The sequence below is a fragment of the Mesoplodon densirostris genome, chromosome 5 (genome assembly GCF_025265405.1).
Source record: "Mesoplodon densirostris isolate mMesDen1 chromosome 5, mMesDen1 primary haplotype, whole genome shotgun sequence".
NCBI classification, from domain to species: Eukaryota; Metazoa; Chordata; class Mammalia; order Artiodactyla; family Ziphiidae; genus Mesoplodon; species Mesoplodon densirostris.
In genome coordinates, this window is record NC_082665.1 from 55,529,245 (window position 1) to 55,631,382 (window position 102,138).

At 40.5% G+C, this 102,138-nt stretch overlaps 2 protein-coding genes across 2 annotated transcripts; one reads left to right on the forward strand and one right to left on the reverse strand.

Moving 5' to 3' along the window:
• Positions 1-17,507: 17,507 nt before the first annotated feature.
• Positions 17,508-72,691, reverse strand: CD47 (CD47 molecule). Its single transcript, XM_060098743.1, has 9 exons — positions 72,552-72,691; positions 59,381-59,728; positions 48,109-48,198; positions 30,986-31,093; positions 29,705-29,797; positions 28,573-28,665; positions 27,131-27,223; positions 21,715-21,746; positions 17,508-17,755 (listed from the first exon to the last, which is right to left on the reverse strand). Exons 1-9 carry the CDS (start codon positions 72,595-72,597, stop codon positions 17,747-17,749), a joined length of 912 nt encoding a protein of 303 aa, XP_059954726.1. The 5' UTR covers positions 72,598-72,691; the 3' UTR covers positions 17,508-17,746.
• On the forward strand, positions 51,210-51,665 carry LOC132491019 (mitochondrial intermembrane space import and assembly protein 40-like). The gene has a single exon (XM_060099835.1). It carries the CDS (start codon positions 51,210-51,212, stop codon positions 51,663-51,665), a length of 456 nt encoding a protein of 151 aa, XP_059955818.1.
• Positions 72,692-102,138: the final 29,447 nt, after the last annotated feature.

Below are 102,138 nucleotides of genomic sequence, written 5' to 3' on the forward strand. Positions count from 1 at the left end.
TGATAGTGGCTACTCTGGTCCCTGCAGCTGCTTTGGACCCTGTCAAGGTCTCCAGAAGTTCTGCTTGTCCACCAGGCTGTTTCCCAGAGTGCCTGTGAGATCTCCGTTTCCCGTATTGCTCTGTGTGTACACAGAGTGAGTTTTTCACATGGCAAATGGGACATAATATGATTGATTAACTAGGGGACACGTGCAGACTCTTATGACCAATATAGAAGTAGCTTGCTTGGGCAGAGGGAAAGACTTGCTGCTTGAGATCACAACCATTTGTGCTGCTCAAAGTAATGGAAACGCGTAAGAAATTCTGCACCTGTGAGGGCCTAACACGTGATCTTTGAGCAAGAGCTAGAGGGAATCTCATGCTGCATTTTTATGTGTACATGTAAGTATTCCAGAAGTACACATAAATCTATAGTAATGATTATTATACAGCAGTTCCTACAGTCCCCATTTCATCTCTCTTTTTAAAATGAAAACACAAGTGAAAACACAAGGCTTCCCTGGTGGCGCAGTGGTTGAGAGTCCACCTGCCGATGCAGGGGACACGGGTTCATGCCCTGGTCCGGGAGGATCCTACATGCCGCGGAGCAGCTATGCTCGTGAGCCATGGCCGCTGAGGCTGTGCGTCCGGAGCCTGTGCTCCGCAACGGGAGAGGCCACAACAGTGAGAGGCCCGCGTACTGCAAAAAAACCAAAAAGAACCAAAAAAGTGTGTATGATGCTGTTTTTGTTAAGGTGAGGTTGCCCGGGTGTGCAACTCTCATATCCCCATAGATGGCTGTCCTGGGCCCTCCTGTTATTTGGGCCAAGCCAAGGGAATTGGAATCTATCTGCCTAGTAACCAACAGGACCCATGACTGATCAGTAGCATATCCAATGTCTCAGATTCTTGATGTTTTAATGTATATTTTGGGGGGTAGTTTTAGTAAATGGGACAGTCATTTCAAAAGTGCTGGTTATGGCCTAAGCAATCATCATTATAGCTCATGGCATCCAAAGACAGAGACACCCAGACATGATGAACTTCTTGATGGAAGTGCCACAAACCCCAAACTAAGTCTGCACAAACCTCCAACTCTGAGTACCACTTTATAGGAAATAGTGGAGAAAAGGAAGCATATTAAACATCACGGGGATGCCATCCACAGAGCCAAAGTGCGGGGAACTCAACCAGACAAAAGACCTGGGTGCTTCATCAACACAACCAACAGAAAACAAAGTATGTACCTTGTTTGGATCCTAAGGCAAATAAACTACCACAAAAGAAAAAGGGAGAGAGACACTATTTATAGGATAATCAGGGAAAAGTAGACACTAAATGGATATTAGATGACGTTCAGGAATTTTTAGTACTGATTTTAAGGAAGTGTGATGATACTGTCATTGTTGTTTTTCAAAAGGATAGTCTGGTCGCTTACAAATATATACAGACACGTTTACTGATGAAATGCCCTGGCATCTGAGATTTGCTTCAAAATGATCTGGGGCGGGGAGGGAGTGGAGGAGGAAACAAGATCGACCTGAGTTGAAAATACTGACACTGGGTCCTGAGAGTTCACTACAATATACTCTATACTTTGGTATATGTCTGAAATTTTTTCTAAAAAAAAAAATAAAAAAATAAAAAAAATCAGTGCCTATTTTATTGAGGTATTTGTCCTTTTAACAAACATATTGAAATCATACTGCTCACTATGTATTGGGGATATAGAAACAAATTAATGTTCTCCAGGCTAGACTTCTTATCATCACTTCACATTTCCTGTTTCTAAGATGACATTGGTTTTAAGACACACAGTTGTTTTCGTTGCACCTTTTGATGTCTCCTGATTTAAGGTCAAAGCCTACTTGGGGTGGGGGAGGAGAAATGACAGCCACATTAAGTTACACATTGATTTTGAGATGCCCTGATTTCAGACTATCCAAATGACATATCTTAGAATCAAGGAAGGATGGGGATGCTTATTTTCTTTTGGTTCTATAGTCAATATTTGGTGGTACAACCCGAAGGTTTCCTAGGAGAAAATATTATTGTGTTCGGTGTAAATGTGGTTCTGGTCCTTTATATACTTTTTTCCCCCTAGTGTGTCAGAATCCAGCCAGCAAGTTGAAATAGGTTAATCTGGTCTTATCAGACGTGTCTCAGTCATCTGGAAGAAGATATTGACACAAGAAGTAACTATGGGTATACTCTTTAGAAACGTGTGTTTGCAGCTGGTTTAAAACACTTCTAAGGATTCAAGGTGAATTCAGCAGTCTGAGATCAAAAATGTTTCTGCAGCACCGCCTTCCCGGGCACAGCTGCAGAGAACAGAACCGGGGCTTTGAGCCAGAAGGAACTGGGTTGAATCCTGGCTGTATCAGTTACCAACTGAGTGACCTTGGATGTGTTTCTTACCCTCTCTGAGCCTCACATGCCTCAGGAATAAAATATGTCTGAAGAAACTACTGTTGAGTGTCCTGAGATTTCCACAGAATAACAACATACAGAAAAGCACCTACTGCAGTATTAGAACATAGAAACTCAAGTTCTTACCATTGTCCTGGAGCCCAGGTCAGGCTCCTATGTACTCTGGATGGAAGATTTTAGCCCAACCTTCTGACTGGTATCCACAGTTAACTGGTCATTCTGCAAAGCGATCATTTGGTGGATTCACTGCCAAAGAATTGAATTTGGGGGATATTTTAGTCAGCTTGGGCTGCCATAACAAAATACCACACACTGGGTGGCTTAAATAACAAACATCTATTTCTCACAGTTCTGGATACCCTGGGAAGTCCAAGATCAGGGTGCCACCAGATTCCCCAGATTTGATGTCTAGTCAGAGCCCGCTTCCTTGCTTCCTGGTTTGCCGAGGCCCTCACCTTCCTCTTTATTTATTTATTTATTTATTTATTTATTTATGTTTTTTGCGGTACGTGGACCTCTCACTGTTGTGGCCTCTCCCGTTGCGGAGCACAGGCTCCAGACGCACAGGCTCCAGACGCACAGGCTCAGCGGCCATGGCTCACGGGCCCAGCCGCTCCACGGCATGTGGGATCTTCCCAGACCTGGGGCACGAACCCGCGTCCCCTGCATCGGCAGGCGGACTCTCAACCACTGCGCCACCAGGGAAGCCCCACACCTTCCTCTTTTTATGAGGGCATTAATCCCATCATGAGGGTCCCACCCTCATTACCTAATCTAACCCTAGTCACCTCCCAAAGGCCCACCTCCAAATGCCGTTACAGTGGGATCAAGGCTTCAACATACAAATTCTGGGGAGACACGTTCAGGCCAGAGGCGATGAATCGGCTGCTTCCACACTGACTTGGAACTTCAGACACAGAAGCTTCAGAACTTTCTCCAGATCTGATCCATGGTCAGCAAGCAAGCTCCTCTGTGGCTCGTGTGGCCTTATCCAGGGTTGCTGGAGAAACTGTGTACTGACCTAGCACAGAGTAGGCGCTCACCAGACGGGGATTGAGTGGGTGACTGTAACTGAAGTGAGGCCACCCGGGAATCCACAGCGAGGGCTGTAATTTTGCACTGTCAACACCAATGCTGCCGGGTTCCTCTTTTGCTAGGGTGTTTATATACCCTCCATGCGTCAGTACTGATCTTGCTTCTGGTCTCAGTTCCATTTCAGAGCTGGGAAGAGCGTTTACCCCCTTCCCAATGCTCTCCTGGCTGGGATTCAGGCAGCACTGAGCAGCCCTATGTAGAAAACTGAGAGAGCTTGTGGCCCGTCCTTGTCCATGCCTGCAGAAGGCTCCAGCACCTGGCTCTTCGCCGTCAGCCTCAGGTGGCGGTGGCTGGCAGGGACCATCCCACGGGCAGCAGGTCCACAGCGTGCAGACACCAGCTGGCTCCTCTCCCGGCACCGCCCCATCTGCTGGATGAGGGTGACACCAGGAGAGGCTGGGAGGAGCTGGCCGGCTCACAACCTTACAATATGTGTGCGCCCATGTTGAATTTGAGCTGGGAGAACAAGGAAGGGTTGTGTTGGAAGGGCACCTCGCTGTCCCCAGGGAAAGAGCAAGGAAAGGTTCCCTTCCCAACCCCCTTTCTAGACCAGCTGACACTGAGATTCTGTCCTTGGGGTATGTAACTTACCTACCTGAGCCTGAATTTCCTCATCTGGGTCAAAGACAGAGAAAATCATAATAGAAAGTCATGTTGTCAATACCAAGCAAACGAAATAAAAGTTAATTTCCCAAATTCCTACCTGCCCAAAGCCTGATGGATGAGATCTGTTGTTTGCTGCAGACGACGAAGCAAGGGCTAAAGATAACAGGACTCCTGCCAAGGTTAGGTGCCAAGCCCACCCCACCTTGACCTTGCATACCTCTGGAGGAGGAAGGGCTGGACGAAAGTTGCAGACTATCTGCAGATTTCTATCCTCCAAGTTTTCCAGGGAGAGGACAGGAAATCAAATGGCTTTGAGAGTCAGGCAGGTATCGTAAATGGATGGAACATGCTGGGGTTTGCATAGTAAACATTAACCACATCCCTCATTTCCACAATGATGCTTTCTCTGCTTGCTGGTAAAACAAGTGGGCCTCCGGGTATGTGTTTTGTTTTCTCATTTTTCGTGGATTCATGATCACAGAAAAATTATTTCACAACTCCAAGCAAAATACTAAACTACAGGCTCAAGTTGCACCTGCGGAAGGAGCTGTGGAAACTCGGGAAACTGCAACACCAGACCCTCACTGGGGGGTGGGCATGGGGACCAGTATGGCCAGTTCTTCTACTGTGTTTATTAACAGCTGCTGGAAATCCAGATTTTTTTAAAATGTAGAACCTCCTGTTTTTGCTCTTTTGCTTTTTCTCCTTTTCTTTTAATAGGCAAATGTTGTTTAAAACTTTGTGTACACCAAATAAAACCTACCTGCCTGTGGCCCATTTGTATCCCACCTTCTGCCTAGTACTTGAATCTTGAAGTGTTCTTGATAAATTATTCCAAATTTAACATTCCACACGTCCTTCCTCATGAAGCTGGGAGGTTGGGAGCCTTTGGAATCCTCAGTGACCAGGGGAGCTATGTCTTTGACCTTGACTTGGGCCTTGTGTCCTTAGGGGATGCCAGGAGGCTGGTGCAGGCTGGACAGAGGTGCAATCTCCTTTACTCAGCAGAATTTCTTTCCTGGGGTCTTTCTATCATCCCAAGGTGCTGGCCTCTTCTGTGGGCCACCTCCTGACCTCTCCTGGGGTGATATTAAAGAAGAAACACGGTCCAGCTGTCCTCACTGACTTTCTTGGAGAGATGACAGACCAGTAGCACTAGGGTGAGCCCTTCGGGCATCAAGATCAAGCCCCTCACTTTACACATGAAGAAGCAGAGATGCAGAAATCTCCCGCCACCTCCCTGGGGCCCACATCTCATGGATGACAGCCAAGGGATGAGATCCTAGGCCTCCTTTTGTCACTGCCCAGCACTGTTTACTGTCGCGCACTGCCCCTGCCCGCACTGGGTACACTCACCCCTCCAGACCTTCTCTGAAGGTTATTGGGCATTGGCACTGCATAAATGGTGAACTTCAGAGCTGAGGCTGGGAAAGGTAGGGAAGGCCAGAGGGAAACTGAAGAGGGGGAAAATTTGGAATACTCTCTGCTGAAAGTGAGCAGAATTCACCTGAGATCCATCCAAAAAAGGATTCTTGCTTATTTTGTCGCCAGGGTCTGTGGGCACCCATGCCCGTGGAGCCTGTTAGGTCCTTCCAGGCAAATTCATCATGTAGGCAGCCCTGGCAGAGGTGTTTCACCCACTGGTCTCACTAGTTCACAGAGCTGCTCCCCCAGGCCCACAAGAGAGGCGAGCTCGGGCTCTGTGGAGACTCAGGTTCCACATCCCGAGGCCTCTCGCTCCATCCCCCGGCTCAGAGGGCTCCACTTGCTTGAGATTCAAATCCACACACTTCTCACTTGGCCGAAGGATTTGCTTCCCCTGATGGAATGTATCCTGGGAGGGAATGAGTGACTTGAAGATTGCTGGTCCTGTGATTTCTAATCTGTGATCTGCTATTTCATCCTAAATGACGCATTCTTTTAAAAAAATCAAGAGCTTCAACTTTCTTTCCAACAACAACCTATTAAAAAAATTGTTAAGAAATGGGGAAATGTGTGAATTTAGTTTTTTTTCTTTCCCTGCTTATGATGGGGGTGGGGGAAGTAACATTATTAAACTCCTAGTTATATGACACTAGACACTTACGTACCTCATCTCATGTAGTTCTCAAAATATTTCTTGAAGGTGTGATATCTATTTTAAAAACTTTTTTTCCTATGTTACAAATGAGGGGATCAAGGGTCAGAGAAAGAGAGAAACTTACTGAATATATACCCCACCTTGGAGGGACTGTCTAATCCCGGCTGCTTTCTTAGGCTTTTGCCCAGTGCCTGGCACGGAACAAGTGCTCGATAAATAGTTGCCGATAATGTTATTTCCCAGGATGGAAGCCAGTGAGTGATGACATTCATGAAAGATGAAAAAAGACCTTGTGAGATGAAGAAGAAAAGGAAGAGATTTGCATAATAAATAGTGAAATGAGAAATGACTTTGATTTATACCACAGCATCTTTCTTACAAGGATTTGGAGGTATTTGACAGTCATCTCACTTGCCTTTTCACCAGTCCTGGCAATATTCCTGTCAAGTGAGGGGACATGAAGCACTGAATGATTTAGAAAGGGTCACACACGCAGCCCAAGGGCCAGACTCGGTTACGTGCTCCTCCGCGCGCACGCCGACCGGCCCCACTGGAATCGTCAGGGCGCTCCCTCTTCAGGCACCTCTGGGGAAAGGACCTTCTGCTCCTACCCCATCCCCATCACCTAGGAGCAGACAGTCACTAAACTCAGCAAAGAGGAATAACTCAAATTCACCTTGGGTTCTTAGCAGGTGGAGAGAAAACAACTTAGAAGAATATGGAGAAGTGTTTAGACAACGCAGATGGGGACAACCTCCCAAATCTGTCTTCTTCCCCAAATCTGATCTTTAATGCTTACTGCGATACCTAGAACATTCCAGGAAATTGAGTTGAATTGAAGCAAAACCTCAAGTAAATACTTTGCTGACCATTTCTGTGTTGCTTTTGTTACTAGAAAAAAGAACATACCAATAACTTTAGCTATAGTACAGGCTTTGCTTATATTAGTCTGATATGGTATCTTTTCATCAGAATCACAGAATGAAGGTTATAGAGGAAGTAGCTTTACAGTCACAATACTTAGGAGATTTCTGTACCCAAACTGGAAATCTAGAGAGACCTGTAAACTGGAAGCTGAGGGGAGTTCACATGAGACTCCTAAGTACACACTTGTTACTACCTGTCTCAAAAGCTTGTCTGAGACATAGAAGTCTTAATTAAATGCAGATGAAAAGGTATCCTGAGTTGATTTTCTCATTTAACATTAGGCTTTCTTGATTTAAGCAGCTCAGTAAGAAATGAGACATAATTGAGTCTTGCTTTTAATTGAACATATAGATATATTTATTTATTTACTAGTTCCACTAAGATATTGCTTAATTTTCATTAATGCTCTTGATTTTTTTTTCTTTCCATAGAGCAATACTCTTGTTAATCTTGCTTGGATGCAGTTAATTGTTCTGTGTTTATCTTCCTGGTTTCACCATTAATGCCAGTGTAGAACCAATTATTTTTATATTTTTCACTGCTCAGAACATCCTTCCTACTGAACACTCATCAATAATGCCATGACTCACAGTATACTGTAATTTTGGGTGGAAGGAATTGAGGAATTGGTTTGGAAGAAGACATGAGAGGGAGGTGTCTATAAAAGGCTCTTCACTGGGAAGCATGGAATGGAAATGTTCCTAATGAAGGACACAAGTGCCCCCTTTTTGATATAATTATGGTTCTGTGATTGGCTTTCTGCATTACTTTTTGTTCCCTTAGAGACAGATGACAGACTAAGAAAAGACTCCTGCATAGTTATTGCATCTCTAAACCCCCAACAAACATAAACGGCAAAATACCTTAATGGACTGTGACATATTGATTCACTACACACCTCTGGCCAAGTTAAGAGTCAGGAGTTGAAACATGACATATGAGGATAGTTCAGATTTCCTCTCTGTGGAAAGTATATAATAGTCTAAGCATCCAAGGCTTAATAGAAAACTAATCCTTCAAGTGAATCGGGGGCCTTTAATCAAGCACTCTCTGAAGCAAGTTCTGCACTCCACTCAAAGGACTTCAGCCAAGCAGCCCCACTTGGCTTTTGATTCCCCTTTGAACTGGGCATCATCCGTGGCCATATGAGTAGGTGGAGAAGGAATAAATAGAAGCCACTTCACAGCCAATTCACAGCATGTCTCCAGCTGCCTGTTTTGCTTTCTATAGACACCCAGGAGCACTGGTGGAGCAGAGACTCTAATCATTTTAGAGAAGAGGGTGAGCTGATTACATATAACCTAAGCCTTATCAAAACTCCTGACTGAAATACTTGCATTGGTGAAAGAATATTTACCAGGACTCGGTATTTTCAACATCCACTTTCACTCCTGTGTACTTGGATTTAGTCTCTGCTAGTTATTAGCCTAAAGGCAGCTCTACATTCTCCATCAAATTCTATCTACAGTGATTAGAGGGCCTGCTCTTAACACATTTTTTAGAGTCTTGAGTCTCAGCCCCTGACATGAAGGAATAAATGGGTGACTTGAGTATTGCTGGCAGGAGAAGCGGGTTCCAAAGACGCTCCATGTGCTATGAGGACAAGCTCCTGTCTTCCCTTCCAGGAAAGGGCAAATCCACTCATCCGATGCCTTTCTCTAATGTCACCTCCTGCCCTCTTGTTTCACTGAGGGAACCAGAAGGTGTCCTAACAGAACACTGTGCTTGGAGGAATCAGGTCTGCAGTGTAGCAGCAATTGTCGTATGAGTTTATACACCAATTCAGTTTATGTTTGATTTGCTTCTTTGGTAATAACCCAACATAGGTAAATCCAAATTCCAGTATATGTTATGTTCATCTCTAGACTATCATGCTAAGTTTTTTCCTTCTGGGCAAAAGTTTAATAAGAAGAGGAAAAAGAGAAATAGTTGACAGTTCCTGAGTGCTTACCTTGGGCCAGGTACTGTGCTAAATACTTCACATGCATTATCTTTCTTCATCTTCATTTGTAAAACAAAGACACAGAGGCCCAGAGAAGTTACGTTACTTGCACAGGGTCACACAGCTGGTGAAGCGCAGGGTGTGGGTGCTCTGACTCTGTGCATGTTGCCGCTCCTCTAAGTTCCTGCACGGGGAGCTGGCTCCAAGGTTTACCAGGTGCTCAGAAGAGATGAAATCTAGAAGCATAGGCAGCATCTCTACTCTATAGAAAAAGGAACTATTGTCAGAAAACACTGAAACCTCTGTGGCCTTCTTCCCAGGGTAAGAACAAATTTGCTGAACTATCCTTTAAGGCACTAATGACTAGGCTGCTGAACACCACCAGCTATTATTATTTTCCAGGCTGACACTTGGCCAGTTCTTTCTCTTCTTTACTTTCAGGCTAATAATTAGATCTAAATCCCTGACAGGACTCTAACCGTCACCCCAGGGGGTTCTAGATTTCTTTACTATTGCTCGCAAAGACTTCATTTAAAAAAAAGCCCTTTGAAACTATAAGTTACACTCAGCCACAGCTTTAAAAAAAATCTATTATCTGAGTCTTTTGAAGAATACATGATGTTGTCTCTCTCCTCATCTTGAGAGATCAAACCTTATTTTTATCTCCAATTTGAAGACTAAAGACCCCCAGGAGGACCAGAGAAGGTAGCCTCGTAAAATGTTTCCATCCACACCTGTGTCATTGCCAGGTTCACTTGGACAGCATCTAGGTTCTTAGAATGTTATTGACTTGGGTATTTTTTTTGTTTGTTTTTAATATACATTTGTTCTCTACATATAGTGAAAATTATGGTGGTGGCTTTGCTTCTCAGGGGACAAATATAAAACTGGGCTTTATGTGAATAAATTAATCTCTTGGCCTCTGTGTGAGGTCGCTTTGAGCAAGACGTTTAGAGGCAAAGTGTTGCTGTCTACCCACCGGTTGCCCTGCTCTCCTCCACTCCCACGCCTCTTTGTGACAGGCGTTCAAGTGGTTGTGATCGTGGAAAGCAGCTTTTCTCTGTGTAAGCATACCTGACCCAAATGGGGCACTTTAAATCCTTTGAGGAGCTACAGGAGTCACATAAGTAAGTAACTGGCTCAGGTGGGGATCGCTGGTCTCACTAACGTCTGTTAAATAAATTGAGTGGCCTCTTAGGGGACCCAGTTGCTCAGGAAAAATCTGTTCTGAGACCTTCCTATCACTTTATATTATGACTCTTTGGAGAATCCCAGTTCGTTTGAGGAGGGAGGCAAAGAGCTGACTGGTCTCTACTAAGCCTAGTCTATTCACATAGTAAAGAAGATGATTCTAGCCAGAAGGCCCCAAAATGATATTTGGTAACTATTCCAGCCAAATATTTTAGCCAAATATTTTCCGGGAGACTGTATCAAATACTTTTTCAGAGATATAAAATTAATACAAGAGCATTGAATTTTACTAAACTTGAGCTTTTGAAAACATTGAAAAATTGTTTTGTATAATTTCGAGCACAATTATTTTAAGGCAATTACTAAATGCCCCACCATCCGTCTTAAAGCTTGAAGCATAAAGAAAGATTCTATAATTTTCTAACAACCTTCTTTGAATGGGAGTGAGAACTGATACTTGTTGATGCTTTCAAATATATTCCTGCATAGGACCCAGGGAAATATTTCTCTTCCACTTAGTAATAGTTGTTACATGAATCACTCCCTGTTTATAGCTAGGCATATAGCTAAAGATATGAGGAGACATGGGTTCTATTGAATTCAGGCTAAAGTTTTATAAATCCAACATATACGCCTACCAATTCAACTCTGAGAATTGAACAACTGGTAATATTGCAATAAAGAAAGGTTTCTTGGGGTAACCAAATATATGCATCCTCTGACTTACAAGGAGGCTTACAAACATTACATTAAAAAAATGTCTGGTTGAGCTGGGGGTGGAAACTCCCCAGAAGGCGAGCAGCATCCCTAGAATAAGCTACCTGGGAGGTGCCGTTGGAGGTGTTCCAGCTCGGGGCTCGCCTGAGGCGGTGCGGCAGCTATTCCTACAACTGCTGGGAAGGAGGCGTAGCAGTGGGGAAACCAAAGGTTCCAATACTTTCCATTTGCCCTCAACATGAGAGCATGAGAGAAAAATTTCCCCACAGAATCTACACAATGATTGGTATGTACACAAAAGTTCACTTCACCCATAATGCAGCCTAACCACAGTACCCCCCCAGCAAACAATGCTTTTAATAAAAATGACTCAGAAAGTCTTTATAGACTGACCTGAAGAGTTAATTACCATGTATTTTAAAAATTAATAAGTAGAACGCTTCCATGGAAGAGAAAATCCATGTTTTAAACAAATATGCTTAAACTTTGCAAACAATCCATTTGTTTAGAATGGAAGTCCACCAGATTTTATGTTGTCAGTTTAACCTTGAGGAATTTTGCAGGCAATGCAAAGAAAATCGGGAGGCATATGATAGTTGTCTTTTTTGGAAGGCAGGTCTATGATTAAATAAGAGTATTCGTTAAAAATAAATTTATTTATTTTTGGCTGTGTTGGGTCTTTGTTGCTGCGTGCGGGCTTTCTCTAGTTGTGGTGAGGGGGGTTACGCTTTGTTGCAGTGCATGGGCTTCTCACTCCGGTGGCTTCTCTTGTTGCAGAGCATGGGCTCTAGGGGGTGTGGGCTTCAGTACTGGTGGCGCGCGGGCTCAGTAGTTGTGGCTCGCGGGCTCTAGAGCGCAGGCTCAGGAGTTGTGGCGCACGGGCTTAGTTGCTCCGCGGCATGTGGGATCTTCCCGGACCAGGGCTCGAACCCTTGTCCCCTGCACTGGCAGGAAGAATCTTAACCACTGCACCACCAGGGAAGTCCCAATAAGAGTATTTTAAGAGGAGGCTCCCAGCACCTGTTACTATGCCATGGCGCTGCAACATCTGTAAGAGAACAGCAGCTGCAGGTTTGTAAATCTGCCAAACTCACCTGCTATCTGACCTCCAGATTGTCATCAGATGGCAGTTTTCAGAACTATAAATCATTTTCTCTCCAAATTGGACTCTTTACCAAGCATTCCTCATCAACCAAATTGGGAAAAGATACCTGGTCTTCCACAAGTGACTATTAACAGAGCTGAAAAGCTGCTGTCTTACAGCCAAATGACTAAATCAATAAATGACTGCTGAATAAGTGGAGTTCTAGTGATTAAATCCATGATCACTTCTATGCAGTCTGCAGTGCTATCTTCGGCATTAAATAATCAATCCAATTATCCATAACTTAGGGTTAAATACACTTCATTTCCCTCTGATCTGATGGATGGGTACTTGAACATGAAGCTTAAATACTCAAACTAAACACTGGGGGTATACTTCTGGCACAGTCTCGCTTCTAACACCAAACACTGTAAATTGTGCTGAAATCTCTGAGCTACTGGTGAAATCGTGTCCTACGTGGATGGTGTTACCGTAATCCATTATTTTCTAAAGCTGTCAAACTTGAGCCCTTGAGCTGGAAAGGTTGCTGCACAAAAATGAAATCCAGTTGCATCTGGAAGCCTACACCTCCGTGGGAGTTCGAATCAGGTTGAGTGCAGTTCTGTGCTACACAGAACAGCTTTCCATGCAGGAGGTAGGATATTAAATGCTTTCTGAACTCCATTAGTTACTCCTGCTGAGAGTGAAAAAATGTCCGCATAAATGCATACAAATTGAATTGCCTATGAGGTAAGGAAGGAGGTGGTACTTTCCTGCCAAATATTATTTCCTGTTCAAATGGATTACAATCACACATACCATGCAGAATCCGAGTACATACCTGCAAGGAAGGTGCCTAAAATCTAATGTCATCTTGATCTGGTTACAATCCCCCGATTTTGCTTCAGTTAACTCCCACTCTGTCCCCCAACCCCACTCCAGATGGAGCCTACATCTCCATTCCAGGCCAGACAGACATGTGGCTCAGGCTGGCCCAGTCGGGATGTCAGAGATGCTTAGCCTCAGTGGCTGAGCGAGAGGTGCATGGCCCAGGCAGAGACCCGAGCTGCAATCTGGGGTGGGTGGGACTATTCAGAAAGGGGGGGGCACTCTTTTTTCCTCCCCTCGACCCTCCCTGAACTCAGGAGAAGGTGGGTCTGGGATCGCGGTCGGTCGTTCTGCCATCACACGCAATCTCTGAAGGAAGGCAACAGGAAGGAGAGAGGCTAAAGCTGAAAGCTGGAGAGGCGTTGATCCTGAGGACACTGCTTGGAGACCCACTAGCCAGCTGTACGTCTAAATTTTCAGTTATATTAGCCAATAAATCCCACTTTTCTTCGATTTAGGTTTACTTTCAGCGGCAATCAAAATAGTCCTAACTGGCAACCAATTAAAGTGGAGAACCATTTCAATTTACATTTCAGCCTTGAAGAGGCTTATCTCATTCTACAGATAAGGAGGCACACTGAGAGGCAGGTAAGTGCCTTACTGAGGTCCTCTGCTAGTCAGGAGTACAGCCGGGACTAGGAAAGTGATGCTTTCACTCTACCAGGGGGAAAATTAATGCATTGGACTTGTTTAGAACTTTTAATTAAAACTTTGCTCTGATCAAAACTTTACTTATTGGATATTGTTATACTTTAAAAAATAATTTATAAATTAATATTTTAAGTCACGCTTTGCATTGTTACCTAGGATATGGACTCGAAAATACATTGATAAACTAAATTTCTCAGTAATGCGCCTGTGGTCTGCTGAAGCAGCAATAGAAATAAGCCCAACGAAAATAGCTTAAAATGTTTTATTAAGTATATATAATATTACAGGGTAATATTTACAAAGTTATGTTTTTTTAAATAAAAAAGTATCTTGGCAAAGATTGCAGATATTCAAAGCTTCAAACAGTGATAAATTGATTTAATACATATAAAAAAAAAACCTTTAACGGTAACACAGCTGTAAAACAACTTTGGTCTTTAAATCACTGCAAAAAATGGCTGACAAATAGCACACCTTTAATTGCTATGGAAGAAAGCCCCCAAGAGAGGATCCTGCACATAGCAACACTGGAGTTTTCTTTAGAATGGTTAATGGATATTTATATGGTGTGGGATCTAATTCTCAGCAATGGCTTTTTGTAAATAATGCTCCGTTTAATAAAAATAAAAATGCTTCCCTCTCTCACCCACCCTGACAACAACACTTTTAAGATTCCACTGATGTTGCCTTACAGAGAAGTTTATTACAAATGCTCTTTTTTTCTCAAAAGGCTAAATTCATGGAAAAGCTGGTCTTAAATGTTAAGAGCTATCAAAAGCCAAAGGCAGGAAAACTTCCTGTTCACTGCTCATCTCTTAAAAGTTACCTGGATTATCCTTATTAGTCACAGAAAATGACTTAACAAAGGACCCCAGTGGGTGATGGCAGTTAGTGATTTTGAAAATATGACACATGTGAAACTAATGTTTTTAAACAAACTCTCCATCAAATGACACACAATAAAAAGATAAAGGGTTGCCCAACAATCATTCCTCTAGTTTCCACCAACGGGTAAATAAAGGGGTATGCCATTCCATGCATACACCACAGATGTCGTTTTTGAATACCCATGTTAGGACAAGAGAAATCTAGGTGATATAGAGCTTAATTCGTATTAATGAGAAGGAGGAATAAACTCACCACTTTTTAAGCTTTATTATAACTCAAACCACAATTTGGTTGGTCACTTACTAAACTGACTACAGCATCCTGAAAAGAGCAATACTCCCAACTATGGGATTGCCCCATTATTTTCATTCTGACATTCTCAGAAATTTTAACAGATTGGTCCTGGGGTTTCCAGGTGAAAAAAAATCATCACCTTTTAAGGTTTTCAGAGCATGTGAAATTTGTCTAAAAAGAAAACTCTCTAGCTCACCCTCTTACAAACACGGGGAAGTCTAAATACAGCCTGCTCTCAGTCATCAAACTTACGGAATGAACGTCTAATGTATGTAAAACACTGCAGGAAGACAAAGGAAGGAAAAAAAAAAAAAGCCTCTTGCTATGTATGGAGGAATTTTTAAATTGAACAAGAGGCAAGACAAAAACCCAACAAAGCTAGGCAGAGACACGTGAAGTACTAGGAAAGGTAAGTAAGAGATGAAAGAGGCAGCTGGACAGATAGGCACAGATCGCAAAGGAGAGCCAGTCAGGGAGGAAGGGCGGGAGGATGTTTTGAAGGAGAAAGAAATTTGATTTGGCCAAAAAGGTTGGAAAGGTCTGTTGCCAAAATGACAAATGGTGTCACTCTGAGAACATACAGTAAATAAAACTAGATGGAAGAGTCAATGGCAAAAATTGGGATCACTAAGTGAAAAAGCAGATTATGGGGGGAACAGATATATGATGTTCAAAACACTGTTAGCAACTTTAATTTGGTGTGACAGAAAACTTCCTGCCATTGTAAGTCTAATTTAAAGAGAATGAACTGGCCCAATGATGCCCAAGTAAGAGGGCTCCTGCTGCTGTGGTCCCTTTTCCAGAGAAGCTGATGAGGAACAGCAAGGGTGGACTTCATCTGGTATTTCTCCTGCTACCTCTGTGTGTTGTCTAGGGCAGTGAATGCCTCAAAAGACAGGCAGTGTTAAAGAGAACACAAAGGATGGATAAGTCCCAAGACTGAACCCCAAATAAATGAGAACTGACTACATATTAAAGGTACAACTCTGGTTCATAAAAAAGTTTACTATAAAGATTTCATACCTGACTTTTTCTTAATAGAGAATAGGAATTTGGATCTTTTTCAAGTCCAACTGCTTTTCCACTCCTTTCATCAAAACTGATTTCTAAAGGAACAAACAATATTAGTGAAATATAAATATTTTCTGAAGGAAAAAGAGCAGAGGGAGCCACCAAATTTGTATAAAGGAATACAGCTCCCTCTACATATGAGAATATTTTGGACAGGAACACAATTAGGGAAGAACTTTTTTTTTCTTTAAGAAGAGCTGTCTTCATAGTGTGTTCACTTTTCCGAGGCATCAGCAGGTTATAAGTTTGGGTTTGCCACGGGCAAACCACTTGGTCCCAACGTAAAATATGACAAGTAATTTGGCATAAAAGAGGCACGTGGGAACATTCAGTGGACTAAGAAATAAGTATTAATAATGCAACTACAAACATGAATGTCTTATTACACAAACAGGAAGAATAACTAGTATTTTTAGAGGGCACTGGTGAGCAGTCAAAAAGCTTGGCAAATTACCTAGAATTTTTTAAAGTTTTAAGTGATCAAATATTCACATCAAATATAAGTCCACCCAATAAAGATCTTTGTTTTTAAATGTTTTCACTAAAAGCATGAAATTAACATTTGCTCTCCTGTAGGTACTCCACTGTTGTCCATACAGAAGATACATGTGCCTATCTTATACATGAGCGCATACACACACACACACCCACAAGGGAAGAAAATCTAATAATCTAAAAGTACTCCAGGCGATCACAACTGTCAGAATGTTAATTTTCTTCTAATGGGGGTAGGAAACGTGGGTTTTGTTTTACTTTTCAATCTTAGAGTAAAGTGAATATGAGGCAGGACTACAGGAGGAAGATGAGGGGTGTTTATCATGCAACACAGATACAACAGTAATAAAATCACCCGTTCAGGGTTGGCCTATCGGCCTGACGGTGACACACGTTATGTTGCCATGCAGAAGACTCATAGTTCAAATCTCAATCTTGGTTTTTCATGCCCCAGATCAGAAAAGAAGCGAAGAAACACTGTAGATTGTGCCTTCAAATCCGAGGAAGGGAATACGTATGTTACAACCATCGCTCTTTCTGCTGAAAAGTGTGAACATAGTTCTCTGAGAATAAGTCTGGCTCCTTTCTGCAGTGATGCTACCGTGTCACTGGACCATGTTCAAAGAGGAGAAAAAGTGCTACATCTCATACAGCAGCAGAAGCAAATAACAGAAGGACAAGACAGGATGTAAAGGGTTGTGTGAAGAAAAGAAGAAAACATCCATCAGTAAAATTACCCTCAATCTGGAAAGGGTCTGGTACACTGTATGTTGAAGGAACAATGTGTGAGTGGCAACCCCCAAGAATGAAGACCATGATCCCCATCAGTATCACATCCCACGTAGGCAGCCTACAAGATGTTCCCAACTGAATTCCTGTCTGTGCTTAATGTTATTCCCGTGACCTGGAAGTGGCAGACACATTATTCAGCTAACACCATAGTTGCCACAGTGGCTGTGAACCTGAGTTTTCGAAGGCTTGACGGAAGCCACTGTTTTCATAGATAGCTCTGGGTAACCAGGTTAGTGCCAGGAAATTTTCACCTTGAACCAATTTAAACTGGTGACCTAGAGTCAAGAGGCCCCAGGATCTGAAAGGCATCATTCTTGGAAGTTGCCCACTCTACTCTGCCCCTAATCGAATAAAAATAACAACAGAAAACTGGATATCAACTGGGCACACAACACAGATCATACTTCTTTTATTAACTAAATTAAAAACGCTTTGAATAAAAACTTAACTGTAACAATCATTGAAAGGTCAATTATTTACTTTCTCCCATAGATGGAAACCAGTTACTTTTCTTGTTTTCTTCTCCAAAACAGTGAATCAAGGCCACGGTGCTTAAACACAAGTGTACTTCTTTCATGTCGTACTACTCTCCAAATCAGAGTCCATCACTTTACTTCAGTTACTCTGGAAAATTGAAAAATGAACATATAATTGCTATGATGTCTATTTTCTATGCCTTAACAAGTTGATGTATTTTAAAATTTGAAAATCGTTTCAGATATATGGTACCTAAAAATAAAGAAAAATTATTTAATCTTAGATTTGCAAAGGTCACAGACATAAACCAGTCAAATCATTAGCCTTTTTAGTTGCAGTAAGTAAAAGGCCAATGCCAAATGGAAATAAAAATCAACAAAATCTGATAATCTCCGTTTGCTGGGTTGGCGGAGAAGCCAAGAGACATTGATTCTTCCAAAGCAAAAGATATTTATCCTAGAACAATATTCTATCACTTTCACTTTAGATCGACGCCATTCATTTAAGGTAAGAGAACTAAACATGTGATTAGGTATAAGTGAAAGACGAAATGGGACTGTGGTCCCAAGAGGGTACCTGGAACCTCACTCACCAACAAGGCAGTTACACTATGGGCATTGTGCATTGTCGGTAGGAAGAACCCACCACAGACATTTGGAAAAAACCCACAAATTGTGAACAGCTAAAAATTAGCAAAATTAAGGGAATTTCAAAGGTCAGTATAGATTTCACGCACTATGAACACACAAAAACTACTGTCTAACTCCTGATACAATGGTGCAAAAAAAGTCACATCTTAAAGGAAACTAACAAAGGAAGAGGCACTCAAGGTTCTCCTACTGGTTTTCTGAAAATGAAGAAGTGTTTAGTTTTTTCATACAACTACAGAGGAATGACACCACAGTAGGAAAAGGAAAAAAAACAACGAAATTAATAAATAAAACACCAGAATGCAAACACGGACAATCCATGCCACACTTTCAGGTACCAGTTCTTTTTTAAATGCCATTTAATGCATTCCTGCTAATCATGGCTTTTTTAGGAGGGCAGTGGTTAGGAGAGCATGCATTTTTTGTCATAAAGGCTGTGACGCAAAATTACAAAAGTGGGATCTTTCTGTGACTGCTTACTGAACACAGTCTAAGCATTGTTTTAAACTTAGTCCACTAGACACAGTCAGCGTGTTTTTAATCTTATGCAAAAATTAATTACACTCAGGGGAATATAGCTTCTTGAGATAAATGCTGCACTTCAGTGTAGAGGTGAGCAGGCAGGTCACAGACTTTAAACAGTAAAATACGAAGCAGACTATTCACATGATCAAGGAATGACTGTAAATAGCAAAGGTATGAAGAAAGTTTTGATAAAATGAAAACATAGTTTTTAAAATGTTAACAGAACTAAAGTATCAGAGCATGTTAAGGTAAAATCAAAATGAATGCTTACAGCACTCAATATCTCAGACTTACTTATCTTTAAGAACTAATAAATATAGGTCTTTGAAAGTCAATAAAAATTAGAAGTTATTAGCCCAGAGTTCCCCCTCCCAAGAGCTGAAGTGCCTAAACATTTCTCTCTCTCTTTTTAAATCCTTTCCCCAAAGGTTAGAACCCAGTTCCTGCTTGGAAAAGCAGAGATATTAAGTCTCCATGGGTTAAATGCAAAAAAATCACCAACACAGGCACAAAAGAAACCCTGTCAAGATGATAAAGATTTGTGCCAAATTATCTAAGTGTCGTATAAAAAGCATTTTAAAGTTACAGTCGCCAGACATTGCATCTGAAAAATACCTTTTTAAAAAAAGAAGTAATTCCTCTTTGTTGTGAGCAGTGAGACTGGAGAGTCTGATTAGTGACACCCTACAGCTTATTTATATTACTAGTTTTGCAACTTTTAACAGAGTAGATTGAAGTTTTAGAAACCAAGAAATGTAGGCCTTTATGATTTGACAGTGTCCCTTTTATTTAAAAAAAGCCATACTTTCAAGAAGCAATTTTATTTCTTTTCAATGTCCATATTTTAACCCACCTATAATTGTAGGTGCATTTTATACTTACCATCATTCATCATTCCTTTTGATTCTTTAAATGCTAAGAATTAGTAACAAGTCAAGCAGTTAGTAAGATTCCACAATTAGAAATCATTTCTAGACAAATATGCAGTTAATATCATGCCAACTATTCCACAGCTATAAAGCCAAATTAATTTTAAGGTTATTATTTGATTACAAAAGCCTTACTGTGGATCATACCCACAGGCTCCACAAAGGGACACAAAGTTGGGAATACAGATCTAGATTTAGGGAGAAAGAAAGTGAGATGTTTTGGTCTCACTCCAAGATGACAACCTGTGTCTTCCTGAAATTTATAATTAGAAATTGAAATTAACTGAAATTCTTCTCTGCCAGGGGTGTTACATTTCATCTTGGCCAATTAAAAAGGCAATAGTCCCCACACCCAGCTATCACCTGGCTAGCACAAGCAACTACTGGAGAGACACAGAACAGTGCATTTTTCTGAGGTGAAAATGTTACAAAAGCGATACTCTTAATTCTTGATGAATAATCAAGAAAAGAGAGGTTAAGGCAATTAAAAAACCTAGATTCTTCCCAAGGCATAGACCGCATTCTAACTACTTTGGGGGCCAATTCAAATTATTATGAACTGGTAATGGATCAAGAAGAATTTATAAATTTGTAATAACCACATACCATTAAGGGGTTCCTCTACAGCTTTCTGGAAAATATTTAAAATATATTTACATAAAATAGAATTTATTTCATGTCCTTTTCTACTAAAATTTATATATGCTAACATTTGAACTATAGATAAACAGTGAATATATATAGTCAAAACCCAAAGTAAAGCAATTAAAGTTAGTTAGAAAAGCAAAGCTTGCCAAGTCTAGCTATTAGTTTTATAATAACTGAATTATTCTCTTAATATTCTTTTTTTATGCAGAATTTCCCACCCCACCCTGCCTCTCTCCGTTCAAGAAATCGTAACTGAGAAGCACAAACACGGATAGCAACATAATAAATAATACAGTTAAGCCAGAGATGAGAACACAACAATCATTTTCAAGTCACGCAAATTGAACTCAGTAAAAGGGAAAGAAAAAGTGTTATGATTTAATGGTCTAATGGCTGGATTATGTCTAACAGAGGCACTTTTAAAACTTCTGGCTGTTTGTGACCAATGTAGCTATGGCACCAATGTTTTTAGAGTGAACACCTGGGGTAAGATGCAACCCCACTTCCCTCGCCTCTCAAGCACGTCTGTTGAGGCTTATCAGCTTTAGGGGTATATGTAATCTCCACTTCCTGCCACAGACAGGAGTCTTGCTTTTGGCATTCCAGACAGAGCTATTATTAATCCTTTATAGGAAGAGGAATACAATACAGTCCTTTCAAGATCTTATTTCCATAAAGTAGCTCTTGTGCTTGTCACCAGGATGAGTCTCTATCTACAAACGTTTATTTCACACCCCCTCATTAATCCCTCTCAGTTTATCTCCTAAATTTGCTCCTTTTCTTGGAATTTTCTCAGGTAGCTTATTAAGGTAGCCAAGATATCGTAAAAACTACAGTACAGTTTGCAGGAAGAAAATGCTTATAAAATGGGGGAAGGAGGGAAATGAATCAATTCAGAACAGCTATTTTTCGGCCATATTTCCATTTACTTTATAGATTATCATTTTTAATGAAATCAATTTAATATAAACTTCTCTCCCACATTTTAAAGCCTGAAATATCATTCTGTATATGCACATCAAATGGATCCAGCAGATGAGGCAATATATTGGAATCGGCTTCCTTCAGCAGATAACGACCATTATTCTTACACATAAACTTTTCAGTTCTGGGTGTGAGAAGACGGCACAATCTTAAGGAATCACTTATTCTATCCCACTGCTAGTAAATGACCAAACAGAAGTTTTAAAATAGATTGGATCTATCCATGCAAAGGTCATGAAATGACTTCAGTGTTCTCTTAATTTTATGTCACACCAAACAGAGAGCAATGGGGTTCAATATCTCAATCACCATTCCTCAGACTAAACCATCAAGTGATCATACCCAATTCATTTAAAAAACTTGAACTTACCCTAGGAGGTTGTATAGTCTTGTGATTGGAAGCTGATGGAATTAAAAAATAAGAAAATGAATTTAATAAATGAAAGAACTTAAGGCAATATTAAGTTTAATTTTAAGATAAAATGTTCACGGCTAAAACTAAAGGTGCCAGAAACTCCACTGAAAGATTTCTGGCTTTGATAGACTATTAAAAAATACAGAACACCCTTAATTATATACATTGACAGAATAAAATGATGCAAATAATCCACCCCAATCAAATAATAAACACACACACTCTCTCATTTGTGCATGCCATATATCCCCCCAAATCAGCCACTTGTTACACTTTGTGGTGGAAAAACTTTGGCATCGACTCAGCCCCTCTGTAGGCTCTACACGCCTGCCTACTTGACCCAGCTGGAATGTGGAAAGAATACGGCAATGACCACTCCATCGCCCACCCTTAGCTCACTGCTATTGTTCCCTGTAGCCCAGTCTTCTTTTTTTCTTCTTCCATCTTTCCAGTTTTCAAAGCTCCACCTAGCTAACAAACTAAAGAAAATATCAGATCCCTCTGAGTGTAGAGAATTATTCTAGGCAGCTAGTTTTAGCTACAATCAAGCCCTTCTCTGTATCCCTTCTTAGCTTTTCAAGTTACCCTTCACTGCTGCTCAATGGATTGGTTAATGAAGATGAAGGTATACAGGGCATGAAGAAAGTGACAAAAGGGAAAAGAACCGCTCTAGTTGCATAGGGAAGAAAAGAGAACTTCCTTACAAAAACCAAGTGAGAAGGTCCCAGAGAAGCTAAAACCAGTCCTAAATACAGAATCAGAGTCCTACAGGTATAAGCATCAAGGGGCAACATCCTGCGAGTGACTCTGTAGGAATCTGATGCTACTGGATAGTCAGTTCCACTGGTCTATGGATTGGATGATGGCACTGAATTTACTTATGAGCAGATGGAGGCAGGCCCCCAGAACTGCTCTGGTCTTCTGTGCTAATAATGTCCTACCACTCCTCCATGTCCACTCTACCAAGCTTTTAAAACTGATGGGAAATGGGGGTGACACCTGACCCAAGCCAATCAGAGGTGACACCTGACCCAACCCAAGAGGAGTCAGAAGCAGGTAAGGCTCACTCCAACGGGGGAAATGGCAACTGACTGGCCTGAAAAGTTTCTCTCTCCCATTGGAACCTGGAGAGGAGACACAGAAAGAAGACTAGAAAGCTGGTGAAGGGAAAGAAAGGTGAAAAGGAGACAGAAAGTAAGCAAAGAGAAAGTAAGCAAAGGAGACAGAAAGTAAGCAAAGAGAGCTTGAAGCTTAGAGCCAAAGGTAAGAAAATATACCAGTGAGAAGACATGAATAGGATAAAAAATAAAAACATTAAGGAGAGGATGAGCTAGTTGGCTAGCAGGTAAAGAACCAAAGAGAAAGGAACTAAGTAACTACACTGGCAGGAGGGCGTCTGCTAACTCTTGTTACTGAGAGGGCAAATGATGACTCAGTCTTTAGAGATGTACTGGATTCTTCCAATTCCTAAACTACTTACTGTACTTACTCTGTGAGGCCCAGTTATAGATCTGCTCTCATGAGATTCCCATCTCTGTTAGTGTCATGTGTGGCTTCAAAGTAAATCTCCTTTACTGGAGGCACCTGGGGAGTGGTTTGGTCCTTGCAACCAAACAAGAAGGAAACCTCTTTTCAAAGTACTACGGAGTGAAATGTGTTGGGAATTTGGGTAAATCACATTTAGCAACCTCCCAAATAAACCAAGCAGAATTACAGAACTTTATTAGGGACAATCATGATAGTTACATGTATATACAACTTACTTTAACTAAACCATGTCCTGTGTCTATGTTCTATCAAGGAAAAGAGATCTGAACAGCTATGTAAGTTTCTGATTGGCAATGTGAAGGGTCAGAGGTAAGATTTTAGAGCTATATTTTCGAGCTCATAAATTATTTATCAGAATTAGTATTAAGAACTGCCAAGCAACTCCTTTAATAACCCTAATAACGTGTAAAGAAGAGTTTCTGAGTTCTGATTCTCAGGTTCAAGGAACATCACATTTGGCTAGCCCATTCTGAAACAAAGATATCTATAAAGAACAGGGATTCAAAGGGCACCAGTCAGCTGTGATCCCTCAAATATTATAAAACCAAACAGTGTAGAAGTGAATTTTGCTTGAGTTAATCCTCTCCAATAGGCGTATGACCTATGTGACTAAAGAATGATTGTGATTTATCTGCTGTTACCATGGGCCTAAGGCACTGACAGCCATGTATATATATATATTTTTAAATCACAAGCCTTAAGCATTCCATACGAGCTCACTTGCAATGCTTCGTCTGCATTTGTTCTTCTCTCCCAGAAACACTTGACCCATGCTATAAATATATTTCCAGGTTTTGAATTTTCAGGGACAACTTTTTCTATTGATTCCAGATTCACCTCTCCTCAACAGTGGGGAAGAAAATATCACTGAGGTCTACATATCTATTTCATGGCATTCTAAAATATCTGAGATGTGGTAAATATGGTTTCTGACTGCTAGTACGTTGATTCATATCAAAACATGACTATATTCCCTTATACTGAACTAAATAGCAATGGCTTAGGAAAATTAAAAAGTATTGACCCTTATGAAGAATGGACATAAGCATCCTACATAGGTAACACACCCAACTTCAATGAGTTTGGTTAGTTCGTTGTAATCTTCTATATGTTCTCACATTCTTATTGTTCTCAGCCCTTGATTTCATTTTATGAAATTTAAATGTTTCAGTAAACAAACAAACAAAAAACCCTAACACAGTTTAAAAAGAACAACAGAGGAAAACTTAAAATCCTACTGTTTAAAGTAATAATTAAGGCTACAAATTTAAACTGTGAAATAATGAAAACGATAAAAGTTAAGTCTCTCATAGGGACATAAACTTACTCCAAGATAGCTTGGTTTTTTTTAAAAAAAAACTATCTGAGGATTTTATTGCATTTAAATCAAGACACATTCTTTAGACTTTTCCAAAACAGAGCCTCTGCAACAAGTAAAAGTTACATTGGAAGCATTTACAATTTTTACTTCCTGATACAAATGCTCAAATTTGCAACCTTAATGTTATATATACTCAGATTTACACATTAAGATTATATATGAAAAACACACCAACTTTTCTAGTCTACCACGTTATCTAAAGAGCTACTTTCCTGTACCTTTTCTCTTCTTGCCCTTCGACTGACCGAAGGTATTTCTCTGAACTCTGGTATCAGACAAGTTGATTTGAAAAGTTAATTTAGAATAGTCTCAAAATGTAAATAAAACTGGACTAAATTCTTAACTTACATATGGTATATTTATATGTCAAACTATCATAAAGAAAAAATAATCTGGGGAACTTTCCAGGATTTCAGTTTCACTTTGAATTTGATGTGAGAATAATACGGTTGTAATTATACTGGTTTCAGAGGCTTCTTAGGGATGTAGCAGTGGAGAAGGGGGGAGAGCAAGGTCAAGGGGGTAACAGCTAGACAATGTCTGTTTCCACTGAGTCAGCATCTCCAGACCTGCTGGTCTTCGTGAGACATGGAAGGCATGTGGGAACACGGGAATAAAAGGGAGCGTGATCCAGATAATGAGGGGGAAAAAAAGAACAAAGAGCTGATCATCAGTCAAAGACACCTAATACTACATCACGCTATATGGATACTGCAGGTCACATACTGTTCTCAAGTATTCATAGGGAGCAACATCAGCAGCAGTGTCATCTTCAAGAACCAGACAAATGGTGATCAGAAGACTCAACAAAAATAGAATCTGTATCAGCAGTCATAATGTGATACTCACAATGCCTACAAATGAATGCCATTCTGCTTTAGAAGTCTTAATAGTACTTTATGGCTTGAACTAAGAAACTTTCATTGAGGAGACCACTCTGACTTATGAACACATAAACTAAAGATAAGTAAATTTTAGTTAAGTATTTTACTTGTTTATCTAATAAGCATTAATTAAAGGGGGGCAAAAATATATAAAATAATTGAACTCAATGATTAGTCAGCAAAAGCTGAAGTTCATAAATAAAGGTAAAACTTCTTTGAAAGTACTATACAAGTCATGTGGGGAATTATTTGACTGTAACAATTCAAAGTTTATGTTAATTTTTAGAAACATATAAAGTTTACCTAAAGCAAAGCAGAAAGACTGACCTTTTTACTCCATTAATTTGTAACTTTTGATTATTTTGACAAATGTTTAAGAGTTTGCTTTACTTCATAAATAAAAAATAGAAATCTTTTATTTAAGGGAGATTAATATAACCAGATTGTAGGAAATATCTTTAGCTTAAGTAAGACATCACACTAGTTTCAGGTACTTAATATTAAAGGCATCTATCTCCATAAACATATTAAAAATAAGAATTTACACAGAGATCTGTTATTTGAAAATTGGAAGACTAAATACAAAGTTTAGAAACAATAAGCTAAGTCCACACTTACTCACAACTGATTTTAAGAGTAGTAAAAGCCTAAAATTTAAAACTCAATGTTCTGATTATACTGGTTTTAACTAAAAATATTTTAAAAAGTCAAGTGCCAGAGGACACTGCTCTTTAATTAACAAAAGTGACAGATTTTGAATTTTAATTCTGTCTACTAGGGGAGTCAAGGTCTGTAAATAGTCTGCAAGAAGAGCAACTGACAAACAGGTCTCTGTGAAAGGACTCTATCATAGAAACAACGGGCGAATTAAAAATCCTTTTTTATTAATTAAAATGAACCCTCGGGGCTTCTCTGGTGGCACAGTGGTTAAGAATCTGCCTGCCAATGCAGGGGACACGGGCTCAAGCCCTGGCCCGGGAAGATCCCACATGTAGCAACTAAGCCCATGCGCTACAGCTATAGAGCCTGCGCTCTAGAGCCCGCAAGCCACAACTACTGAGCCTGTGTGCCACAACTATTGAAGCCCGCGCACCTAAAGCCCGTGTTCAGCAACAAGAGAAGCCACGACAATGAGAAGCCCGAGCACCGCAATGAAGAGTAGGCCCTGCTCACTGCAGCTAGAGAAAGCCCGCACACAGCAACGAAGGCCCAACACAGCCAAAAAAACCCCAAAAACAAAACAAATAAATTAATTAATTAAAAAAAAAGAATCCTCAACAATCTCTCCTTTTATTTAGTATAGAAAAGTTTATACATTCTAAAACATATAGCTATTTTCTTTTTAACTAGTTAATAATCTAAACTTTTCATTAGTTCATATGATTTCTACCCTCTTTTATTGCCTCCCAAATAATTCCAAATTTATTTTAAAAATACAGCAGCATTCACTGTATTTTCTCATTTTTGGAGTTACCAATGCATTTCTTTGGTCCTAAACAGTAAGAATTAACCAAAAACATTTTCCTGGCATAGGCTAACAAAAGTAAGGTTGACTTACCAACACATTTCATATAAACTAATCCAAGTAATTCTGCTAGAGCTATAATACCCAAACCTGAAATCAGAAGAGGACCATGTACTGGGGTACACTCTGTAAAAACAAATGAAATTCTATATTAGAAATTCATATGAAATAATTGAACTTTTAAAAAAGAGCTAGCAATTATAGTAATAATATTGAGTTTTAAGGAGATTAATTCTTTTTCTAATTATCAAGAAACAAAAATTATCTACATATGTTCATCACTATTAAGTCAGTCAGTGAAATGACCCCCAATTACTAAAAGAAAAAAGCCTTTGTCTGTATAATATGTACCGTATCACATCAAGACTAATGGAAAATAGTGTGTAAAGCTAGGGCTCCAACCAATTGGATGGAGCCTGGTTATTTTAAAAGCTCTCCCACAAATATAGGCATAGCAGTTTGACTGCTGGAACAATCAGCCCACAAGCCATATACAGCCAATATTCTTATGGCAATGTGGAAAGCACTGTTCTCAGTGGGGTGAAAATGAGAGTTCTAAAAGAAAAGCTCACAGCACCAAATGGCTGGCAAGGATGTGGAGTGACAGGAATTTTCATCCACTGCTGGTGGTAATGCAAAATGGTACAGCCACCTTGGAAGACACTTTGGCAATTTGTTAAAAAACTAAATATATTCTTAACGTACAACCCAGCAAATGCACTCCTTGGTATTGACCCAAATGGAGTTGAAACTTATGTCCACACAAAAAAATGCACATGGATGTCTAGAGCAACTTATTCTTAATTGCCCCAAACCAGAAGCAGCCAAGCTGTCCCTCAATAGGTGAATGGATAAACAAACTGTGGTACATACATACAATGGAATGTTATTCAGTGCTAAAAAGAAAAGAGCTATCAAGCCACAAAAAGACACGGTTACTAAGTAAAAGAAGCCAATGTGAAAAGGCAAAATACTGTATGATTCCAACTATAAGACATTCTGGAAAACGCGAAACTATGAAGACAGTAAAAAGATCAGTGGTTGCTAGGGGTTTAGGGGGAGGGAGGATGACTAGGCAGAGCACAGAGGATTTTTAGGGCAGCGAAACTTTATTGTATGATATTGTATCTATGACTATGATCCATGTCATTATACATTTATCAAAATCATAGCATGTACAACACTAAGAATGAACCCTAATATAAACTATGGATTCTGGGTGGTAATATGTCAATGCTGGTTCAACAACTATAACACATTTACCACTCTGCTGGGGGATAGCGGAGGAGGTTGTTATGTGGGGTATATGGGGTCTCTGTATTTTCCACTCAATTTTGCTGTGAGCCTAAAACTGCTCTAAAAAATAAAGTCTATATATTAAAAAAAGAAGAAGAAAGAAAAAGAAACAGAAAGAAGAACTCTAAATGAAATCCCTGGTAAGACAAAGTGAGACTAGAGAAGGATGAGACTTTTACCTGAGACACAGAGGCTGAATCCAACCACAGAGAGCACGAGGCCCAGTACTTGAAGGATCAATATGGCAATGGTGAAGAAGGACATCCCCACAGCTGGAGAGAGGAAAAGTGGGTTGAGAGTGTTTAAAAAGCAATCAGTCCTACTTGTGTTCTGTGCAATCAATAATAATACCCTATGACCAAAGACTGCCTCTGGAGTTCCTTGTCAGATGGTAGATTCTTTTCCAGTGATCTAAACCTTGCCTTTCCATACAAGTGGTCAGCTCCAGATACACACATTCAGCAATCTTTAATTTTCACAGTGAGCTGAGGTGGACTGGCAGTTTTTACCCCGAATCTTAAAACAGTGCTGCTTTCACCACCCTTGTGCATTTTACCACGTGAATGGCTATTATGCCTGGCTTTGCCACATGCACACAGAACTGCTCTGGTGGAGAGAACCGTTACACAAACATGCCACTGTAAGCATCTGAACCTCTATCTGTGTGCCTAGATCTGTGATTTTATAACAAATCAATACCCCTCCAGTGTACAGCAAGCCAGAGATAGGCTCTAAGGCTGAGAGTTAAACATGTAAACAGAAACAAACAGACTCTAATGATATAAAAAATACATTAATGATTTACTCCCAAAATGCAGTGAAAATGACATCAATTATAGTTGGATATCTACATCATTTTTTAAAACTACAATGTAAAGATTTGCCAGTAACAACAACAAAAAAATAAATCTATTATTTGTTATTTATAATCCTGTTTTGTAGAATTTTAAATAGAGAGGTTTAGCAAAAGAAGAGAAAGGGCATGTTTAATATCTACTTATAGCTTCAAAAAACTAAAATAAAAATATGAAGATAATCATTAAGGAATTATGTAGCATAATTTTAAAAACCTCTGATATCAAGTATATATGAAAATCATTTTTTACAAGATAACTGAATGCCTTGAAAACTGAAGTTAACCTTAAAATTAATCCATATGGGGAAAATATCACTAAGAATAGCCTGGGAAATCTTTTAATAAACCAACTTCTATTGAGTTGTTAAAAAAAATCATACAAGAATATTTTAACCAAAAATGCTGCTTTTTAAATGAAAAAAGGTGGGCAAAATCATGCTATAACAAATACTCACCTATCATAAACACACAGTACTGAAGTAATATTAATATTGCTGTAGGAATTACAATTAAACCAAGTCCACAAGCGTTCTTTGTTGAATATTCACCTGATAAAAATTAAAAATACTAATTAATATTTTCCTACATACTTCCTATTATTATGGGGTGTTAAAGTATTTAATTTATTAAATGTATTAATTTCAATACTACTCTTATAAACTACAAAAGGTTTAAAAAATATATTTCCCCAAAAACTTCACATAAAATAAATGACTTTTTTTGGATTATTCAAGACCAAGCTTAAGACATTTAAATGTCAACATCTAAGTCTCAACACGTCAAACCTTGAATTGGCTCTTCCCCCTTCTTACCTACCTTACATAATTCCAGTGAGAAACTCTGGAATCTCTTACCATTCCCTTCATTTGCTATATTCAACCTCTCCCAAAGTCAAAGCAGTTGTTCTTTCAAGTTGTCTTCTGATTCATCTCCTTCCTCCCCATGTCTTTACTAACTCCAGTTGCAAACAGAATTGCCAAATTTATGTTCCTAAACATTACACCTATACTGTATTCTGCTCAAAAAACAACAAAGGCTTTCTACAGTTTACACGTGTGAGTCCCAGCCTGTCTCTGCGGTTCCTTCCATGTGCTGCAGACCCTTATTTCCCACTCACACTGCCATCCTTCACAAGCAACTGCAATTTCAGATAGATTTGCTTCCCACATTTGTTCCCACTTCCAGGTCTTGGCCAATGAAGTGTGCCTCTGGAGTGCGTTGAATGGTGGCCCTAAAGATATGTCCACCTCCAAATCCCCCGAATCTGTGACTATTAACTTAGATAGTAAAAGATATGATTAAGCTAAGGATCTGAAAGAAGGAGCTTACCCCGGATTATCCAGGTGGGTCCTGAATCCAATGACAGGTATTTTTGTAACAGAGAGACAGAGGGAAATTAAGTGGAGACATGGAGGGGAGGAGGAGACAATGTGACCAAGGAGGAAATCAGAGTCATGCTGCCACAAGCCAAGGAGCTGCACAGATTGCCAGATACACCAGAAGGTAGAAGAGGCAAGGAATGGATTCTCCACTAGAGTGTCCGAGGGTGTATGTCCCCGATAACATCTTTATTTCAGATTTATGGCCTCCAGAACAGTGAGAGAATTTCTATTGTTTTAAAATACCCAGTTTGTGATAATTTGTGACAGCAGCCCTAGGAAACTAATATGCACCTCCCCAGAAATGCCCTCAACCTTATCAATCCTTCTTGCCCTCGTAATAACTTTATATCTTACCTGGAATGAAAAGAATGGCTCCAATGATGACAATGATAGTGAGCACTAGTCCAGTAACTGACAGAAAAATGGTTTTCTCCTTTGTATAACTGGATTTATATTTAAGTGCTTAAAAAAAAACACACGAAGAATTACATGAACTCAATCACAAGAAGTAAAGTCATTTCTGTAACTTACAAGGTGCAAAGATGAAACTGATAACTTACTACAATTGAATAACCTTTGAGGAACAAGTCCTTCACATCATGTCAAGCCATGTCAAATCTTTTTCACAATATATGAAATACATATATGTCAGTGGCTAAATGGTGTCATGGCAGTATAAATATGGATGCTGAATTTATAGGTGACACTTTATTCCCCTAGAATGAAGTTATATATATCAGGCTTTTTTTTTTTTTGCGGTACCCGGGCCTCTCACTGTTGTGGCCTCTCCCATTGCGGAGCACAGGCTCCAGAGGCGCAGGCCCAGAGGCCATGGCTCACGGGCCCAGCTGCTCCATGGCATGTGGGATCTTCCTGGACCGGGGCACGAACCTGTGTCCCCTGCATCGGCAGGCGGACTCTCAACCACTGCGCCACCAGGGAAGCCCTATCAGACTTTCTTAACCATGGCATTATTAACATTTTGGGTCAGATAAGTTGTTGTTAGGGACTGCTCTCTGCATTACAGAATGTTTAGTACCATCCCTGGCCTCTGCACACTACATGCCAGTAACAGCCTCCAAGATGCGTCAATCAAAAATATCTCCCGACATTGTCAAATGTCCCCTGAGAAGCAGAACTGCCTCAGGTTTACAACTAACATACACATTGCTGATGAGAAATAACTGGCTAATTGGTAATAGCGACAAAAACAGAACTTTCTTCCACCTTACATAAAATTAGTAAAGCATCTGGAAATCTAGACATTTTGTTTTGAAAAAGTAGAGTAAACATTGGACAAATCACACCCTCTTGAAATCCTGAGGTGGGGGGAAATGCTTTAATTGTTCAAGTAAAATAATTTCATAAAAATAAACTACAAATAGGCCTTAACGTATGTGTTACGCTTTTGTCAAGTATCCAGCTTCCCTAAAAGAATAATGTAATGCATAAGCTTAAAAATGTTATTTTTTTAATCATATATTCACCTTTTGGGTTTTGTTTTGGTTAATATTAAAACTAATTTTTCACCAAGAAAGTTGCTAAAAGCAACCTAAAAGCAGACTGAGTAGCAAAGAGAAATAGAGTGCATGATGAAATTCTGTTGTTTCCTCCACACACGGTACTCTCCATGCCATTTATCAATGGGCGATGGTCCTGAGGGGGAAATTTTAAATAATTTTATGTTTAGCATTTAATTTGCATCCACTAAAATGACAAACAGATCAATTATAGTAAAAACAACAAATAAACTCCTAAATGACCATGACAAAATCTATGTTTAAGGTATTATAACCTAGGGTTAGATTATAACCTGTGGTTAAGGTATTTAAGGTATAATACAGGCACCTGAATTTAAAATCTCTACTCATACTTTAGACTGTAAGCTCAACTTTTTCCTCTTTAGAGGGAGATGGAGGGCCAATCAGTAACCAGCCCTGAAGGTAAGTGAAATCCATATTAATCAGAAAAGAGTGAGAAACAATACAGCAAGCTCTCCAAACTTTCATTTGATCCATCCAGCCTCGAAATTTATGTGACTATGACTCAGTCATGTCCCTGCCTTCTTACAGGGCAAAGATTTTGGGCTTGCCTATTTTCTAGGGTCAAACACTGGCTAGGATGAAATTCAGTGTATAGGTCACAAAAGGCACAGACACAGAAAAAGAAACTTTCTCTAGACATGTGTCCATTTTAATCCCATGCTTCCATTTTAATCCCATGTATACTATTATTTAAAGAGAGTTTGAAAGTTCTGCAAAAGGGTTATAAAATAGAAGCTGTTTCAAATGTACTTCACAATCAATCAAACATTCATTAAGAGACTCTTCTAGGTTTAATTCAGTGCATAAAAGAGCTACAAAGATCAAGCAACAAGAATTCACCTTAGAGTCCAGTATAAATTCACACAAAAAGTCTGACTTACACCATGCTTAAGAAAAGTAAGAGTTTGAACCTCATATAAAATTCAATCTCTTCAGGCTTACAAGAGCTGTAGGAGAAAAATAATGTCAACAATACCAACAAAAATAAAATGCCACAAAATGCTATTATTGACAGGGTTGTTATCATAGAATGGTCTTTTCAAAACCTTTTGGAGGTAGCTTTCATTCCTGTTGATTGGTTCAACTACTAATTTTCAAGGCTACCTAACCTCCTCCTCAAAATTAAGCAGCAATTTCTAACAAATTTCTAACAAATATACAAATATATAGTGGGGTCTACTTAAGTAACCACAGGCAATGAAAGGTTATCTTCATGTTTTCTTTAGTAAACCTTTAAAAAGGGTTTCTTTTCACTCATTTGCTTTGCTTACAATGGCCACATTTTAGCAGGTCCCATAGCAAGTTTGGAGAAAGTATCTTGTTGCTAGGCTCAGATGTCAATGTTTCCAGCTAGCTAAATGGTCAGGAATCTGATATAGATGCCACAGAACCCACTAATCTCAAGGATTTTTTTTGTGTGTGTGATCTGTTCTTGTCCTTTAATAAGTGGATTTGTTCTTATTTATCAAACCTATCAAAACTTTAAATGTAACAATGAAAATAAATTCAAGTAATTCCCCAAACATTTAGCATTAAGATAATTTAATGTGTTCTTAACTGCAGGCTCTTATCAAACTTCCTGGTATGATTTTCTGTCAAAAATCCTCATGCTTTCAACGACAGACCTTAGCTAAAAGTATTGAAATCAATGCACAAAATAAAATAGGGGAATTACAATATTTACATTTTTTAAAGACTTTTTTATTTAAGTGCAGTTTCAGGTTTACAACAAAATTGAGAGGGAGGTACAGAGAATTACCATATACTCCCTTCCCCCACATATGCATAGCCTTCCTAATTATCAACATCACTCACAAGAATGATACTTTTTTTTTTTTTTTTTTTTTACTAAGGATGAACCTGCATTGACCCATCATAATCACCCAAAGTCCATAGTTTACATTAGGGTTCACTCTTGGTGCTATACATTCTATGGGTTTGGACAAATTTATAATGCCATATATCCAATATTATATATTATACAGAGTATCTTCACTGCCTAAAAATCCTTTGTGCTCTGGCTGTGCATCTCTCCTCCCCACCACCCACTCCTAGCAACCACTGACCTTTTTTTTTTTTTTTTTTTAACATCTTTATTGGAGTATAATGGCTTTACAATGGTGTGTTAGTTTCTGCTTTATAACAAAGTGAATCAGTTATACATATACATATGTTTCCATATCTCTTCCTTCTTGCGCCTCCCTCCCTCCTACCCTCCCTATCCCACCCCTCTAGGCGGGCACAAAGCACCAAGCTGATCTCCCTGTGCTATGCGGCTGCTTCCCACTAGCTATCTATCTTATATTTGGTAGTGTATATATGTCCATGCCACTCTCTCACTTTGTCACAGCTTACCCTTTCCCCTCCCCATATCCTCAAGTCCATTCTCTAGTAGGTCTGTGTCTTTAATTGTCTGCATAGTTTTGCCTTTTCCATAATGCTTTATAGATGGAATCGTATAGTATGTAGCCTTTTCAGATTGGCTTCTTTTACTTAGGAATATGTATTTAAGGTTCCTCCATGTCTTTTCATGATTGACAGCTCATTTTTTTTCAGTGATGAATAATATTCCATTGTCGGGATGTACCACCCAGTGTATCCATTATCCTATTGAAGAATACCTTGGTTGCTTCCAAGTTTTGGCAATGATGAAGAAAGCAGCTATAAACATCCATGTGTAGGTTTCTGTGTGGACTTAAGTTTTCAACTCCATTTGGGTAAGTACCAAGGAGCACGATTACTGGATCATATGGAAAGAGTACACTTAGTTTTACATGAAACCACCAAACTGTATTCCAAAGTGACTGTACCGTTTTGTACTCCCGCGAGCAATGTATGAGAGTTCCTGTTGCTCCACATTCTGACCAATATTGGGTGTGGTTGGTACGTACATTTTTTTTTTTTTTTTCTTTTTGCGGTATGCGGGCCTCTCACTGTTGTGGCCTCTCCCGTTGCGGAGCACAGGCTCCGGATGCGCAGGCCCAGCGGCCACGGCTCACGGGCCCAGCCGCTCCGCGGCATATGGGATCCTCCCAGACCGGGGCACGAACCCGTATCCCCTGCATCGGCAGGCGGACTCTCAACCACTGCGCCACCAGGGAGGCCCGGTACGTACATTTTTAACAGATACTTATAAACTTAGTGCTGCCTGACACGGGAATACCAAATATATGGGGAGACAAAATGTCAAGTTTTTACAACAAATTAGGAATTCTAAAAGTTTCCTTTTTATACCATCTATAAAGTAATTAAATTAGCCAGCTTCTCCTCAGAGATGAGATAGGTTGTTCATTCGCTTGCTCTATAAATATTTACTTTGTGCCCACCATGTACTGGGCCCTTTTATTAACCCAAGTCATATCAACCAAACTGAGGTAGGAGTAGAGGTTACTTTATTCAGTAACAGTTGATCGAGCACCTACTATGTGACAATCACTATTCTAAGTGCTGACAGTGAACAAAGACAAGTACTTCTGCCTCAGTGCTCCTGACATTCTAATATGGGAATGAGTGTGTGTGTTGGTGGGGAATGTGTCATGGGAAGTGTTACTCCCAGATCTTCTCCTCCAGTTAAATAAAAGGTGTGGGTCTACCCTAGCCTAAGAAAGCCCTATTATGTATTTAATCTTTCAAATTCAAGCGAACAGAGAAATGACATGTCCCTCTAGCCACCCGAAGAAACGTGGCTAATGCTATGAATAGATACTCCATTAAGGCTTTCTTGTCTCCTTGTCACTGACATAAAGCACATACGAGACAGAATGCAGGCTGTGGTAGAAGATGTCTAGTGAAATTACCAGGCTCAACTTGGAGATCAAATAAAACTATCATCTTAGTTTTCATGACACCCCAAAGATGGTATTCAATAAGCCTACAAAGATCCACACAGGCTGAAGTCCACCCAACAAAACCCTAAAATTCATGAACTCAATGCCTGTTATAATGCATGACATTTAAATGAACCCTTACTAAGTGATTAGTAAGTTAGTGGCAAACAGGAAGGTTAACAGTGAGGTAAAATGCACATCAAATAAGGAAAAAATCATAAAGGGAGACACATTTGATTTTATTATTACAGTGCTATCTTCTGATAACTCTCGGAAAGTAATTTTGGAATGTTTTTGGTTTCTGTTGAGCTGCACATCAATATTGTCTCCAATGCAGGATAAAGCACATCTCATAAGTTTTTATAATTTCAAATTTTTTATTAAATTAAATTGAAATTACTATTTTAAAAATATTTAACACACATTAAAAAAACAATGAAGGCTTTGTGAAACTGGTGCTGGATAAAAATGAATATTAATGCCAATAATAAACTGATTACTTGCCAGAAGGAGAGTAAAATAATTTTATAATGGACTCCATATACTATCCAACTTGTTTCGATGAAATAATTTTGTCAAAATGAAGACTGACTAGAAATCACATTCCCAGTCTACAGGACCCGGAAATAAAAGAGCCCAAGTTTATGAAGCCTGGGCTTTGAAGTACTTTGAATATAAAAGGTAAAAGAAGAGGATTTCTAACACACTAACTTCCTTTCCTTGGTTCCAAACATTCCTGGTCTTGTGGATGGTGCCACACCTTCAGAATATATGCAGGAAGTTGGGACATTTGAATTTGGAAAGGGTTAAAGGAATAGCAACTGTATTTCTACAAAAGAGTATACTGCTAAGCTATAGTTTTGTTCAGTTCCTTCCACAATAAAATCAGTGTATAAAAACACGATTTAGTAACAGAACTTGATAATTATGTGGACAGGACCAAGGGAAAGCAATGGGAGTCCAAGATTATTTAATAGAATTCTTTGTAATAATATCTATCATGATGATATTTTACCTTTGTGGATAGAAATTTCCTGGTGCAGTTAGTATATGTCTTTACTTCGGTCAGAATGATTTTTCTAATCTACAAAGAAATTCTGTTCCATTACTTCTTTTAAATGTGCTTTCATGGCCTAATCACGTTCAATATTAAGCTAGTCCTCAAGATTGCACTCAAGGACTTAGTGGGATCTCAAGGCTGTTGTGATGGAGAATTTGTTTCCTTGAATTTTCCAACAATGATTTCTATAGAGACCCCTAACCAATTTCTATAGAGACCCCTGAGCAGTAACCAAAATCCTTGTGGAAGGAATAATCTTGAGCAGGGACTAGAAAGTTAGAAAACGAAATGAAAGATGCTTAGAATGCACAAATTTGAAATAAATTACAGCTGTCCTCTCCTTGCCCGGTTCTGACATGCATGGATTTCAGTTACCATCATTTAGTTAAATAACACAAGTCCCCCCAAAACAGAGTTCAAATTTCAGCTACCACAATATATTAACTGAGTAACTGCATAAAGTGTAAACTTCTCTGATATCTCCTCAATTCACAAATCACTACATAAATAACAGATGTGCATCATGATCAGTGACCAATCATGTTACCCTTTTCGAAGACTGCTGGTGACTGGTCACGGCACATCTGTTATTCAATTCACGCACAGACAGCAAAGCATATGTCGTGTTACCTCCTGTCTCCCAGTCATAAGCCACTGCAACATTTTACAATGGATAATCAAAAGAGGAAACTGGGCAATAAAGGTGAGGGAGCAAAGAAATGAGATGTGATCATGCTGGAAGCGAAATTCGAATAGAAGGTAACTGGAGTTACAGAATAGCTGACTGTGGAATGTCAACACTATTGCCATTCAAGAGAGTCTAGATATGCAGCCAGAAGAACTTAGTAAAAGTGAACTTATTGGCCTACATGAGGACAATGAGGCGGCTGTGACAAAGAATGAAGATGTCCCAGAGGACGTGACTCTGGCAGAAAAACTTCACATGAAAGGAATTCTTTGCGATGGATAGTTCATGACATTGAAAGTGATGGAAGCTGATTCAATCTTAGAAAGGAGTATGACAATTCACCAAGGCATAGATAAGATGCTTGCTCTGTATTCAGTTATATGAGAAGAAGAGGCAAGCATTCTTCAAACTACTCTTGATAAAATTCTTCAATTCTCAATGGTTTTTTATGTTTTAATTTATCATGTACTAAATATTAGTTTTACTATTTTTTTCATTTCCTAATACATTTATTACTGACAGTAAGAGAGGTTTTAATGTTCTGACAAAAAGTTTAAAGGTCACGGAACTATAGTAAATTTTGGCATTTATTATTAGATTGTTTTGCAGAGTTTCAGCTTATATGGTCATTTTTATAGTCCCGCAGTTCTGTGTAAAGCAGGGATTCACTGAATAATACAACAGTTCTAAAGAAGAAAAAATAAGAATAGATACTCCTATCTCAAAGAATTTCAACATGTTATCCAGTTATATTTTTAACGTCTTTATTGGAGTATAATTGCTTTACAATGTTGTGTTAGTTTCTGCTGTATAACAAAGTGAATCAGCTATATGTATACATATATCCCCATATCCTCTCCCTCTTGCGTCTCCCTCCCACCCTCCCTATCCTACCCCTCTAGGTGGTCTCAAAGCACCAAGCTGATCTCCCTGTGCTATACAGCTGCTTCCCACTAGCTATCTATCTTATATTTGGTAGTGTATATATGTCCATGCCACTCTCTCACTTCGTCCCAGCTTCCCCTTCCCCTTCCCCGATGTTATCCAGTTCTTGGTTTGAAGTTGAACCTTAATCCTATAAAAACTACGGGTCTTGATGGGCAGCAATTGAAATCATTCATCAAACATCTAAGTGATAGAAAATACCTGTTATATTGTCAAAGAGTAAGGAAGGACAACCCTGAAAATCAGCCAGGAACATAATTGTCAGTATAGTGGAAAACTGAGTTGGTACAGTTTTCAGAACAAAAACAAAATACCTGAAATGCAATACTATTAAGAAAATTGTTACTTTGGTTAAGGCTCAGTGTTTGATTCTAGGATTCTCTGAGCTGTTTGCTAAGCGTAAGATTCTGCTTAAAAGCTTGTAAGTTAAAGCTAAAGGCAAAGGTATTTAGGAACATTTTCCTGTGAGAGACCTTTGTCTTCAAAATGTGGTCTAAGGCTCATCACATTTGGGACCCCTTGGCTTGGTTTCCAGAGTTTAGAAGTCTCCTCAAGGCTTCTTTCTCAGTAGGATCGATGACATCCTGAGATACAGTTCTGGTATAAAGAAACTCTTTCTCCTCAAAGTGAAAGCATAATCTGCTGTCATAACTGGATGTTTAGCTGACAGAAGGTTTAGGTTTTATCTTGGATCACCAAAAAGAATGACACTCAGAGCTAGAAAAACCAGAGAGAAACCCCCTGTGGTCAAGTACAGAAAAAGTTAAAAGGAACTAGAAATTTAAAAAGTCATGGGTCTGAGTTACTATTAATACTTTAGAGCGTGTAAAGACATATCAAGTCTTTTTCTTGATATAAAAAATGCAAAACCAAGCAGCAAGTGGGGAAAAAGGGGACTTTCCTGGTGGTGGAATCCCCAGGCCATAAACAGGAGGCCTCCTACAAAGAGTACCAAGGGAGAAGTAGATTTAGATTCATGTCTACCCTGAAGATGTGACAGAAGGCACAGAGCAGTGCTACAAAGCCAGGGGCACTTTACGTTTCACTTCTACATCTCTAGCATACCACCCAGTGCCTAGTAATCAGTAGGTACCCTGTCAAAAGACATTTATTGAATAAATAAAGTGTGTCCACATTCTACTCTATAAATAACAGTTTCTTTTACTCAGTGTGTATATCCAGATATAGGTTCACCCTTCTTGGGAAAAGAAAACAAAAACACATTCAAAATAATTTCAAGACAGGAAGGCACTATAATGTACTGGTAAATAGCACTGTTTCAAATCCCAGTACTACCAAGAAACAGTTGGGTGATGGTGGGCAAATTGCCTAACCAATCTGTGCCTCTGTCTCTTGTCTATAAAATGGGAATGATAACAACAGCATCTATCCCCATAGAGTTCCTGAAAGAAGTAAATGTGATTTCAGATGTAGAGTACTTTGCATAGTGCCTATCACACAAAGCAAGAGCTCTACAAATATTTAGGTACTATTATCAACCTTTAAATGTGAGCACAGGCTGGGTGAATCAAGTATATAGGTACCTCCTACACACACACACACACACACACACACACACACACACACACACACTACATTTACTTGTTCTAAGATGAGCCTAATTAAAAAATTGCCACTATGTGGACATATATACACTACCAAATGTAAAATAGATAGCTAGTGGGAAGCAGCCGCATAACACAGGGAGATCAGCTCGGTGCTTTGTGACCACCTAGAGGGGTGGGATAGGGAGGGTGGGAGGGAGACGCAAGAGGGAGGGGATAAAGGGATATATGTTTAGGTATAGCTGATTCAGTTTGTTATACAGTAGAAACTATCACACCATTGTAAAGCAATAATACTCCAATAAAGATGTTAAAAAAATTATTTACAAAAAAAATTGCCACTAAAATATTTTTTTAGGTTTATGATCACATTCCTTAAAATATGATCAATAGAAGGGAGTTCCCTGCTGGCCCAGTGTTTAGGACTCCGTGCTTTCACTGCAGGGGGCACGGGTTTGATCCCAGGTCAGGGAACTAAGATCCCACAAGGCATGGCTGCCCAAAAAATATGACCAATAGAATAAATATAAAAAAGAACATTTACCCTTACTAACACAAAAATGAAAATTAAGATGATGTTTTTTTAACCATTGAATTACCAAAGATTTTAGAATTATAATGATGTCAAGCTTGTGAAGTGAAAGACAGGTATTCTCACCTGCAGTAGTAATTGATACAATGGTCCTGGAAAGCATGTTGGCAACATGTATCATGAGCCTTAAAATACCGTCTCTGCCATTTCTAGTGTTACATACCTTTAGTATGTACTAAAGGTATGTAACACTAGATACTTTCATAGTATCAAGAAAATTTGGAAATATCCTTAATATCCATCGAGATGAGAGTTAAGTAAATTATAGTACATCCATAAAAGTAGAGCACAGGCAACTACAAAAAGATTTCTGAAAACACGGGAGGCAAATCTGCATTTACAAGTATGTAAGCTATGTGAGTCCATATATGGTTTTTCCTTTTTCAAGAAAAAAGACAGAAAGGGAAGCAGAAATTCACTAGAATACCTCAATAGTTTATTTCCAGGCTGTGAGACTCTAGATGATTTTTTTTCTCTAGACTTCCTATGTTGTATAAGGTATCCTAAAGTGATATGTATTACTTTTTTTAAGTCAGAAAAACAATGGTAAAGCTTATTTTGTAAGAATATGGCTGATAGTGAATACACTCCTGGTTCAGTCCACTAAAAATAATATGTTACTAATGGTAATGTCATGATCAGCACAGTTCAATCAATCCAAATGCAACAAATCACACTTCAGTGAAATGATTTCATGATCTTAGAAAAAGGCTATTGCCTGTTTAAATCATATGACATAGGCCTTAAGGTCTGAGTCTACAAATAGGGTTAAAGGCTTTCCTTAACATCAGTGGATGAGGTCTTGGTGCTATACCAGTCTTTTTCTTGATATAAAAGACTTACTGAAATTCTATGAAAATTTCCACAAGAATTTTAGACACTGTTTTGAAAGTAAGAGTTGTGAAATATCTTGACAGTTTTCTCCCTTAGCCCTTTCTTCCTCTTTTTTGCCCTTTTAGACAAAAGTTGAGAACAGATTTGAAATCACAAAGCATTTCCAGAGTGCCATACATTGAAAAGCATCCTTAGAATACATACTCAGTCATCTCCCTTCCATTTTTATGTATCACTTTAGATACATATGACAAACTTCTGAGTAAAATTCATGAAATATATAATAGGTCAATCCACTACAATATTTTACTAGCTTTCATTTTATAAAGGTTGCACTAGTGAATAAAATAAATAAATGAAATCAGCCATTAATTACTCCTTGCCTTATATAAATGTTTACTGGCCTTCAATGACTATTTCAGTGTGCTATAGGGAGATGAGAAATAAATCTTACATTTTAAAAGTTTAAAAGTTTTGGGACTTCCCTGGCACCATGGTTAAGAATCTGCCTGCCAATGCAGGGGACATGGGTTTAAGCCCTGGTCTGGGAAGATCCCACATGCTGTGGAGCAACTAAGCCCGTGCGCCACAACTACTGAGCCTGCGCTTTAGAGACCGTGAGCCACAACTACTGAGCCCATGTGCCACAACTACTGAAGCCTGTGCACCTAGAGCCCATGCTGCACAACAAGAGAAGCCACCTCAATGAGAAGCCTGCACACCACAACGAAGAGTAGCGTCCACTCACCGCAGCTAGAGAAAGCCCACACGCAGCAAAGAAGACCCAACACAGCCAATAACCAACCAACCAACCAACCAAATAAATAAATAAATGAAGTTTAAAAGTTTAGACTACTGAAAGTAGTCCAGTTTCCCTCTTTTCCACATACCTGTCCAGTTTTACCAACACCATTTATTGAAGAGAGACTGTATTTCCCCCACTGTATAGTCTTGGCTCCTTTATTGTAAATTAGTTGACCATAAGTGTGTGGGTTTCTTTCTGGGCTCTCTATTCTGTTCCATTGATCTGTGTGTCTGTTTTTGTGCCAGTAACATACAGTTTTGATTACTAAAGCTTTGTGGTATAGTTTGAAATCAAAGAGAGTGATAACCTGCAGCTTTGTTCTTCTTTCTTTCTTTCTTTCTTTTTTGTTCTTCTTTCTTAAGATTGCTTATACAGGGTCTTCTGTGTTTCCATGAAATTTTTAAGATTATGTGTTCCAGTTCTTTAAAAAATGCCATTGGTATTTTGATAGGGATTCATTAAATCTGTAGATTGCTTTGGGTAGTATGGACATTTTAACAATATTAATTCTTTCAATCTATGAGCACAGAATATCTTTCCATTTGTCTGTGTTGTCTTCAATTTCTTTCATCAGTGTCTTATAGTTTTCAGAGTATAGGTCTCTCACCTCCTTGGTTAAATTTATTCTTTTTGATGCAATTGTAAATGGGATTGCTTTCTTATTTTCTCTTTCTGATAGTTCATTCTTAATATATAGATATACAACAGATTTCTTTATATTGATTTTGTATGCTACCACTTACTGAATTCATTTACCAATTCTAACATTTTTTCCATGGAGTCTTTAGGCTTTTCTATATGTAGCATCATGTTATACATAAATATGACAGTTTTACTTTTGCCTTTCCAATTTGGATGCCTTTTATCTCTTTTCTTGTCTGACTGCTGTGGCTAGGACTTCCTATACAATGTTGAATAAAAGTGGTGAGAGTGGGCATCCTGTCTTGCTTCTGACCTTAGAGGAAAAGCCTTCAGTTTTTCTCCACTGAATATGATGTTAGCTGTGGGTTTGTTATACATGGCCTTTATTATCTTGGGTACACCCACTGTGTTGAGTGTTTATCATAAATGGATTCGTTGGATTTTGTCAACTGCTCTTTCTGCATCAATTGAGATAATCAAATGATATTTTTCTTTTGTCTTGCTAATGTGGCATATCATGTTAAATTAATTTGTGGATATTGAAACATCCTTGCGTTCCTGGGATAAAACCCACGTGATTGTGGCCTATGATCCTTTTAATGTACTGCTGAATTCGTTTCGCTAGTATTTTGTCAAGGATTTTTGCATCTATGTTCATCAGGGATATTATCCTGTATTTTTTTTTTTTTTTTCCTAGTGTCTGACTGGTTTTAGTATCAGGGTAAATCTGGCCTCACAGAACAAATTTGAGGGTATTCCTTCTTCTATTTTTTTGGAATAGCTTGAGAAGGATAGGTAATAACTCTTCTTTAAATGTTTAATAGATTCACCTGTGAAACTATCTGCTCCCAGACTTTTGTCTGTTCAGAGTTTTTTGATTCCTCATTCAATTTCACTTCTAGTAATTGGACTGCTCAGATTTTCTATCTCTTCCTGATTCAGTCTTGGAAGATTGTGTGTTTTTAAGAATTTATGTATCTCTTCCAGGTTGTCTAATTTGCTGGTGTATAACTGTTAGTAATAATCTCTTATGATCCTTTGTATTTTTGTGGTGTCAATTGTAACTTCTCTTTCATTTCTTATTCTATTTATTTGCGCCCTTTCTCTTTTTTTCTTGATGAGTTTGGCTTAAAGGTTCATAAATTTTATCTTTTCAAAAAGCCAGCTCTTAGTTTCACTGATCTTTTTTTACTGTTTTTTTTAAAGTCTTTTTTTACATTTATTTTTGCTCTGCTCTTTACTATTCCCTTCTTTCTACTACTTTTGGGCTTTGTTGCTTCCTCTTTTCTAGTTCCTTTAGGTATAAGGTTATATTGTTTATTTGAGATTTTTCTTATTTCTTGATGTAGGCTTGTATCACCATAAACTTCCCTCTGAGAACTGCTTTTGCTGCAATGCAAAGATTTTGGATCATTGTGTTTCCATTTTCATTTGTCCCAGGTATTTTTTCATTTCCTCTTTGATTTCTTCAGTGACCCAATGGTTGTTTAGTAGCATGTTGTTTAGCCTCCATGTGTTTGTGTTTTTTCCATTTTTCTTCTTGTAACTGATTTCTAGTTTCATACTGTTGTGATAGGAAAATATGCCTGATATGATTTCAATCTTTTTAAATTTACTGAGACTGGTTTTGTGGCTTAGCATGTGATCTATCTTGGAGAGTATTTCACGTGCACTTGAAAAGAGTGTGTATTCTGTTGGTTTTGAATGGAATGTTCTATATATGTCTATTAATTCCATCAAGTCTGATGTGTCATTTAAGGCCAATATTTTCTTATTAACTTTCTGTGTAGATGATCTATCCACTGATGTAAGTGGAGTATCAAAGTCCCCAGCTATTGTATTATTGTCAATTTTCCTATACTACTTGCTTTATATATTTAGGTGCTCCTTTGTTGAGTGCATAAATACTTATGAATGTTATATCCTCTTCTTGGATTGATCCCTTTATCCTTATGTAACACCTTTGTGTGTGTGTGTGTGTGTGTGTGTGTGTGTGTGTGTGTCTTCTCTTAAAGTCTTTGTTTTAAAGTCTATTTTCCTTGATATGAGAACTGCTACCTCAGCTTTCTTTTTGTTTCCATTTGTAAGGAACATATTTTTCCATCCTTTCACTTTCAGTGCATGTATATCTTTAGGTTTGAAGTGAATCTTTTGTAGGCAGCATATAGATGGGTCTTGTTCTTGTGTCCATTCAGCCATCCTGTGTCTTTTGATTGGAACATTTAGCCCATTTACATTGAAAGTGGTTATTGATAGGTATGCACTTTTATTGTCATTTTGTTAATTGTTTTCTGGTTGCTTTTGTAGTTCTTTTCTGTTCCTTTCATCTTTTAGTTTCTTCCCTCATGGTTTGATGACTTTCTTTAGATTTGTGTTTTGGTTCCTTCCCCTTTACTTTTTGTGTAGCTATTATAGGTTTTTGGTTTGTGGTTACCACGAGGTTTATATACATGAACCTATATACACAGCAGATTGCTTTAAGCTGATAGTCACTTAAGTTCAAACACATTCTGAAAAGTATGTTTTTACTCCCCCCAACCATGTTTTATGTTTTTGATGTCATATTTACATCTTTCTATTTTGTATACACAAATAACACTTACTGTAGTTATACTTGATTTTACAACTTTTGTCATTTAACATTCACTTTTTAAGTGACAATCCACTGCCTTTATTATATATTTGCCTTAGCAGTGAGAGTTTTCCTTTCATATACTTTCTTATCTCCAGTTATGAGCTTGTCTTCTCCACTTAAAGGAGACCCTTTAACATTTACTGTAAGGCTAGTTTATGCACCAGCTTGTAAGGTGGTGATGAACTCTTAGTTTTTGCTTGTCTGGGAAATTCTTTCTCTCTCCTTCCTTTCTGAATGACAACCTTGCCAGGTAGAATATTTTTGATGGTGATTTTTCCTTTCAGCATTTTAAATACAGCATGTCATTCCCTTCTGGCCTGTAAAATTCCTGCTGAAAAATTGGCTGATAACATTATGGGAATTCCCACGGTTGTGACTAGTGTTGCTTTTCTTTTGCTGCCTTTAAAACTCTCTCTTATCTTTAACTTTTGTCATTTTAATCATAATATGTCTTGGCGTGGATCTCTTTGAGTTCATCTTTCTTGGGACTCTCTGTGCTTCCTGGACCTGAATATCTATTTCATCCCCCAGATTAGGGAAGTTTTAGACATTATTTCTTCAAATACATTTTCTGCCCCTTTCTCTCTCTCTCCTCCTTCTGGAACCCCTATAATGTGAACGTTTGTATGCTTGATGTTGTCTCAAAAGTCCCTCAAACTATCCTCGTTTTAAAAATTCTTTTTTTCTGTTCAGTTTGAGTGATTTCTAGTACTCTGTATTCTAGATCACTGATCTGTCCTTCTGTATCATCTAATCTACTGTAGATCCCCTCTAATGTATTTTTCACTTCAGTTATTGTATTCTTCAGTTCTGATGGATTCTTTTTTCTATTTTCTAACTCTCTGTTGAAGTTCTCACTGTGTTCATCCACTCTTCTCCAGAGTTCAGTAAGCATCTTTATGATCATTACCTTAAACTCTTTATCAGGTAGATTGTTTATCTCTGTTTCATTTAGCTCTTTTTCTCAGAGTTTTACTTGTTCTTTCATTTGAAACATATTCCTCTGTCTCCTCATACTGCCTAATTCTCTGTTTATTTCTATGTATTAGGTAGGTCCATTACATCTCCCAATCTTAGAAAAGTGGCCTTATGTAGATGTCCTATGGGGCCCAGCAGCAAGCTTCCCTATGGCTACCAGAGCCAGATGCTCCAGGGGTATCCCCTATGTGGACTGTTTGTGCCCTTTTATTGTGTGTGAGGCCAACTCCTGGGCACACTGGTGGGCAGGATAGGCTCCCCAGCACTGTTGGCTGTGCAACCTGTCAGCATGCAACTGCTACAAGTCGCATGATTGCTGGTAGGCTGTGCCGGCCCCCAGAGCTAATATGCTAGAGGGAGGATTCCAATATGGTGCTCACCAGTGCAGGTGTCAGAGTGGTAGAACGAGATCAAAAAAATGGCTGCCACCAGCGTCTCACTTCCAGGGGGAATCCCAGCTGCCTCCTGTTTCTCAGTGAGGCTCTCCAAGATAAGCAAGTCGGTCTGACTCAGACACCTGTCCAACTGCTGCCTCTGTGTTGGGACTTGGAACAAGTAAGTTTCTGTGCACACCCTTTAAGAGCAAAGTCTTGGTATCCTACAGCCCTCTGGCTCTCCCAAACATAAGTCCCACAGGTATTCAAAGTCAGATGTTTTGGGCACTTGCATTCATGGCTTAGGACCCCCAGGATGGGGAGCTGAATGTGGGGCTTGACCCCCTCAGTCCTCAGGGAGGATTTCCATTGTTGTGATTTCCTCCTACTTAAGGACCCTTAAGTGTGGGTCCTGACAAGACCACACCTCTGCCCCTCCTACTCATCTTGTTGTGGTTTCTTCTTTATATCTTTAATTGTAGAGTACCTTCTCTGTTAGTCTTTAGGTCATTCTCAGAGACAGTTGCTCTGTAATTAGCTGTAACTTTGGTGTGCTGTGGGAGCAGGTAAGCTCAGGGGCTTCCTACTCCGCCATCTTGATCGCTCCTTCTATGTCATCCTATCTTGTCAACACCAATGTAGGCTGTAACCATCTCTTTACCAAAGAAAATAATGTATGCGTAAATGCTCTGTAAATATTAAAACCAGTTGAGTGAAAGGTATTGTTATTATCAGGATTCCCAATGTTCATTCTTAAGAAGTTAAGGAAAAAAAAAACCTTCTTAGGAATTATAAGTGAACTGAAGCAAAGTATGAGGAACAATACAGACTTCAAGGAGAATATTAACATTGACTGTATATTCTTATTTACCATGTTATCATGCTTGCTAATACAATTTGGTTAAATAAAATATTTCACCAGCATTGCCTGCCAGAAATAACAATTTAACCACTAAAACATAAATGAAAAATAGAAATAAGTACTTACTCACAACACCAAACTGTCCCCAGAATAGAAGTATAGCCAAAATTGGGAAAATAACAGTGAGGATATTTTCAATTGGAGAAAACCATGAAACTGGGAAAAGAGAAAACAAAAATCACAATTAACATTTACTATAATCACTGTAACTCCTGCCCATGAATAGTGAACAATATATTTTATTGTGGAGATGGAAAATAAAAACAATTAAAACTTTGGTCTTAAAATAATTAAATAACAAATTATACATATAATTTAACTTATACGGCAAATTTTACTTATGAAACAAGAAACTAGTTCTTTAAGTGCTTTTCACCACATTTTCCCTAACCTATGACTTCTGGAAGGAGGTAATATGGTACAGGAGCTGAGAACAAGGTTCTGTAGCGACAGCGCCTGGCTTTGAAACCCAACCCTAACTTACAATCTCTGTGATCTTGGACAAAGACTTAACACCTCTGTGTTCTTCAGTGTCCTCATTGTTACACTGGGATAACTGGACTGTGGTAATTGTTAACGAAGTTAATACATGAAAAGGGCCTAAAACAAATCTTGGCACTTACCAAGTGCTCAGCAAACATTAACTACAATTATTATTATGTGCTCCTACAGTGAACACCTATATGTGTAACATGCCAAGAATTTACCTTAAACCAACAATGAAGTCTTTCTGTAAAGACTTACTCAGAGTATCAAAGTGAGGAAGTTGTACAACTGGGTAGCTTCACCTTACTCTGACTAAAACCAAGACAGATGTAAGCCCTAGCTTTTCTCAGACTTACTCTGGAATAGAAGATGTATTTATGAATAATTAGGCTTCAAATGATTGTTTACATATAAAGTAACATGAGGGGCTTTAGGTATTAAGTGGTTTACAAGTTACCTAGAGAATAATATGAAATGATATGTTCTATATAAAGGAAATTGTGAGTTTAAGTCTTCAAAAAGATTTGTTGAGAACTTTTGAAAAATTAAGTTTAATTGCATCTTATCAACTCTTAAGATGATACTTTTACCTGTGAGATTTCTTCTCTAACAATAAAGCCAAGTAAATGCACTGAAAGCACTTCAAAGTTTGCCTGTGAAGAGGGAGTGTGCTGTGCACATTTTCAAATCTTCCACTGCTCTGCCTCTGTATCAGCATGCATGAAAACCTGTGGGCTTTCATACAGTAAGACTAGCCATGCATTTCTTCTGTCAGCTTATAATGTGAAGCTCTGGTCAATGTTCACAACAATCCACAGAATATAACATTATGCATTCTATCTCACAGATATTAACTTTCCATAATCTAGCATTTTGTGCTACACATAGTAGAGACTCAACTGGTTTGTTGCTGAAGGTTCCAAGAGTCAAAAAATAGTAAGTGAATGAAAGACAGTTTTTTGGGGTGGTGGGTGGATGCTCTCAGGGTTGCAGATCTCTACCAAGAGACAGATGTTTTCAGATACTCTGAATTCATATCTTCATTTCCAACTGAATTACTGAGCATCTTCCTATACCAAAGAAAACCCATTTCAATTCAGTCTAAAATCCTACCAGGAAAAACCTTCATGAATCATCTTTAGTTTTTTGTATCTAATGCCCAGAGGATTTGGTAAAAGCTCAATGACCTAATGACTACGCTTAACCTATTTTTCTCTACTTGCTTTATTATTTTTTTTGAGTTGTGTACATTAACTCCTCAAATCCTCACAACTATTACATGCCTCCTTATCATTGAGGAAACTGAGGCCTAGAGAATTAAGAGTCTTAAGTATCTTAAATCTTCATGTCCCAAACTGACTCCTGAAACTCCTCCCCCTACTCCTTCAGCAAACCTACCCTCTCAGTTTTCCCCATTTCAGTAGTGGTGATCCCATTTCTCCAGTTGCTCAAGCTAAAAACCCTGGGGTCATCCTTGACTCCTTGACTTCTCTCACACCTCACTTCTGGCCTGACACTAAATCCTGTGGTTGCTACCTTCAAGATACAGCCAGAATCTGATCTCATGTTCAAAGATGGGCTGACAATGAAATGTTCTTTCTTCACTGGCCTCCCTCCTTACACAACAGAACAATCTTCAACAGTCTTAGCAAATATTAATAGAAATCTGCCAGTGAAAATAAGAAGTGTGTTTGACCTGGTGTGACCATTCATTTTTCACTTATTACACAAACATTTATTAAAAGCCCACCATGGGTAGGGTAGTCTTCTAGGTACCTGAGATCTAGCAGTGAATAAGCCAGGTGGGGCTACCGGCTTGAGGAGGGGGAGGGGCTGAAGAACATACTCTTGTGGGTAGTAAGGCCTCATGGGGAGAGGAACTGGCTCTGAGCCTTGGACTGGAAAGGGCCTCCTGCCATGTGAGGACAGGGGAGAAGATATGCCAAAGGAACAGCAAGTTGGAGCAACTGAATGATGGCCAGTGTAACTAGAATTTAATGATACAAGATAAGATGGAAAGAGATTGCTGGGATTAAGAACTCTCTAATTACCTGTTACCTCTCTCTAATTTGTTAAGGTGCGAAAAATCTTCTCAGCTTGTTAAGAAAGTTTGGATTTTATTCTATAAGCAATGAAAAGTGATTGGAAACCTTCAAGTACGGAAGAAAAGTGACCTGATTTATTTAAAATCTTCTTTGGCAGCCTTGAACGGAATGGATTATAGAGAAGCAGGACCTACCAGAAAGTTAATGCAGCCAGCAGGTAATAGCAGGAAGGTAGGACACAGCCCACAAATGCAGTCCTGAGTTCAGTTTTACTCATCAAATTTAAAGACATAATAGGGAATCGTCCCAAAGGAAAGTGGCTAGAATAGGGATGCTGAAACCATGAGCAATGGCTGAAGGAACTGGGTATTTTTACCTTAGAGAATAAACTTGGAAGAGAAATACCATACCTCCTAGTGAGTGAGAAATTGCAGGGTTGCAAGTTTTAGCTTGACTTCAGGAAGAATTGGAACTGCCTGATAATAGACTAAAATCCTCTGGGCAGTAACAGTCTCATCCTGTCATGCGCTTACGTAAAAATTTGAACGGGAGGGGGCGGGTCCGCGCGGGCCTCCAAGCCGCCCGCCCCGCAGCAGAGAGGTCACAGCGAGAGGTCGCAGCGAGAGGCCGCCCCCAATGCCACAATCGCTGGAGGAGGTCGGTGCGCCGGGCTGCACCGTGGCCTACTGCCGGCAGGAAGGGAAGGATCGAATCATATTTGTGAACAAAGAAGACCATGAAACTCCAAGCAACGCGGAGCTGACGGCCGACGACTCCAATGATCCGTACGGGGAGCACGGACTGATCCTACCCCACGGAGACCTCAGCTGGAACTGCCCATGCCTTGGGGGCATGGCCAGCGGGGCGTGTGGGGAACAGTTCAAGGCGGGCTTTTCCTGCTTCCACTGCAGCACAGAGAATGTCAAGGGGTCGGACTGTGTAGACCAGTTCCGGGCCATGCAGGAGTGCATACTGAAGTACCCAGACCTCCATCCCCAGGAGGAGGAGGAGGAGAAGCCAGCGGATCGGTTAGAGGAAATGGCTGCCTCTGAGGCCACCACAACCAAAAAAGAGGAGGGGTCCAGCTCATGAAGGCCTGGGGCGAGCTGGGCTCCAGCCTCCTTCAGAGAGGATGAACCTCTCCAAGAAAGTGTCTCTCCCTCTGTCGTTCTGTGCACTGTACTGTACAAAATAACTTACTGTGCTGATCAGGGGTCTTGGCCCCTTGACATATACACTGAAAAATGGGTTGTATGTATGTGTGTCTGACATAACCTATCAGCGAATGTAGCGGCCACTTGTGAATTCTCTTCTCAGATTGTCCTGAATTTTGCCACTTTGAAATAACGTGCTGAATAATCTCAGCAACCAAAACTCATTATCTGGAAGTGTCTCCTGTGAGTGAGCTGATTTATTGTGATTCCTTGTATCCCTTTTAGTAGATTTTTTTTTATTAGCTTCTGCTTTATAACAAAGTGAATCAGTCATACATATACATCTGTTCCCACATCCCTTCCCTCTTGCGTCTCCCTCCCTCCCACCTTCCCTATCCCACCCCTCCCCTTTTAGTAGATTTTATATCTAGTTGGAAAGCGAAATAGAAACAAAACATCTTCCTTTAAAAATGCTGGAGTGGGGCCATTCCTTGTAGAAGAGGCGGGATGATCAGCCCTTGAGTATTTGACGAGGCACTATGCTTCATTTCTGATATATTTTGGTTTCCAGTTTGCATTGAGCTCCAGGTTTTCTACATTTGGAAAACAGAGCTTTGTACCCTCTGAGTGACTCCCTTTGTAAGTGAAGAGAAAGGCTGTTTTTTTCTGTTCTTGTTATTCCAAAAGCCCTGGTTTGGGGTCTGTGTTCACATTGGCTCCGTCTCAGCCTGTTCAGATGCAATGTTCTTGAGAGGTGGGGACCTAATCATTACCAAAGTAGCACCCGAGAGAGGAAACGGTGTCAATTAAAAGGAAAGCATGATTTTTACCTGAAAGAAAAATTTTTTTGTTTTTCTTTTTGTTTTTTTTTTTGTTTTTTTTTTTGCGGTATGTGGGCCCCTCACTGTTGTGGCCTCTCCCGTTGCGGAGCTCAGGCTCCGGACACGCAGGCTCAGCAGCCATGGCTCACAGGCCCAGCCGCTCCGTGGCATATGGGATCCTCCCAGACCGGGGCACGAACCCGTATCCCCTGCATCGGCAGGCGGACAGAAAAATTTTTTTGAATGACCAACTAGCTGGGGTGTGATAGAAGTAATTCAGGAATTACATGGGCAGATAGACCAGATGACTAATAGCTGACTCTATACCTCTATGCAGAAATAATAATAAGAGCTATTTCAAAGACAGAGGGTGGGATTATAGAACAAAAAATATTATTGTCTAAGTGATTCTTAACTGGAGCTTATCAGAATTACCTGGAGTTTATCCAAACGCCACATACTCTCCCCTTTCAGCTTCTACCCCGATAACTGTGTGTGTGTGTGTGTGTGGCAGGGGTGGGGTGACCCACGAGTCTCTCAATTTAAAATCACTGCTGCGGGCCTCCCTGGTGGCGCAAGTGGTTGAGAGTCCGCCTGCCGATGCAGGGGATACGGGTTCGTGCCCCGGTCTGGGAGGATCCCATATGCCGCGGAGCGGCTGGGCCTGTGAGCCATGGCCGCTGGGCCTGCGTGTCCGGAGCCTGTGCTCCGCAACGGGAGAGGCCACAACAGTGAGAGGCCCGCATACCGCAAAAAAAATAAAAAATAAAAAATAAAAAAATAAAAAAATAAAATCACTGCTGCATCTCCCTGCTGTAATTTGTCTTCTCTCACTGACATGAACATGTTACCTCTCTCTAATTTGTTAAGGTGGGAAACGTTTGAGGATCACTGAATTGGATCTTTGAGTATCAAATGAGATGCTAGGGAAAAACCCAATGTTTTATATAAAACTATGTATATGCCCATTAAGCTACTGATTTGTTAGAGTAATTAGTACTGTCAGATGACTAACTCTTTGTTTCCCAAGGGGAGAAGGAGACAAGATACTTCTCTAAGGTCCCTTTCAGTTCTGAGTTTCTATGGCACTAAGAAAATAAATTAAGCTTAAAATGGACTAAGAACAATATTAGATATTTTTCCACCCCAGGATTAAGAAAGATGATCCAAAGTCAGCCAAACTCTTATTCCACCCAAGCTACATCTGACAACTATGCCCATTATTCTCCAATTCCTGGTCAGGTAGAGTGGCTCGCAGGAAAATAAACCTACTAGTGGAAAGGCAATGAAATGATACTAAGAGGATGTGGTCTGTGGATAAGTGCTTAAATTTTGCTTCCAAGTTTAAACATTATAAAAACCCAGGACCTCATTTCTCTTATCATTGTGTACAAAATGGGATGACCTGAAAGGGCCAAGAAATCACTCTAATCAATTAAGTGTGCCTCTCCTTCAAATATATACAAGGTACACCTCCATGCACAGAGAACACGTTTCCACAGAGAAGGATCACGATAAAATTTCTGACACTAAAATTCAAGCCAAATTTTTACTTGATGCTTCAGGACTGTGACGGGTTTTTTTTGATGTATTGACTTGGCTAGGATATAGTCCCCAGTTATTTAATCAAAGCCAGAATTCTAAGGTAGCCCCCAAACACCCTGCCCCCTGAAAGCAGCCTTTTTAAATTCCCTCCCCTGGAGGGAGGGATGGGACTGTGAATATGATGGATTTCATTCCCGTGATTATATTGTTTCATATGGCAAAGAGATTTTGCTAAATGTAATTAAGGCCCCCAATCAGTCGACTTTGAAAGAGTGATTATTCTTGAGGGAGAGGGGGCAGACCAAATAAGAACTTAAAAGGGTTTGGGATCGTTTTAGCAAAAGAAATTCAACATGTTTGAGAGGGATTCAACAAGAGGAGGATTCTCCTTAGCTGGCTTTAAATATGGAAGAGGCTGTGTGGCAAGGAATGGGAACAACCTCTAGGAGCTAAGAGAAGCCACCATCAGACATCCAGCAGAGAAACAGGGACCTCAGTCCTACAATCACATGGAATTGAATTCTGCCAAAACCATGTGTGCTTGGAACAAGACCGTGAGCTTCTGATGAGAACACAGCCTGCTAACACCTTGATTTTAGCCTCGTAAGACTGGAGAACCCAGTCATACCATGACCAGAATTGTGATCTACAAAGTGGTGAGCTAATAAATGGGTGTTGTTTAAAGCTGCTACATTTGTGGTTGTTTGTACATGCACTTGAAAACTAACACGAGGATCTCAAAATGCCTTCATGTCAACATTATGAACATAACGTATCTCATGATGATGGTAATGGAAATAGCAACTTTGCTAAACTTGAACAGACCTTTTAAAACAAAACCCTAGGGCTTCCCGGGTGGCACAGTGGTTGAGAGTCCGCCTGCCAATGCAGGGGACACGGGTTCATGCCCCCGTCTGGGAAGATCCCACATGCCGCAGAGCAGCTGGGCCCGTGAGCCACGGCCGCTGAGCCTGCGCGTCGGGAGCCTGCGCTCCGCAATGGGAGAGGCCACAACAGTGAGAGGCCTGTGTACCGCAAAAAAAAAACACAAAAAAACAGAAAAACAAAAAAACCAAAACCCTAATAGCTTATTCAGAAAAAAGTAAAATTTTAAGCCTCTCCAAGTTTTTGTATCATTAATACTATAAGTATAAATATTAATAACACATTTTATAACTATTATTATTTACATTTAGTAATCTGGTTGTTTACAAGGTGTTTCCACAGAAACTATATACAGTGGTGATAAACATACTGGTTTTAAAGACAGACAGATCTAGGTTAAAATCCTGGCTATGACTCTGGTCTTGAACAACTACCCTGAATCTCTCATGCTTCCTCATCTTTTAAATGGTAAGACCTATACCTATCTCCTGGAGTTCTTGAGTTCAGAACACAATATACATAAACTATCTGGCACATATACATAAACTATCTGTGCCCTAATAAATGTAAGATTATTTTACTGTTCTTTTGTACTATCACTTCCTTGAAAGCAGGGATTATGTCTTCATCAACAATGAATCCATAGTGCCTAGCACAGTGCCTGACACATAGTAGGTGCTCAATAAATCTTTGTTAAGTAAGCAAGAGATTTTGAACAAGCCTGTGATGGAAATGGTATTCCCATCTTACAGGTAAAAAACAGAGGGCCAGACAGGTTGAGTTTTTAATCCAAATTTTCTTAAACTAGAAAATGGTAATGTATAGAAAAAGCTTTCTAAATTCAAGTCCTGTGCTCCATCCATGCTACTATACTATACGTAGGCACCAGAGGTATATAAAATCTCATAGAGAGGTATACATATCTCATAGGTAGTATTTCTAAAATACTGTGCTCCAAAAAAAGGGCACAAAGAATGGCCACCCTTAATTCACATTCTACTAACTGGAATTCTCTATTACGCAATTTCTATTCCTCACTTATGCCTATATTTGTGAAAAAGTACCACATTGTAAAAATGGTTTCTACTGCCTAAATCCCAAAGTCCCCATGATGGGTAAGTCTCATTATCACAATACATTTGTATTCCACTATAAAAGCCCTGCTCCGGGCTTCCCTGGTGGCGCAGTGGTTGAGAATCTGCCTGCTAATGCAGGGGACACGGGTTCGAGCCCTAGTCTGGGAAGATCCCACATGCCGCGGAGCAACTAGGCCTGTGAGCCACAACTACTGAGCCTGCGTGTCTGGAGGCTGTGCTCTGCAACAAGAGAGGCCACGACAGTGAGAGGCCTGCGCACCGCGATGAAGAGTGGCCCCCGCTTGCCACAGCTAGAGAAAGCCCTCGCACAGAAACGAAGACCCAACACAGCCAAAAATAAAAATAAATAAATTAAAAGAAGGCTCAATGTTTTAAAAAAAAAAAAAAAAGAGTCCTGCTCCAATTAACTTTTTGTGCAGAGAGAAGGTTTTTTTTTTTTTTTTCCAGTAAAAAATGGGTACAAAATAATGACATGACAACAGTAGATGCTGGCAAGGATGTGAAGAAACTAGATCACTCATATGTTGCTGATGGGAATGTAAAATGGTACAACCACTCTGCAAAACAGTTTGGCAGTTTCCTTCACTTTGTTATACAGCAGACACTAACACACCATTGTAAAGCAATTATACTCCAATAGAGATGTTAAAAAAAACAAACAAACAACTAAGCATACACTTGCATACAGCTGAATAATTGTACTTCTGGGCATTTATTCAGCGGAATGAAGATTATGGGCACCTAAAAACCTCTATATGGTAGTTCACAGCAACTCCATTTGCTGGAGTTGGAAAACTGGAAACACCCAAAATGTCCTACGATAGGTGAACAGTTAAACAAGCTGTGATATACCCATACCATGGGATACTACTCAGCCAAAAAAGAGAGAGAAAGAGAACAAACTATTGATACAGGCACAACTTGGATAGATCTCAAGGGTACTGTGCTGAGTGTAAAAAGCCAATCTCAAAAGATTACATACTATATGATTCCATTTACATTACATGACCAAAGTACAGACATGGAGAACAAATTAGTGCTTGCCAGGTTAGCATGAGGGAGAGCTTTGTGCAAATGAAATAGTTTTATATGCTGATTGTGGTGGTAGTTACATAAATATACATATCATAAAATGACAAAGAATATACATCCATTGTACCATTGTCAACTTCCAATTTTTTTTTTTTTTTTTTTTTGGCGGTACGCGGGCCTCTCACTGCTGTGGCCTCTCCCGTTGTGGAGCACAGGCTCTGGACGTGCAGGCTCGGCGGCCATGGCTCATGGGCCTAGCCGCTCCACGGCATGTGGGATCTTCCCGGACTGGGGCACGAACCTGTGTCCCCTGCATCGGCAGGCGGACTCTTAACCACTGCGCCACCAGGGAAGCCCCAAGTTTTGATATTTTAGTATCACTGTATAAGAGGTAACCAACCATTGGGGTAACTGAGTGAAGAGTACCCAGCACCCCCAGCACCCCTCTGTTCTATCTTTGCAACTTCCTGTGAATCTATAAGTACTTCAAAAAATAAAAATGAATGCAAAGCCAAATGTCTGAGACCTCTGATAGAATTTTCTACATTCTCTACAGTGAAACAGTACCTCCTCATTTGAATGGTCCCAGAGTAAACACAGTTCATATTTTTATAGGGTATTTTGAAAACAAAGAAAGATGAAACAATCACACACAAAATTATAAACTTTCTCTTCATCTCAGATGTTGGTATTACTTTCTCATCTATCTTCATTCCAACTTCTGGCCTTCCAAGTCTCATATCTTGAGTTGACTGCTCAGTGACCTACACTACACTAAAAAATTACTGGGCCCTATGCCTTGTATTTTCATTCCAATGAAGCTGTACATTCCTTCAGAAATTTCAACTAGATATTAGGTTATCCAATTCCAGATTAGACTCCTGATGAAAGGTATACTCTAAAATAAAGAAAAAAAGCTCTTCAGCCCAAATTAATATCAAATTAATAAAAGTTACAGTGTAAGAGAGATTTCTGAGCAGAAAAGCCTTCCAGATTCTGCTAGCCTACTCTAAGCCATCTCCTGCCCTCCCTCTCACAACAGCCCAGGCCAGCTTCAGCAACCTGATACCTTCCTTCATAAAACAAACACCCCAAGAACACAATTTACATCTGCAAAGCACTTTGGTTCACAAAGCACTTGTACACAAGGGATCTCATTTGGTGCTCATTAGACTGTAGAATACATAAAAGCAAGTATCTATTTTCATCCCCATTTTAGAGATGAGGTAACTTGACTTGGCAAAGTAACTTCTCCATACCATAAAGGCGAACAGTTAAGTTGCAGAATAGGGGATATAACTCAGATCTGTTGATTCCCAATCCTAAGCAATGTCAAAATATTCTATCAACCTAAGCACCCCATTCCCAATGTGGTAACAGATATTTAGTAACAGTAAATGCGAGAAGAACAGAGGCAAACAGCGGATCCAATTGAACTGATCTGATCCCATTAAAAGCAGAGGTTCTTAAAAGTATGATCTAATCCTGAGATCGGTAATATGTCTAGTGATTCTAAATAGAGCTTTCAAAATAGGAGGTTGAAATGTACTTCTATGTGGTTGAAGAACTCAGCTGGCACAACAAAGAATAGAAAGAAAGGAGACTTTAAATTTACTTCAGGTAACTACTGCTTTATGCAACTCACCAACTCAAGTTTGTGAAGAAAGGGCAGAATAATGGTGCTATAATTTAAATAATTTTAAATAAATAAATTAAATTGGATCCCTAGCTCTCCCACATCTTGGCCAAGGAAAAAAATAACAAAGCAAGGCTAAGCACAGGAAACCTCAAGGAATCATCTATGATAACCTGATTTTTAATATTCTGATTCTCCTCCTAATCTGTTCTTTCCAGAGGAAGCATGGCTGGGACTTGTCAACCCTTGATCAAAGTGTAACATTAAAAAAAAGGCAAAATAATTGGAAAAAGCCTTGAAAATTAATCACATGAAAGAAAGTACTTTTGAGGGCAGCAAACAGAAATGCAGAGTAGATGACCCCTGGACTGCTCACTGCAATATAACAGCCCTCAGACAAAAAGTTTGAGAACCACACCATGTACAAACAAACAACAAAGGAGATTTACTGTGAAAAGCGGAAGAGCATATAAGATAAAACTCATGATCTTAAAGCTGCTAAACATTCTATCAACATTTATTATTAATAGTCTGCTTTTTGATTCAAACAAGTCGGTGGCCCCATTTTACCCCCCTTTCTAACAGGATCATGTTGCTTCAGGAGAAATAAAAGGGAAACTTTATATAGAAGTCTTACCAACACGGTATTTTAGTTCTACGATGGTTTCGCCTTCTCTGCTTAATTCTGTTACTTCACAAGTGTAGTTTCCTAAGACGGCATCAGATTTATCCATCGTCAAAGAGGCAATGCCATTTAGTAATTCTGATGGTGAGATTTTTGTACTAGTAAAGTTATTGCTGGGCTTGGACTTTTGCTGACCTCCATCAAAGATGAAAATGTCTTTTCCTTTAAATTTCCACTTGACATACAATTCAGTAATGTTCTTCGCCTCCATGTTATTAACAAAACATGGGATGACAACAGTTTGATTGCAAATGGTATATTCTACAGATTTGGTTGTATTAAATATTAGCTGAGCTGAACCTGGAAAAGAGAAATAAAATTGTTTCATTTCATTACAGAATTCTATACTATGAGATTTTACGTATGTTACAAATCCTTAAGATAAAGAGAAATACTTCTATTGTTCACTTAAGCAAGCAAGCAGCTATAGAGAAGAGAACATGGGCAAGGTTAAAAAAAGAAACAAATTATTTTAATATTAACATACACAGCTGACAGACAACACTGTACACCTCTTGCTTATTCATTCCCAGTAAAACAAAATATACATTCTCACACATCTTGGGAATAAATTCAGCAACTGTGTTAGAACATGCAGGTGTAGTATCTGGCTTTGGAAGCTTTGAAGTAATCATTACTGTCTTCCGATACATGTAGAAGAATACTATCCTTACTATGAGAAAATTTTAAACAGAAAATAAAACCAAATATTATATTCAGCCTTAACTTCTATATACTCCTCCAAATAGAACTTGCTAAACTGATATGAAGTTTATCTCTATCCCTATGTTGCATTTCCGAAAAAGGTGTCAGGCTCTACTGTACTTAAATATAAAAAGTAAATCACATGAATCACATCACATCTTTCCACTAGGATGGAAAGTCTTAGAATGCTAAGGAGAAAAAAACATTCTCTATGGCTATTTTCCCATTGCAAAATACAGACAGCAACAGACATTTTGTATGCGAGTATTATGAAAGATTATACACAATTGAATGGTATTTTCCCACTCCCACATTTCATTGAAACTAAGGAACAACTTCCAAATGTATATTACAGGTATCCCTTCCTTCTAGAAACCATAAACCACCCAAAATAAAGCTAAGATGTAAGTTGAAACCAAGAGCAGATACTGCTAAATAAGTAGCATATATTCCATCAACTCTTCAATAGGATAAACTACTGGTTGTTGCCTTATAAAAGAGGGATTGAGAAATGAATCATCTTTCATCTAGAATGTGCAAAAATGTGGAGAAGTTGTAGTTGTCTTCCACATTCTTTAGCCATTTATCAACTCTTTCATCTATGTAGTTCCTTGGTGTTTCTCTCAAAAAAAGCACTAACAAATATAAATAAAACCTCAAGTTTAATCACTCATCTTTAAGATATTTTCCTTCATTGGGGCATAGGATGTTATTACTCTAGGAACATAATTACTATTCAATAAATGCCCACTGAATTGAATGCTAGGATGCAGAGTGGAATATGAACTGAACAATGTTCAAGAAGCCTGAGAACAAATCCCAGCTCTGTCATTTTTCAGTATGCGACCTTAAGCAATTCACTTAACTTCTCTATGCCTTGGTTTACTCTCTGTAAGTAAGAGGATCAAAAAGGGCTTCCCTGGTGGCGCAGTGGTTGAGAGTCTGCCTGCCGATGCAGGGGACACAGGTTCGTGCCCCAGTCCGGGAGGATCCCACATGCCGCGGAGCGGCTGGGCCTGTGAGCCATGGCCGCTGAGCCTGCACGTCCGGAGCCTGTGCTCCGCAGCGGGAGAGGCCACAACAGTGAGAGGCCCGCGTACCGGAAAAAAAAAAAAAAAAAACGAACACTGGGCTGCTTCACAGAATTGTGGTCAGTATCACAGGAGAAAATATATTGGCAAGTGCTCTCTAAACAATACTGTGCTATAAATATGTAGGATGATACTATAAAAACTAAGCACTATACAGCATTTTAATGTAATGCTCCAGACCTTCTCTGACTGGCAGGCCTAAATTGTTACATTTCTGGGAATCTGCAGTCTGAAGCAATTCTGTGGGCATCCACAGCTCACCTCTCCCTAGTTCTTTATATTTCTAGCCACCCAAATATCAGGAAGCCCCAGGCAAAACCTGGACTTCCAAATGCATTCTTCAAAACCTTGGAGTTGTAAATTATTTCCCCTGAGAAATAAGCATTAGGGGGAGACTACAGTGTACAAGGAGAGAAGAAAGTGGCTATGACGTTGGAATTAGAAAGGAAGGAAAGTGTCAGAAAATATGGTCAACGATTTTGAAATGGACAAAAAGATTACTGGGAGTCCTTTCAGCAGAGTGCTGGGCACTGTCTGACAGATCCTTTTGGAATATCTGATTCTATAGGGGCCTGTGCCTTTTGCTAAGACTGGGCTGCTTTTACAATTTTGTAAGTTGTAGAAAACTGATGGCAATGCGAATGATTCATATCCATAGAGACACAAATAAACTTTGTTCTGCCATTGATTTCCACCTGGTGGAAGAGAGGAATTTAAACAATTACATTTTAGGGACTTCCCTGGAGGTCTAGTGCTTAAGACTCAGTGCTTCCACTTCAGGGGGCATGGGTTTGGTCCCTGGTTGGGGAACTAAGATCCTGCATGCCTTGCAGCATGGCCAAAAAAAATTACATTTTATTGAGCTGAGGACATTGACCAATTTTGCATTTGCTCACAAATTCATTTCACCATTCCTGATTTCCCATAGGTACATGTGTCTATTCTTCCAATTCTCTTTTAAAACCAAGACGGTTGTACTGTCTTGCTGGTTTGCTTATTAATGTGAAATAAAAACTTTGACACATGTTCATTTTATATTTGTTTGAGTCAAGATTTTACCTTCTAAAAATTATCCTTTAATTAAAGAGATACAAGTGAAGAACTAAATTATCCCAGTGATCTTTTTTAGAAGTGGTAAGACCGCTTCTAAGTAAGTAAGAAGCAGTCAGCAAGCATTCCACAATTTCATAACTTATGTTTAGAAATGAATTTTCTAAAGAATACAGAAAGCACTGATTACTCTGTTATTTGTTGTAATATTAATGCTAACATTTTTATAGCTGAAGCAATTTAAGTAGAATAAATGCTGTCAATAACCTTCAAAGTGAAATTAACCTGGATAAACTATAATTTGAATAATCCTTGCACTAATAATTAATAAATATAGTCCAAAATGTTGCTCCATCAGCTGTTAACTACAACTTCATCCTCTATAAACATTTGTTAAAAAGCTATTAAGTAGTAAAATTATCTGATTTGGTTTTTCTCTATTTTGCCTACTGCCTTCTGATGAAACAGCAAAGTGAAGAAATGATCTAAAATATACAGAGCAAATAAAGGATCATATAGATAATTATCATGAATAAGTAAGTTCTGAATAATCAAGAAATGCCTACAGCAGTCTAAATCAGATAGAAATTGATCAGTATAACCATCAGCCATGCCAGAGTTACAGATAAATTAACAAATGAAATGAGAAAATTAACTTATATCAAATGCCAAAAATATTGGACCTTACAACCACTGTGAATACAGACCACCAACTCAAACCATCTCATACCACAGTCCTCAAAACAGCTGCTATACACTTTCAGAAACAGCTTAATACATGATACTCACAGTACACAGGTCTAGGTCAGAAATGCTAACATTCAGCAAATGTTTATTGAGAATTACCTGATCTGAAACACTGTGACAGGATGTGGGGATACATTAATGGAAAAAAATGTAGGAATTATCTTTAAGAAGCTTAGAATTCTCACTTGGGGGACTGATACATACTTTTTATAACCCAAGGTCATAAGGGCTGTCCTTCCTGTATGAAGTGCTATGGATGGGCAGGAAAGTAATCAGTCTTACGGATTTCAAGGAAAATGTTTGTTGGGTCTTCCCTGGTGGCACAGTGGTTAACAATCTGCCTGCCAATTCAGGGGACACGGGTTTGAGCCCTGGTCGGGGAGGATCCCACAAGCCACGGAGCAACTAAGCCCGTGTGCCACAACTACAGAGCCTGCGTTCTAGGGCCCTTGAGCCACAACTACTGAGCCTGCGTGCCACAACTACTGAAGCCTATGTGCCTAGAGCCCGTGCTCCGCAACAAGAGAAGCCACCACAATGAGAAGCCCGCTCATTGCAACAAAAAGTAGCCCCCGCTCACCACAACTAGAGAAAGCCCGCGCATGGCAGCGAAGACCCAACACAGCCAAAAATAAAATAAAATAAAAAAATTTATTTAAAAAAAAAAAGAAAATGTTTGTTGCTACTAAGGGAACAACAGAAGATTGCCGTAGACCCTGACCATTTAGGCCTTCAATCTTTTGTCGTTTCACATGTTCCACATAAAAGTTCTCTCCTTTGTAACAACTCTGAAATCACTCTCCTTTTGCAAGAGTTTATCTTATACTCTCCGAAGGAGTCCTCTCTTCCTATTTCAAGTTGAGTCCTCCAGATAAGAAACCAGAAGCTTCCAATACTTCCACCTATAAATTCTCCTGCTACCCCAACTATCCACACCTCTCTTCCCCTCACTTCCTCCTCTTCAGAAATGAAACCTGTCACCTGAGAGCTAGTTTACATTTCTGCCCCACACTCATCAATCTCCTCGAGGACTTTCCCTCGTTGTCTATCATCCTCCGACATCCCTCAAGTTCATTTACAGTAGGTTTAAAAAAACTTCTTTAAATGCTTGAATATTAGCCGACTGAAAAAAATAAGTCCCTTGTACTTGTCTCTGTTTCCTAGCATCCTAGAAAGATAATCTACATGCATTTCTTCACCTCTTATTCACTTCTTTTTTTTTTTTTTTTTTTTTTTTTGCGGTATGTGGGCCTCTCACTGTTGCGGCCTCTCCCGTTGCGGAGCACAGGCTCCGGATGCGCAGGCCCAGCGGCCATGGCTCACGGGCCCAGCCGCTCCGCGGCACATGGGATCCTCCCAGACCGGGGCACGAACCCGTATCCCCTGCATCGGCAGGCGGACTCTCAACCACTGCGCCACCAGGGAGGCCCTTATTCACTTCTTAAATCTCTGCCACCTGGCCTCCATCTTGGCCTTTTTCACTACAACAGCTCTTGCCAAAGTCACCAATCATCCCCTGTGAGAACGGAATGCACGTGGTTCACTCTCTATCTTGACTTCTCTACAGTTCTTGAGCCAGTGGGCAGCTCCTTTCTTGCTCTTGTCTCTTGGCTTCTATGTCTCTGGATTTCCTCCTAGAGCCTTCTCCACCTCGTTGCAGCATTTTTCTTTATTGAAATTTACTCCTTGACTCACAATAAATATTAGGTTCCTAAGGACTTCCTGTCCAACGCTGCCCCCCACCCCCACCCCACCCCCGCCCCAGTATTCTCCCTCACTCCAGGTTTTAACTACCCACGCATTTTATTTAACTAGGCCTCACCTTTCTCCTTAACTGCAGACCTTGGAAAGCCAACTGGCTGCTATGTGTTTCCACTTGGATGCACTACAGTTACTTCAGAGTCAACATGTCCAGAAATCTACTTACCCTCTGCCTACCTCTACCTTCATTCCAAATCCTCACTTCCCTAAAGTATTTTCTATTATCTACCAGTCAACCAGACCTGGACCTACGAATCACGCTGGATTCTGCCCTCTCCTTAGCCATGAAGAGTTCTTGTTAGGCTCAGCCTATTTAACAGTTCCTAAATCCAATGTCTGTTGTATGAATTAATTAGGCATTCATCATTTCTGCCTTGAACTATTGCCATACCCTCTTAACTAGCTCCCTGCCTTCAGCCTCAATGTTTCCCCATCCCAGCCATGTATTTTCCACAGTTCCCGAAATAACTGTTCCAAATGCAAATATACACTCTTTTGCCTAATATACTTTAACAGCACCTGCCGCCCCCTGACTTTCAGGCTAAATTCTAAGGGTATTAGCATGGAATACAAACTAGGTCCTTCAAGATCCTGTCCAGCTCCACTTCCTGTACTCCTTCATTTCCAAACTAAGCTCCAATCATAATGACCTTCTTGCAATTCCATGGATATGCAAATGCACTCTCTTCTCCATGCCTTTCCCCCCACACACAAGCTGTTCCCCAGCCTAAGGAGGCCTGTACCTTTCACTGGGTGTTCAGGTAAGAGCACAAACTTTGGAGTCAGACCTTGGATGGTGACTTAGCACTTCCTAAGTGTATATATAACCTTGGGCAAGTTACTTAATTTCTGTATCTCAGTTTCCTCATCTATAAAATGTGAATATTGATAGTGTACACCTCATAGAGATTTCGTTAAGATTTAATCAGATAAAGAACATGGAGTTCTTAGTTCAGTGCCTTTCACATACACAGCAAATGTTCAATAAATGGCAGCTACAGTTCACTAACTTTGGCTCTTCCTGAAAGCATGGTTGAGATGTTCAATCCTGTCCCCTTCGTTGCTACTACTCAACTGTATTCATCCCTCCTTATTGCTCCCACTGCCCCCTCTTCAAGTGCTGTCACTGCACTTACCATCAAATCTTGTAACTACTGTTTTACTTTACTGATCTCTCCTTTAGGATCAAAAGATAGTAATGCAAGGACAATGTCTTCATTTGGTATCCTATGGATCTAACCCAGGGTCCAGCAAGTAGGACTTAATATATTCCTTCTGAATGTAAAAATTTAAAGTATGAATTCCAAGAAGGGAAAATCTAAACATCGTATCAGGGAAGATTCACTCTTCTTACATATTTCAAAAGAATCCTCCACTGTTTCTTATTTCTATAGACCTGATTACAGTATCGTGAAGCTACATATTTTAATGAAAAATCTAAATCAAGTCAGTTGCAGATTGGATGGAACAGTTCCTTTAAAATTACTTGTCATGTCTAAGAATGCTCTTCCTACCAGGTGGTGTTTAAACTGGGTCTGGAAGGATAGTAGGAATGTCATAGAAAAGTAAGAGCTTTCTAGGCAGAGTACATAATGAGTACAGGGGAGTGAAGAAAGAGAATAACCGAAGGCTGATGATTATTCAGGTGAGCTCTAGGAAAGGGCTGGAAAAGATGGTTAAGAAGTATTGTAAAGGCTTCCTTGAATGTCATTCTGAGGAGTTTGGAGTTGAAACCATAAGCAGTAGCAAACCACTCAGACTACTTACATTAAAAAAAATAATACAGCAGTATGAAGGGTGAATTGCGGCAGGAAAGGAGATGGGAAAGAAGATACATTAAGAGATCACTGCAGTAATCCAGGCAAATGACAACTGAAAAGAAGGCCAAAAATTACAGTAAAAAAACAAAAAAGGAAAATCGACATAAGTCAGGTGTGGGAGGTAAAGGAGAAGAAGAAAGAAGAATTGTAAAGTTGTTAACTAAAAAACAAACAACCCAATCCCAAAATGGGCAGAAGACCTAAATAGACATTTCTCCAAAGAAGATATACAGATTGCCAACAAACACATGAATGGATGCTCAACATCACTAATCATTACAGAAATGCAAATCAAAACTAGAATGAGATATCACCTCACACCAGTCAGAATGGCCTTTATCAAAAAATCTACAAACAATAAATGCTGGAGAGAGTGTGGAGAAAAGGGAACCCTCTTGCACTGTTGGTGGGAATGTAAATTGATACAGCCACTATGGAGAACTGTATGGAGGTTCCTTAAAAAACTAAAAAAACTACCATATGACCCAGCAATCCCACTACTGGGCATACACCCTGAGAAAACCATAATTCAAAAAGAGTCATGTACCACAATGTTCATTGCAGCTCTATTTACAATAGCCCGGACATGGAAGGAAACTAGGTGTCCACTGACAGATGAATGGATAAAGAAGATGTGGCACATATATACAATGGAATATTACTCAGCCATAAAAAGAAACGAAATTGAGTTATTTGTAGTGAGGTGGATGGACCTAGAGTCTGTCATACAGAGTGAAGTAAGTCAGAAAGGGAAAAACAAATACCGTATGCTAACACATATATATGGAATCTAAAAAAAAAAAAAACTGGTTCTGAAGAACCTAGGGGCAGGACAGGAATAAAGACACAGACGTAGAGAATGGATTTGAGGACACGGGGAGGGGGAAGGGTAAGCTCGGACGAAGTGAGAGAGTGTCATGGACATATATACACTACCAAATGTAAAACAGATAGCTAGTGGGTGGGAAGCAGACACATAGCACAGGGAGATCAGCTCCGTGCTTTGTGACCACCTAGAGGGGTGTGATAGGGAGGGTGAGAGGGAGACGCAAGAGGGAGGGGACATGGGGATATATGTATATGTACAGCTGATTCACTCTGTTATACAGCAGAAACTAACACACCATTGTAAAGCAATTATACTCCAATATAGTTGCTAAAAAAACTAAAAAATAAAGTAAAATAAAAATAAAGTTGTTGGCTAAAATATCAATAGTATGCATAACTAGTTAGATTATGGATTAACTATACAGAAAAGAGATTTAGGGGTGATTATTCTTTCAATATTTAATAAGCTGAGTATTAAAAGTACCTGTGATGCAATGAAATGGAGATGTCCAGTAGATCCCAGGATATATCAATCTGGATTAAAGAAGAAAAGTCTGAGCTACAAAGACTTGGGAATTACAAGAATATAGGCAGTAATTGAAACTGTGAGCATGAACAAGATCACCCAGAGAGTCCTTGCAAAGCAAAGAGAGCAGGTACCAGAGAATAAAGTGTTGGGGAATACCAATATTTATGGAGCAAATAGTTAAAGAGGAACAAACCAAGGATGTGAGAAAAAGAAGTGATAGAAGTAGGTGAGGCAGCAAAGAATGCCACTGCAGACACCAAGGAAGGGTCTTAATATGGACAAAACAGATGTCAAGCAGGATGAGTAAAAACAGCCTCTAGAGATTTAAAATTTCACCATTAGCTTCTTTACCTGCAGCAATGTCAGCAGACTAGGGACTCGGCAGTATAAGAAAGCAGAGAAAGAAGGCAATAACAGAAAGAGCGTGGAGGCCGGGACAAGGCCAAAGTTTTTTGGGTTGTTCTTCTTGTTTGTTTTTAATATGGGGTGAAACTTGAGCATGTCTGCTAGCTAAGATGAAGGAATCAATGAAGAAGGAAAGATCTAAAGTACAAGGCTTAAGGATTAAGGTGATTAGGCAGGTCTCCAAGATGGTGGAAGTGAAAGAGCTGTAGACAGGGGATCCTTTCCTTGGAAAGTGAATAGGAACACTTGTGACACTGGGTGAAGGAGGAGAATGAGACGAACGTTGCCTAAGATATTATAGACAAGTTTAGTAATGGTGGGCGGGAAGTTGAGAGAGTCCACACCACACGTCACTATTTTTTGCAGTAGAGTAGGAAGTTAATTATTTGCTTGGAATGGATGTTCAGGATTGGCATAAGAACCCCAGCAGTCACTAAGGTGAATGAAGCAAAGCTCGTTGAGTAAAGATACCTGCGAGAAATGAATCCTACTAATATTTGCCATCAGGCTTGGTCTCTGGTATGAAGAACTGGAGTCTCAAACTGAATTGGGTTAGAATGAGGGTCAAAAGGAGGATTTAGTCAGATCTCTCCTCAACAGAAACTAAATAAAGTCTGGGGTAAAATGGAGGTGTCCACACCTGTTTAGTTCTGACTCAAACTAATCTCCCACTGGGTTTTAAAGTGGCCTCATAAGAACAGAAATGGTCAACCTAGAATAAGGCCCGGGGCAGTTTAAAGTCAGTAACATCCAGAATTACAGCCTTATCAAGCACTTAAAATATATTAAGTACTACTGCGTTATAAAAACAAAAAATCCCTTCTCTTCATAAACGACACTTTAAGTTATTAAGAGGCATACAGTCTGAAATTTGTCTGTATGTCCAAGAGGGCCTTGCAAAATGCTTAGAGCATAACATGGGCTCATACTTGCTTGAAACAGGAAAAGCAATTTTGATAGACCCTGCACTTGCCAAATGCCTTGCCTTGTTTTTTAACCTATAAGTGTGACATGTATTCAAATATGCACTCTTTCTCCTAATCTAAATATTAAACCCTGGGATTGACCAGATTCTGAGTTTTATACAACTGCTCCATGGAGATGGAATAAAATATTCAGAGCAGGGTGTAACTTCTAATTCCTGTTGCAACTCCATGTAACCACAAAGAGGGAAAATTCAGGTTCTATTGTCTTAGTCTAGGTATATCAGAATCAAATTTCCTGGGTGCTCGATATTTTTTTAACTTTATTACTATAATAAGTTTAGCAAAATTGATCCTACACTATCATTCTTGTTCTTTTATCATAGAAGAAATATCAGCACTAGTACACAAAGTGCAAGTTGCTTTATCACAACCCAAGAGTGCATTATATTAGGCTGAGGCACAAGATATAAAAATATAGAAATTTTTCTCTTGTATAAAAAGGTATGACAGCCAACACCTAAAAGATGGATAAAATGGTTATATGAAAATTACATCACGAAAAGAACATAAATGTATTAGAAAACAACGCCTATAGTAGCTAGAGTTGAATTAACATCAAGGAATGTAAACTTAGTTTTAATAATGCATTTTGGATTTAGAATGTTTATCAATTTTGGGAAAACCACCTATTTTTCATCTTTAGAACCTGGCCTTTCAAATCTCCATTAACAATTCAGTGGCAAAGATAAAACATCTGCCAAAATACAGATGACAGCATGAGCAAATGTCCTAATGGTAGGCATTTAGTGTAATGCTTTAGCATACTGCCTCTAGACTGCTGGGCAGCCCCGGAAATAAGTACCTTTAAATAGGCATTTACTTCCTTAAAATGGCACATTGTGGTTAAAAGTCATATATCCTTTAGGAGAAAAGAAAACATTTTTGTTTAAGCAAGCCAAATGACTACTAGACTTACACAATAAAAATGTTGTTTTTAACCATGTGTACCTTTGATTTTAAAAACTCACTTTGAGCGAAGAAAAAATTCAACCACTGATAAGACAGTTCATATCACTGTCCTTATGTGAGTAGCGTTTTATTTACCAGTTAGTGAATACCACTGAAACTGCTGATGTGCTTTTAAGCAATGTATAATTGGACATATGGGGAAGGGGGGAGGAAAGGAGAATAGTAACTCATTCTACATCTTGTAAACCAATAAAGGATGTTGTATTTTGCCTGTAATTAGAAGGAATGGGCATTTCAGACAATTTCCTTTACTACAAAGATCAATGGAAACTGTAGTGGTTACCTGGAAGTAGCCTTTGATTAACAATCATTTATAAATGAAACTGCAGGCAAATCAAACCTGAGTACAAATAAACGTACAAACCCATGACTTCCTTACTCATTTTAGAATCTAATTTCAGTCTCCCAAATACTTTGGTTTATAACTACTGGTGTTCTGAGACTGTTAACATCTCTTCATACATGTTCTTTTAAAACTACATATTAAACACACTTGCACAAAAATCCATTATATCCTATGACAAACACTATCCCTTCCTGTTTTATATTCAACACTTAACTCAAATGCATAATGCCTCTGTTTTGGTTTTTTTCAGGTTATTATTAACTAAGTACAATGAAATACCATAAATTCTGAATTCTAAGACTCTGTAGGGACTTGAGCACACTACTATTGTATGTAAATGAGTGCTAATTATATGTGATCATACCTATTACTAAAAGAGGCCTAACCATTTCTATCCCCAAAAGTACCATTCTAGCACTTCTTTCTAATCTACTTGAAAATAGGACCCCGTTTTTAAAACAGTACATTATTTACACTTCTTACGCTTCAAACTAGCTTTGAGACCAACGGTCTGAATTAGTAATATTTTATTACAAATTCATAATCGGGTTCAATATAAGGCTTTCTGATCATACAACAGGTTTCTGAAAGCAGTATTATTTGAGCTATAATGATAGTAATGAGCAATGAGCCGTTAAGAATGATAACAGAAAACACTACCTTACCTAATATCAACCCTTCAGATAACAGAGATTGATTATTAGCAGCTCCAACATCCCAGGCGGCTTCAGAGTGAGGAAAGAGCTAAGCCGGGACTTAAGGGCATTTTGGAAATAGCTTGGAAGTCACAAGCCTTTATGAATGGCACAGTGAGGCTAATAACCCGTTTAAAATGTAATTAACTTAGCATTCTAGAATAAAATGTAACAACTGCTTGTTACTGTTACTCCAACTCAATTCTGAATTTTACAAAAAAGTTCACAAGAGGCTCTACAGATGTGAAGTGTGACAGGCACTGTAGAGCCACGAAAATTCCCATTCCTTCCTCAGTTGTTACAGACGAAGCACACGTTTTAAAAAAGCGAAATGGATTCCAAAAGCTTGGGGGGGCCAAAACGCCTTTGGCGTCGAAAGACACCAAATCTCACTCTGCCGCAAATATGCTTTGACTAGAGGTTACTGTCTTCATACTTCAAGCGAAATCTGTATTACTTTTAAAATGGTTCCCCTAAAAAAAAGTAGGAAAACTTGAACGTGCAGTTCGGACTGTATTAAAGTGGTTGATGGGGCGTGGGAGTAGCGAGAAAGAGTTTCCATCCAGGAAGCTTGTATCTAGGGTAATAAAAAAAAAAGGCTGCCAGAAGAATCTTCTGATTAAACGCTGGGTTGGAAATGAAACTTAACTGTGTCCTTTACGTCCCCTTAACTCCTATGTTCAGGTGGGAGGGCAAACAGGAGAAACCCCTTCTTTCAGACTTCGCCAAAATGCGCACTTGCATCGCATGAGGCTCGGGCCCTCCCACTCTCCCTCCTTCAACCCCAAATGCGTTTAAAGCACTGAGGAGAGAGAGGGTGCGAAAGAGGGGGGACCCTAACAGCTGCCAACCCCTCTCCTCTGATCGCGCCCTTTCTCTCTACAGCTAATTTTTGCGCGAGGTGCACGGTTTGGAGTCTTCCTCAGTGTGTGCATCTGGAGGTGGAGAACAGGGTAAGATGAGCCCCGCTCTCACCCAGGGGAAGAGGAAGAGGAGGCAAAGGAAGCAAAGAAGGGGGCGCAGATTACCCGCGGGGCCCTCCCACGTCCGCACCCCGGGCGTGCAGGGCCCGCGTGCCCCGCGCCCTGGCCACCCTCTCCAGGGAGCCGCCGGGCCAGAGGGGGCGCAGCCCACACACCCGCGGGGGCGGCGAGACACTAGCCGCAGAGCCAAGAGCGAGTGACCACTCACCGCAGCGCGCCGAGCCCAGCAGCAGCAACACCACCAGGGGCCACATCTCCGCCCCCGCCGCGGGGTCGCCGCCGCCGCAGGTGTCTGGAGCAGGCGCCGCCGCCGTTAGAGAGGACCGACCGCCGCCTCCCGTCACAGTCAGGACCGGGTGCCCAGGCGGCTTGGCCGCGCGCAGGCGCGCTCCCGCCGCCCCACACCCGCTCCCCCTCCCGCGCGGGCCGCGCACGCGCGCTCGGCTTCGCCCCCCGCCCCGCCGCGACTGCTGTTGACGCGTCGCCCTTCCGACTCGCGGCCTCGAGTTCCCGCTCCCGCCAGCTCCCCGGCGGTGGCGCGCGCCGGGCATCCTCGTCAAGCCCTGCCGCCCCAGTCCCCCGCCCCCTGTCAGTGTCCCCGAGGCTGAGCGCGTATTCTCACGCTCACCGGGACCTCATTACCCCTGTCCCTGTCTGCTGTTACCTTTTTGCCTCCCGCACCGCCGTGGGCCCCACTGTCCTCCCTCCACTCATCCTCTCCTTCTTTCACTCCCATCCTCACGCTTCAGGAACTACCGCCCCCAGGCGCTGCTCAGCCGGACCGCGGAGCCCCGGACCCTCTCTAGCCCAGGCTCACTCGCCTCTTCCGGGGTCGACGTTCTCCTGCGCGCTTGGACCTTGACGCCTCCACGCCTCTCACTTCTGCCCGTTTCCCCTGAAGCTCCGCCGCCTGCCGCAGGAGCTCACACCGCGTGGGGGCGTCCCGACGCTTTCCCCCGCGGGCAGCGAGCCGGGGGCACCGCGCCGAGGGCACACAGGTGGCGGGCGCCTGTCCGCAGGGAACTTCCGCGCTCGCGTCGTGGGCTCCGGCGCCCTCCTCGGTTCACCTGCCCGCAACTGCTTTTGTTTTCCTAGCGGCTCTCGGGTTCTCAGCTCTTTTTCTCGCCTTGTTCTATAGTGTTTTCAACCTTTGAACGGGATTACTCAAACAAGTTCCACTCGCGGTGGTAAACACTTTGAGATGTGGTTAATTATGGAACCCTAGGGGCGATCAGGCATGGTCACAAACGTTAGCAGAAGTATCCAAGATGTCCCTTCCTGCAGAGTCACTGGGCCTGGTTAGTGATCTCGCCCTGTGCACTCCTGCTCAGTTTGGGTTTAGCTTGCTTGAAAAATGGGTTCAAAGTGTGGCTCCAAGCCACAATATGGACAAGGCCTTTGAATAGCTCACCGAATCACACAGGCCACATCATTCCTACTAAAGCAAAAGCCCTTTTAGAACTACCTTTAACATTTACCCTAAACGATGAAAACTCTTGTCAAAAAGTCATGCTCTGGTGACTACTCTGATGGCGTGCATATCCTGTCTGCTCCCTTGGTTGTTTTTCTCTTACGCCGTGGAAAACAAAGCAATTTTCCACCGCAATATTCCACTCCTCCAAATCCTCTACCCATGGCACTTCCTCCATTGCATCCCCATAGTAATAACACCCAGGAAACAAAACTACCACTCTGACCCTCTGTAGCAGTGTACTGTGTAATATACTGTGTAACTCTTCCCTATGATTATTTTTTGTGTAGACCTCTTCCCCACAGCGTTATCAGTTCTTTAAAATCAGAGAAGGTATTTTAAGTATTCCCTTCTCCATGACTTCCTGATGAACTGGGCAGACAGAAGGGGTTTTAAACAACTTGTTGATGTGACTTGAGGCAAGTGTTGCTCCAGTGAAATTTGATAGTTTTTTAATGATAAAAGAAAAAAGAGAGAGAGAGAGAGAGAAAGAAAGAAAAAGAAAGAAAGAAAGAAAAAGAAAAAAAAGAATTGCCTGGCAGGTATCTTATTAAAACAATGGGTAATAATTATGGTAGTAATGATTTGAATAGCAGCCTTGACACCCTGAGGCTACTAAAGAGACTGATGGATTCTCCTCCCACTGCTGCTTATGTGGATACAAAAGAATCATCCATCAGACTTTGAGCCTTCGGGACATTGTGTATCACAGAGCAGCTGGTTGGCTAAATAAGATTGTCTGCTGTCCCTGAGATCAACCAACCCCCCTAAAGCTGAAGAGTGACTGGGAAGGACTGTCCCCAGCTTTCAGAGGTAGAGATCAGTGATGCTCTATTTTATCCTGTGAGCTGCGGAGGCTATGTGCTTAATGTAGCTTTGTGCAGAAAATGGAATAGGCTTAAGTCAGGTAAAGGAGAGGCCACCTGGGTGACCACCTCTGCTCTTAGGAATCTAGCTGGGATAGGTTTTGATGGTGGGGCAGGAGGAGACCTGTTCCAGGAGAGACAATCCAAAGCAACCTACGTAGGTTTGATGATCTTCTCTCTGGGATAACCTTGGGCTCCTTTCTCTAGTATCTAACCACCTCACATTTGTGTTTCCCTTGTAACATTTGCAAGCATTTTTATTTGGATTTTGATCTCATCTTATCTTTATGTGACGGGCTTTCTTGGATGGAAGACAAGGGAGTAGTGCATAGAATGTTTGGAACAGAGGTAGTACGCATTAGGTATATTACCTAAATTAATCTTCATAACAGCCTTAGAATGGGTATTATGATCTTCACTTTAGCGATGACAAAGGGAAAGAGGGACGATGAGCACATTGCCTATGGTTCTGTGTGATACTTATCTCTCATTTGCGTCTAACTCCCTTGCCCTCTTTTTCCTACTTTTTCTTTTCACTCTGTAATGTCAAAGATGTTATAGTTTCCCCTTTGTAGATGAATAAACTTACAACCCCCAAATAATTGCTACCCTTTACCATTATCAACACCCTTATAGATGAGGAAAGTGAAGCTTGCTCACAAGCTCAGGGAGGGGATGGTGGTTGGTCTGACTTCAAGGCCAATGAAAATGTTCATAAGCTTCCCTTCTGAATTCATGGTCAACTCCCCTTTCTTTCACTTTCTAGCTTAACAATACATCTACTTTTATCTTCCTCCCCAAACCTACATGCTACCACATAGCTCATATTGATATGATATTGTCTAAAAATTTATATTGATACAGTTGTATCCTTACTGTAGTTTTTCATTCAACTAGACCTTTTCTTTGGCCCCATGTTGGTGTGCCATGCAGTGCCATGCATTGTCCCTGATACTCCTGAGAGCTAGCTCAGGACTGTACCTGCCTAGCTGTGCAAAGCCTGTGCTTTGTGCAGAGCCAGATGAACCTTTCTACATAAGCGGACCCACGTCAAAGGATCCCACAGTAGACCAAAGCCCAGGATAACCCCAGTGTAAGTTAAGTCCTCCTACTCTGTATTTTTAGTCATGTTTGGTGCATATGAGTTACTTTATTATATTGAAAGTACCTGTTTGTGTTGCTGTCTTCAAGTTCAATAGCGACTCCTTCCTAGACTGTAAGCCCAATGAGGGGAGAGACCACGTGGGTCCTATTCATTGCTAGTCCCATTGCCTGGCATAGCATAGGTAATCAACAAGTGGTTGTTAAAAGGGTGAATGAAAGAATTATAAATAACCTCTCAAGGCCAGGAACTCCATCTTCTATGATTGTCTGGCAAATCACCCATCATAAGGGGATGTTCCATTCTGAAATTCTGTGAACTGAACTATTGAGCTAACCCTGGTGCTTATCTGGTATACCAGAGATTTTTATCACCACTAAGTTCCAATTTTTTGGTTTATCAATCATCAAGCTTGTTGAAGTACCTGATGAGTATTATCTCTCTTCTTAGCGTCTCTGAATATGATTTTTTCCTTTTGGGTTTGTTTTTTGTCATGAAGATTCTTGCATTTTTAACACTTCTGGCCAGTGTGATACAAGCTAACTTCCGTGCCCTGGACAGGCGCTTTACACTCGTAACAATGGACTTTTCCATGCTGGGACTTTTCTACTTTCAGGCTTCTGTGCTTCAGTCATGCTGTTCCCTCTGCTTCACATGTCCTTCCCCACACTTTCTTCTTCTCTCTCCAACCCAAAGAATTCCAGCTCATCCTTCAAGGCCAAGAGCAAATTTTACCTCCTCCAAGAAGCCTTTCTCAACCCTACTTTTCCTTTTTCGCATAACTCTCCACCACTTTTCAGGTCTAATGACCTCTTCCATTATATTATACTTTGTTCATGCTGCTAATAAAATGTGTCAATATATATTTCTTTCTACATACCTGTCTCCTCTTCTATCATGTTAGCTAGAAAAAGAGTGAAATGTTTCTGAGTATATTTGTGTCTCCAGGGTCTGGCACAGTACCTGGTTGAGATCTAAGGCTGTGTGTGTGTTAAATCAATCAAGAGAAATCAGTGTGCTATGTAGTATACAGAAACACTTTAGCCTAGGTTTGAGTTACAGCCACGTACTACCAGTTAACCTTGGACAAGTTATGTAACCTTTGTGAGCCCTAGTTTCCTTTCCTCATTTTATAAGCTAGATGATAAAATGATAAAAATAATAGAAATTAACTCTTCAAATTGCCTTGACAATTTAGTGTTAACACTTTTACAGTTACATAGAGCTGTGCCTGGTGCACAGTAATCACCCAGTCAATATCAGCTCTTTTTATTACAATCTTCTTACAGTGAGATGGGTCTCCTAGATGGGCAGTGAAGAGTATTTCAGAAAGATCACCAATTACTGATCTGGAGCCCTGCAAAATTACTGTGGATTGGTGAACCATCTACAATTTTGATTTAAGCTAGAGGCACATGGCTGTGCCCAGTGGGTAGGCCTTAATCCTCTTGCGCTTCTGCACACCGTGTTCGTGATTGAATGCTGAGGGACCCACATCTCTGTCGCCTGGCTCAGGGCCCAGTGTCCTAGGATGTTATTTCAACTTGACCCAGTTATTAAAGCATAGGAGTCCCAGTCATTAAATAAAGCCGTGTAGCAATGAGGGTCTGTGTTCTCCGGTCAAGGACTGGGTTTGGTTGGTTAGGCAGCTGGAAGATATCGACGTGTGACTGGGGAGATGGATTTGGCTTAGAGAAATGGAAGGAAGGCTCCAGCAGCAGGAAATGATCTTCGTCCTCGCCCATGCTTCAGTTAGGGGCAAATACTCGAAATAGAAACCGCCTCTCAGTAGGAGGATGGTAAGTAGGACTGAAGGTTTCTGGTAAGAGATATCCTACCAGAGAGATGACAGCCTGATCTGGTGTGAATTTCCTTGTGGATGTCAGATGTGCACAGGCTTGTTTTGCCTGGGTCAGGGAGAAGCACAGCGTGTCCTGCTCCTGCTGCGGCTGCTGCTAGTGGCTACCCCCGTGGGGGGCCCGTACTCAAGACGGCGGGAAAGCACTAGAGAAAGGCAGCTTCTACTTTAGGTTGTAAAATGGCCAAAGGCTTATTTCTTTAAGAGCACATAACATTTGGGGTCCTGGAAGGCCCCTTGTATCTTGCCTAACTCTCCTCTCTGAGGACAGGTAACACACATGTAGCAGGTCACACTATGTACCAAGACCTCACCAGGCTAGTGTGTCATTTTCTATGGCCGCCAGAACTAATTACCACGAATTTAGGGACTTAAAATAACACCCATTTATTATCTCACAGTTCTGTAGGTCAGAAGTCCAGTGGGCTCAGCTGGTTTCTCTGCTTCTGGTCTCACAAGGCCAAAATCAAGGTGTCGACTGGGATCCTTTCCCTTCTGGAGGTTCTAGGGGAGAATTCGTTTCCAGGATCATTCAGGTGATTGGCAGAGTTCAGTAGCTATAGGACTGAGGTCCACATTTCTCTGCTGGCTGCCATCTAGGGGTGCCCCTTAGTACCTAGAGGCCTCTTTTGGGTCATTGTGTATAGTTGCATGTAGTCTCAAAACATGTCAGAACTAGCAATGGTACACAAAATCCTTTTGTTGTCATATTTCTTCTGTCTCCCCTTATTCTGCCACATTTCTACGACTGACTCCTCTGCCTTCCTCTTCTACTTTTAAGTGCTCAAGTGATTAGATTGGGCCCCTCAGGTAATCCAGGATAATCTCCCTATTTTAAGGTCTGTAACCTTAATCACATCCACAAAGTCTCTTGCGATGTAAAGTAACATATTCTCAGACTCCCAGCTATTAGGGGCTTGGAAGTCTTTGGGAGGCATTGTTCTGCCTACCACAGGTAGGTTCTTTTATATTTATGTCCCTCAGTCCTCATCACAGGTCCATAAGGGAAGCCTCATTATACCCGTCGTGCATGTGTAGAAACGGAGGTTCAGAGAGGCTTATATCACAGGGAAGAGACAGTGGAGCTGCAGTTTGAATCTTGCTTCAGAGCTCACACCCCTTCCTCTGCTAGAGGGAAGGAATAATGCAAGCAAAGCAATTGCATGATCTGTTGCACTCGCTGCAGTTCCCACTGTTGTTTCACTAGTGCTGTTTCTCAACTTAGTGCAGTAGTCACCACTGTGTCCACCAAGTTTCCAGTTCTCTTCCTAGGTCTCAGATAAGTGTATCCACTAGGCATCCGCAGAAAACAGGTGGCTCACTCCAATGAAGTGATTTAGAAGAGAGAGATTAAGGTGGTGGTCCCCACCCACCCTGGCCGTGGACTGGTATTGGTCCGGCTGGTTAGGAACGGGGCCGCACAGCAGGAGGTGAGTGGTGGGAGAGCGAACGAAGCTTCATCTGCCGCTCCCCATCACCCCCCATCTCTCGCATTACGGCCTGAACCGTCCCCCGCAACCCCATCTGTGGAAAAATTGTCTTGCACAAAACTGACCCCTGGTGCCAAAAAGGTTGGGGACCCCTGGATTAAGGGACTGTTTGCAAGGATGTGGGTGGGGTTAAAGGAAACAGACAAGGAAAGGCAAGGGCTGTTAGCTAACAATAGCTATTGCTCCCAGGTCCCTAGGTCTGGAGGTGCAAGAGGAGGAAGTGGTCACCAGAAAGAGAAAGGAGAAACTGAAGGAGGGCTTCCAGGCAAGAGCTGTGGCCTTTGATAGAGGAACACAGCCCCCACCAGCCTGCTGGAGAGGAAGGTGTCAAAGTAAGTAGTCAGGCTTCACTCCCTCCCAGCCTCTGAATTCCTGCTGTGGGCAATTCTCAGCTAGAAGCCAGGGGAGGGGGGGAAAGCTCTGCTTAGGCAGTTCTTGAAGTTCAGCTTTCCAGGCTCAGGAGAGTATGGAAGGGTGGAGAGTTGACCTGAGGGAGAATATCCAGCACAGCAGGACTATCCCTCCCTATCCCCTTGAAACTGGGTAAGACTGACTTTGCCCAGTGTATTAGTTTCCTAGGGCTGCCCTGACAAATTACCATAAACGCGGGGGCTTAAAACAAGAAAAGTTTATTCTAGAAGTCTGAAGTCAAGGTGTCAGCAGGGCCCTGCTCCCTCTGATGGCTCTAGAGAAGAATCGCTTCTTGCCTCTCCCTAGCTTCTGGTAGATGCTGACAATCCTTGGAATTCCTTGGTGTGAGCTGCAACACTTCACTCTCTGCCTCCATCCCCACGTGGCCTTCTGCTCTTTCCATATGTCCTCTCTTCTTACAAGGACACCAATCATTAGGTTACATACTAAATTTAGTATGATATCATCTCCAGACCCTTAACGATCAATAAATACATCAACAAAGGCCTTATTTCCAAATGACGTCACATTCTGAGGTACCAGGAACAGACATGAATTTGGAGGGGAGACTCTTCAACTCACTGTAGCCAGTAAAGTGTGTTAGGTCTGGGCATGGGATTTGCTGCTCTCTCTTCCCCTCCCCAGTGGCAATTAGCAGTGCTCCAGACAGCGGCTGCTCCCTCAGCCTGGGTCCTGGAGTGAAGATGGAGCAAAGCGGAGCCCCAGCTGATCTACAAGGGAAACGCAACAAGAATAGAAATAAGTGTGTCATCTCTCCTGAAGGGATAGCATCTGAAGTATTTAATGACCACAGTCCAGCCCTTCAGAGATATTTCCAGCCGCTAATGCAGCTCCCCATTTCCTTCCTTACATACAAAAACACCCTTGAATACTGGCGTTAACCAAAACCACTCTGCAGGCTCACTGTTCTTCTCGGCTCCAACTCCACTGGCAACATTTTACTGCTTACCATTCCTCTTTGGGGCCAAGGTGTAGGAAGAAAGGGATTTTAAAGACAGCCGTTTGTATCCTTAGATGGGCAAGTTTTCTAGAAAAAGAAGAATGAAGGCTAGAGCACATGGGTGTTCTTTGAAATTAGCTGCAGAGAAACTGTGTACATTTCAGGCCGAGAGTCTCGTCTCCAGTTTCAGAAGAATTCCCCACCTGCAGCAGCTCGGGATGTCTGCTGAGGAACCTTTGTTCTCCACCAAAACCAGGGCTCCCTACATGTGCTCCCCCCCGCCGTCCCCTACTGTGGCCACAGCACAACATTACTCAAGACACTGTGCCTCATGAGGTTTGCTTATTGATGCTACATGAGTTCTCTGGGTACATCTGTCAACTTACTTTTCTCTAATACTGGTCTAATTGCTATGGGTGTGGGCCAGAGACTCTAACTATCATCAGATGGGCTTTAAAAGTGAAGTGGATAAACTAGGATCAAACTGCCAGACAAGACAGATGTACATATTTGGAATCATGAGAAGGGTTGCCTGATTCCATGTGCCTTTAACCTCACTTATCTGTCTGTCTTGAATGGCAGCCTGGACTTGAAGTCTCCCACATGCCAACTACCACTGCTGCTGCAGCTGCAACTTCTACTCACTTTCTCCCAACCATAGGTCCCATGAACCCCAATAGTAGGAGGAAAAGGAAACGTTATTGCAGCACTGTGCTTAGAGGGCTGGTTCTCTAAGCATGGTATCTGGATCAGCAGCTGGGAACTTGGACCTTACCCCAGAAACTCTGGAGTGGGACCTAGCAATCTGTGTTTCAGGGAGTCTTCCAGGTGATTCTGGTGTATACCAAAGTTTGAGAGCCACCAGCTTAGGGTTTGATCTCAGAAGTCAGGTGGCCTGCCTAGGAGGTCATCCATCTTGGTAAAAATATCATCAGCTTCTCTGTCCCCTTTGATTTGCTGGGAAAGACCCACATGTAGTACGGTGGAGAATCCCTTGGAACCCCGGTTATCTCCTGGCCCTCTGGGCATTTTGTATTTGCTGTAGGTCACAAGTTCTACCCAGGCTGTGGTGGTGACCTGGAGACAGAATCATGACAGCCACAAGAGAAGCATCTCACATGGGAGCAGGGATTCTCTGACGTCTCATGGTGAAGCAGCACATATCCCACCTCGTTCTGAGAGAAACAGATGTGTGCTTTAAAGAGGCTTGAGGATCTCTTCAGTTCTATATTTAGTGAGTTTAGCAGTTGTTTAAGAAACTGGTTTTATTGTAGTTGACAAACGGCCTTTCTTGTGTGTCCATCAAAGTACTTAGGACCTGAAATCTGTGTTAATCTCTTGAGTTTCCACTACAAGATGCCATTTTGATAAAATGTAGAAATCTTCCATATGGTTATGTAATTGTGCTTCTTTGTCTAGAGAATGAAGTAAGTGAAACCGGGGGATCCCCTGGAGAAAGGACAGATCAGTACCCATTTCACCAAATGACAAATTCAGAGGCACCCACGAGGCAGCATGTAAAGTAGGGGAGAAACGAGTCGCACTCTATCATAATTTAAAAGAAAATGATGTGTTCATTTTAAACAGTCCAGGGGCTAGACCACCTGGAGCTGGCTCTGGTAAACTAAGGTAAAGGGCTCGTCTTAACCTGTTCTATCGCTGGGAGGTATGTGGCATACTTGTCATGGGGAATGCATGAGCGCTCCTTCCTCTGGAGATGAGAGAAGGGCTCCTGATGGACGAATCAGTCAGATTTGCTGATGGATATATTCCTCTCCTTCAGTTGTTCAGATGATTCTCTTAATTTTGTCAGCAGTACTGGATTGCCTAAGAAAGTCCACGGGTTTGCTTGCACAGCACAAAATCTGGTGAACTAGGAATTTTATATTTTGCCCTTTTTTGGTGAAAAGGTTGCATTTCTCAAGCTCTTCCTCCTTTCCACTCTCAGAACCCTCACTGTGTTTTGGAGCATGGTAAATATGGTCCCAGAAGGCCAATTGAACATGTTTGTGATTTGTGCTCCAATAGTCACCTCCCCTTTCCCTGTCTCCTCTCTTTGGGGGGCTAAGTCTATGCCTATCCAGCTTCCTTTACCTCCCCAAGAAGTGACTTTGTACCAGTGGAACTGGAAGCTAGATGAAAAGCTATCAAAGCACTAAGGGAAGGAATCAATGGTAATGTATGTAAGTGTGTGTATATATCACAAGTGACAGGCTCATTTCCATGCAAGTTAAGATATTCTCAGTGCCTCTAATTGATGCCCTGCATATCTGTGCACACACACACTCTGATGGGGATATACATGGCTGGATTCACCCCGTAGAGGCAAAGTGGACAGCTGCCCATGGGCTGGGATTTGATTTTGCTCTAGGACCCTCTCGGTGACTACCCCCACTGGCCCAGGCCCTTTGCCTTTTGGGAATTCCCACATCACTGTCCTCTTTGGGTTCAGGCACTGAAAGCTGTTTAAATGCAAATTATTGTCTAGGTGGTAGAGACATTATTATTCATTAATATTTGGGTTTTAATGAGTTTATCAGCTTAGAAGAGAACAGGCCAGAGTCTTTTGGTAATAGAAGCCAGAGAGATATGTTTTAATAATGATAGGTGGAAACAAAAGAGTGAGATAGGAAATACTACAGAAACTATAGCCATAGGCTCAAGGAATAGCACAAAGACACTAGTTACATGGTAAGGAGTAAGATGGAAATAGGAAAGTGGGAAATAAGGTGGCTCCTTGAGTCCACAGATCATTTCTGCCAGGAGCTCTCAGAGATTCTTTCCTAGGCAGGAGTGTTTGTAGAAACCCTTGCTGAGACAATGCTAAATTTCGCATTTGCTTTGCCAGCACTATTTCCAAGGATTTATATAGTTATTTAAAGGTATTTATTGAACACCTAGTACATACCTAGGCACTGTGGGTGTATCAGAACAACAGACCAGACAGAACCCAACCCTCAAGGAGCTTGCCTTTTAGTGTGGGCTGCAGGGGGTGGGCAGAGACAGCAGACACAGTACGTAAGGGAAGTGTGGTAAGTTAAACGTGATAGAGGCTCTGGAGAAGAAGAAAGCAATGAGAGGGGCTGGGGAGGGAGTGCCATTTTAAATGAGGTGGTCAGAGAAGGCTCACTAGAAGCTGACATTTGAGTAAAAAGTGAGTAGGGAGTAAAGAAGCCACACAGATGTCCACGAGGAGATCATTTCCAGCAGAGGGGAGAGTAAATGCAAGGTCCTGCATCAGGAGTCTGGCTGGCTTGTTTGAGGAAGAGCAGGGGTGTTGGAGGTAGGAGGATCTGTGGGTAGGGCAGTGGACAGTGTGGTCAGACGAGACTGAGCACAGGGGAGAATAGTTGGGGATAAGGTCAGAAGACCGTGGGGAGTCCAGTTCACACAGCACCTTATAAGACTTAACTTTTACTCTGAGTGAGAAAGAGTTTTGGGGGGCAGTGTCATTAGCCAACCTTCAATTTAATAGGCTATTGCTGGGGTCGGCCAGAGTTGGCAAATGTTCTTAGTAGGTCACGAGGTCTCTGTTGCAACTCCTTGATGATGCTATCATAGCACAAGGTAGACTAATGAGTGTGGCTGTGTTTCAACAAAACTTTATTAACAAGAACAGGGGGCAGGCCAGATTTGGCCTGTGCTGATCCTAGAGTTGTTGCAGTAACCCACCAGAGAGATGAAGGTGGTTTGGGCCAGGGTTGTAGCAGTGAAGTTGGATCAGATACTGGCTACATTTTGAAGGTAGAGCCCGCAGGACTTGCTGTCAGACCAGATGTGGGGTGTGAGAGAAACCAAGGAAACCGAGGAGAGAAGCCAAGGGTGACTCCAAGGTTTTTGGCTTGAACAAATGGGGTCACCACTATGGAAATAAATGGAGAAAACCCAGTGGGGAGGTTCGGTGTGGGATTGAGGGGAGGGCATCAGGAGTCAGTTTGGGAAATGAAAATGTAAGATGCATTTAGGATAAAGGAATTGGATCATATGTTCCCTAACTCTCCATCCAGCCCTAATATTCTATCATTCCACAACTGTGAGAGAATGAACATCTACCCTAGTGGCTTCTGCGGTAATTGTGTTCTTCTGGGAGACCTTCCACGCTGCATTACTCCATCTTTCCCAAATGCAGTTGGTGATTATGCAAGCTAGAGATCAGTTGCTGGAAGGGAGAAACACTGAAAGGGAGGCAAATGCCAGCTGAAACTACCAGGGTGGGACTTGGAAGAGTAGCAGGAATGATGTATGTGCCCGGGCAAATTCCTGTGTATCTTAGTTTCCTGGAGGTTATTCATACTGGAGGGCTGTCAGCCCACCAGGCTAAGAATGTTCAGTTTGTTTTCAGAGAAAAAGCAAAGCATCTTCTTCGACTTCACCTCTGCTCGACTCTCAGAACGGCCGCGTTTCAGACCCACTCACCCTCTGCATAGATACCCCAGAGTTGGGCACTGACCCTGACGGCCCGGGGGGACCCGTGGGACACAGACATGGTCTTTGCCATCAGTTCAGCAGGCGATTTCCTCCCTCTTCTTCCTCATCTCTCCTCCCTGGGAGATATGTCTTCTGTCTGCCCAAATTCCTTCCACCCCAGAAGTGGCTCAGTGCCAGTGGGGTTGTTTACTGTGTGGGGAGCTGGCAAACCACTTTGGGAGTGAGCTGATAGTAATAGATTTAAAATACGAGCATTTATCAGAGCAGCAGATGGAGGCAACAGAGTGGAGCTCCTAGAACGGAGGGCAGGGAGTGTTTCATTCAAGTGTAAAGCGCGCGCCATCTAGACTCAGCTGGCACCAGCTCACTAAACCAGTGAAGAGAAGGAGGAAAACAAAAAAGGCCACCTTTGTGCTAGGTTCCGGAGGTCACAGCATTCCCTGACCGCTGGTCCTCGGTGTCTCAAAGACTGCATTCGCTCCAGCATGGGAAGGAAAACCCTTCTTGGTTGTTTTCCTTAACATATTTTACTTCCCTAAAACTTACTAATTTTAATAAAAATTCCGAAGCTCAGAAAAAATGGAAATATAGACCATTTCATTTATGTATGTGTGCATTAATTCGTTCGAGAAACACTTATTACCTGCCTAGACATGCCAGGAGCTGTGGCATACTCTGGGACAGAGAACCAGGCAGATGTATATGTTGTTGTTGTAATTCTTAAATATTACAACTGTCAGAAGTATTTTCATTTTCATTTTTTACCACCATCTCCACAAAACATCCTAAAAGTACAAATACATTCAAGACCTATTCTATTTACTGTTTGAACTAAAGGAGTATATTTTTTAGTGGTAAATTTCCTTAGGGCCCAAGTACTATACTCAATACACTAGTGGGAAAAAAAAAAAACCCATGATATTAATTTCAAATCATCTGTTTGAGAAGTGTACTATTTTTATCATGTCAGGGTAAAGTCGATAAATTAGAAAACACTGAGCTGTTGTCTAATCTCCAATCTACATGCTCTTAGAATTGTTCTTTTTATTTATTTATTTTTTGTTTGGTTGGTTTTTGTTTGTTTGTTTGTTTGTTTTTGCTGTACACGGGCCTCTCACTGTTGTGGCCTCTCCCGTTGCGGAGCACAGGCTCCAGACCTGCAGGCTCAGCAGCCATGGCTCACGGGCCCAGCCGCTCCGCGGCATGTGGGATCTTCCCGGACCAGGGCACGAACCCGTGTCCCCTGCATCGGCAGGCAGACTCTCAACCACTTTGCCACCAGGGAAGCCCTGTTTGTTTGTTTTAAAATCATTTATTCATCAACCTTTGTTGAACATTTATTCAGTTTCAGATTGTGTGATTCCTTGGGCAGGTATGAAGGTGACTGATAGACATTCCTGCCCTGCACACCTGCCCTCCTGCACTACAAGGGCTTGGACCAGAACTATATTCAGGAGAGCTAAGGACCATGGAAGGAAAGAGCCAGGGAGCACCAGGGTTGGAGAGGGGGACTGTGGTGAGGATGATCGAGGCTTGAAGGAAGGTCTAGACTGGATTAAGCTGACCAACAGTTCTCAGCAGGACAGGTATTGCTCCTTCCAGGAGTTTGAGAATCTTAGGGGGTGTTACTGGTGGTCACTGATGGGAGGTATTTAGTGGATGAAGGCCAGAGATGCTAGATGTCCTGCTATACATGGTTCGATCCTATATCGCAAAGAACAATCCTGCATCCAACATGATGTTTGAGTGTCCTGCCAGACATTTATCTGGCTGAAAATTTGGTTATAATTATCTGAGCCTAAAATCCAACTCATGTCATTATATCACAAAGTACACTTTGCACGGTTTTAATAAAAATTGCATTTCCAGGAAGATGACTCTCTATGAGTCAAAGATTACATTCTGTTCTTTTTGGAATTTTGCCAAGAGTCAATCACCATCCTGAAAAGTCACATCACTGACTGTCTCATTGATCATGGTATTTGTTTTGCCGATACAATACACCTGAATTGGTTCATTTGTATCTCTCAATCCCCAGTGGTTCTAGGCAAACATTTGTTATGTCTTTGAGTGTAGTTGTGCCCAAGCATTTACATACAGAAACACATATTTTATTCTGTACTACTTGCATTTTTTTCCTATTATAGTTAAAGTATTATTTTGGATTTTTTAAAATTATGAGTGTAGATACGTTACCCATGACATTTGTTGCAAGATAGTAAAAAGCAGGTTACTTTTAAAAAATATATTAAAAAGGGGTTCTAAGGTGAGAACCAGTGAGATGGGCAAAGTAGGTGGGAAAAGCATTCTAGGCAGTTCTCTAAAATGTGAATAAGAATCGCCTGGAGATTTTGTTAAAATGTGGATTCTGATTCAGTCATAAGCTCCTGGGTGATGCTGATGATGCTGGTCCATGGACCACACTCTGAGTAGCAAAGGAGAGGAAATTGCAGGTGTGAAGGTATGAAGTCTTGGAAGAGTTTTACCAGGAACTTAGTATAATCAGAGCACAAAATGTGAAGGGTTGTACGGTGGGAGATAACTTAAAGAGGGAGGCAGGGTGAGAGCAGGGAGGACCATGGCCACCCTATTTTGACTTCCGTTTGTAGACAATAATGTGCCCTGAAAGGATTTTAAGCAGAAATGTCTAATGTTACATCTCTGCCACCATGTGGGATGGCCCTTCGGGATGTAGGAAGTCCAGTGAGAAGGCTTTTACAATTAAGTCTCGTGAGAACATAGTAATAATAAGGACCTGACCTGAGGAAGCCACAGCAGAAGTGGAAGGAAGAACACAAGCTTGATGATTTGGAGTTAGATTTACTGGGACTTGGTGATTGACTGAATGTGGGTGGTAAAGGACAGGAAGGATGAAGAATGACTTGCAAGCTTCTAGCATGAGCTCTAGGTGTATGGTGATGCTATTATTGACCAGCATTGGGAGCAGAGGAAGGCATACAAGCTTGGGGGCAATGTTTAAGGAAACTGATTTTCAGATAAATGAATTCCCAGTGCCTATCCTATCAAAAACTAGAAAGATGTCTGGTTGGGCTTTGATGTGAGGACTTTTATTGAGCATATTGTGGAGAAAAAGAACCCTGTACACGGTGGGAATGTAAATTTGTGCAACCACTATGGAAATTAAGGTTTGGAGTTTCCTCAAAAAATTAAAAATACAATATTATATGATCCAGCAATCCCACTTCTGGGTATATTCTCAAAGGAATTAAGATCAGGATCTCAAAGAGACCCTGCACTGCCATGTTCATTGCAGCATTATTCACAATAGCCAAGGGATGGGTACAACTTAATGTCTATCAACAGATGAAAAGATAAAGAAAATGTGGTATATACACACAATGGAATATTTTTCAGCCTTTAAAAAGAAGAGAATCCTGCCATTTGTGACAATATGGATGAACCAGGAGGACATTATGCTAAGTGAAATAAGCCAGATACAGAAGGACAAATAACACGTGATACCATTTATATGAGGAATCTAAAATAGTCAAACTGATAGAAGCAGAGAGTAAAATGGTGGTTGCTGGTGCTGAGGGAAGACAGAAATGGGGAGGTGTCGTCTAAGGGTACAAAGTTTCAGTTATACAAGATAAACAAGTCCTAGAGATCCACTGTACAACAAAATGCTTACAGTTTACAATACTGTATTATATACTTAAAAATTTGCTGACATGGTAGCTGTTACATGTTATTACAAAAAATTAAAAATAATAAACGAGAGGGCAGGAGGAAACTTTTAGAGGTGAGGAATATATCTATGGCATAGATTGTGGTGATGGTTTCATGGATATATACGTATCTCCAACTCATAAATTGGTATGCACAAACTACCTCCAGCTTTTTGTATGTCAATCAAACCTCAATCAAGGACTTCCCTGGTGGCGCAGTGGTTAAGGAACCGCCTGCCAATGCAGGGGACACGGGTTGGAGCCCTGGTCCGGGAAGATCCCACATGCTGTGGAGCAACTAAGCCCGTACGCCACAACTACTGAGCCCGCGTGCCACAACTACTGAAGCCCGCACGCCTAGAGCCTGTGCTCCACAACAAGAGAAGCCCCTGCTCACCGCAACTAGAGAAAGCCAGTGCACAGCAGAGAAGACCAGCGCGGACAACAATAAATAAATTTTAAAAAAAGATTATTATAATAATAATTTTTTAAAAAAACCCTCAATCAAGTGGTTTTTAAAGAAGCGTACTGTATGTCACTCTAATGGGCATCACACATACGGGTGTTCTTTTGCCATACTCTAGTGGATTTCTGAAGGAGTGGGGGAGGAACATGTACAATTCCTACAAGCTCCATGGTTGTCCAGGCCAGGTGTTAAGATGAGAAAAAAAGGGGCAGTATTAACACACTTATTTTATTATGAACGTGGATGATGTATAATAATCTGGTAGGTGTCAGAGAGCAGAAGACACAGGTGGAAAGAATTCCTGCTTCCCAGGGTCGATCTCTGTCTCTGTCTCTGTCTCTGTCTCTGTCTCTCTCTCTCTCTCTCTCTCTCTCTGTCTCAACACACATGCGCACAGACACACACACATGCACACACCAGAGTTCTGTCTTTGTGCTGCCGCCAGTTTACAGACTTTGGCATGGCAGGGAATTTGAGGTGGTCCTGTATGGTCATGGGCCTGGCATCCCCCTTCTTGTGTTTAATTGTATCAAACTCCACAAACGCCATGAGCAGCTAGTCTTCTTTGAGTGCTCAGGACCAGTCCTTGCCCATAATCTTAAGTTACCTTATTTCATTTGATTTTCACAATGACTCTAAGAATAAATTTTGTAAATGAGGAAACAAGCTCATAGAGGTCAGGTAATTTGCCTAAGGTCACGCAGAGAGAAGAAACTACAAATCTAGCCTTGACCCCATTTCCTTTCTTACTCAAGCTGTGATTCATTTCCTTTAACCTCTCCCAGTTACACTGAAATAATCGCTTTTCCTCTAACACCCCATGTTGCTTTACACCTCTGTACTCTCTGTGCACTTCTGCTTGGAATCCTCCTCTCTGATATTCAGCTGTCAAAGTCCTGCCTAGTATTCTGTCAAAATCCTACCTAGGGACCCTCATATCTGCGCAGATTCTTCTGAGCCTCCTGCCTGGATGCCCTGTACACATTCCCCTCTTGCATGCATCACGCTCCATGTAATGATGTGTTTACACATCCCTCCCTCTCTCCAGGCTGTGAGCTTCTGGAGGCAGGGCCAGTCTTAGTGTTCTTGCCTCACTGTGTTGGGCAGATATTACTGTCCAGTAAGGGCTTTTGAACTAAACTGGTGTCTACAGTCCCTAGTGGGTTCTCAGTAAATGTCACTGGACATAATAGTGCCTGGGAAGAACAAACCAGTTTCTAGAGAATGTAAACACTAGCAATGGGGGGAAAAAAAGTGGCTTGGAAAATCATAATCTTTGAACGCATTATTTATGTATGAAACTTTTAACGATTGTCTTTCTCTCCTGTAATCCTTCACCATTAATATTAGGCTTACTTATTAAGTTTAATTTATTGGGAGTCAATATTTAATTTAAAAATGTAATGCTTATTAGGGTTTTAATAAATAACATGTAATAACTGCCAATGATATTTTAGCATATAAAACACTTAATTTTTAACATAATTAATTTTTAAAGAAAATGTAATAGAAAAATTACGCTGCATGCAACTCTACACCTTGACCAAGTTTTAGGTCTAATCTTATCTTTGATTCTCTTTGTGTTTCTCATTCCACAGCTTTCTCTCCTTTTTCCTTCCTATTATTTCTTCAGTAAGGTTTACGTGAAAGAAGATGGACTTTCTTCAGGGCTACTGTAACGTGGGGAAAACAACACTGACTAAAGAAAGACAACAAAATATAGTTACTTTTAATATATAGGAAGATATAAAAATGTCTACAAATAAACATTTTTGGGTTTAAACTTTAAAATTCCATTTTTCTATAGGCTGTGATTAATTTTATTATAAATTAACAAGTATTTAAAACATCTGCAGTGCTGCCTGTCCTGGCTTTTGTGATTCAGAAGAGGTTCTGGGGTTTTGGGTTACACACACACACACACACACACACACACATATATATATATAACTGAATCACTTTGCTGTACACCTGAAACCTTGTAAATCAACTATACTTCAATAAAATAAATAAATAAACCAAAAACCAAACCAAACCAAACCCAGATGCAAACAAATGTCCTTAGCAAGAGAGCTCAATTAGTAAATTGTAAATTTTCACTGTCAACTCTAAAAAAATAGAAAAAAATTCCCTGAAAGCATCTGTTAGAATCTTCACGGAACAGTCACTCAGATAACCACAAGTAATGTTAGTTTATCATGCAACCATGTTTTTCAAACTGAGGTCACCACACCTCCGAGGATTACATGAGTTACTGGCCAGAAGTTTATGGGAAGCAACTGAAAAAAAATGTGGCACATCTCCTTAAGTTGTTAATTTGAATTAATGGATTAAACATTATTTTTATATAAAAACCAGTACAGGTCTCTTGAGGAGAATGCAAATTTCTCATGAAATTTTAAAGATAAAAATAACAAGAGACTGCAAAGAAATGTTGAACTTGTGATAAGCTGCTTGGGCTGTGTCCCAGACTGCTAGAAGTACACACAGGATTTTCTTTTCTTTAGTTAAGTGGAAAGGTCAGAGAAGTATTGTATAGGATTCACATAGAAACAAGGACAATAGCAAGAGGTGCACAACAAAATGTTGGAGATTGGAATGTTGTTCAATGAACAGAGTGAGCTAAAAAGAAAAATCCAGGATGGCTCTAGCAAATGAATTATCTTGACATCACCTCAGCAGGTGAATGCTTCATCCTCTGCCCTTAAGATAACTCTGTCTAGGGTCTACATGACTGCTTCGACAGTTCTTACTGCCACCAGCCAACCACGCTCTCCATTCCTTTATATATCTTTTGCTTTCTTCTTTCTTATTGTGTTTGCCTTCTAATAATTTTAGTATATCCAGTAGTCTTTCACATCCTTTCCAGCCTACTCTCTTTCTGGGTATCTTTTCTTCTGCTCCATCTTTCAAATGCTCAAACCAATTTGTATATTACATGTAAAACTCTCCAAAGAGGGAAGGTAATTCCTTCATTTAATCACCATTATCCCTATTTTGATATAAATTTTGTGCCAAGCTGCCTCATAGAGCACCAGCCAGCCTACATGTTGTTTGCCCTTGAGTTCAGTTCCCACTCCTGGGGAGGTTGGCTGTTGTTGTGTCAGAGGAGTACCACAGCTTAAGGATTAAAATCACATCAGTTGAAGGATTCACCTGGGTCAGGTTTCCTCTGCAGGAGACTGTGGAAGTGTGTCATGGGCACTCTCACTCCTGCCTTCTCCAAAACAGCCCCTCTAAAAGATGTCAGAAATGAATTCCTTTAGAAGGAGGCACAGCTGATATAACAAGATAAAGATCTAAAGCCCTTTCATTGACACCAGAAATCTGGATAGAATTATATAGAAACTTAAAGAACAAAAACTTTGTTTGAAAGGACCACATAGGTAATGCAGGTATTCTTTCTTATCTATTTTTCTTTTTGTTACTTTTTTTTTTTTTTTTTTGTATCTCAGTTACAGAACATTGAGTTGACCATACTCAGTTCCCAGCCCACCATCACTATTGGTCCGAGCAAGGCCTCCCTTTGTTGATTGAGTGATTAATTGGAATCCTCTCCACAGTGTCTCTGACAGACGTTTTAACCTACTTCTGGAACTCACTATCTCTAAAGGGAACAGCTAATACCATATATAGAGCCCTCCAACTCTTAGATAATTCTTTCTTACATTATACCAAAAATAACTTTCCTATAAGTTTGCCCCAATGTTCCCAGGTTTTTCCTGTAGAACCATACAAAAAAAATCCATTCTTTCCTCAACTGATAGCCTTTCAACCCTACAAAGTCAGCTATCATGAAGAAGTAAATTTTCCCTTTTCTATGTGAAACACATTCTATTTCTTAATTGAGTCTTCATATGATGTGGGTTTAAGACACTTTACTACCTAGTCACCTTCCCTTGGACAAACTCTAGTTTGACAATGACTTTTTAAAAAATAGGTATTTAAATATTTTGAAATTGATGTGCTCGGCCAGTGCAAAATATCATGGGTGCAACCCTCCCCCGACTTCCTGAATTTCAGTTTCTATTAATGCATCCTAAAATTTGTATTCATTTTTTAAAAATAATACCATATTTTTGACTCTCATTGAACTTTAAATCTTTTTCAAGTGAACTGCTGTCAATCCAGAGCTTTTCTACCTTGTATTTAAGTAGTTGATTCTTTGAACTTAGATGCAGAACTTAACATTTAACCCTATTAAATTGTATATCGTTAATTCCATTCCACCTTTCTCCTTTGTCAAGGTCTTTTTCAAGTTTGATTCTTTAAAATGGTTTATCCGTTTTTCCTCCCACTTTCAGTCATCTATTAATTTGATAGACAAAATTTATGTTGGAATTCACCTAACTTACTGATTAATATGTTTAGGATTTTAGGAAAGAGGGCAAAGAACGTCAGAGTGGCTCTCAAATTTTAATGTACAAAAGAATTATCTGGGACATTTGTTAAACATGCAGATTACCAAGTCTCATTTATGGAAATTTTGATTCAGTAAGTGTGGGATGGGACTTCACATGTGCATTTCTAACAAGCACCACACGTGATTCTGATGCTTTGGGTCCTAGGCTACACTTCAGAACATATTTAGAAATATCTTTAAGCCTGAGTTGACAGTAATGTGTTCATTCATTCTAATAGGGTGGTTGTCTACCACAGTGCTGAACACATGGTTAATACTGAATGAATGAGTGAAGGGATGAAGGAATGAAGAATGGGAAGGAAAGCTTAGCTGATAACCCAGCTTATATTTTTCCATGTTAATCATGATACCAATATGATTGACTTTTTCAAATACTTTGTTGCAATTAAGTTGTATCTTTGATATTCCCCACTGGGAAAGGTGTATTTTGCATGACTTATTCTTCATAACATATGTAGTCTCCTAATGGTCGTGTCCTTTCTAAGTGCTCACACGTCATGCATTTAATTCCTCTAAAATTTCATTGAGAATTAAAGGGTGTTTTATATTAAAACCCAGAGATCTCCCTCTACTAATTCCTGCTTGACTTATAAGAAATTAGGGTGTGTTTTTAGTGTTTGACTTATTCGTTCCCCTTCAGGCCATGTTGTTCATCTTTTGTTTTAACATCTTTGCAGATATTGGATTGGCCAAAAAGTTAGATGTTACAGAAAAACCCGAACGAACTTTTTGGCCAACTCAACAAAATAAGAACCCAAGTGCCAGACACTTCAGCACGGAGAGGTTTCTTACTTTTCCCCTGAATTTACAGTTTTGAAAACTATCAAAGTCCACAGAAAGACTCAAAGACTAATACAATGTTCTTTACCTAGATCAACAGTTGCTAGCATTTTGCCACATTGGTTTTTTTGTATCTAGTTATAGCTAGATTTCTTTCCCCTGAACCAACTGGTCACCATGTTCCTTTAGTCTCTTTTAGTCTAGAACAACTCCTCTACCCTGTTTTCTGCATTTTGGGGATGGACGTCTGCATTATCTAAGTATGCTTCTTGTTTGTGTTTGTTTGTTTAGTATTTTAAGTGTTGGCTTTCAAATCACAGTTTTATGTATTCAAAAAATAAAATTAGGGCTCCCCTGGTGGTGCAGTGGTTGAGAGTCCGCCTGCCGATGCAAGGGACACGGGTTCGTGCCCCGGTCCGGGAAGATCCCGCATGCTGCGGAGCGGCTGGGCCTGTGAGCCATGGCGTCTGGGCCTGCACGTCCGGAGCCTGTGCTCTGCAGTGGGAGAGGCCACAACAGTGAGAGGCCCGTGTACCGCAAAATAAATAAATAAATAAATAAATAAATAAAAATAAAATTAAAGAATATATTTTTTTAAAGCTAACTTTAAAATTTGTTCCTAAAGGGGGATTGGAGTTGCATATCACAGAATTCACTACAAATTTTAAGGAATCAGATCCTGAGTACAGGAGAGAGGGACAGAAAGCTGGGTGGAAGCATCCTAGACCCTGTGAAATTTAAGAAAGCTTCAGCAAAGCCATTGGGATTTCTCCAGACAAAATCAGCCATCAGATCAGGAAGAGACCTGCCTTAGCATCCCTGACAGCACAAAAGCAAGGATGGATTTCAGATCCCAGCCCTGGGTCTGTGGGAGGAGACCTGAGAGGTGACACAAGGCTGCCACACCAGGGTCATGCCATCTTCTTGGGGTGGTCCTCATTTGATTGATTGCAGGGATCTCAAGGCGAACTGCCCTCTCACCCCAACTCAGGACAGATCTGGAGGGTCCCCACCGAGGCTCTGTCAAGATTTCATCGCAGTTCAATGTCTCACTCTGCTCAGTCCTGCTTCCTTCCTTTAGCTACACCAGTTGAGGATTTTAAGAGCATTCTCTAATAAACCCCATGCTCGCCCATCTCCAAGCATGGCTCCAAGCTTTTATTAGCTATGAATGTATGTAATCCTCAAACACTATGAGGTAGGTGCTATTAGCATCCCTATTTTATATGTGAGAACACTGAGGCATGGAGAGTGGCTAACTGATTATCCAGAGGTACAAAGGCGTGACTCACACACAGGCACCTGACAGCCCTGTCACTCCCTGATCTGCCACAAATGGCTCTCCTCTGTGACAAGAGATGGCTGTTGGCACACACAGTATCCTAGTTCTATCATATTTTCAAGATGCTTCCTAAGCAAAGATGTAGAAAAACTTCCTGCAGATTTAGCAAGGGAGGGGGTTTGTCCTGATCATGTAAGAAAGGCAGGTAAAGGCAGTCTAACCAGTCTAACTGCCTTCCAGAGGGCTTTAGCCCTAACTGGGAGTACACCTCACCCTCTGAGCTGACTCCCTGGAGCTCAGTTTTCCTCTGGTGACATGATACACCTGCCACCCCCACTCTTGCAAAAGGAAAGAATATGCACAGCACAAAAAAATGAAAAGAGAGATAAATAGGCTTCTCTTCCCAGAGACAAGAGGTAGTTAACCTGACCTATTTGGGTACGCATTCAGAGCTTGTATAATGTAGCTTAACCAGCCTATTTAGCATTTATGCAATCTGGTCTGCTTTCAACAAGCTCTTTAAGATGTGACTTACTTAAAAATCTTCATAAATAATGCAAGGTCAAAATAGCCACTTCTATCTATAGGGAGACTCAAGGAATTATCAAGACTACTTTTGCAGTTCACAGTTGGGAAATCTTTCCACTCCAGTGATTTTTTTTTAAGCCCAAAATAGGATGACCAACTGTCCTGCTTTTGCCTGGGCTGAGAGGGTTCCCAGGATGTAATATATTTTCTTTGCTGAAACATGTGAGTTGATCACACTACAATAGACACTTTATGACCCAATACCGTTATGCTACAGGAAATGCCTGCTACTCTATTGCAGATACTTTCTATTATCTCAAAAATATTATATTTTATTATTAAACTAGAAAATTTAGAAACCATGGAAGGAAATAAAAGAGAAACTAAAAACCACACAAGTCCATAATGCAGAGATCACTATTTAAACCTTTTGGCACATTCCATGCATTTTTCTATGTGTGTGTGTGTGTGTGTGTGTGTGTGTGTACATATATTTTACAAATCTAAATTGTGCAGTACAAATAATTCTGTATCCTGGTTTTCACTTAGCATGAGCATTCTACCATATCAGTAAATACTTTTTGAAAAGATCATTGCTAATGGTTGTATAATTTCCACTGAGGATGTGTTATACTTTATTTAACCATTCTCCTATTGTTCAGCATTTAAGCTAATTTTTTTTCTGTTAAAGATAATGTTGCATTGAACATCTTTGGTTTTCTAATGATTTTTTTTGCAAAGGTTTTCAGGAACGAAGTGGGTGAAAAGTTATGGGCTTAGTTAATGCTACTGAATCCTATCTCCAAAATGCTTCCAGAAAAGGTTGTACAACAGCAGTGTTTACACCTGCCCCACTCAACTCCTGCCAGCACCGAGGATTTTTTCAACCTTCATCAATGTTACAGGTTTAAAAAAAGTTACCCTAAACAATCTACATTTCTTTGTTTGTTAATAAAGCTTAAACCTCTTTCATATCCTTCTCATTTGAACTTTTCTGTAAATTGTTTGTTCATATACTTTCTCAGATTTTGTATTTCGTATCTTGCTTCTCAGTTTATATGAATTCCTTACAGTCTAACTATAATAACTCTTTTTATGTCATACTTGTTTCAAATACTTTTCTTGATTAAATGTTAGATAGACATTTTTAAATACCCTTAAAACTTCTCTGGGGCACCTGCCAATTCAGGGGACAGGGGTTTGAGCCCTGGTCTGGGAAGATCCCACATGCTGCGGAGCAACTAAGCCTGTGGGTCACAGCTGTTGAAGCCCGTGCGCCTAGAGCCTGTGCTCTGCAACAAGAGAAGCCACCGCAGTGAGAAGCCCGTGCACTGCAACGAAAAGTAGCCCCCCGCTCGCCGCAACTAGAGAAAGCCCGGGCACAGCAATGAAAACCCAATGCAGCCAAAAATAAATAAAAAAATTTATTTTAAAAAATACCCTTAAAACCTTAGATGTTAATGACAGTGTATCAAACTCTGCACACATGCACGGGCACACATACCACACTGGGAGAGGTCTACGCTTTCCTTTAAAAGTCTATTTTTTTAAACTCTTAGCTCATCAGACTTCAATTATTTTGTGATATTTGAAAAGAATATGTGTAATATATATGTAGTTTTGAAGAAAAATGGTAAAACAAGATCACATGAATTAACCACCCAACCTAAGAACTAAAACATACTAACTACTCAGTGTTCCTCCCTGTGATGGCTAATTTTGTGCGTCAACTTGACTGTGCCCTGGGGTGCCCCAGGTTAAACATTATACCCGAGTATGTCTGTGAAGGTGTTTCTAGATGAGACAGCATTTGAATTGGTGGACTTAGTAGATTGCCCTCTTCTGTGTGGGTGGGAATTATCCAATCTGTTTAGGGCCTGAATAAAACAAAAAAGTGGAGGAAGGAAAAATTTGTCCCCTTTGCTTCCTGCCTGCCCATGGAGCTGGGACATTGGTCTTCTCCTCCCCTTGGACTGGGATTTACCCCATCGGCTCCCCTGGTTCTCAGGCCTTTGGGCTGGAACTATACCACTGACTTTCCTGGGTCTCCAGCTGGCAGATGGCAGATGGCAGATCACAGGACTTCCCAGCTTCCATAATATCATGAGCCAATTCCTTATAATAAATCTCTTCCTATACGTGTATGATTGGTTCTGTTTCTCTGGAGAACCCTGACTAATATGCTCTGCAATCTCAGATTCCTGTCTTTCCCAAGATGTAGCTACCACCTGCTTTTGCCTTTATCATCCCCTTGTTTTTTTTTTAAAAAAACTGTTTGATCCTGTATATGTTTGTACCTCTAACCATATGTTTAGTTTTCATATTTTTGAGCTTTACAAAAATAGATTCATCTTTTAACTTATCTTCTCAGTCTTGCTTTTTTTCCCCATTAAGTACTATATATAAGATTTATCCATCTTTTATGTGAGTATATGATTCATTCATCTTCACCCCTGGATAATATTTCATTTCATGAATTATATATATTATACGTATACCTATACATACAGGTATATACACGGTAGTCAAATGGCTGGGTTGAAGTGTATGTTCATATTCAATTTTATAAGCTATTGCTAAATTGTTTTCCTGTGTGGTTGTACTAATTACATTCCCAACTGAAGAGTATAAGATTCTTGTTGCTTGACTTTCTTGCCAATACTTTGATATTTTCAAGTATTGAAATCTGGTAGCCATTTTTTACTCAGGAGATTTGCACTCACTTTTTAGGCTTATGTGTCCAAGTTCTTAAAGTCTGAAAACTAGTTCTCAAAACAAATCCAACCTCTTTGGATTTGGGCTTCTAGTTTCTCCTTGAGGTCAGTCACCTTGGCATGGTGGCTTTACAGGAAAACCCTTAAAAAGCTGTTCATAATGTGTCTTACTGGATCTAATGTTCAATCCTTCGAAAAAGAGGCTACATCAGTTCAGACAAGTGAACAGCAGATGGAGATAGGGACTGGGAAGACTGGCTGTAACTTTGTTCGGCCCCTGCAACTTTGCAGGGCAGGCATATACGTCATGTCATCTCTCAGCATCCTATCTGCTCACTAGGCAAAATGGAGCTGACCTTCCTCCCTGCCCTGCAGTGAGATTGAAATCCTGTCGTGGAGCACTTTGAAATCTTTGGATGAAAAGCCCGACAGAAGCGCCAAGTGTGATTGTTACCCGTGCCAGCAACACTATAAGACCGCATAAAAATAGGAAGCAAAGAAAATTTCATTTTACAAAAGCGTCAGGGAGAAAATTGGCTGGTCAGAATTTCAGTCCCTGTTTTTGGTTCACATAGACATTGGCTTTTATAAAATTAGAAAAAAAAAATAAATGTACACATTTTTGTCTTTGCCAGGCAGAAACCCTTTGATCATCGCCATCCCTGTGACATCAGGTGAGTCACTGATGCAGAAGGGAGATTAATACACTAGGAGACTCTGTGAAATCACTTCTTCGTAGTTACCCCCCAAATCTCGCCTTTCATTACAAGGCACTAAAGCCATAAAGTCTGAGGTGATGTTATATATATTTATATATGTTATATATATATATATATGATGTTATATATATATATATATATGTGTGTATATATATATATATCCTTCAGCTGAAATGGAGACCTGGCCTCTGCTCAGATGTTCTCAGACGCTCTCAGACCCCTATCCTACCCTTCACATGAGAACATGAGAGATAACAGATTTAAATTCTCATATGGGACCTTTGTAACAAACTTTGATATATTAGGAACACCCAAATAAAGTGAATCATGCCAGTTAATGTGCAGGTTCATTCTAAAAATGACTTAGGCATAATTTTAGTAGCTTAGACCCATCTTTGGTATAATGCTGGAAGAGACTTGTGATGAGCTGTAATCACTTTACTTAAGAATCGGATGGGCTGTGGAGACAGTTCCAAACCACAGAAACAACAATTTCAAACCCTGATCTTGCCACCTATTATGACACTCAGAGAATTTAGAATAGGAGCTTTTGATTCTTCTGCCACGTCTTTATTACCCAAGTTTTTTATATTGGAATTTTAAAAAGTCAAACCCCTACAGGGTGGTTTGGTTGCTGCACCCCACTGAGAAGTTGAGAAGTAAAAGGTTAGAAGGTGTAGCCATGGGTGTAAAGGGGAATGTGAGTGACATGAGTCCACCCACAGCAACTGTTCCATGAAGTTATGAATCATTGTGTTCAGCTCCTAATTTCCACCCAGGAAGGCAAAACTACTGAGCCTATGGAAATGTTTTGTTCAGAATTTCTCAGAGAGAGTGTCCTCACAGTGTTTCGTGGAATAATTTCTATTCTAAATGGCATAATTAAATTATTTCCCTAGAATTGGCATGGTGTGACTTTGGTAGAAACACTTTCCATTAGGAAATAACCCTTACAAAAAAAAATGTCCCCTGTAGCACCCAGTCACCTGGCAATCTCTGTTTATTCTATTCAATAACACATTGAGAAGGGTCATTCGCACTGGATTTTCAATTGCTTACCTGAAGAAATTAGTTGAAAAGTGGAAATCCAACCTGCTGATAGTTTCTTTATCTGCCCACACCTAATAATTGGTTTGACTGATTTTTCTCTTTAAATTGACAGATTATTTATGCCTCTGTGAATTACAATGTTGCAAGGGTCTTCCTTTAAAATATTTTTTTTGGAGGTTAGAACTGTTCATAGTCAGGGTAAAATTCCATTCCCATCTTCATCATTCTTGTTTGTATAATATGAATTTCTAACAATGGCGGACAGTGGATAATTCCACATCCTGGAAGTATCACGTTGATTAAGACAATGGAGCACCTTAGGGAAATGATGGCATGTTAAGGGAAAAAGAATATGAAATTGTATCTGTACCATGATTTCAAATACACACGTTGTGCATATATGAGCATGGACTGAAAAAGGAATATGGGCAGAGGAAAAAGACGGTTGATTAAGATGGTGGGATTATGAAAGTTCCCCCCAGTTGTTTTTAGTTCTCCATTGGCACTCTTACAATATCGCTTGTGTAGTAAGTACAGTTATAAAAGCATTCAGTTGGGTGCAGGAGAAGATACACCATGAACCTAGTAAAGTGTAAGCTGCAGTTCCCCTCACTTACCTGGGCCCAGTGAGAACCTGAGTTGCTGAGCTCTGAAGAGTGTTCCAGGTGGAGAGAAGAGCCGCGTGACAATCAGAAGAATTTCTATGTCAGCATTTCTGGTAAATTGCCTGAAGAGATCTCAGAAGAAAGGGACTTAATTCTCCAGTGCTCCTGAAATTTGTCATGATCTATTTTTTTGTTCAAAGTAAATATTCACTTCCATGCCTAATTTTGTATTTGTAAATCTGCATTTTTTTTCCTTAAAGAGGGCTCTTGTAATTGTATAAGCTTCATGCTTCACAAACCCTTAAGATGCCTTTGATTAGCTGGATCCTCAGAACATTAACTGAGGACCGCCAAGTGTGAAGTCTGCCACCAGAGTCCATCCCTAACTTTTCTTAAGTACCGTTTAGAAAGTGCTGTTGTGTTTGGGTCACCACACTTCTGATTCCACTATGTCTCCTCCTAAGCTGATTTTGGTTCTTATGAATGGGAAAAGCAGCTTGGAAATACCAGCTCAGAATCTCAGGGTAGGAAGGGCCCTACCTGAGGGTCAACTTCAGCCACCGCTCTGCTGCTCCATTCTCCTCTTCAAGGCGTATTCCAGCCTGAGCGTCAACCCCGTGCCAGAGGCAACGCACTACTAAGGCTCTTTTTCTCGCCTTGTGTCAAAACCTGTGGCTGCTGGTATGGTTCTGTTCTCATGGGTTCAGTAGAACAGGTCCAGCCTTTCAGATGACAATGGCAGAGAGCAGGGAAAAGGAAGTAACTCAGTTCTTCCTCAACGTCCCTACTAGGCTCACTGGGAAGGGTTTTAATACAGTGTTGACTTCATCTTCACAGTAACTCTCTGAGTTAGGTATTATTATTATTACCTAGGGTTATTAGATGTAGTAAATATGATAGAGAATGCCCAGTTAAATTCAAATTTCAGATAAAAGCAAGTAATTTTTAATGT

What these genes read in the sequence shown, in the direction of transcription:
- LOC132491019 (XM_060099835.1), top strand. Translation starts at nt 51,210, where the DNA reads ATGCCACAATCGCTGGAGGAGGTCGGTGCGCCGGGCTGCACCGTGGCC.
- CD47 (XM_060098743.1), bottom strand. Translation starts at nt 72,597, where the DNA reads ATGTGGCCCCTGGTGGTGTTGCTGCTGCTGGGCTCGGCGCGCTGCG. An exon ending in AGAACTAAAATACCGTGTTG is followed by an intron (nt 48,199 to 59,380) that starts GTAAGACTTCTA and finishes CTCTTTTCCCAG; the next exon opens with TTTCATGGTTTTCTCCAATT. An exon ending in AGTTTATATGAAATGTGTTG is followed by an intron (nt 21,747 to 27,130) that starts GTAAGTCAACCT and finishes TAATTCCATCAG; the next exon opens with CTTCCAATCACAAGACTATA.